The sequence below is a fragment of the Lagenorhynchus albirostris genome, chromosome 3 (genome assembly GCF_949774975.1).
Source record: "Lagenorhynchus albirostris chromosome 3, mLagAlb1.1, whole genome shotgun sequence".
Classification (NCBI taxonomy): domain Eukaryota; kingdom Metazoa; phylum Chordata; class Mammalia; order Artiodactyla; family Delphinidae; genus Lagenorhynchus; species Lagenorhynchus albirostris.
Genome location: NC_083097.1, coordinates 468,481 through 591,455, shown reverse-complemented (window position 1 = coordinate 591,455; position 122,975 = coordinate 468,481). Strand labels below are relative to the sequence as shown.

General features: G+C 54.7%; 3 protein-coding genes across 6 annotated transcripts; 2 read left to right on the top strand and 1 right to left on the bottom strand.

Moving 5' to 3' along the window:
• The first annotated feature begins 5,039 nt into the window (after nt 1-5,039).
• LOC132518780 (probable palmitoyltransferase ZDHHC11B) lies at nt 5,040-41,729 on the top strand. Its single transcript, XM_060146806.1, has 15 exons — nt 5,040-5,116; nt 6,884-7,105; nt 12,128-12,306; nt 12,697-12,798; nt 13,801-13,925; nt 14,804-14,959; nt 17,261-17,373; nt 18,251-18,282; nt 21,262-21,352; nt 27,115-27,149; nt 32,635-32,698; nt 34,612-34,646; nt 35,541-35,637; nt 38,787-38,859; nt 40,867-41,729. Exons 2-15 carry the CDS (start codon nt 6,884-6,886, stop codon nt 41,304-41,306), a joined length of 1,764 nt encoding a protein of 587 aa, XP_060002789.1. The 5' UTR covers nt 5,040-5,116; the 3' UTR covers nt 41,307-41,729.
• An 8,219-nt stretch (nt 41,730-49,948) lies between these two features.
• On the top strand, nt 49,949-72,192 carry TPPP (tubulin polymerization promoting protein). Of its 4 annotated transcripts, none has more exons than XM_060145972.1 (4): nt 49,949-50,045; nt 65,052-65,369; nt 71,530-71,683; nt 71,821-72,192. In XM_060145972.1, exons 2-4 carry the CDS (start codon nt 65,053-65,055, stop codon nt 72,013-72,015), a joined length of 666 nt encoding a protein of 221 aa, XP_060001955.1. In that variant the 5' UTR covers nt 49,949-50,045; nt 65,052; the 3' UTR covers nt 72,016-72,192. The 4 variants fall into 4 exon arrangements, with proteins under 4 accessions (XP_060001955.1, XP_060001951.1, XP_060001952.1 ...); XM_060145968.1 differs by lacking the exon at nt 49,949-50,045 and adding an exon at nt 50,789-50,881; XM_060145969.1 differs by lacking the exon at nt 49,949-50,045 and adding an exon at nt 50,830-50,881 and having other exon boundaries at nt 65,049-65,369.
• Nucleotides 72,193-81,157: 8,965 nt separating this feature from the next.
• On the bottom strand, nt 81,158-113,422 carry CEP72 (centrosomal protein 72). Its single transcript, XM_060145955.1, is given in 14 exon segments — nt 81,158-81,538; nt 82,668-82,779; nt 83,934-84,060; nt 90,683-90,814; nt 90,816-90,880; nt 92,016-92,142; nt 93,800-93,931; nt 94,255-94,412; nt 96,248-96,370; nt 97,719-97,882; nt 105,233-105,353; nt 107,988-108,180; nt 108,716-108,843; nt 113,344-113,422. Coding segments are annotated over 14 exon segments (1,956 nt in total). The 3' UTR covers nt 81,158-81,243.
• Nucleotides 113,423-122,975: the final 9,553 nt, after the last annotated feature.

The window sequence follows — 122,975 nt, the reverse complement described above, 5'->3', positions numbered from 1 at the left end:
GGCTCTGCCCCCAGCAGGGCTCAGGAGGCCGGGACCCCTGCGCATCCCAGGCGGGGTCCCCACGGTGCAGCCTCGCGGGCGTGGCCTCTCCCTGGCCCGCAGCCGGAGTTCTCCAGTAGACGCCAGTGTGACGTGGGGTATATAGCACACGAGGGCAAGGCCGCCGAGACACAGTAGGAGTCCCTGGAGCCCAGACTCCCCTGAGGGCGTGGTCTCCACCACAATGGCCGTGTCAGCTGTGAACACAGGAGACCGGACCCGTGCCTTGGTGCACGCGGCAGGGTGTCCCAGGGACCCGCACTCGCCGGACGGAGTCTGGAGCCCACGGTGTACAGGGGAGCCCGCCTTGCCGCTCGGAGCTGCACGCCCGCTGGGAAGGAGGGTCCTCCGACCAAGGCCCCCATGTTTTCGTAAACCACCATCTCTCAAATTCCGGAGCATTCCATCACCCCGAAGGGAAGCCTGTACCGATTGGCCGCCACCCCCAGGTTCCCCTCCTCCCGCCCTTGGAAACCACTCTGCTTTCGGTCTCCGCGGACGTCCCTGCCCTGGACGTTGTGTTCAGGTGGAGTCGTGCACTCTGCGGCCTTTTGGGCCTGGCTTTTCTCAGCACAGCTTTCAAGGCTCATCCATGTTGTAGTAGGTGTTAGTGGGGCCCTGCAGGTGACCTGCCCTCACCACAGACCCTGCCGGGGCTCAGGCCACTCCCGGGGCTGTCGCAGCCGTGAAGCCGGGGGGCCTGGGGCCTCCGTGCCAGGCCCTCTGCCTAAGGAAGCCGGCGGGATCCCAGCCGAGACCCGCAGGCGCTCCTGGTCAGAGTGACTGCCCAGCTGGCTGGGGCGGGGGTGGGCGGCCCTCAGGGCAACCCTGGCCAGATGCTGGCTGCAGGCCTCATGGGGGCCTGTTGACTCCCCGGAGAGAGAAAACAAAAGGCTGCTTCCGGGAGGCCGCCTGGGCAGCGGTGCAGCATGGCCAGCGTCCGTTGTCTACGGCGCTTTTCTACTGGAAGCTTCCCTCAGAACAAGGCCTGTGAGGGGCGCGTGCGTGCGCCGGTGGGCACGGTGCTAGCGCCCGCGCCTGCCCCGCGCTCCGCCCGCCGCCGTCTCCGGTGTGGCCACTCCCCCTCCGCGCCCACCTGGGCCCCCACCTGGGCTGGAGACCCTCCCAGTGAGGGCCGCTTTCCTGTCCCGGGTGCGCACAGGCAGGCTTACAGAGCGCTACTTATCCCGAGAGGCGTGAGCGCCCCGAACTCCAGGCCTGTTGATCCGTCCCTCCGTGAAGACCAGGTGGGGGGTCTGGGTCAGGGAGGGGCCGACGCAGCAGTCTGGGGACAGGGGCGGGCCGAGGTGGGTTTAGGTGTGGAGAGGCCTGGCTGCCCCGGCCGAGGATCGTGGCTGTGCATGTTCGCGTGGCGAGGGGGCCGAGGTTGTAGCTTTTACAGCTGTTCCATGGAGTAGCGATGCCCCTGAGGGAGGGTCATTTCTCCAAAGTGTGAGCAGCTGAGTTCACCGGGCCCTGGGCCAGTCGGGAGGCCCTCACGACTGCAGACTTGGGGTGCCCTGGGAGGTGAGCGCGGAGGGGGAGTCCCAGGTGGCCTCCTTCAGAGTCACGGGCGATGCCCTGGGGCCGGCTGGACTTGGGGGGCACTTGGTGTTGAGGGCATGAGCCCCCCAAACCCCGAGGGTGCGGGCTCCCTTGCACGGGTCACCGGCCTCACGTGTGTTTCTGGAGAAGCGTGTTCTGTGCAGGAGGCGGTGGGGACGTTTCTCTTAACCAGAAAGCACTCTGAAGAGCCGTGAGGACTCGCTGACCAGCAGCCTGGGCGATGCCTGCTGCAGGCAGGAGCTGTGGCTGCCGCGGGGCTCCCAGGGCCCGGACCTTGGGAGGGGAGCGCACGGAGTAAGCGCCACGCTGTCTGCGGGGCTGAGCTGTGCCTTCAGTCACCAGAGCTCACGGCTCGGACGGCGCCGCAGCCCGCGGCCTCTGCTGCACGGCGGGCTGCATTCTCGTGGTCACACCCTGCTCGGGCGGCCTGGTGGTTTGCCCTGGGGCCGCCTGGTCCCGTCCTGGGTGCCTGCCTCCCTGGGAAGTGCGTTCTGGGGGGAGGTGCCAGCCCGGGCCCGCTCACGGCGTGCACCGCGCGCAGGGGCCCTCATTCCCCGGGGCCCCAGGTGGGCGATCCCGGGAGGCCCGTGGCCCCCCACGCCCCTGCCGGCTGTGGTCAGCTGGGATTTCCAGCATGGGCATCCTCATCCCGGTGGTGCTTTGCTCCCAGGACAGTGCCGTCGGGCCAAAGGCAGCACTGCAGTTTGAGGGAATGGACACCAGGTGAGCGGGGAGGGGCCGGTCAGGCTGGGGCACAGGGCTGACCAACAGCAGAGTCAGCCTCGACCTCTGCTGCCGGCCCAGCAGAGGGTCCCTGACCCGCGGAGGAGCCCGCCTCTCCTAACCGGCCCCCAGCCCCACCCCGGGGACCTCGTAACCTGCCGGCTCCTCCACTCGTGCCTCTGTCCATCTGCACCAGACCCAGCCGTCCCCACAGGCCCCGGCAGTAGGGCCGCCACACTGCTTGGAGGAGGTCAGCTTTCTGGCGCCCGGCCTGCCCGGCGCCGTGGCTCCCCAGGAAGGTGCGTGGGGCGCGGGCGGCTGGAGCCTGCGAGAGGCCGCCTCTGTGGACGGAGAGGGGACATGTCCCTGTCCACCCTCCCTGTCCCCACCGAGGAAGGATCGCGATTGGTGATTGGCCGCACTTGGGGCCTTCAGATAGGAGTCCTCGGACACCACACTCAGGAGCCAGGACTTTCTGGAGCTTAGGAATCGAGACGATGTGGCGAGAGGCGGTGGGGGAGGAGAGGCCCTGAGCCAGTGGGCTGGCCGTCCTTGTGGCGCGAGCTGCCCACTCGGCACTGTGTCCACATGCCCTGTGCTCCCCTACTTGCCCCTGCTGTGGCCCTTCCGTGGCCTTCAAGGGGGCACCCGGGGCGTCAGGCTGGGGGAGCGCAGCCCAGACAGAGGCGCCCACACCCTGAACAGAGCCTGGAGTCTCGGCTCCTGGGTCAAGTGTGAGGACGAGGTTGTAATGGACGCCCTGGCCTCCCCCGGCGTGAGTTGCTGAAGCAGCGGGTCGGGGGCACGAGCCCACCGCCTTTTCACCGAGGGCTGAAGTTCTCCAGCTCAGGCACGGGTGGTGAGAGTCCCTCCTGAGGGTCTCTTGGGCCTGCCCCTGCGCCGCCCTGCCCCTCCCCTAGAGCTGGTGATGCGTACCGGGGGCGGGGCCCCGGCTTTGTGACACGTCTTGGGAGTCCATTTAGTGTTGCCGGGAGACCCGGCTCGCCTCACGTGGGCTTGGGCTGAGCGAGAGGCACCTTGCGTTCCCGCTCATCCAGGACCTGCGAATCGTGAGAGGAGTGAGGAGAGTGTGTTGCGGCTGCGCGTCCGACTGCGGGGAAGGCGGGTGCTTCGCCCCTCCGTCTGCTCTGCCCCTCCGTCCGCAGGGAGTCCAGGACCACGTGGGACGTGGGTGAGACACGGGTCCAGAAGCTGCCAGGATCTGTGCTGAGGGACGGTCAGAAAACGTGCTCACAGAGGTCGTGGTTGGCTCAGGACACAGCGTGCAGCCAGCCCGATGCCCTGTTCTGGGGAGGGTGGGGACGGGGTGGGGACAGGGTGGGGACAGTGTGGATGGGGTGGGAACAGACTGGAGACGGGGTGGGAGGGGCTCTGCACTGCGGGCAGGTGAGTCAGGAGACCTGGGACCCCCCTGCTTCCATGGCGACCACGGCCTGTGAATCTTGGCCATGGTCGTGTCGGGGGCCTGGAGGTGACAATGACCATACGGGTCATCCCAGCACCAAACAGAGACTGGAGCCCCAGGGAAGATGGAAAACAAGATGCAGGAACCAACATGGGGCAAAAAGTGGACCCAGGCACCATCATGCCCCAAACAGGGCTAATTTCCTGAGCCCAACACCAGCGGTCTGCCCTGTAGTGAAGCCAGAATGACCCAGGGGAGGTGGCGCCAGGACAGGGCACGGAGGGAGAAGGCGGCTGTTACCAGGGTGGGCAGGGGCAGAAGATGGCCCCAGGGCCCCGGCCCAGGAAATAGCCTGGGAAACACCGAGGAGTGAGGAGCGAGTCCAGAAACCTGAGGGTGTGCAGCTGTGGTGTGTGTGTGTGCTGTGTGCTGTGTCTGTATGTCTCTGTGTGGCGTGTGGTGTGTGTGTGTGGTGTGCGTGCATGTGTGTGTGTGTGTGTGTGTGGTGTGTGTGCTACGTGCTGTGTTGGTATGTCTCTGTGGCGTGTGGTGTGTGTGTGGTGTGGCGTGCGTGCATGTGTGTGTGTGTGCTACGCGCTGTGTCTGTATGTCTCTGTGTGGCGTATGTGGTGTGGTGTGTGTTGTGTGCGCGTGTGCATGTGTGTGTATGTGTGGTGTGTGTGTGTGTGGTGTGCATGTATGTGTGTGTGCGTGCGTGCATGTGTGTGTAGGTGGTGTGTGTGGTGTGCGTGCATGTGTGTGTAGGTGGTGTGTGTGTGGTGTGCGTGTATGTGTGTGTGGTGTGTGGTGTGCGTGTGTGTGGTGTGCGTGCGTGTATGTGTGTGTGCGCGATGTGTGTGTGGCGTGTGTTGTGTGTCCGCGTGCAGCAGCAGTGTGGAGCCGTGTCTCAGGACGGGCGGGGCAGGAGAGCCTGTGGCCGCGCCGGTCGCTGGGCCTGAGGGGTTCCAGTTCCGCCGTGCAGCGGTGGCCATGGCGGCGGGGGACCTGGCGCCTGGCGGGGTGCTGAGTGGAGAGGAGCCGGCAGGACGAGCCACGGCCGCGGTGGGAGGTGGAGCCGGACAGGAAGGCGGGGACAGTCCCGTCTCGGGGCAGAGGGCTCGGCCCCGCGTGAACGTTCCACGGATGACGAGTGCTTGCGGCCCTGCGTGGCTCTCGTCACCCCGCGTGTCCCCTCGGCCACAGGGTGCGGCTCACGAGGAGAGGCGCGGGACGAGCGTGGGCGCGGCCCCTCCACCCTGTCTGCTCTCTCCTCCCCCAGGTCCTCTTGGTCGGAACAACCCAGCTGATCCCGACGTCCCAGCGCGGGGCCTGGCGAGGAAGGACTTCGGCCACGGTTGCCAGGTCTGCGTGCAGGAGGCCCTGGGTCAGGGTCGGGGGTCCCGGGTGTCACCTCGCACCACCACATGGCGGGCCTGCTGACGGGCTGGCGGGTGTCCGCGCGGCCAGCGCCGTGGGCCCCGGCTTTCACTGAAGACCCACCCGCTCGGCCCTGCATTCTGAACTTGAGGTGCCCGGGGTGTCAGGGTGACTCTCAGATCTGATGGAGTAAATCTTTTCAGAAGATCTCTGGGAGAAGGTGAGTGGGTGCGCTCGAGTCTCCACGCCTCCCGGGGGCCTGCCCTGTGTCACCTTCAGTGACAGGCTGGCTGGTCCACCTCAGGACAGAAGACTCAGCCCTTGAACTTTATAAATGCCAGTCACATCGTGTCATAGATAATCTCATTGTTTCTTCTTCCGGGACACCTGTAGGACTCTGTGTCCTCAAAGTTCTCACTTTCACCACTGTAGATGTATTCTTTTTTCCACTGTCTGGTTCTTGGAGTATAATTTAGGGCTAAAGTCTTAAATCTCCTTGCAGTACGGACATTGCTTCACTTTTTTTCTTTGTTTCTTCTCTTACACCCTCTTCCTTTTCCTCTTCTGGAAACCCTGACAGACAGACATGGTGTCTGTGTCACTTAAATTTGCTCTCACAATTATCCCTTGCACACGTCTCTACGTCTCTGTTTCAAGATGTGCAGTAATCCCTTGATGTGACCTTCCACGTGACTGGAGTTTGATTTTTGGCAACATCTTTTCTGTTAGTTGGCCCTTCCATCTGAATGCTTTCATCTGGGAATCATGTTTCAATACCAAGCCTGCCTTTCTGGGTTCTGAACCCCTGGTGCCTTGGTCGTGTTGTACAAATGTGCTATTAGATGCTCGTGAAACCCACGCAAACTCAGGGCTGCTGCGTCCCGATGTCCACGTGGCGTCACATCCAGAGGGCCAGAGCAGATGACCAAAAGCTGCGGCCAGCAGCTGAAACCTGCTCTTAGGACAGTCCCCAAGGGGAAGTCACAGCTCACAGAAAAAAACAGTCTCAGAATATTTTTCAACATTTCTGTCTCTTCCCACAGTAACACATTAATATCAGCTATATGTTCTGTGTGCTGCTTTCTGAAGACAGTGAAGGCTGTGCACAGGGCCTTCTGACCTCAAAGTTCCACCTGTAACAGCTGTTAACATCCTTCCCCCCTCCAACACCCCCAAACACCCGACAGCCACCCTGGCCACGTCCCTCCCTTTCCCAGTGGCCCTGCCCACCTGACTGGCCGGAAGGGCCACGGTTCCCTCCCACCCCTGGAGGGCCTGTCCCTGTGGAAGGAAAAACACAGGACTCTGGAAATGTGGCCTCTCCTGCCACAGGGGAAACCTGCAGGATTTCTGGTGGATGAAAGTGTCACATGATCACACCAGCTAAAGCTGGCTTTTCCTGCTCCCCTCTCGGTTTCCCCGGGGATGAGGACCTTTTCCTCACTGGGTCCCCCATATCCCATGAGTCTTCTGATGAGGCGTGTGCATCTGTAAACCAGCCCCCGGACTCATTGCTGCAAGTGGCCCCCAGGCCATGAGGGGCTGGTAGCTGCCCGCTCTGCGGTCATGGTGGGGGGCAGGGGGGTGCCCTTCGTTCCTCATCCAGGGGGCCACACACCCCCAAGAGCTGTTTTCCGCAGCTGTGATGTCACTGGGGCCCCGGGCGATGCTGGGCCGTGGGTCCCGCCCCCAGAGTCCCCGGGCCACGAGGGCAGGAGCCCGTGGCCTGCCATGCCCCGTCCTGTCTTGCAGATGGCGTTCTGGGCCAGGATCTCGAGGCTCCTCCTGCCAGGAACCGCGTCCAGGAGGAGCAGAAAGACTGTGCCCCCCCGGCGGTCCAGGGTGAGCGGCTGGTCGCAGCCCGTCCACTGCTTGCAGATCGTGGCCTGGATCGTGTTCCTCATTCTGGTCTTCACCACTTTTGGCATCTTCATTCCCCTCCTGCCACACGAGTGGAGATACATTGCCTACAGTGTATCCTTTGACTGGGGGCATTGCTGTCATCTAAGGGGGGGCGGGGCTCCCAGAGGGGCCTCCAGCAGGCCTGGCTCCGGGCCGCCCTTGGAGGCAGTCAGACCTCTCCTCTGCCCCGGCTCCCACTGTCACAGTGCTGGAAACCCCACAGCTGTCCTCCAGGCAGCCGCTGGCTCGGGGTCTGGGCTACAAGTGCCCACCAGTGCTGGGGCAGGGAGAGGGTGCCCAGCCGGCAGCAGGGGTGGGAGGGTCCCGGGTGGACAGAGACCCCAGGAGTGGGGGAGCCGCAGACGGGCCACGCACTTTCCCAACCATGGCTAAGCGGTCAGTCTGTGTTGTCCAAGAGGAATGATGGGTTTTAATAAGGACTTGAAGAGCTCGTGTGCCCCCGCGAGTGTCAGGTATGTGGAGCCGAGGCATTGACGTCTGTGATAACCTGGGGTGGCTGTGTTCTGGGCGAGAGGCGTCTGCTCTGAGTACTGGGGTGTGCGTCCGGGTGTGCGTCCGGGTGTGCGTCAGGGTGGCGCGGGACTCCGCCAGGAGCCCCGGCCCTCACACTGAGGGTCGCCACACGTTACAGCCAGCGGACAGGCTGGGCTGCTGCGAAGTGGGTGTTGGAACCAGCTTCTAAGAGTGGGCCCTCTGTCTCCCGGGGCCTCCCAACCCCTTATCATGGCGTCTTTCAGTTTTGAAGAAGTGGAGAGAACAGTGTGATGGACCCCAACTACCAGGTACTCAGCTGCAACAGTTAAGATTTTGCCAGTGTTGTTTCATATCTCACACGCATACACTGAGTATCTTTAAAAATCCCAGACGTCATGAAATTTCACTGGAATGCCCCACCTTGCATCTGACGAAGACTTTTGTCTCCACGCCACCATTCTTCTTATCTCACCTAAAATATCCCATGGGAAGTTACCAAGATTGACACTTGTCATTTTGCAGAGGTGGGGCCCCCCCTGAGCCCCAAAGGCCCCCCTGAGCCTCAGTCAGTCAGAAAAACCAGGGCATCTGCCTGGAGTGCCTCTCACTCAGATGAGGCCCGTTTTTTGCCCCTCGAGGTCACAGAGGTAGATTTCTTTGTGATAATGTTTGCAATGATCAATTTCCTTAATAGGAAAAGAGCTCTTCAGCTTTTCTGTTTCATCTTCTGTCTGTTTTGGCAAGTCATGTTTTTCAAGAAATCTTAGTGTTTTGTCTAACTCGTCAAATTTCTTGGAATAAAATTATTCGCACTATTTCCTGTTATCTGTAGGATCTGTCGTGATACCGCTCAGCAGTGGCATCAGTCTTCCTAGGGTTTATCGCTTTTATCGATTATTCAAAGAGTCAGCTTTTGGACTTTTATTTTTACTATTTATTTTCAATGTATTGTGGCTTTAATTTCCTCTTTTCCTACCTTCTTTTTTTCTTTTAAGATTGATTTTTATCTATTTATTTATTTATTTTGGCTGTGCCAGGTCTTTGCTGTGGCACGTGGGATCTTTCAGTTGCAACAAGTGAACTCTTAGTTGCGGCATGCGGTATCTAGCTCTCTGACCAGGGATCAAACGCAGAGTCTTACCCGCTGGACCACCAGGGAAGTTCTGTTTTTTCTACCTTCTTGAGGTGGAAACTTAGGCCATTGATTTTAGACCTTTTTTCTTCTCGTCGTATCTGAAGCTATAAGTTTCCCCGTAGGTGCAAGCACACACAGGCCTACAAACACACAGATACACACACACAAATATACAAACACTGCACAAGTCACAAACCAGCCACACACATGGGCACCCGCTCTGTCCCACACACAGGCACAGAGGCACAAAGATGAGGCCAGAGGTCCAAGCTGGTTGGGCAGGGCCGTGCTGCCTCTGAGGTTCCCAGGACCTGTCCCAGCTCTGGGGGCCTCAGGCATCCCTTGGCTTTAGATGCCGCCACCTCCGCGTCCTCACAGGGTTGTCCCGCTGTGCGTGTCTGAGGCTTGATCTTCTCCTCTTCTGAGGACACCAGTCCTGTGAGATCAGGACCCACCATGAGGACCTCACCTTAACTTGATCATCTGCAAAGACCCCACCTTCAAGTAAAATCAGCCACAGTTCCTGGGGTTAGGACTTCACCATCTTTTGGGGACGCAGTTCAGCCTCACCTGTGGGTCTTTGCTTATGTGCTGGCTATGATGCTGTGTCTTCATTCTCTTTTGACCCAAAACTTAGCTGAGTCTTGGCCCTTGGAGGCTTTTTGAGTGTCCCCGGGTGCTTTGTCCAGTAGCCACTGTGAGCGCTTAGCTGCTTTGCGCACAGCAAGGAGCCCCGGGGTCGAGTGCACCCCGTCCCACATGGACGCCATTTCTTCCCAGAGTCCTGGCCCCGTGGTGGGCCCCTTGCCTCTGGGTGCTCAGCACCGAGTCTGTGTGGCCCCCTCCTGCCTGTCCCAAGCGGTGGATGCAGGATGGCGTCCCAGTCTGTTCAGAGCTCAGACGACCTTCAGGACATGTTTTCTGGTCCAGTTTCCTGCCCCCCAGACCCGCCACTGCCCCAGCGATGTTCCTCAGGCCACGGCAGCAGCACTTGGGCGCCATGCTCTGGCCACTAGGGAGCGCCAGCGTCACTCGGCGCCTGCAGGGACCCAGGAGCAGGGAGGGCAGGGTCCCGGGTCAGGGCCGCGCGATTTCAGGAAGCCGTGTGGCATTCCGTGGGCCCGGTGGAGACAGGGAAGCGTCAGCAAGGCTGCAGGAGCAGCGTGGGGGTCACCGCGCAGGATCCTGGCCGCCCTCGGCGTGCGGAAAGCACTGGGCGGGGTGGGGCTCCTCTGGGACCCAGGCAGCGGTGGGGCAGCTCCGCGGGGGCCCCGCCCTCCCGCTGCAGGACCGGCGAGGCAGCCGTGTGACAGGGCGGGCATCCTGGGCTGGCGCCCGGTGCTGTTTGTTTACTGAACAAAGATAGTTGCTAGGGGACCGCTGCGTCCTCAGAACAGCTCGGGGCCCTGCTTTGCAGGGGAAGTGAGAAGGCAGACCGGGTTCTTTTTATTATTTACTTGAACCTAAGACGCTCCTGAGATAAAATTACATCGAAAGTGAAAGCTGGCAGCTTGAGGGCGCGCCACCCCGCCTGTAGCACCTTCTCTTCTGGGGGCTCAGTGACGGCCACTGAGTGTGTGAACGACAGCGGGAATGGCCGGGTCGTCTCTGGCAAACCAGACGCGGGCAGGCAGGTGGGCCCACGCGTGTACCTGTGGCAGACGCGTGACGTCTGAGGGGCCGTGGCAGCTTGGCCCACCGCGTCTGGGTCTCGGGATCCCCCGGGCACCTGCAGGTTTAGGGGCTCCGCAGGGCTGCCTGTCAGGCTTGGGTTGGGCCCCCGGGCACCTCCACACTGAGGCTGAGGGTCTGAGCGTGGGCTGCCGTCCCCCAGCTCTCCCTCGCGGCGGTCTCGTGTGGAGCCGAGTGTGGACGTGCAGACAGAACCCACGGGCCACACTGGGCTCCAGCCTCCCAGCTGCCCTCCTGGCCCCCGCCCCCCGGCGTCTGATGGGGACAGTCCTACTCTAGCTCCGCAGAGCAGGGCCGCACCTGGGCCGCAGTGCGACTTCCTGCCACATCTCCTGTCCCGGGCTGGGCCCCCGCCTGTGTCCTGCGCTCGGGACACGCTCCCGTCGCCTCAGCAGCCACACACACAGTGCTGCGTCAGCTGTGCCTCAGGCCTCGGGAAGCGGGCGTAGGGGCACCAGCGAGCCCGGACCATGCTGGCATCTCCAGACGGGACCGTGCAGGCTGGCCGCTGACCACCTGCCCACTGCCCCACACCCTGCACAGGAGCGTGGCTCAGTCTGCTGGACGGCAGGGGCAGGGAGGTCCAGGCCACAGGAAGGGCGTCCCTGTGTGGCACTGAGGGATCCGGTCAGTCCCGTTCCCTGTGTAGGTCCCCCGGCCTGGCTGGTCCTCGGCGCTCTCGCCCTCACCGTGGTCTCTGCGCCCCCGGCTGGGCCGGGCCTCTGTTGCCCCACGCCTGGCACCCAGGGCCCTGGGTGTGCACTGGAGGCTGAAGGACAAGGGAGACCAAGCAGCTTTGGCCAGACCAGCCCCCCACTGAGGCTCGCCGTGCAGCGGGGATGCTTGGTCCAGGCAGGAGCGCGCCTGTGAGCACACGCCGCAGAGCCCCAGGGCGGCTCCACTGAGGCTGTGCATTACAGGCAGGGCCAGCAGGCCGTGGACCCCGACGGCGGTGCAGCCTGGGAAGGGCCCCAGAAGAGGGGCCTCCTTGCTCAGAGTCCGCACTGCCGGTGGGCCTCCGTACAGGCACCGTAGACCCTGTGCACATGTGGCCTTGCCACGAGACCCTGTGGGTGGGCGGAGAGAGGCATCTCCCCACCACGCCCAGGCCGCCCTCGCAGGAGCTGGACCTGTGAACCCGAACCCTCCCGGCTCAGAACCTTTCTGGGAAGCCGGGCAGGGCTGATGGGGAGGCCAGGCCGACACTTCCTCCCCTCTGTTTGGTTTCCATGGGGACAGTGTGTCAGTCCCTGAAGAGGAGGTGGAGAGGGTGGGATGTGAGGAACTGATTTTACCCTGCGAGCCCTGGAGGGCGTGGGCCTGGGGGTTCCTGGCTGGGGGAGAGAACGAGACAGAGACAGACAGACAGACGGCCCCGGCCCACTCACCACAAAGGCTCCCTGGGGGTATTGGAGCCCTCCCTCCTTCTCCTGGTGGCGCACGTGCTCAGTGTGGCCTCCCTGCCCCAAGGAGCTCCACCACCCGGCTTCGGCCCCAGGCTTGGTGCCCGCAGACGCACACAGGCCTCTCCCGCCGTCCCAGTGAAGCTCCGCTGGGGTTGCGGGGCCACGGCCTCCAGCGGGCCCTGCTCTGTCCCTCAAGGACAAAGGACGCGGGTGGGTTATGCTGGGCACGCCGGTGCCAGAGGGGCCGCTGCCGTTCCCGGCCAGGCACAGGCCCCCGTGGCTGCCTGGGGCCTGGACACCTGGCCGCCGGAGCAGAGGCCCCTCACGCGTGCCGCGCAGGCCGAGCTGTCCCTTGACTCACCCCAGGTGACCGGCGGGATTTGCCTCTTCCACCTCTTGGTCCACCTGATTGCTCTTTCCATCGATCCGGCCGACGCCAACGTCCGCCTCAAGAAGAACTACTCACGGACGGTGCCGACCTTCGACCGGTCCAAACACGCACATGTCATCCAGAGGCAGTATTGTTACCTGTGCGAGGTCGCCGTGTGAGTGCGCGGCCGTGTGAGGGGCCCCCCGCGCCGTTCCGCGGGGGTGGGCTGGGCTCAGGCGCACCTGGTCCCCAGCAGCCGACAGGCGCCGCCCCTCTTGCAGAGAAGCAGGGGCCCCGACACACAGCCCCCCGCCAGGCCGGGGCAGGAGCGCTGTAGCCTTGGGTCTCACACAGGCCTCTGCCCCCGACCGGGTCACAGCCCGGGGCTGCTCAGGGCCCCAGGGGTGTCAGTAGGCGGCCAGGAGGGATCTGACTCAGCCTCCGGGCCTCAGGCCCTGGCGCCTTGTGGCCGCCGTGCCCGCCCGGGCAGGCACCCACCGTGTGGGCTTGGCCCTGTAGGCAGACAGGGGCTCTGACAGGCTGCCCCTCCCAACCTTCCTTCCAGGACTGTGAAAGCCAAGCATTGTAGCACCTGCAACAAGTGTGTCTCAGGCTTCGACCATCACTGCAAGTGGCTTAACAACTGCGTGGGGAGCAGGAATTACTGGTGAGGGTTCTCCCCACCCGGGATGTCGGGCCTGGGGCGGCGCTCCCCCCTCCTCCGGGACGTGCCCCCTTAAGGGGCCTCCTAACTGGCCGAGCACCTCAAGGTCCACCTGCCATGGGGATGGGTGAGAGGTGTGGCCCTGCCGTGCAGAGCACAGTGGGGGCCGGAGGTCCCGACGGCGGCTCCGAGCGCGCAGAGCTGGCTGAGAGGCTCTCCTGGCGGGCGCCTCCCCATGTCCACCGGGCAGGGTCGGCAGGACGGGGGGTGGGGGGGCCTGTGCGGGGTTATCCGGGGCGTTGGGGGAGGATCTCAGGGCAGGCGTAAGGGGACTTCAGGTGAACTACAGACACTGTTTAACACTGAAAATGTTAAAGGTATAACAGCGGAAAGACTAAAGGAAGGCGTTTTAGTGGAACCGTATTCCAGGAATTGCCACCCAGGCTTTATTTGTTCTGACGGGAAGACCGTTCTCCGTGTCTTTAAGTGTGCGCAGAGCGCAGCAGTGATTTGGGTCTAAAACCGAAGCACGCGGCCCTGACGGGTGTGCCTTTCGAAGGCAGTGTGGCCCCGCCCCTCGGCGCTGGCATCAGTACCCCCGCCGCCATGCCCTTGGTGGTGGCTGGGAGGGAGCCGGGTCTGAACCAGGGGGCCCGGGAGGGGCCGGCTTGGACCAGTCGCACCCTGTGTCTGAGCCTCCGTCTCCCTCTTGCGAGCTGGGGTGCTTAGCGTTAGGGTTAGGGCCCTCCTCAGGCCTCCTGTAGGACCGAGTGAGATCTCAGGTGCGTGTTGTGGAGCCGTGGGTCTGTGCGGTCACCCCGAGAGCAGGAGAGAGCAGCCCAAAGGCCGGGAGTCAGAGGGGGAAGGGCCGCGGGACGGTGGCCGGGGCACAGCCTCAGCAGGGGCGACCCCGGGTCGCGCACGCTGCCCTGGGCCCCGGCACGCGTGCCGCCTGGCTCCCGGGCCCGGGCTGTGCAGCCGCCCGAGCAGGCTCTCCTCCCACAGGTACTTCTTCGCCTCCGTGGCCTCAGCTGTGGCCGGACTGCTGTGCATGGTCGCCACGCTGCTGTACATCTTCACCCAGTACTTCATCAACCCCGCCGGGCTGCGCACCGACCCACACTACAGGAGTATGTGCTGCCCTGCGCCCGGGCTGGGCCTCCCCTCCCGCCACCTTCCCTTTGGGGGGCCACGTAGGGCAGCCCGGGGTCGAGCACCTGTCCAGGCTGAGTTGTGGGGTGAAGACCCTTGAGCTGGAATTCGGTCTTCACTGGCCGGCACACGACCCTTCGCTGTTTTTCTTCACTTAATTGTTGGAAGCTGCGTGGCTGTGGTGTCAGGTCCCCTTGGGTCACAGAGGACTGTATCCTGGAAATGCCCCAGGTGGTGGCTCTGACCTTCCAGCTCTAGTTAGAGTGGGGAGGGCCCAGCGGGGCAGCGCAGTGGATGCTGGGGTCAGGCTCTGTGACCTGGGCACCTAGTTACCCTCTCCCAGCCTTACCTTTCAGATCCATAAAGTGGGTCGTGATACCCACCGCAGTCAGGAGGGCCTGCAAGGGTACTTAGCTCAGGCAGAGCTCACCTGGGCAAGGAGGAAGGGCTCACCTGGGCAGGGAGGGGCTCACCTGGGCAGGGAGGGGCTCACCTGGGCGGGGGAGGGGCTCACCTGGGCGGGGGAGGGGCTCACCTGGGCAGGGGAGGTGCTCACCTGGGCGGGAGAGGGGCTCACCTGGGCGGGGGAGGGGCTCACCTGGGCAGGGAGGGGCTCACCTGGGCAGGGGAGGTGCTCACCTGGGCGGGAGAGGGGCTCACCTGGGCGGGGGAGGGGCTCACCTGGACGGGGGAAGGGCTCACCTGGGCAGGGAGGGGCTCACCTGGGCAGGGAGTCACTCCCTCAGGCTGGTGTTCCCTCCCCCACTGCCAAGCTCTGTCCCCAGGTACTCACCTGATGAGAGGTGCTACCTTGTCCGTAGGAGCTGGACGCGTGTGCCTCTCCCCCTCTCCACAGGTATCTCCGACCAGAACACGTGGCTTCTGCTCCTTCCGCTTTTCCCCGTGAGGACGAGCACGCCGGTCTTCCTGGGCATCGGGGCGCTGACGCTGCTGCTTGAGCTCGTCAGCCTGCTGCTGCTCAGTCACCTGCTCCTTTTACACCTCTACTTGAGTGCGTGCCCCCCGTGTTGGCCAGCCTCTGCCCTGTGTTCACGTGGGTCCCCGGGCAGGCAGCCTCCGCCAGAAACAAGCTCAGAGCACAAACAGGAAGAGAAGAAACACCCCACGAGGGGCAGAGGGCTGAGTCCTATTCCAAGGCCTGCGGAAAAGATAAAGGAGGTTCAAAAAGTGGTCAGTTAAGGTGTTCAGAGATAGAAAGGAATAGAATCTATGAGGCAGGAACAGGACACTGTGGGAAAGAACAGGGAGATTTAGAAAAGCAAAAACCAGAAATCCTAACAATGAAGAGCATTGAACTCGGCGATGGGGTCTCCACTCACCAAACTCGCTTGAGGGAGAACGGGTGGTTTTCTCGTGTCCACACGGCAGCTGCCCGGGGCAGGCTCCATCTGCCTTTAAAATGAGGGGAGGAGGCCTGTCCTGCACCCTGTGAAGCCTTTGTTTGGAAGTCACAAGCATCACCAGCCTCTGCGGCCCCGAAGGGAAGGCGAGGGGCAAGCCCCAGAGGGCTCCCCCAGCTCCTGCGTGCACGGCGGGGCCCGCAGGGCCCTGGGCTCGGGGCCGGGGTGCGTGTCGGGGGCCGCTGCGTCTGTCCAGGCGGAGCGCGCCCAAGCGCTGCTCTGTGCGCTTCTGCAGCTGTTGGGGATGCGGTGAGTCCGCAGGAGTGAGGAGGGGCCTGGAGAAGTCAAGCCCACAGGACTTGGTGGCCGGCTAGACATGTAAGGACAGGAGTGTCCAGGGGCTAGTGATGCCACCGTCACCGAGGATGAGGACACACAGGAGGCCTGTACAGGGGGAGACATGCTGGACTCAGGACCGAGGGTTTATTTTAGGGTCTTTGAACCTCCAAGAATGGATTTCCAGGAAAACGTTGGGATTTAGCTATTGTTAGTTACAGTAAAAGTACCCTAGAACGTATCTACTTAACACTCTTGCGACCTCTCAGTTTCTGCGGGGTCAGACTCAGCGCAGTGGCGAGTCAGCATTCAGTCCAGGCTCAGCGCAGTGGCGAGCGCTCAGCATGCGATCGAGTGAAACCCTCAGGCTGGAGGCTCAAGGAAGAGCCGGGCGCCGCAAGTGGGAGAGAAAGCGCCGTGGAAGGTGCTGAGGAAGAGGATCCTCCGGCTGCCCGAGCCGGTGGGTGGGCACTGCAAGGCGGTGGACACAGGTGGACCTTCCCCAGCGCGCTGGGCTCCGGCCGCAGCTCCCAGGCCGCGGGGTGCGTGGGGCTCTGCGTCCGTGTCCCCTCCTCCGCTTCATCACTGCGGTCCGATCACCACACCTCACGCCAAGTGCAGTCAGAAGAGGGAGGGCGCCGGAGGCATGCGGGGCATCTCACAGTCTGGATTTGGTGGTGGTTGTGCAAACCCACACAGAAGAATGAATATTTTCATGAGAATACAAACAGGGTCAAGTTTACATCCTCAAAGTGTGACACCGGTTCTGAGGGAACGTGTGCAGTTAATCAAGAAAGATAAGGCAAACGAAGCAAAAGCCCTCGTAGGAGCCCCCAGGGAGGGGGGCGGGGAAGGCGTCCTGAGCCTCGGGCCCCCGCGGGGCAGCAGCCGAGCGGGCCTCGTGGGCCCTCGTGGGGCCTCGTGGGCCCTAGTGGGCCCTAGTGGGCCCTTGTGGGGCCTCGTGCGGCCTCGTGGGCCCTCATGGCACCTCGTGGGCCCTTGCGGGGGCCTCATGGGGCCTCGTGGGCCCTAGTGGGCCCTTGTGGGGCCTCGTGGGGCCTCGTGGGCCCTAGTGGGCCCTTGTGGGGCCTTGTGGGGCCTTGTAAGGGCAGGCGGCCCTCCGTCTGCTCCTCGAGCGGCAAATAGGCTTCTGTGGGTGGCCCCTTTCGCTTTTCAGAAATGATGGTCAACCCTCTGTTCTCCCGTTTGTTAGTTTTCAGGGAACGTTTGGCCCCTCCGCGAAAACACACGAGTGAAGCGGGCACAGAGCATGCTTTCGTTAATAGTGCTTTTCTATTGACAAACATGTTTGAGAGTTTCTTCTAACAACCTGGGGTCCTTCCGCCACGTGTGAGAGCTGGTGTCTCACCTTAATTAAAACGGAGCTGGGCTCAGCACTCCCCCGTCCACCTTGGCTTTACGGGCCTGTGAGGGACGCAGGGCCATGGCTCCCCTGCCCGGGACAGGGCTGGTGGGCCACTGCTGGCCGCGGCCCAAGGCCAGCCGGGCTTGGAGTGGCCTGGGAACCAGCCCCCAACGCCCTGGACCACGGAGGGCGGGCCACTCTGCAGCTGATGGAGGGTGACTCTGCCCCTTGCCTCCTTCCTCCTTTCTAGGGGCCAAGAAGTTGAGCACATTTGAGTACATAATGCAAAACAACAAACTGCAGCGCTCGAAGCCCCCGGCAGTGAAGAGAGATGTGACCCCACCAAGAAAAGGGTTGTTACAGGTACTGGACGTCTCTCTGCTTCACCATCCAGGTTGTTGCAGGGCTGGGGCAAGACCCAGGGTCACCTTGCAGCTAGGACCACTTAGCCACAGTCCTTCGCTTCCGTGCTGGCATGTGTGGGGGGCTGTATGTGCATGTGAGTGAGTTTGGCATGTAGTGTGCGTGTGTGTGTTGTATCATTTCCGAACTCACTCTCCACAAGTGAGGCGACTCCTTTCAGGCTGCCCGTTTCTGCAGCTGCTGCTCATCAAAGTTAACATTCACTCTTCAAAGGACACCATTAAGAAAATGAAAATATAAGCCACAGACACAAATAATTATTTGCAAATCATATACGTGTACCCAGAAAATGTATAGAACTTTCAAAACTCAATTATAAGAAAATCGACCCAGATTTTTAAATGGGCAAAAGATTTGAACACACTGCACCAAAGGGGATCTATGGGTGGCAGATGAAAGAGGGTCCACATAATTCATCGTTAAGGAAACACAAAACCACAGTGAGACATCACACATGTCCATTAGAGTGGCCGTAATCAGAGAGCCCAGCCGCAGGTGTCGGCGAGGCTGTAGGTGGTGAGCTCACACACTGCTGGTGGGGATGTGAAACTACAGCACTTTGTGAAGAGGTTTGGCATTTTCTTAAAAAGTGAAATACATACGTCTCAGTGACCCAGTCACCCCACTCCCTGTCTCTTGCCAAAGAGAAGTGGAAACGCGCACACATGTGTAAGGGTGCGGGGAAGGGTGCCCCCCTCCCCTCCTGTGAGGTCCCTTCCCAGGACCCAGGAGACTCTGAGGTACCACTGCTCCAAATCGACTGAAAGTGTCAACAACTTGCTTTCATTTTATGACTTTCCTCTATGTCCCGCAACAGCTGGATAACTACCTGAGATCACCTGCGCAGGGGTAAGTCGTCATCTGCCTAGAGCAGCTATATTCTCCTCTTAACGGCTTGCTTTAAAATGTCTTTCTTAGCCCAAGGAACGTCCTCCATATGCTTTCGTAATATTTTCGTAGTTTTTACTTGCTTTCTTTACACTTGGTTTTGAAACCATCTTCTATTTATTTTTGTATTTACTGAAATAGCCAAGGTACTTTATTACAGCATAGCTGTTGGTTGCCACCTCATTAATGAAATGGTCCACTTTTCCTCATCAAATCGAAAGGCCGTTTTCCTGATACCCCAAGCTTCTGCTGACTCTGGGCTTGTCTGCTTCTGGACACCAGTCTGTCCCTCTGCTGAGTGTACTCAGGACACTGTGCTGTTTTAACGATAGGACTTCATTTAGCTGCCTTTTGATATCTAGTAGGTGAATGCCTCTCTTAAGACTTTTGTTTTTCATTATTTTGACAGTTCTTTCCTGTATTTATTTTTCCATATAAACTTGAAGATCATTTGTGCAGTTCCAAGAAACCTGGAGTTTGAACTGGAGTTACGTTAGGTGTGCACTTTACGTGGGTGGGACAAAGGCTGCCTCCCCACCTTCACAGCTCAGCGTCTGTGTGGGGAACAAACCAGGAAGCCAGTCTGCGGGTGGGGAGGTGGGCTGGTAGTGCCGGGCACACCCTAGTAGGCTCCTTCTTCCCAGAAACCTGCAGGGGAAGCTCCAGTGTCCCTGGCAGGGAAGACTGGCCCCGGGGTCCTGGAGGGCTTCACGTCTCCCTTGCCGCAGCTCAACTGGCAGAGAGACTCAGAAAAGAAGTGCACCATTAGTCAATTCCCCCAAAGCTGAGAATTGCTGCAGATTTTTCTTAGTTTAATAATCAGGGCATTATAGTTTAGTGTGAAAGAATATTCCTTTTCAAATAGCCCACTATTTTTTTTCTTCTAAATTTATTAGAAACCTGATTGGCACTAGTATTGTGAAAATCTAAGTCATTTTGAATTTCACTTTCAAGTGTCTATGGTCCTTTAAATAAAATCTAAGAATATTTTTTCTTTTATGGTCCTTTAAATAAAATCTAAGAATATTTTTTCTTTTATTGCTTTCTGGCAAGAATGGTAGAAACCTAACTGGAATCAGCATGGTAAGCTTAACTCTAAAACCAAACCTAAACAAGACAAAAACCTAGTTTTTTTTCAGATTGCCTTATCAATGCGTATTCATTATAGAAAATTTGGAAACTGCAAAACTTCCCAGTGTAAATACGAACATCCCTTCTTGCCCCCTCCGCCAAGCGCCACTGTTGGCATTTGATTAGTATCTTTTAGGTTCTTCCTTCTAAATATTTTTTGAGTGCATTATATACATGATGGGTTTTTTTCTTTTTCTTTTTTTTTTTTGCGGCACGCGGGCCTCTCACTGTTGTGGCCTCTCCCGTTGCGGAGCACAGGCTCCAGACGCGCAGGCTCACCGGCCATGGCTCACAGGCCCAGCCGCTCCGCGGCATGTGGGATCTTCCTGGACCGGGGCACGAACCCGTGTCCCCTGCATCGGCAGGCGGACTCTCAACCACTGCGCCACCAGGGAAGCCCATGATGGGTTTTTTTCTAAAATTATAATCATATTGTAGAACTCTTTAGAAGTCTTTTTAAAAAACTCCATATATTGTGAACATTGTTAACAGAAAAAATGATGATTTTTATGAATGTAAATCATGCCATCTTTGGAATGTACCGTCTTCCTCATTTTTGGAATACTATTCTTTATTTTCAATCTAATCTTTACTTCTGCATCCCTTTATTGAAAGGGTTGATTGTGCGAGAAGTGTGATACAACAAAATACGAGTTTACAAGCCCTCCAGACCCAATGGGCAATAAAACACCAATGACCTTTTTTTGCTGCAGAAATGTTCCTGGGGTGACCTGGGAGTCAACCTAACAGTTGACGAGTAGACACAGCCCGATTTGGGGGAAAGTTTGCTGGAGTAGGTCCTAGAAACCCGGGAATATGTTTAAATCACAAGACACTGAAGTGTCTCACAGGCGTGTTTTGGTGGAAAACACTGTGGGACTTTGTAAAGTGTGTCTCTGGTAGCAGTTATCAGACCAGTTTACTGGGAGTGCTTCTTCTCTTCTGGACTGTTTGCGTGCCGTGGAACAGTAAATAGAATGGATTATAGCGATAGAAATTGCCCAGCTAGGATGAACATACAAGTGGGGGCAGGACCACACACAGGCAGGCACTTCCTGTCTGATTTTAGAGGCGTGGCCTGTACCAGTTCCCATTGCTACACAGCAAATCCCCACAGACTTAGTGGCAAAGACGACGCGTGAACTCTCGGTTCCCGCAGTCACACGCCTGCGGGCGCATCGGGCTCTGCTTGGCATTTCACACGGAGCCGCCAGGGCTCCTGGGGCAGCGCCCTCTGCAGACGGTGGGTCTGGAATGTTGACAGAGCCCGTCCCGTCCTCACGCTCCATCTCTAAGTCGGTAGCGGAGGGCCGAGTCCTCCTCGTGCTTCAAACCTCCCCGACTTCCCTCTTCCATGTTCCTCAGTTTGTGGAGGTCCGTGTGATGACACTGACCTACCTGGGCATCAAAGACAAGCCTACCTATTCGTTCCCTGGAGCCTCTGCGGGAAAGTGCCACAGAGTGGCAATGTTGTGGCCTGGAAGCGCGTCACTGTGCGCTAGTAAAGAGCTCCTGCACCGCTGCTGCTCACAACTGGCAAGTGTAGCTGTCCGGGGGGCTCAGTGGGGCGAAGCCCGCCTTCCTGGCATCCCACCGGCAAGCAGTCATGGTCCTTTACACGCACAGCCCCTGCAGGCTGTTTTACATCGAGCGTTCCCACGGCCTCCCAGGGCTGCTGCTCTAAGGAGGAAACGGCAGCGTTGACGCTGGTGTGAGGCTTTGCAGCCTTACCCGCCCCGCATGCGCTCCTGCCCCCAGCCAGCTCCCTCCTCGCTGACCTCCGTCTTCCCTCCCCCTGCCCCATCCTAGCAGCAAGAAGCCCAAGGAGTTCCTGCCAACTTCCACGCACCTGAGTCTGTGCTCCGCCACCGTAAAGCCAGAGGACACGTCGTCATCAACGGTAAGCCCACGGCCACCAGCGTGAGACTCACCACGGGGGTCAGAGCCGAAGGTGGGTCTAAGGCCCTCCAAGAGTGAGGGCAGAGCAGTATTTGGAATTGCTTGTTTGATGAATTGAAGCATTGATGTGGTTCCCAGGGGTGCCCCTCACATGGGGACAAAGGTAGGTGAGGAATAGAAGAGAAAGTGGGGGACAAACTAACTGTGGGGCTCGTATTGTGTGTGTGAGTCTGTGTGTGTAGTGCATGTGTGATGTGTGTGATGTGTGTGTGATGTGTGAGTGTGATGCATGTGTGATGTGTGCGTGTGTGATGTGTGAGTGTGATGTGTGTGATGTGTGAGTGTGATGTGTTTGGGTTATGTGTGTGTGTGATGTGTGTGTGTGATGTGTGTGTGATGTGTGTGTGTGATGTGTGTGTATGATGTGTGTGTGATGTGTGTGATGTGTGTGTGTGATGTGTGAGTATGATGCACGTGTGATGTGTGTGTGTGATGTGTTTGGGTTATGTGTGTGTATGATGTGTGTGTGTGATGTGTTTGGGTTATGTGTGTGTGTGATGTGTGTGTGTGATGCGTGTGTGATGTGTGTGATGTGTGTGATGTGTTTGTGTTATGTGTGTGTATGATGTGTATGTGATGTGTGAGTATGATGCATGTGTGATGTGTGTGCGATGTGTGTGATGTTTGTGTTATGTGTGTGTATGATGTGTGTGTGTGAGTCTGTGTGTGTAATGCATGTGTGATGTGATGTGTGTGTGTGATGTGTGAGTGTGATGTGTGTGTGTGATGTGTGAGTGTGTGTGTGTGATGTGTGTGTGTGATGTGTGAGTGTGAGATGTGGGTGATGTGTGTGTTATGTGTGTATGATGTGTGTGTGTGATGTGTGAGTATGATGCATGTGTGATGTGTTTGGGTTATGTGTGTGTGTGTGATGTGTGTGTGTGATGTGTGTGTGTGATGTGTGTGTTATGTGTATGATGTGTGTGTGTGATGTGTGTGCTATGTGTGAGTGCGATGTGTGAGTGTGATGTGTGTGTGTGTGATGTGTGTGTGTGATGTGTGTGTGATGTGTGAGTGTGATGTGTGTGATGTGTGTGTGATGTGTGTGATGTGTGAGTGTGATGTGTGAGTGTGATGTGTGTGTGTGATGTGTGAGTATGTTGCACGTGTGATGTGTGAGTGTGATGCATGTGTGGTGTGTGATGTGTGTGTTATGTGTGTGATGTGTGTGTGTGATGTGTCTGGGTTATGTGTGTGTGTGATGTGTGTGTGTGAGTGTGATGTGTGTGATGTGTGAGTGTGATGTGTGAGTGTGATGTGTGTGATGTGTGAGTGTGATGTGTGAGTGTGATGTGTGTGATGTGTGAGTGTGATGTGTGTGATGTGTGTGAGTCTGTGTGTAATGCATGTGTGATGTGTGTGATGTGTGTGTGTGATGTGTGAGTGTGATGTGTTTGGGTTATGTGTGTGTGTGATGTGTGTGTGTGATGTGTGTGTGTGATGTGTGTGATGTTTGTGATGTGTGTGATGTGTTTGTGTTATGTGTGTGTGATATGTGAGTGTGATGTGTGTGATTGTGATGTGCTTGGGTTATGTGTGTGTATGATGTGTGTGTGTGATGTGTGTGTGATGTGTGTGTATGATGTGTGAGATGTGTTTGTGTTATGTGTGTGTGTGATGTGTGTGTGTGATGTGTGAGTGCGATGTGTGAGTGTTTGGGTTATGTGTGTGTGATGTGTGAGTGTGATGTGTGTGTGTGATGTGTGAGTGATGTGTGAGTGTGATGTGTTTGGGTTATGTGTGTGTATGATGTATGTGTGTGATGTGTGAGTATGATGCACGTGTGATGTGTGTGTGATGTGTTTGGGTTATGTGTGTGTGTGATGTGTGTGTATGATGTGTGAGTGTGATGTGTATGATGTGTTTGTGTTACGTGTGTGTGTGTGATGTGTGTGATGCATGTGTGATGCATGTGTGATGTGTGTGTGATGTGTGAGTGTGATGCATGTGTGATGTGTGTGTGTGATGTGTGTGTGTGTGATGTGTGTGTTATGTGTGTGTGTGATGTGTGTGTGATATGTGTGTGTGATGTGAGTGTGATATGTGTGATGTGTGTGTATGATGTGTGAGTGTGACGCATGTGTGATGCGTGTGTGTGACGTGTGTGTGATGTGTGAGCGTGCTATATCATTTCCATAACTTCACAGGATCAAGCCTGCAGGGCTGGCTCATTGTAGGCCCTCCCAGAGGTCGGATGCTCTGGGGGTTTCTGGTGGGCTACTTGTGAGCAGGCATTGCTACTCTGCCAGTTTCTGAAGGTTGCTGGTGACTTTATTTTCTCTGTGGAGGAGCTTCATCTCACCACAAACTCTGAAGGGCGTCAGAGAAGGGGGATCCTTGTAATAATTTAGAAATAGCAAGAGGGTCAGCACCCACCTTTAGCAGCAGTGAGGTTGTCATCAGTCCTTTTCCTTGCTTGCACTTGCGCTAGCAGCTTCTACTAGAAGTTCGGAAGCACGTTTCGTGGAAACTATCATCCTGCCCACCCCCCCAGACTCAACCACCATAGGTGAACTTCACTGCAGGCCAGGAGCAGGCGTCCGTGGGTTTTTCTTTGCTGTCATTGAAGCCAGGGTGACCCTATGTTCCAGTTTGCCTGTGACAGTCCCATTTGACACCTGCTGCCAGTCCTGACCATGTGGTCACCACTCTGACAGACACTTGTCATTGATCATTATGCTAAATCTCACTAAGAGTCTCCTGGACACATTATTATATCCATTTGGTGGCCAACAGGAGAGGACGAGGCCAAGCTCAACTCCTAAGAGCAGGCAGATCTTCTAAGACTCTGAGATTTGAAACATTTTTCTCTCCTGCACTGGAGAACACATTATCTTTGGCATTTAAGAACATGAAATACCAAATTACCAATGCACAGGTGACTTTCTGATGCAAAAATATAACATTATGGGTTTGGGTCTCTTACACTTTTTTATACTTAATTGTAAGTGTTCTAAGGTTGAAATATGCTTTATTATTTAAGAAAGGGATTTACCATTCTACTTAGTTGGTACAAATTACCAAAACCGATTCAAGAAGAAATGGAACATTCAGATGGTCATATAACAAGTAAAGACACTGAACTAGGGGGCTTCCCTGGTGGCGCAATGGTTGAGAGTCTGCCTGCCAATGCAGGGGACATGGGTTCAAGCCCTGGTCCGGGAAGATCCCACATGCCGTGGAGCAACTAGGCCCGTGAGCCACAACTACTGAGCCTGAGCGTCTGGAGCCTGTGCTCCGCAACAAGAGAGGCCACGACAGTGAGAGGCCCGTGCACCGCGATGAAGAGTGGCCCCCGCTTGCCACAACTAGAGAAAACCCTTGCACAGAAACGAAGACCCAACACAGACAAAAATAAAAATAAATAAATTAAAAGAAGGCTCAACATTTAAAAAAAAAGGAAAAGAAAGAAAGAAAGAAAAAAAAGACACTGAACTAGTAATTTTTAATTTTCCACAAAGAAAATCCTAGGCCCTGATGGCCTCATTGGTGAATTCTGTTATTTTAAGGGGAAAAAAAACCCAAATCAATTATGCACAAACTTTCAGAAAATAGAGGAGGAAGAAATACTTCCCAACTCATTTCTGTGAGGCTAGTACATAATACTAAAGCCAGATAATGTCATCAAAAAAGAGTATCATTTAAAAAAAAAAGAGTATCATAAGCCAATATCACTCGTGAATACAGAAGCAAAAATCATTAACAAAATATTAGCAAACCAAATGCAGTCACATATATACAGAACTGTGACTAAGTGAGGTTTAGTCCAGGAATGCAAGGTTGGTTTAACATCTGAAATCGTATTAATGTAGTAAACATATTAATAAAATAAAATACAATAAACATACAAGCACATCAATCAATCAGAAAAAGCATTTGCTAGTAACACATCTAGTTATGATAAAACAATTTCCCAACCTAGGGGGGAAAACACCCTAAATCTGGTAAAGAACACTGGTGAAACTTACAACTAATTCATACTTAATGCATACTGAAGGCTTTCCCCTTAAGATTGGGACCAAGACAAGAATGTCCATTCCAAACTTCTATTTGACATTTTACTGAAGTTCCAGCCAGTGCAGTGAAGCAAGAAATATAAGTTAAAGGCGTATAGATTTGAAAATGAAACGGTGTTTATTTGCCGGAAACATGATGTTAACTAATCTGCAGAAACGCTAGTAGAAATAATAAGATAGCTTAGCAAGGTGGTAGGATATAAAATCAGTGTTAAAAACTGAATTCCATTTCCGTATACTAGCAGTGAAAATTCTGAAAATGGTCTTAAGAAAACTATTCCATTCACGGTAGAATCAAAAAATAATAAAATAACAAAACAAGCACAAAAATCTGTATATGTGAAGCTACAAACTATTGCTGAGAGAAATTAGACACAATCCAAATAAATGGAAAGATTTACAATATTTATGGATTGGAACACTCAATATTGTCATGATAGAAACTTTCCCCCCAATTGATCTACAAACATACATGATCCCCATTGAATTCCCAGCAAGATTTTTTCTTTAAGGAAATAGCACGCTGTATGTGGAAATTCGGAGGACTTAGAGTGGCCAAAATCATTTAGAAAAAGAAGAACCAAATTGGAGGATTTAGACAATCTGACTTCAAATTTCACTACAAAGCTACTGTATGGTTGCCAGCATAAGGATAGACGTAGAGATCAATGAAACAGAATAGAAACTCCAGAAATAAAACCTTTACATTTATGGTAGATGGATTTTAAGCAAACGTGCCAAGGCAGTTCAATGGGGAGAAATGTGTTTTCAGTAAATGATACTGGAACAGTTGGATAACCACAAGGGAAAAAAAAAAAAAAAGAACTTAATGTCCTACTTCACAGCATACAAAAAAATAACTGAAAATCAATCTTGGACCTAAATTTCAGGGCTAAACTACAACACTTTAGGAAGCAAACAGAATAAAATCTTTGTGATCTTGAGTTAGGCAAAGTTTTCTTTAATATGACACCAAAGCACTATTAAAGAAAAATATGAAAAATTGGACATCATCAAAAGTTAAAATATTTGCCCTTCAGAAGTCACTACTACAAAAATAAAGATCTAAGCCACAGACTGGAATAAATACTCGCAAACCATATACTTGTATCCAGAATATATAAAGAATTTTCCAAACTCAATTATAAGAAAAATGACCCCGTTTTTTAAATGGGCAAAAGACTTGAACACGCCGCCCAAAAGAGGATATATGGGTGGCAAATATGCACATGAAAAGATGGTCAACATCGTTAGGCATTAGGGGAATGAAATTAAAACTAAAATAAGACCCCACTACACAGGCATCAGAGTGGCTAAACTTAAAAGGCTGACAATACCAAGTGTTGGTGAACCTGTAGAGGAGTTGGATGTCTTAATACATGGGAATTTAAAGTGACATCACTTTGGAAAGTAGTTTGGAAGTTTCTTTAAAACTTAAATATATTCTTATCATTTGACCCAGCAGTCCCATTCCTGACTAGGAGAAATGAAGCCACCTCTGTACATGTAACATGGGTTGGGAGGAAAGATACTATCCCACCAATGAGATCCTTTCCCAGGCCTCAGAAGCCCCTGAGACACCATTGCTTGAAATCAACTCTGACAGACCTGAATTTTCTGAACAAGTAACCTCAACATCGACAATTTCTTCCTTCACAATTTTATTGATTTTTATTTATTCTCACAGCAACCAGTTGCCAGCCTGAGTTCATCTGTACAGAGGTAGGTTAGATGCTTACTAGACTTGTTGTATCTATCTGAAAAATAGCTGTATTCTCTTCTTAACTCAAATTACTTTGAAAAATAACTCATCTGTGATGGAATATTTTTAAACAATGTGTAACACAATGTAAACTAAAATTGTTTCACTTAAGATTACTAACAATTATAGCCATTCACGTATCTCATTTTTACTTATCTTACTTGCAAACACTACAATAATTCTTCTCGCCCTTCTTTACAACTAACATCTGAACTAATACACAAGAATAAGACAAGTCTCTTTACTTTCTGTACCAGCCGGAGCACATGGGCTCCGTTGAGTCTGAATGTCCTTTTGACAGCCTCTCCTCACATTAGGTTTCAATTAAGCTCCCGAAAGTCAGGCTGACTCATGTTGAGTCGGTGTTGAGTCAGTTAGATGCTAAGGTAGGTGACACTCTGCCCCAGGAGCACTGCACACACGCACATGACATTTTCACCTCAAAATCACAAAAGCAGAACATGGCCCATTATACAGGTCATCACCCAGGGTAAGAACACACTTTAAGAGTACACTCGGTCTCCGTGATGAAATTGTATGCAGCCATGAAAAGTCGTCTTCTCACAGAAGGTGGAGAAACGGGGAATTTACTTGCAGTGTTATGGTGGGTGTTTTCACTTACTACGGCTGCCACAGCAAAGTACCACAGAACAAGCGGCTTAAGAATTAGAAGCATGTCTCGCCGTTCTGGAGGCTGGAAGTCTGAAATCAAGTGTTGGCAGGGTGGGCTGGGATCTGAGGGTGGTGGGGTCTGTTCCAGGCCTGGCTCCTTGGCTTTAGGTGGTGATCTTCTCCCTGTGTCTCTTCACATCATCTTCCCTCTGTGCCTGTCTCTGTGCACAAATTTCCCCTTTCTACAAGGCCACCACGGGTATTGGATTAGTACCCACCCTAATCCAAAATTTTTTATTTTATTTTATAATTTATTTTTGGCTGCGTTGGGTCTTTGTTGCCACGCACTGGCTTTCTCTAGTTGCGGTGAGCGGGGGCTACTCTTCATTGCTGTGCGTGGGCTTCTCATTGCGGTGGCTTCTCTTGTTGTGGAGCACGGGCTCTAGGTGCTCAGGCTTCAGTAGTTGTGGCACTTGGGCTTCAGTAGTTGTGGCTCACAGGATCTAGAGCACAGGCTCACTGGTTGCAGCACATGGGCTTAGTTGCTCTGCGGCAGGTGGGATTTTCCCGGACCAGGGCTCGAACCCGTATTCCTTGCATTGGCAGGCGGATTCTTAACCACTGTGCCACCAGGGAAACCCCCATGACCTCACTTTAAGTTGATGGCTTCTGAAACACCCTGTCTCCAAATAAGGTCACATTCTGACGTCCTGGGAATTACGGCTCCAATGCAGTCATCCCTCAGTGTCCGTGGGGGATTTGCTCCAGGAACCCCTCTGTTTACCAAAATCCGTGGATGCTCAAGTCCCCTAGGTAGCCATCCACATCTGTGGGCTCTGGATCCGAGGATTCAACAAACCACTGATAGAAATTTCAGTCCAAGTTGGGGTGAATTCTCGGACGTGAGACCCACAGATCCGGAGGGCCAACTGTATATTGGAGAAAACGCACGTATAAGTGAACCCGTACTGTGCAAAGCCATGTTGTTCAAGGGTCAACTGCTCATCTTTTTTGAAGGGACACAATTTAACCCACAACAGTCTGCCTTCTAGCCCTCCAAAATCCACGCTCCTCTGTCACCACATCGCAACGTCCCCCAGTTCAAGCATCAGCTCTAAGTCCCAAATCTCACCACCTAAATCATCCAAATCAGAGACGGCTGAGACTCAGGGTATGACTGATTCATCCTGGACAAAATTCCACTCCATCTGTGAACCTGTGAAACCAGGCAAGTTATTTGCTTCCAAAATACATTGACGGGACAGGCATAGGCGAGACATACCCATTCCAGCAGGAAGAAATCAGAAGGAAAAAAGGGTCACCAGTCCCGAGCAAATCTGAAACCCAGCAGGGCAAATTCCTTAGATTTCAAGTGTTGAGAAAAATCCCCTTTGGCTTGGTCATCTGTGCTATCGCCAGGCCCACCAGGTGACGGCCCACCACGCCCTGCTCCATGCCAGGAAGCTGGGCTTGTTATCCATGTAAAGTTGAGAGTCGGCTGAGATTAATACCTCACTGCTTCTGCATTATTATATCTGTAACACATGCTCCTGCATCAACATAGGGACCATGGAAAACCCCCAGCACCGCCTCAAGGCTGATATGTGAGCAGCCGTCACCTTTGCTTTCTATCCATACACGAAAGCTTACAGGGAAAGATCAGATCACGCCGTGCCTGTCAGTCTGCAGCCCCTATTTTACACCCCCAATGGTGGGTCGTGGATGGCTTTTGTGACACTGCACATAGACGTGATTCCTTCTCGTCAGGAAAGTCATCCTCTTCCATGGATAGACCGTGAGTTCGTCAGCTGCCCCCCGGCAGACCCGGAGGTTCTGTCCAGCCTTGGCTTTTTCGGGCAGTTCACCGGAAGCGTCTTTGTGCCAATGTTGTTAGGTACAGTCGGTTTTATTTCTGTAGGACATCCGTAGGGCAAAGGGCTTGGCTGTGCACTTTCAGTCTTCATAGATCTTCACGATTACTTTCCCCGAAGTTAGAGTAATTCACACTTGCATCAATTTCCTCGAAGGTTTCAATACAAGGTACTAACAGTGTATTTAGTTTTATCCAAATAAAACAAGTAATTGTTTCTAAGTGCATTCCTCTTAATACCAGTGGGAATGTACATCGTTTCATCTGTTTTGACCATTATATAATTTCTCTTGTGTGCATTGCGTTATGTTTTCACATATTTTCCCCATTTTTATACTGGGGTATTTGTATATTTCTTAGCAATTTTAAGAGCTCTTTGCCTACTGAAGATATTAATTCTTTGTTCTGTGTGTTTCAAATATATTTCATCCAGTCTGTCATTTAAAAAAATTTCTTTATTGTGTCTTTTGCAATGTAGAGGTCACAAATTTTTCTGAAGCTGAATTTGTCAAAATTTTCTTTTGTCTTGCTTTGAAAAGCCTTCCTTACTCTCAGTTTCTACAGATATCCTCCAATAGTCTTTCTAATATTTTCATAGTTTTTATTTGCTTTCTTTACATTTTGGTTCTCAGGCCATCTTGATTTTTGGAAACAGTGAGACAGGTAACAAAGTCATTTTATCGCAACGATACACCCGTTGGTTGCCACCTCATTTATTAAGTAGTCCACCTTCCCCGTGGAAGTGAGAAGCTCTCTCTTTAGTGTCTGGACCCATCTGCACTCATCCTGGACGCCTGCTTCTGCCTCATTTATCTCCTTCTACTGCAGCATCCCATTATTCCTGGTTAGACAAATTCCTATCAAGATGTTTTCATTTTTCAAAATTTTTGACAATTCTTACTCATTTATTTTTCCAGATAAACTTTGAAAGGATTTTGTCCCGTTCCAAGACACCTGGGTTTGGGGTTGGTGTTGCCTTCAATATGGCTTCACTTGGGAGGGACCATTGCTTCTTCCCAGCATCACTGCTCCATGTGGCAGCGCAGGGAAGCCTAGATTCATCTCTCCTCAGTGGAAAAGGGGCCAGAAGTGCAGCCCCCGCCCTTCCGGAGGGACGTGCTGGGAGCTGCGGACGGGGACTCTCTCTCCATCCTGCATCCAGCAGGGCAGAGAGGTTCCCTGGACCAGGAAAGGGGAGCTTAGAAGAAATGCACCACTAGGCAGTTTCTCAGATGCTGAGAGTTACTTAGATTTTTGCTTAGTCTAACAGTCAGCCAGTAAATATGATTTAGTGTAAAAAGATCATTCGCTTTCAAACAACCCAATAAGTTTTCTTCTAAATTGACTTCCTGAGAAATCTGACTGGCGAGACTATCATGTAAATCCAAGTCATTATGAATTTCACTTCGCAGCATCATCTAACCAGGACCCTTTAAGTAAAATCGGAGAACGTTTCTCTTTTATCCTTTTCTGGTAAGAATGATAGAAACTTAACTGGAACCAGGATGGTAAACTTTCACCTCAAACAAAATTTTTTTCAGATTTCCAAATCAATGCATATTTATTATAGAAAATTTGGAAATACAGAATCCCCAGTATAAAAACAAAAGACACTCAGAGTCCCCCACCCGCCAGTAGCTCCTGCTGGAATTTCGGTTTGTACCTTTTAAGTCTTCCCTTCTAATAATTTTTCTGTGCATTGTACCCATAATGTTTTATTTTATAAAATAATGATCATATATAATTCCTTAGGCGCCTCATGTATTGTGAAGTTTCTTCTGTTAAAAGAAAAAAATCGAGACATTTTCTTCTACCTTTTGGGCATGTATCATATTCGTCTTTACCGTCTTTACCGAATTCTTTTTCTTTTCCAATCCAGCCTCTACTCCTCCAACTGGAAAAGGAGCTAGCATTATTTAATGAAAGGGTTAATGATGGGTAAAATGCAATACAAGTACAATGTAAGGTACAAATCCTCTAGATGCGATGGGAAATACATTCCCAGTAGTCTTTTTTGTGGCAGAAAATGTTTCTAGGGTAACGTAGTAGTTTGGATCCAGTTGAGGAAATCGGCACTTGTGATGGCCGTTCCCAGCCTCACTCCTGCGGCTGACCCTGTTAGAGCAGGTCGGACCTCGGTTCACAGAGACCAGGGGAAATATCTAAGTCATGTGACACCTGCCAGAGGAAGAAATGCGCCCCATACGTGCCCGTGGATGTGACGGTGTTCTGTGGGCAAGTTGTAACGGGAAACCTCACGGAGGACCTTACAGTGTCTCTTGCTCTAGCAGTGGTTATCGTACCATTTTCTAAAGAGTATTTCTTCTGGACTGTTTATCTGTTCTGGAACGTTAAATGGATGGGATGAGAATATGAGCAAGGAATCAGATCTTACACATGAAGACACGCATCGACACTTACTATCTCATGGTTTCCTTGGGGCAGAAACCTGGTCGAATGAAACTGGGTCTCTTCTCTGCACCCCACAGACAGCAACCGTGTGTCCCCAGGTTTCGTTCATCCCTGGAGGTCCTGGGGGAGAAGCCACTTCCAAGCCCACTGGGGACAGTGACAGAATTCACTTCTCACCTTTTCTCCTCCCCCGAATAGCAAGTCAGCAATGGCAGTTTACGTCCTTCTTACGTTCAAATCTCTCTGAATTATGCTTCCTGGCTTCTCCGGTTTTAGAGGCTCAGATGATTACCCTGGGCCCACGTGGGGAATTCAACACGATACTTTTGTGTTCGTTTTAGGTCTAGTGCAACAAATCCTCACAGACTAAGGGGCTTAAAAGAGGAGGCGTTTGTTCTCTCTCGGTGTCAGAGGCCAGACTCCAGGGCTCAGCAGAGCTGCTCCCTCTCTGAGCCTTGTATGATCGCGCAGCCTCTCACAGCCCATTTTGAGCCCCCAGAAGTCCACATTTGCTGATACGTGTCCTTTCTTCCTTCTGTATGTCCCGCCAGCATGAAGCTCACAGAACAGGACTCCACCATCAACATCCCAGGCGAGAGCTCCTCGGGGCTGCAGGTAAGCGCGGCGCGGGGCCAGGGGCCGGACTCAGGGACTCGATTGTTTTAAACATTTGTAGTGTTTCCGGGGCTGCTACTCTAACGGTATGTTCCTACGTCCATTCTTACATCCAGACGGACATCCAGATCTTGTGTTAGGCCAAGTTTTCTTTTATACGATGCCAAAATCACTGTCTATGAAAGAGAACAATGGCATGTGTGTACATCGTGAGATGATCGCATCTCATGTCGTCACCTTGTGTGTGTGAGAGAGAACCTTGAGATCTACTCTCTCAGCAAATTCCAAGTACAGTCACCAGGATGCACGTTAGATCATAAGGTTTATTTTAGAAGGTCTTCCCTTTGGGTAAACCTATTAATAAACTTTTGGTCCCAGGAATTGCACTCCTGAGAATGAAAATAGACTCTAAGGCTTCCTGGGTTCAACCCAGTTCTGCCGGTTCCCTGGGCAGGGAGCCCTGTGCATGTCTACTCCTGTGCAAACGTCTAAGTTTATTGGTGATGATTGCAGAGATGCTCCACTAGCACAGCACCCAGCACGTGGGAGCATGCAACTGTTTCTTACCATTAACTTGAAGATCCAATCATAAACGTGGACAAAGCTCTATTGCAAAGATGTTCACCGTAGCATTGTTTATAATGATGAAAAATCTGAAATAATCTAAAAATCCAAATTCAGGTGAATGATTAAGTAAAATGGGCTGGATACCCAGTCCTGACAGATGATGGGCCAATTGAAAATTCTGGCTTTGAAGATGAAATAATGAAGTTAAGTGCTTCTGATGTAATAAGTGGGGAAAAGCAGTATATAAAATTACATATATGGCATGTTTGCAACTGTATAAAGCAAAAACCAAATCCTATAAATAGGGAAAAAAAGATTGACAGAAAATGCATTAGAATGATTGAACTCTGGGTAACTTTTAGTTTTCTTTTTCTATTTTCCAAAGTGTTGTCTGTGGTTGCATGATTTTTGAGTAAAAATACATGAAATATTTATTTTTTTTTAGGTTAAAAAAGGAAGAAAAAGAACAAAAATGATACATTGGACATCATCAAAGTTTAGGGTTAGGGTTAGGGTTAGATTTGAACAAACTCTTTACCAAAAGGGATCTATGGACAGCAAATAAGCCCGTGAAAAGAGGCTCAGTATCACTGGGCACTGAGGAAATGCAAATTAGAACTGCAGTAAGGGATCACCACATACCCGCCAGCGTGGCTGTAAGCAAAAAGTTTACTGATACCAAGCGTGGTGAAGAGGCAGGGGAGGTGGAGGTCTGTGCCCTGCGGGTGAGATGTGGAAGACAGGCCAGGCCGGCAGCACCTGGGGTCAAATACATGCTTTCACGTGACCCAGCCGCCCCACTCCTGTCCTCACCAAACAGGAGTGAAAACACATGCACATGGACAGTGTATTTCTCTGCTTGGGCTGCAGAGGCCAGGCAGCCCAAACTACACGTTTCTTTTCTTACAATTCTGGAGGCTAGAAGTCTGCAGTCAGGCCGTAGTCAAGGTTGGCTCTTCTGAGCATCTCTCCTTGGCCATCACACGGCCTTCTTCCTAATCTCCTCCTCACGTGAGGAAACCAGGCACAGTGGACTATACGACGCACCCCAATGACCTCATGCCACATTAATTGCCGCTCTAAAGGCCCTGTTTCCAAATACAGTCACAAAGTCACGAGGGGCTAGGACTTCAACATAGAAATGGAGGGGATGCAGTTCAGGCCAGAACCCGAGGACTGGGGGTAGGGTACCGCCCACCAGGGATCCTTCCCTGGACCTGGGAGCCCCTGAGGTAGCCTTACTCAAAGTCCGCTTATGATGGGCTTGGTTTTGTGTAAGATAAGTTCCATGTCGAGGGCTTCTTTCTTAACTTGAGGAATCATCATTTACTCCTTTCCCCCCACAGGAACTGGATGCCAACCTGAGTTCATCCACAGTGGGGTAAGTCCGTGAGCTTTTCTACCTGACAAGGGCTGTATATTCCTCGTAACGCAGATTCCTGAGGAGAGTGGTGCATCTGTGATGGGGTATTTGGGGGAAGACATAACAGAAAATACAATTATTCAGGTAACTCTCTGACACTGTCACTCACGGCTGTCCCACAGCCTGGAAAGTCCTGAGTTCTCCCTGTCACCTTCTTTACAACTGACACCTGAGCTAGTGGACACATACGAGTCACGCTCGTTTGATTTCTCTCTCTGTGAACACGTAGGACGCCCTTCCGATGGTTTCCAACAGCGTCCTCCTGACGCAGGCCTGAGTCCAGTGGGCGCTGAGTCTGTTCGCCTTCCAGGAGCACGGGCCAGCCCACTGCCCACCTTCCTGCCTCAAGGGCAGGAAGTGGCCCTTTACAAAGGCCCTGACCCAGTTTCAAGCACACGTGTTAAAGCGTATGCTCTGTCCCCTGGCAAAACTGTGTGTGGCCACGAGAGTCTTATATCTTAGAATAGCGTGTAACAATGAACACACTCACAACTTGACAGTAAGTAAATTACTCACTCTTCATTCACTTACTCAGCAACAGGGAGAGCTTTAAGTAAAACGCTACTTTTATAAAACACTTCCTATGTTGTAAGCATTTGGAGATGGCACCCTTACCCTCCAAGCTCAATCACTTTCATCTGGTGTCATTTAATACAATTTAAAATAAAAATTAAAAGGAACAAGTCATTTACTTGAATCTCACCCACCAAACACACACACACGCACGCACGCACGCACACACATGCTCACGCACCTCTCCAGCCCTCTCCAGGCCACTGCATGTGGCCGCCTTCCGTGTCCCCCACATGCCACCCCCCGCCTCCCCATTGATTCTGTTTCCCACGACCCCAGCAGAGTGAAGTGGAGGAAGTTCCTGCCACCACTGTCCAGGTGCCCAAGTGTGACCTCCCTCAGGACCATCCGCCCAGAGAGCTCCCTGAAACTCGAGGTGAGCCCGGGGGGCCGACCTCTGAGCCCCAAGTGCAGAGTGAGGCTCTGTGTAGAAGTCAGGCTCCCCAGACTGAGGTTAGGGTGGCGGCTTTGCCTGTGACCCGGGAGTGCCGGCTGCTCAGGGCAGCCCAGCTGAGTGCAGAGCAGCAGAGAAAGGGGGGCCAAGGCTGTTCCTGGCCGCGGGATGGTGTGTGTGTGATAGAAGCAGACGGACCCCAAAACAGAGGCACCACCAGCAGCCCTTGTGGGAGTCCTGATGTCCACAAGCAGCTTTGAAAGACTGTCTAGTATCTTTTCATTTTAGCCTGAAGAATTTGGAGCGGCTGTGTAAACTGTGTTAAGTCTATTGGTAATAGATTCCCTCAGCATTTGTTTACCTGAAAATGTCTTAATTTCTCCATCATTCTTAAAAGATACTTCCGTTGTGTATAGAATTCTTGGTTGGCAGGGTTTTTTTTCCTTCGTGACATTATGTCACCCCAATGACTCCTGGCCTCCATGGAATCTGATGAGAAATCACTGTTTATCACACTGAGGATCCCTTGTCTGTGATCAGTTGCTTCTCTCTTGCTGCTTTCAAAATTCTCTCTTTAGGTTCTGAGAATTTGGCTGTAATGTCTCAGTGTGGATTGTTTTAGTTTATCTTGCTTGAAGTTTGTTAAGCTTCTTGGATTTGTAGATGCATGTTTTTCATCTTTGGGAAGCTTTCAGTCGTTATTTCTTCAGGTATTTTTCTGTTCTCTTCCCTTCTCCCCTCCTCCTGGGACTCCCCAGTATGTTGATACCTTTGATGGTGTCCCACAGGTCCACCAGCCTCTGTCCACTTTCCTTCATTCTTTTTTCTTTACGGTCCTCAGACTGGATAATTTCAGTTTCATCAAGTTTTCTGATCCTTTTTCCTGCCTGCTCAAATATGCTGATTCACCTCCAGCGAATTTTTTATTTCGGTTTTCGTATTTTTCAGCTCCAGAATTCGTTTAGTTTCTTTTTCTAATTTCTACCTCTTTATTGATATTCTTATCTGTTCATACACAATTTTCCTGATCTTTAATTCTTTGTCCACGATGTCCTCTGCCTCACTGAGCATTTTTGAGACAGCTGATTTAATATCCTTGACTATTAATTTGAAAGTCTAGGCTTCCTGTTTCTTTGTATGTTTTATAATTTTTTGTTGAGAACTGGATATTCTGAGTATTATAATGTGGTAACTCTGGAAGTCAGATTTGCTCCTCAGGGATTATAGATTTTTGCCTGTTGAAGGCTGGAACTATGTGTTTGTGACTTTTCCAAACTATTTTTGCCAAGTGTGTATTTCTTGTCACTGAAATTTCTCTTGCGTTATCTCTGTGGTCAGCTAGTGACCTGACAAAGACTTCCTTAAATGTCTGGCTGCAAATAGAGGGGAAAGGTTCTGTCTCTTTAAGTCTTCCAGAAGGTGGCACTGACGGAAGCTCTTGCTGCCAAGGGGGCCAAAACCAAGGCAGGCACCTGTGCCTGCCCCTCAGGGCAAGGCCAGACCAAGCAGAACACACAACCCCAAACTTGCGGAGTGCATCAGCCAGCTGCTCCGGGAATGAAGGTTGTTCTGCCCAAAGCCACAGCAGGACTAAAGAACAGGGGGTGGCAGCCGCCCCCTCCCCCACAGATGTTACAGCATCTGATCGGTCTCCAAGTGTGAGATGGGCGACTGACAGCTCCTTTCAGCATGAGGGTTACCCCAGTGGAGGACGAACCTCTAAACTTGCGACTGCAGCCCTTTTCCCTGGCAAACCATTGCTGCATTTTGATACACAACCTTCTTCAACACAGTCATCAGCCACATCCTTCCCCACAAATCTCCGTTCCACAGTCGTCCGCTGTTTCACCTACCTGCTTTGTCCGGTTTTTATTTTCATTCCAAAGTAATATTTTGTTTCCCCTTAGTTCCAGTAATTTTTAGACGGTTTGGCAACACCTCACCTCACCTTTGCTTCCTGGGTAGCACTTCCTCTGCGTATTTTTTCTCACGCTGCCCCGTCTCTACCAAGATCACCGCTCCAGTGCTTTCATCTGGGGGCAGACACCCCGTTGTTGCCTGTGGACTCAGGAAGGTTTGTAGCAGCGATCGTTCGCCTGCCTGCTCGGCCTTCAGTGGCCCCAGCAAGTTATCCACTGGGGGTAGTCCCCCCACAACCATAGCAGCGCCCTGCCCGCCTCACGGTGGGTTCCATGAGGGTCTCTCCCACCTTCCACAGCACACTCCTCTGACCATGTCCTTCTGTGTCCATTTGCTTCCACCTCTTTGGGAGTTGTCTTTTCTGGCCCGGCAAGGGTTTCCCTTCTTGTTTTCCCCTGAAGTTATGTCTTTACCCCTTTATGTATCTGTTTATCTATTGACTATAATTTTAAAGTATTGGATCAGGGAAGGGAGACTCCAGCATATTTTAGATATGCTGTTTTGATGTAGAAGTCTCCTAGTGACATGTTTACTTGTAAGTCTTTCCAAATTTTCAAAGAACAATTTTGCATAATCCCAGTGTCTGGTTCATGCCACATTCAGCGCTGAAAGTTGAAATGATCACCATCCCTGACCCTTTAGCAAGTCTGGCAAGAACTGTGGTCACCCTTCCTGTTGGCTAGCTGGCAGACGTGGGACAATAAAGTCATCAGTCTGCTGGGCCAGGTTAGCACCGGGGCAGGGAAAAAAATGCCTGCATTCAGATGTGGGTGTGAAACACTAGGGGCTCCCTGGTAGCCAGGCCCCAGCACCACGGAGCAGCGAGTTATATGGAGAAGTTGCCAGGTTTGCGGTGACCTGTGTGTGCCCCAGGCCCCCCCCCCCGTTTGTCGTGCTGGGAGCCCACACAGGTCTCCTTGGCTTCCATGAGACCCTCACACACATTAGGCAAAGCACACTTGCCTTTATCCTGATGTACGTGCTGGAGGAAAAGCCAGCATTCTCCAGCAGAAGCAGTGGCGCTTGTAGCCGCACAGAGAGGTGAATGCTGTGAGGCTCTAGAGGTGACCGACGGCCCACGTCTCAGAGCCCATCCAGGGGCGAGGCAGGCTTGTCTGTCTCTAAAACATCCTCTTGTCGCTACATTTCGTCCCCTTTGGCAGTTTAACAAATACCGCATCGTGTATTCCGTATCACTTCTCTTTCTGTAGGATGCAAAGGATCGACGAGACGTAAGGCAGCATACGGAGGGAGACGTGGCTGAAAACCAAGGCTCAGCTTCAGGTAAGCTATTGGGCAATTTGGGTCATGTTGAGCTCTGCCCAAGTGTGATTTTCTACAGAGTTAAATATTTTCTAAGGAAAAAAAAAAAGGAGAGAGAAATCAGCATGGAAACTCAGGGCTGGGACGCTTGTCTCTGTGACGTGTCCGCAGACAGCCCCCGACGTCCCATGTGTTTGCCCTGCCCCACTCTGTGCCAAAAAGTAGTCCAAGGGGTGGGGCTGGACACCGGCCGAAGCACCAGCAGCGAACGTCTGCCCCGACTGAGGCCTGGCTCTGGGCATCCGTCTGTGGCCACCAATCCGAGCTGTGCACCCCGAACGGTGCTGGTGGCCGACCTTGTGGTGGCCACACGGGGCAAGGTCCCACCAGAGAGTCTGGATGGCGACGGGAACAGAAGGTCCAATGTGCTCCACCACATCCCACCTGCCGGGGTCTCGAGTGATTTCACGCAGCGTCTTCACTGTTTGTGAGTCTTCATCCTTCCAGAGTTTAAAAAAATATTCACCACTCAGCCTTTCACCAACTAACGTTCATGACGATATGGTCTCATGAGTGTGCGTCCCGGTAGAGCACACGGGACACCTCCTTGAGCCGTTAACTCTTCAGCACGCCCGATGTAGGACTCGGAGACTCCGACTCCTGGAGGGGAGACAGAGGCTGGAGGGTTAACTGATGTTACGTCATTCCACGTAAGCTGGATTTGAAGGCTCGCAAACACAAACGTGGCATCAATGAAGCAGGGAGGGGGGAAGAGAGAGGCTGTTCCATGAGCCCGGGTGTGCAGGTTGATTCTGAGGACAGAGGGTGCTCCCCACAGCAAGCACCATAGGTGTGAGGGTGCGCCCACGCGTGGAGGTCCTCCTAAAGGTGGTGATGAACCAGCCAGGCGGTGAGGGGCTCTCGGCTGGGACTGAGGCAGGGAGACCCCCAGAGAGAAGCCCAGGGCACCTGCCAACCCTGGTGACCTTGTCTTCACAGACGTACAGGAGGTAGAAACAGAAGGCCAAGTTCAGAGCCAACTTCACTTTATGGGTTAAGTTGTCCCATAAAACTGGGACCCCGTGGGCTTCCCTGGTGGCGCAGTGGTTGAGAGTCCGCCTGCCGATACAACGGACACGGGTTCGTGCCCCGGTCCGGGAAGATCCCACATTCCGCGGAGCAGCTGGGCCCGTGAGCCGTGGCCGCTGAGCCTGCGCATCCAGAGCCTGTGCTCCTCAATGGGAGAGGCCACAACAGTGAGAGACCCACGTACCGAAAAAAACAACAACAACAAAAAAACAAAAAAAAACTGGGACCCCAAAATGTGGAGGTGAGCCAAAGGACCCCAACTTTCTAGCCCCAAAGGACACAGGAATAATCAGCCTCAAACCCTGGGGGTGTGAGGAAAAGAGAAAAATCATTGCTGACTATTCGGAACGCCAGGCTGTCCCTAACTTTGCAAAAGGGGGCTGGTCCCTGGAACCCCCAAGCTGAGAAGTGACATAGAGGGTCAGGGTCATCCTGGGCGCCAGGCGGAGACCCTCTGAGGCTCGCCCTTCATTGCTTGCTGCTCCTTCATCAGAGAATCACGAAGAGGACTGCAGGGAAAGTGAGCAGCTCTCGGTAAGAGTGACCGACTTCACGTGGGGACAAAGCACTGGCGTGAGAATGCACAGAAACTAGCAGAAACAGAGGCCTCGGGACTCATCAGACGAAAACACCAAATAACTATGAGGATTTATTTTGTTTAGAGAAATAAAAGGCAAAGTTTAAAATATCTGAAGAGAACAGAAAACTGTTCTTTAATTACCAAACACATTTGAGGAAGAATGAAATAAAACTTACAGAAATGCAAAAGGGCAGGACAGGAGGTGCACAGAGCCGAGCCTGGTCTTTGCTGCAGCGGCCGGCTCTGCGCCGTGTGGGGCGCCGTGTGCCGTGTGCGGGGCCGTGTGCCTGGGCTCGGAGCCCCCCACCCCTGCACACACCCCTCCGAGGTGCTCACGGGAATGTCTCCTTTTTCTGCAGGAGCCCAGGGACCTGCGCCGACTGAGAGCCCCTTGCAGGGCTCCTTCCCTGCCAGTAGGCTGCCTGTGGAGTCGGCCCCGGAAACCCATGCTCTCCTGTCCTCTCTGCGTGGCCAGAGAAAGGACACGTGGTCCCAGAAGCACTGGGACGCCTTCCCCAGCGGCCAGAAGCCCTGGAGCTCGGAGTCCACGGCCATCAACATCTCCGGGAGTTGCCAGGAGGCGCCCCACGTGTGGGCAATGGCACCGCACACCCAGGTGCCCAAGGGCCTGCCCGTCATCGAGGAGGAAGAGTATGCGATGAAGGTGACCCCTGTCGTCAGCGTGGAGGAGGGCTGCAGCCCCGAGGAGGCCACTGAGCCCGGCAGCTCCGCCAAGGTCACCATGATCATAGTGTCTGAGGACCCGGAGCCCGAGGACCGGGCTGCTCAGCCTGAATAGAGCAAGCGTGTCCCCCAGGGCCCCAGGACGCCCCTCCCTCCAGAGCTGCTCACACAGCCTGGCCTCGTTTCCAATTCTAGGAGGAGACCTGGGCCCTGTGGTCCGCCGCCAGACCCCGCACCCTCCGTGAGAGTCGGGAGGGAAGAGGGAGCACAGGAGCCCCTCTGCTGCTGGCTGCGTGGGCAGGGCTTTGTGATCTCTGCCCTTCACTCGCTCTAGAAGCCATATTCTGAAGACTCGCATACTCTTCTAAGCACGTCTAAGTGTTACTCCAGGAAGGAAGAGGATTCAGGATGGCGCGGGTGCCGTGTTTTTACTCTGTTGACTATTAATGTTTTTAACTGTATGAATTTAAGTAGCTTTTAAGAAAATTCTTCAGAATTCCTTAGTAAGTTTTATAAGAAAAAATAAAAGTTAATTTTAATGGCAACAACCTTGAAATCAGTCTTGGTAAATTTCAAGTCCCTGGGTTTCACGTGGCTGCTTGTGTGGAGGGCTGGCAGCCGATCCCTGGCCTGCCCGCCACACTAGTGCTGAGGTCTGAAGTCCGGTGTGAACCAGGCCTGGTCTGGGCCTCCAGAACTGGCTCCCAAGCCCAGGCCCGGGGGCAGCCGCCCCAGCCTTGTCTCTGTCACTCCCCTGAATCGGGCCCACTGCAGGCGGTGACCGTCCAGGGCACAGCCTGCCTCACCTGCACGGCCGTGGTCACACCTGTGCTGGCCGTGCTCATCCCCGCCAACACGGTCAGAGGCCCTGGGCAGGCTACTGAACTCCCATTTCCTCCGCGTGAGCCACACGGTGAGGAGGTCCCCTCCTAGAGGGTTAGCCTCCAGGCCGCCTGTGTGGTCCCCCATCAGGAGAGCACACGCGTGTGTCGCACGTGACGCAAGGAGCCCCTTGGCCTCACCTGCTCACATGCCCATGTTCTCCAGCCCCTTCCTCCTGACGGAACGTGTGCTCCCTTGGGGACCACCTAGAAGACCCCCACACGCCCTCGGGCCTCTCCAGGGTGGGCCTACACTCCCCCCCCTCCGCCTGCACACACTTCTCATCCCCATCAACACAGTCAGGGGGCCCTGCCTCCAAGCTGAAGGCTGCTGCGCCCTCCCACCTGCGGGAAACCTGGAGCGGCCCCTCCCTGTCCCTGTTTCCCTGCCACCTCCAGCCCTCTCTGCCCTCCTCCACAGGGCTTGGGTGTCCCTCTGGGCTCCTGCCCCCAGCCCCCAAAGTCTGCAGGACCTGCTAGTGGCACTGCTGTCACCCTGATCACTTGCAGTTGGATTGTAGCACCAGGTGACAGCTGCCCTGGCCCCATGGCACGGGGCTCTCCAGGTCCACATGGGCTCATGGGACTGAGGGAACCCAGCCGCTCATCTGACCGCAACCTTAAGGAAAGATGAGCCTCTGGCTTCCAGAGGGGAGGTGGTCTCTGCCTCCCACCCAAGCTCACCAAGAAGACCCAGAAGATCCCCCAAATAGAGAACAGGTTCAGAAGCTGTGTGGCTAGAAAGTACTGACCAAAAGCATGCCGGGACTACATGATAGGCGTTAGGGCTGTGGCCCTCTGAGTCATGAATATGGACTGAGGACCTAGGACACGAGACATGAAGAAAGGGCTCCCAGGCTGTATGGGGACGTTTTTACTACAGAACAGTAAGCACTTGCTTAAAAATGCATTTTTATTGCATCCTGCATTGAAGAAAGTGAGAAAACTCTCAAGAAACTAGAGAAAGGGAGCTGGGAGATAAGTAGTGAGCACACAGAAGGGTGGGCTTCTTTGAAACTAGGCCTTGAACCAAGAGCAGGGCTGGGTGCAAGATTCCAGGACTAAATCAGGGACTCCAGCAGAAATAAACTGAAATAAGGCAGCCGAAGTTGAGATCCTAGATTTCTTAGATTTCTAGATTTCAGGGTTTAAGATCAATCAAAATCAGCTCACAATCAAAGATCAGAGAAAACACACCATTGTGAGTGGAAGTCAACAGAAACAGTAAAAGTGGATTTAGGCCCCAGAAACTTGAGATTTGGAATTAGAAAGCTGGAATATTCAGTAGGGTGCATGAAATATTTAAATATATGAAAATCACAGAAATAAGCAAAAAGAAAATTTTCTTCATGATCAGGAAGATATGTAAAAGATGCAAATAGACTTTTTAGAAATAAATATACATGTTAAAATAAACATAACAGGTAAATGAAAGATCAGATTAAACATAGTTGAAGAAAGAGTTATTAAACAGGAAAATCATCTGAAGAAATTACTCAGAATGCAGACGCAGCAGAGAGGATGAGAGATGGACAGAAAGAAGAGAAAGTTGGCAGAGACAGAAGAAAGATGGGGTCTCAGATGCTAGAGGACAGGAAGACAAGAACTCAGGGAGGGAAGTGTTATAAGGAATGATATTAGGGTTCCCCTGAACTAACAAAGGACGTGAAAGTACAGGTACAGGAGGCATAATGTATAACAAGCTGCATAAATAAAAAAGAAACCCACACGTAGACATCTTGGAGAGAAAGGCAGAACACCAGACATTCTGACCTTGAAAGCAACCAGAAAGAGAACGGATCGCCTACAGAGAACAGGAGACTTCTGGACAGTAACAACAAAAGGAGGGAAGTGATGTCCACAAAGTGTGATAGAAATGGGCGCCAACCTAGAAGCATGTACCCAACAATGCGTACTTAGGAAAAAGAGCAAAAACACATTCTTAGATAAATAAAAGCTGAGTTTACCACCATCAAAGGAAAACACATAATGCAAACATTGGCAGAAGCCACGGGAAAAATGGAGAAGTGCTTCCAACACACCCCTCTCGGCTGTGTCAGGCCACCACATTGGAAAGGAAGTAAAAATACAGATAGGACAACATGATGAACAAGCCCGATTTAGGGGGCATCTTCAGGACCCTGGACTCGTTTTCTGGAACATGTGGGTTCTGCTCAGGCACACAGGGATTAGTTCCCAAAACAAAGCCCGAGCAACCCTCTGGTCACGGGCGTGGGTGGGTGAGCGTCCTCACCTCTGTCCCCACCCCCACCCTGTGTAGTGCCGTCTCCTGCTGCCTTAAGGGTTCCCCGTGACCACGGAGTTGAGCAGTGGGAGTGCTGGACACGCCGAGCCTCCCTCTTGGTCTTCATCGAGCTTCTTGCACCTTTGGGTTTAGTTTACATCAAATTTGGAAACATTTTGGCATTCATTTTTTCTCTCACATCTTTTCTGCACTCCAACCCCAATATTTTCTCCCCCTTTTCAAGATCTTCAACTAAACATACATGAGGCTGCGTCAAGCTGTCCCACAGGCCACTGATGATTTTTTATTTTTTGGTGGCCGTGCCACACAGCATGTGGGATCTTAACTCCCCAACCAGGGATCAAACCCGTGCCCCCTGCAACGGACGCACAGAGTCCTAACTAGTAGACGGCCAGGGAAGTCCCTGGGATGGTTTACTTTTTAATTTTCTTTTATCTCTGTTTCATTTTGGGTAGTTGGCATTGCTACACTTCTCCATGGTCTAAGCTGCCAGTAACCCCTTGTGTATTTTATCTCATGCATCGTAGTTTTTACCTCCATGAATTTAATCGGTAGTGTTGCTATAGTCTTAGAACACATGGAATAAGTTATAATACTGTTTTATTGCCCTGTGTCAGTTCTAGGTCCATTTCAATGGATTCATCTATCTTCTCATTATGGGTCTTATTTTTTTTTTGCTTCTTTGCACACCTAATAGTTTTCATTGAATGCCAGAGGTTGTTAAGTGTACCTTTTGGGTGCTAGATATTTCTGTATTCTTATACAGCAAATTTGCTTGAAGTTTGGTCTGAGATGCAGTTTGGTCTCTCTGCCTTGCTGCTAAGATTTGTAGGCAAGACCAGGGCAGAGCTCAGGCTATGGTCTACCATCCCCTCTCCAGAGCGATCTCCTTCTTTCCAGGCACCCCAAACGCCCGAGAACTGTGAAGTCTTCTTGTTGGCCGGTACACGCATCACTCATGACCTTGTGTGGGTGTCAGGCTCTGCCGCCTCTGACATTTGCAGTGGTCCACTCCCAGCCCAGCCGGTGTCCTCACCTATGTGAGGGGATCAGCGCTCAGCTGCACACTCTAGGGGGCTGTGCAGCTCTCTCTGTGCTACTCTGTCCACTTTGGACCCCCCAGTCTCTCTGCTTTGTCCCCTCACCTGGGGAGGCTGCCGGCTCCACCCGGGTCCTCTCCCTGCACCTGGACGCTATGTAGGACGTCAGCTGGGGCTCCTGTCACTCGGGGTCCCTGTCCTTTGTCACCTGCCGTCCAGTGCCTTGCAAACCATTGCTTCATATATTTCATCCAGTATGGGGTTGTTTCACGTGAGAAGGTAAATCTAGTTCCTGTTACTCCTCTTGCCTGGAAGCAGAAGTGTGTTCAGTGATAATCTGTTGCATATTGGTTACTGCTGCACACACACCCATTTTCCTTTGCACACTCAGGAAATGCAGTCACGGGAGCAGAGCCGACTGAACCCACACAGGCTCAGACAGCTGCTGTCGTCACTGGTGAAGACGCGCCAGGGCCGAGGGGTCGCAGACCCTAACGCCCAGCAGTGACGCGCCCCCTGAACAGCAGGAAATGGGGCCGGCGCTGCTCAAGGGCGTGTGTTCAGAGAACGCAGGGAGAGGGTAGCTGACCCGGTAGCTACTACCTTAACAGATTAGGAATCGTGCTGAGATCTCCATGTGCTAAGAAGGCAGCACAGAAGAACAGATGATTAGTTTAAATAAGCGGGAAAGGCTAGCACTGGGCTGAAGGGCAGATTCTGCTCCCACGGGGCAGCTGACCCCGGCGTGGTTTCCGGGGAGGCGTGGTGCCTCCGTCCCGGGATCCTTTCCAGACGACGAGACACGGTGTCAGGCAGAGCCAGTAACTCCCCTGCAGTGGACGTCTTATGGTGGATTTCCACAGACGCTGGAAGAACAAGCTTATCAAAATGGCTTTGATTTCTGTTAAACTGTTTCTATTTTTATAACCTCTACGACGTGGATGCACGTCCACGTCCTCTTGAAGGGACCACAGAAAGCCGCCTTGTTCACACACCCACCTCAAGCCCTGCAGTTTATAACGCTGTCCGCCGTGACTTCGGGGTGTCCGACTGTCCTACTGTCCTCTGGCCCTCACGCCCGGAGTGCACAGGCGTTAAACGAACTTGATGGTACATTCAGGAAACCGTGTGCACGCCTGTGCCGGCACCATATGCCCTCAGCCTCATGCAACGTTGGGAAAAAGGAAAAGTCAAGGTTGGCTGCCTCGGATGGACACAGGGGCACCACCTCGGCCACTGTGATCACAGCACCCATGACCAACAGCCCCGGGGAAGAACTCAGAGTCCGTCTCTGTGCTCAGAGCCCACGCTCCATGTTGCCAGGGTTAGCACCGCAGGTTTGGCATGACCAGAGGTGGGGAAGGATGCGTGGGCAGGAGGGGTCCCCAGAGCCAAGGCGAAGCACCAGGCCTCCACCCCGAGCTGGTGAGCTGATGCCTCTCGAGACTGTCTTAGAAGCAATGTTAATAACAGACCCCAGGTCCTGAAAGTCTTATTAGAATAAAAATTAGGGAATCACCTTAAACCATAAGAAATTCATATGGCTTTCTTAAATGCCCAGGTTTATGACAGCAAGGGTAAGTCTATGAGCCACAAAAGCAGGTTTCCAAGGTGAGTATCAAGCACGTGCTGGTGGTGGGCGCCAGCCCTGCCCCAAGCCTGCTGTGTGTCCCGGGTCAGCTTCTCTGAGTCCCAGGGGCATCACCTGAAAATCGGGAGAGCGATCAGGGCTGTGCACGCCTAGGACCCCCAGGAGGATCCTGTGCTGGTCCAGGGCTCGGCCGCCAGCATTGAGAGGTTCTTCACAATCTGGAACGAGGGCCCACGTTTTCATTTTGACTGGATCCCGCACCTGACGTCGGCGGCCCCGATCGGACATCCACTCCAGGCGGGATGCGCGGCAGGGCAGGGCCAGCGTGGGCCACAGAGCGGGCACTGGGCGTCCACGGTCACCGTGCTGGGCGGTGGTGAGGACATTCCTCCCCAGGAGCCATCTGTCCGTCCACCCCATGCACCTCACCCCGAGGAGGGGGCCCTGCTGGGCACCGACCAGCAGTGAGCGGACAGAGCGGTCCCCAGCGGGCTGAGGCGCCCCACCCCGGGCAGAGCTGGCTGGAGGTCGTCCCTCCTTCCTTGGCTGCCCGGGGTATTTTGGCTCCATTGGGTCTATGCTTCAATGAGGGGCGACTCTTCCCTGGTTGAGCAGCGCGCAGCGGGAGTCGCCACAGCTCTGTCCCCCGGTGAGATGGACGGGCCGCCTTGTGCCCGCCGGTGTCGCCCTGCCGCCTGGTGAGAGCCTGCACGTGCCCGCGGCCCACGAGCAGCTCCCCACGTGGGGGGCACTGCACGGCTGAGGACAGCCAAGAGGACGGACTTCGGGCTGTAAAATAAGGAAAGCTCTCATGCCTAGTATGTGGAGTTAGGTATAGCCTGAGGCTCCAGCCCCTTCCCGCCCACAGACGCCCTCTGCCTCCCGTCTGGGTGGTCCTCGGGGCGGGGGTCCAGGGACTAGAGCCTGAGGTAGCCAGTGGGAGCTAGGGTGGACGAGGCATGGGAAAGAGAACGCGCCAGGAAGCCAGGCCAGTGAGCTGAGCACCGTCCTGGGGGGAGCACAGAAGGTGGTCTCTGTAGATATAACTAGGGGCCTCTACAGGAGGGCACCTCGGATTACCCTCGTGGGCCCTAAATCCACGAGATTGTCCTTAGGAAACACAGGGAGGAAACAGATACGGGGGAGGAGGCCACGTGAAGACACAGGCCGAGGTCAGGGTGATGGGGCCACAAGCCCAGGGATGCCTGGAGGGCCCCGAAGCTGGAGAGGCAGGGAGGGTCCCCAGGCCCCTGCAGGGAGCACGGCTGCCGACACCTTGACTTTGGACTGTGAAAGCTTCTGTGGGTTAAGCCGCCAGCATGCGGTCCTTTGCCCTGTGGCCCTGAAAAACCAGCACAGTGTCTTACAAGTACAGACGATCCTGCTCACGGGCAGCCTCCGTGTGGCCACCGTGCAGACGTGCATGTGCCAACCCGAGCTGGGGTTTGATAACTGGAGTGTAGACGGAGGTTGTCCAGGTCCCGTCAGTGGACCAAGGGCCAGGGGCAGCGTCATCCCCCACAAAGGGTGCGCTGGTCCAGCAGCCAGCGCTGGAAGAAGGCTCCTCTGACTCCCACACCAGGATGGAACCTGCCGTCCCATCCTATCGCGAAGGTAAGAGCCCATGTCACTATTTCAGGCCATCTTTTGAGTGTGGCCAGGACTGACTCTATGCTGTAAACTCAAAACACAATCTCATTCACAGACGACCAGTGGTAGCCTCCAGGAATGGTACAGCCGGCAACCCCGCTGGCTGACTTCTGGCCGCCTGCGCCGTGGGGCGTGACTACGTGGGCTGTGGCTCTAGCCACCCCTTCGTGGGGGCGGCAGTGCTGGGAGCCCGTCCCGTCCCCCGGGCCCCGCCTCTGCGATGACTGTCCCTCACACATTTCTGCCCCCGGAGTCTGGCACTCAGCTCCCAGAGCAGTTCCGCCATCAGCAAACCCACACATTTATGCCACAGCCCTTGCACGGGTTTTGAAAAGTGGACTGAATGCTCGCCTTTTGGCTAATACGACGCTGGGAACATAATAATGAGGAGTGCTTTTCGTTCTTTCATTTGCACCGTTAACAGTAACTTCAGCGGTGCTCGGGGCTGTGGGGGACAGAGAAGGTGCAGCCCAGCTTCAACCTAAAGAGTCAGGACCGCAGGTCACGGGGGGCGCCTCGGGGGGCCCCCTGCTTTCCCTGTTCTTCCGACTCTAAGATTCTGGACTTATCTGGTGTCCAGAGCGTGAAACTTTTCAGAGAAACGAGAAATAGAAGCCCATGTTCGGCCAGTTTTCAGCAGGAGCAGAAACCAGAGGGGTTGAGAGGAAGGCACCTCAGCCCAGGACCACGGTGGGGACGGGCGGGCTCAGCCTGCCTGTCCCTGGTTCCCGAAGGGTCGAGAAAACCGCATCCTCTCTCCCAGGGGCGGGCGATCTGTTGGACAGCAGCACCTGTCACCCCTTCTCTGGCTCAGCACCCCGGCTTCCTCTGCTGCCTGGCCCGGCCGGAATCCCAGGTGAAGTTGGAAGCTGCTCCCCGCAATTCCGATTCAGAAGAGACCTGAGAGCTGGGCAGAGCCTGGGGTCAGGTGTGGGGTCTCTGCAGCCAGGACGGAGGACAGAGCCTGGGGTGGGGGGGGAGAAGTGAGGTCTGTGGCCAGATGGGCCATGGAGGTGTGTATGTATAAGGCTCAGGGTGGGGGACTTTGCAGCCAAGAGGGGAGGACAGGGCCTGCGGTGGGCTCCTTGGCCAGCTCCAGGTACTACAGCAGTGACGCTAGAGGCCACACTTCCCCCCGGAGCCCGGGCATCTGGACAGCTTGGGGCGGCTCACTCCACTGGAGGGGGTCCTGGAGGATAGAGAGGGAGGCCCCTGCACCCCAAGTCTCAGTACTAGAACCTCCCTGTCACCCCGGCCCCAGAACCTTCGGCTGAGCAACCTCCTGGTGAAGGCGGGGACGCGCCCTGTTTCCGAACCCACCCCTCCTGTCGCAGAGCCTGCCTGGTGGAGAGGAGGCAGCAGGTGTACCGAGAAGAGAGAGGAAGAGACCCTGGAAGAGGCTCTGAGGTCTGCTGCTTTCACCCAGGTAACCCGCGGAGGCCCCGGTCGGACGCAGGAAGATGGCCCGCCTCCAGCTGGAGTGGGGGCCCGGGTTGGGGCGCCGCCGCTTGCCCCCGGGAAGGCGTCCCAGCTGCGCACCGCGCCCAGGGCCCGGCACGGACCCGCCTCCCGGCACGGACCCGCCTCCCCGCCTCTGACCCACCCAAGCCAGGCGCTCGCCTCACCCTCCCACTGTCCCCCAAACTCTCGCGGGGCGGCCCCACTCCCCGCCCCACCCTGCTCCCCTCCGTGGGGCCCGATCCCGGCCACCCCGGACCCCAGCGTTGGCCCGAGCGTCTCCGCAGAGAGGCCAGCGCCCGGCCGCCCCAGCCGGGAGGCCCGTCCTCGCGCCCATCCGTCGACCCGCGTCCGGGTTCCCGGAGGGCCAGGTGGGACCGCACGGGCGACACCCCGCCCCGCGGAGCCGTGTGGCCCTGGGGCCAGCGCCGACCCGCCTTGTAAGGCAGGGTCCGCGCTCTGACGGCCTCAGTGCGCCAGGCAGCCCGGGAGGGAGGGCGCGGGGCGGAGCCGCCAAGAGAGTGCGGGGCGGGCCTGGGGGGGCGGGTCCGAGAGGGGGCCAGTGGGGGCTTGGGGGCGGGTCCTGGGACGGGTTCTCCAATGGGAGCGCGGGGAGGGCAGGGCGTGGGGCGGACCGGGCGCGGAAACTGGGAGCCAGGGGGCGCGCCGGCGGGTCTGGGGGCGGGTCTGAGGCCGGGGGCGGAGCCGGCGGGCTGGGAGCTGCGGCGCGAGCGCAGGCAGGGTACCGGGTCGCTCGCGCGCGAGTCGCGGAGGCGCCGCCGCTGCAGTCGCCGCATCTCCGAGGTAAGGGGCCGCGGGGCTCCGTCCCGGGGCGCGGCGCGCAGGCCTCCCTGCTCCTCCTGCCACCTGCGCCCGCAGGCCGGGGCGCGCTACCCATTCCCGGCGCCCGCCCGCGCCCCTTCCCCGAGGCCCAGTGCGTCCGTGCGCCCCGCGCCCCGGAGCTGCCGGCTATCCGCGCGGCGCTCGGGCCCCCGTGGTTGCGTCCGGGCGCGGGTTTGGGGACGCGGGGGCGCGGGCTGGAGCGACCGGAGATGAAAAGGACAGGTTTATAATTGGGCCCTAAATGAGGCGCTTTGGCCTTTCTTCGCGTCGGTGCGTAACGCGACAGTGGAAGCCCCTTGCAGCCCCTTCCCTCTCCGTGTCCTGCTGCATAAACACCGTTCACACGCCCAGGCCTGGGGTGGCGGCTGCCAGCGAGACGGCGGGACATTAGGGCTTAGAGGGTTTGAAATGAAGCCACTGTCATACAGCACGAATTTTAGGAGACCCAGGGCCACAGAAAGGGCCGTTTGTGTCCACGGGCCGAGAATGTACGTGATCCTCTGGCGAGAACTCGGCCGCCCCTCTCGGTCCGGCATTAACGTCGCCATATCGGTGCAGGTGAGAGGGTCAGGCCTACACTTTGCAAATCCAGAAGCATCCCCGGAGGGGTGTTCTGTTTTCTTATCGCATGTGGGCACATAACCCGGCAATCAAGATAAAGAGGTTGGCTGCCAGTGTATTTTTTCCACACGCCCCTGGGGACCAGTGCCCCGCCCTTGAAGGAGGATCCAGAGAAGCCCTTTATTCTGCGGTTTCAGTTATGTAAATGAAGCCTTGAAATGAGGTGGGAAGAAAACCTTCTCTGTGACTGCTGTGTTGATAGGCGTTTTGTGCTCTCTGATGATGGGACACTTTTTAGGCTAAGCTGGCTATGCTGTCATCCGTCTGTGTATTTACCGGCTAATTCATCTGACGTTTGTAAACGATAAAAGACCTAGCTCCCACGGCCCCCCCCACCACCTCCCAGGACTCCCTGTGGCCAGTCTCTCAGGGAGGGTGTGCTGGGGGTGGCCTCCCCAGGGCCTGGGCCAGCCCCTGCCGCCTAGGAGGTGATCAGTAAACCCTGACCCGAGCTCCAAGTGCACTAGGACCACATCCGGGATGGAGCGATGGGGCTGGGGAGGGAGAGCTTGGAGCGGGCAGGAAAGGGGGGAGGGGCGGGGCCTTGGGACAGGCGCCTTGCGAGTGCCTTAAACTGGACTCCATGATGCCTCCTCTGGCACCAGCCCCTGTTCCCACCACATGGTTGGAATCCCAGGGCTCAGTGATGAGCGATGGGGGAAGGGGGTGCTGGTGAATTTCCTGGGGGCATCTGCAAAATGCGTGCCACGCAAGGGTTCGTGTGTTTTCCTGGGGAAAGGGCCTTCACGACTTCCGGAAGGATCTGTGACTCAGAAAGGTACCCTAATTTATGTACTACATTAAAAAATTCTTCTCCATCTTTTTGGAATGACGAAGTGGTGGAGATTAGAGGAAGTTGTGTTGGCCGAATTCTTATCTCCTCGGCGTTGTTTGGCTGAGATCTTCGTGAACCCTTTGAAGCTGCAATAAATAAGCTGTTTTAACGATATACAAGGTTATAGATGCTCATTGTGGGAAATGTGCAAATCACAGGAGAATTTCGTAAAGAAAATTAAAATCACTCGTCACTGGTTGAGGATTAAGAGAAAACCTTTGAGCAGCCAAACTGTCCTCCGGGGCCGCGTCCTCGTGGCTTCCCTCCCTGGTGGGCAGTGGAGCCGCTCCCTGCAGAAGAGGCTGAGAATTAGAAGCTTCCTCAGGGAGAGGCCTGCTGGCTTAGCGCCAGGGCTATTTATAGCTGGTGATGTTGCTGTGAGGCCAGAGGAGCATGTACGGGAGACGCCATCTGGGGCTACTGGGGCCATGAGGCACAGCCCCCACTGCACCTTGAAGTATCAGGGCCTCCCCGGGTCAGGAGGTCCGTGTTCTGGGCCCAGCCTGGCACCATCTGGAAACCACCCCAGACCGAGGGTGCTGGGCACCGTGCAGAGGCCACCTGAGCCCAAAACCCTGGACCAGACAGATGCTGGGATTAGGCAGGAGAATTGACACGCGCCCAACTCCTACTGCTTCAGCAGCAGGTGTTTCCTGGGCAGGAAGGTGGGGAGCTGCCTGGGGGGGGCCCAGCGGCATCTGGGGCTCAGACGTGGTCTCCAGCGCCCCATGTGGGCTCGCCGCACTCTTCAGCCCCTCCTGGGGAGACCAGCCTCCTCTCTGGGTGGGGAGGTAACCACGGTGTCACAACCCATGGAGTCCCCAAAGCCGGCACCCCCAGAGCCCACAGCGACCCACCACGAGCCCCAGCTCGGCAGAGCCTCTTCGGAGGGGGAGCGTCCTCAGCCGTATCCACATGGCAGCTCCTGGAAACGGCTTTGATTGGCCCTGCTGGGGTGACAGGGGAGGGTGCGGCTTCTGTGATCTGCAGCCCCCCGAGAAGGGCATATGGGGGAGGGGCAGCTCCCCACAGGGATGGGCACGCTGTCTCCAAATCTCGTTTGCTGACAGGGAAGCAAGGCTGTTTTGAGCTTGCAGATTTCCCCTTTAACTGTACGGGACGTGCAGTGACATGCAGTGAAGCTCAATTGTAATGTAATGTCTAAATGTCCAAATGTAGGACCTTCTTTGGTGAAGAAATGTAGAAAGTCTTTCACGGGGTGTGAGGAAATGATGGTGTTCTGACTTCGGTACCAAGCCCAAGTGTGTCCTGCGACCCCCCCATTAGCAGGGGGAGCGTGAGCTCACCCTCCGAAGAGCACGTTCGTGCCCACTTTTCCTTTTCTTAATCAGATTTGTGAAAAGGAAGGACTGGTCCTTACCTTTTCTCAAGCCTAAAAGTTAAGAACACCTGGACCCCTTTCCTGCCCATCGCCTTGTGTCCCACGGCACAGTGTCCCCCTGTGTCCCCAGCATGTCCTGTGTCCAGTTGTCCCAGCACCGTCTCCCCTCTTTGGGCCACATTCCCAAGGTCTCATCCTGTAACCCTGTTGCACCCATTTGTTCAACAGGCATCAGGTGCCAGGTGAGCCCGGCCAGGTCAGCCCCGGGAAGCTCTCGCTCCAGCGGGAATGTCACAAAAGCCAGCATCCTCCGGGGGCCTCGTTCAGGCCTCACACTCCCACTGCCTCTGGGTGCGGGGGGCCGTGGGCCTCGGAGCCTGGGAGGAGCCGCCAGCACCAAGCTGCCTTCCTGGGAAGGCGGTTGCCGCAGCTCATCTGGGCCTCGTCTCCCCCGCCCTGGCCCTGCTGGCTGCTCGGCCCCCAGGCCTCCGGAGGTCCCAGGCCGCGCCTTCTTCCTCCTGCCAGGGGTTGTGGCTGGCCCCCCCCCCGTTCCTGGGGAGGGGCTGTGCTTTTGCTGTGGTTTTCCTACCTGACCCTGACCCCCCCTCCGGTTAAGTGTTTAGCCTTCCTACCTCAGAGCACGTGCTCTGCCATGCTGGCGCGTTTCGGGCAGTACCGCGTGGAGCCGGCGCACGCTCCGTTCCGTGAACCCGTCACCGTCCGCTGATCCCTTGTGTGGGCCACGGGCCTTGGGGTTATTTCCATCCTCTGGCGTGGCTGCCTGGAGCCCCCCTGCGTGTTCCTCGGAGAACACGCGCGAATGTTTCTGCTGGGCCCTCGGCGCCCCGTCTTAGCCGATGGGACCGGCGGCTCCCCGGAGTTGAAGCCCCTTGGCGGCCGCGCTCCACAGCCGCCGGCAGCGGGCAGGGCGCAGTGGCCTCCTGGCGGGTGGCCGTCTGGAGGGTGCGTGCCAACGCCTGCGTTCCGGGCCAAGGTAACGAAGCCGGGCGTCCCCGCCGGTGCCTGGGTGTCTGGATGTGCCGGGCCTGCTCGAGTCCCTCGCCCGTTTCTCTAGAGCTGTCTCTTTCTGGTGGATCCGCAGGGCTCTTTCTAGACTCTGGAGACGGCAATGTAAGAGACAGCTGCCTTTTCACTCCTTAGTGCTGTATCTTCTGATGAATGGAAGTTCTGAGTTTTAATCTGGTACCATTTAAGAGTCTTTTCCTTTAGGGGTAGTGGGTTTTGTGTCCTGTGTAGAGAGTCTTTCCCACCCAGGACATCAGATACTCTCAAGCATCCCCTTCCTGAGGCTTCATGATTTTGCCATTCCTGCTTCAATCTGTGCCTGAATTAATTTCCATTTTTCTCCGTGTGTCTGTTCAGTCAGCCCGTCTTCTTTTGTTGAAAAAGTTTTCTTCCCCGCTTTTCCTGCAGGACCACCTTTGTTGTCCACACTGTCTCTGCACCTGTGCGGGTGGACTGGCGGCTCTCTTCTGCCCGGTGGTTTATTTTCTGTCCTTGTACCAGGACCACACGCCACACTGGCTTCCTTTCCAGAACTTTCCAGCGAGTCTCGAAACCGCTGGGCAAATCCTCCCCCTGTTCTTCCTTCAAGATCGCTGGTTAATTCATGGTTCTTCGCCTTTTCGTGTGTATTTTACATTCAGCTTGTCTCGCTACCCAGACATGAACAGTGTTAGAATTTTTATTTGGATTAAATTAAAACTGTGCATGAATTTAGGGGTAATTGACATCTTTGTATTTCAGACTTAATCCATGTTCATAATATCACTATTCTTTGAATAACGCTTCATGGTCTCTGTGTCGACGGTCTTGCACATCTTTTGTTAAATTTATTCCTAGGTAATTCATACTTCCTCACTTTTTTTTAAATGGTGTATTTCTAAATACCTTTTATCGTCTGGTTTTGCTGCTACATGGAAATAGAATAGATTTTTGCATGTTGACCACGTATCCAGAAACCTTGCTAAACTCGCGTTGATTCTAATAGTTTTCCTGGGATCCCTTTGGATTTCGTATGTACGCAGTCATAGCAATGCAAATAATGCCAGTTTTATTTCTTCCTTTCTATGTTTATATCATATTTATTTCCTTTCCTTATCTTACCACACTGACACAGTGAGTAGAAGTGGTGATAGCAGGCAAGCGTCTCTCTCTTACTCCAGTTTGAAAAGAAAACTTTTCAATATTCAAAGTGTGATGACTCTGTAGCTTTTCGTAGGTACCCATTATCAAATTAAGGCATTTATTTCCTTTTCTAACTTGCTAAGAATTTTTACGGTGAATAAATGCTGAAATCCATCAGATGCTTTGGCTGCATTTATTAAGCTGATAATACGATTTTCACTTTGTATTGTGTTACGTGATGAATTCTATTAAGTTAATGTTAAACGAGCCTTGCACTCCTGGCGTAAACCAAACTTGATTATAAGGTATTGATCCTTTTTACCTATTACTGGATTCAGTTTGTTGATATGTTGGTTAGGGTTTTTGTATCTGTGTTTGTAAGTGAGATTGGCGTAGATTTTTCTGTTCTTGTAACGCCCTTGTCAGGTGTTGGTACCGGGATTATTTTAGCCAGAAGGAGTCGGGGTGGCGTGTTTCATCTTTTACTCTTCTCTGGAAGAATTTTGTAAGACTGACACTGTTTCTTCTTTCAATGTAAGGAAGAATCTGCTGGTGAAGTCATCCAGGCCTGGGGTTTTCTTTGTGAGAAGGGTTTTAAATAAGAATTCAAACCCTCAATAATTATAAGAATTAGTAATAAATACAAGAGCAATGATAAGAACATATTTCTTCTTGTTACTGTTTGGTAAAATGGCTTTTGTTTTCTTTTTAGGAATTTGTTTCATTTAAATTATCAAACATGTTGGTCTAAAATTGTTTATAATATTCTCTTATTATATTTTAATCCCTTAATATCTGTAGAGCTCGTAGGGATGTCCTCATTTTCCATTCTGATATTGGATACTTTTGACTTTCCCTTTTTTTTACTTGATTAACGTCCCCAGTATTTATCAATTTTATCAGTGTTTGCAAGGCATTAACTTTCGATGTCGTTGGTCCTCTGTATTATAGATTCGTTTTCTTTTTTATTAATTTTTACTCTTATCTTCATTGTTTCTAACGCCTTTGTCCTTGATTTGCTGAGGTTTTTTCCTAACTTCTTAGATGTCAGCTTACCTCACATATGATGGTGTACCCACATACGATTTTCCTATGTGTGTACAGCGTGCACACGCACATAGGTATGTACATGTGCGCACACACACATTTCCACCACGTCTGGCTGTTTTCTTTTGGGTATTTCTGATCCACGAGTTCTTTAATCTGCTCTGCTGTGAAACCCCTCCACTGAGTTCTGAATTCTAGTTACTGTGCTTTCTAGGGCTAGAATTTCTAAGGTGTTCTTTTTTCAGATCTGCCTCCTGCATCCTTACAGCTCCCGTTCTTTGCGGGAATTCCTCATCTTGTCCTTTTCTTCTTTGCACACGGCGCGCACTGCCCACTTCTTCTTTGCACACGGTGCACGTAGTTACTTTGAGCTCAGTGTCTGATTGAGCTCCAGTAACTGGAACCTCTCGTCGTTTCTGCTTCCTGTTGTTTCTGCAAGTTCTTGGCACTTGTTCCCCCTCTTGGGCCTGGTGTTTTTTTTCTGTCATGTGTGTATTGTGTTTTTCCGTCTCCAGTGGCCGTCTCCTCCTCAGGAGTGCTTGTGTGTGTCCTGCCGGTGTTTGGGGCACCAGCGATCCAGATCCCCGCATCCACGCTGGGGCTTGAGAGGAGCCGGCCTGACCGCCGCTGACTCCCGGGCGCCCGTCCGTCCACCCCCAGGGCAGGGCTGGTCTGTTCAGAGTGCCCTGCCCTCCCGGCTGGGTGGCCTGGGGCTTTTCAGTCCCCGTAGTTGGTGGGAAGCCTCCCAGCTGTCTGGCGGGGGCGGGGAGTGAGGGCTGGGCTGCAGACCACTTCGGAGACCCTCGGGCTGCCTCTGGCTTTGCGCCTCACACCTGTGTCGGCTGCTTGGGGGTAGGAGAGGCTTCGCGGCCCGCAGGCGACGCTGTCCCCCACCTGCCAGCCGTCAGACCCAGGCAGCGGCCCTTCCCCGCAGGCCCCTCTGCTCTTCCTGGCCCTGCGGTTGGCTTCCCCGGGCCCCGGCCTGCCCTCCACGCTGTGGGCTCCTGAGAGGCCTGGCGCCAGGACCTGCCGTGCGGGCACGTGGTGACCGCAGGGTGCCTGCCGTCGGGGAGAGGCCAGGCCATCCGCGGGCAGCTCCACGTTCCTGGAGCTAACAGACTTCCTGTTGAGGGTCTCACGTGCACGCCAGCTCGAGGCCAGACCCTGTCTGCGGGGAGTGCCCTCTGCCCGCTCTCGCCTCTGGGTTCTGTGCCGCCGCCCAGGCTTCGCGCCTCTGGGCCTTTGCAGGCGCTTTTCTCTGGGGCAGGGACCCCCTTCTGGTGTCCCTGCTGTGTGCGGGTCCTGGGGCTGCTGTGACAAAGGACCACAGACTTTTCAATGAAAACTACAGAAATGTGTCCTCTTCCAGTTCTGAGTCCAGACTCCCAGTCCGAGATTGAGGTGTCGCAGGGCTGCGCTCCCTCCAGAGGCACCAGGGAGGGTCCCTCCTGCCTCTTCCAGCTCCCGGGGCTCCGGGCATCCCTGGGCTTGTGGCGACGTCCCTCCCGTCTTGGCCTCCGTCTTCACGTGGCTTCTCTGTGTCTGTGTGTCTCCTCTTCCTTCCCTTGTAAGGACACCTGTCAATGGACTTAGGGCCACCCTGGTCCAGAGTGGACCCATCTCGAGATCCTTAGTTTGATGGTGTCTGCAGAGACCCTTCTTCCAAACAAGGTTCCTCCACCTTGCGAGGACGTGGACACACCTGGCTCGGGGCCACCATTCACCCACTACACGTGCCCTGCACAGGGCCCGCCTGACCCCAGGTTGGCTGCAGATGCCGTGTTCTTGGATTTTGTAAGAAACATTCTGACAAACAGTAGAGACCGGCCCTGGGACCGGGGAACTGGGGGGCCCAGGATATGGTTCCTGGGAGGCCAAGGGTCCCAACGGAGTGAGTCCCCCGAGAAGCCCCAGCTTCGTGGTGACCCAGAGAAGTTCCTGCTGTCCGCATCAGTTCTTCTGAGGGGCTGGGGTGGCAAACCTGTCCTGGCCCCTTACTCCCCCCGCCCCCGTCCCCTCCCCCGCCAGCCCGACCAGCAGGAACCCCGAGGAGGCCCGAGGGTGCGGCTCCCACGGTGATCTCACTGCAGGACGGTGCGGGACGCAGGATGGCCACGGCCCCCAGGAAGGCGCCCGCTCAGCTACCCACCTTCTTCCCTCTCGTCCCAGAGAAACTGCGTTTGACTTGGGTGCAGGGGACAGTGTGGCTGTGACTGTGGTTCCCAGGCTGCCCCGAGGGATGGCCTAGCCTCCGTGCAGGAGGTCCCAGCCCCACGGGCCTTTCCGGGCCTACGGCCTGAAGCGTGTGACCCGGGACCGAGTGGCATCTTGCTTGGACGGTGTGGCCGCTCGTCCCGTCCTGTCGGGGGCCCTGCAGGGACCGTGAAAGGCAGCGCCGAGGCGGCAGGGCTGCATCCACGCCTGAGACTCCTGGGACCATCTGCTCTGCGGGGCAGGCACTCAGAGACCGCTTTGTGCCCGCCTGGGAGGCTCCCGCTGCCTGGGACGAGTGGTCATTCACATCGAGTGCTGGGCAGCCGAGGAGTAGTGGCCGTATTATGGTTAAAATGTGAACAGTTGCCAAAGGGCTGTGTTGTGTTCGAAGGGACTCTGGAATAAAGAGGCAGAGCTGCGGGCCGGCGGCCCAGGGGTGTGCAGGCCCGACGCCTCTGTTCCCGCTCGCGCTCTTCACTCGGAGGCTGTGCCTCTTCCAGGGGCTGCACCGAGGGCGAAGCTGGACCCCGACCTGGGGGCCTGAGCCCTGGTGGACGGAGGGGAGGAGGGGGAGGCGACGGCATCCATCCCCCCCGGCTTCTGGCCGCTTGGTCTTTTGCATCTTCTGTCCTAACCCTCACCCGCCCACCTCATCTTGGCTGCGCGGGTACAGCGCACCCACCCGGCAGGGGTCAAGGAGGTTCTCCCCGGGACCGGCTGACCAGGCGCCCTGGCCTCCTGTGCGGCCCCGGAGCAGCTGTGCCTGGGACTTACCTGGGAGCTGCTGCAGTTATGCCCTCGCCCCTTCCGTCCGCATCAGTCCTGGGACCGGGCCCGGTGGGCTGAGCCGTCCGAAGGGGCTGGGCTGCCCTGGGAGGCGCCTGCTTCCCCTGCACTCTCTCCTCCTCTCCTTCCCGCACTTGGCGCAGAGCCTCTGGGCTGCCTCCGCGCGTCCGGCGGCATCCGGCGAGCGGCGTTCTGTGGCCAGGCCCCTGCACAGCCAAGGTCAGGTGCGCTCAGCAGACTGTCAGCCCGGTCAGCGTCAGGCGCTCCGTCGAGGTCCAAGGAGGGCTAGTTTGTCAGATGCTCGGGAACCTGGCATTTCCAGGGCCCGTGTGGTTCTTGCGCGGAAGCGGGGTCTCAGCTGGACCCCAGGCCTCGGTATCACATCAGCGGGCGCAGCCACGGCTCAGGGACTTGGGCTCTCGGCCCTGGTGGAGGGTGCCGCCCCTGGGCCCAGCTTGGTGTAGACATCTGGAGGGCGCTGGCATCACGCCGGCCCTGAGAGCGCAGGAGGGCGGCACGTGGGGCGGGCCGACGGGGCCGAGGGCCAGGGACGCCTGAGGAGCTCGAGAGCCCAGGGCTCCCACCGCGGCTTGCGGCCCCAGAAGATTCCTTGCGGCGCCCGCTGTCCCGGGAGCCGTTTCCCACCTGCGGGCCGGTCTCCTGGTCCCGAGCAGCCTCTAGGACGAGGTCGGTGACAAGAACCCCAGTCGAGCCCTAGCGCATCGTCAGCGACACCCCCAGGGCGCCCCGGCGGCCACAGCGCGCTGAGGCCTCTGGACCCCCCGGCTCCCCGACCCTTCAAGTAGGGGGCTCGCCAGTGGGGCGGCTGTGTTGCGGGGAGGTCCCGGACTTGGGGTGCGATGCCCGGTGACCCGGCAGAGCCTGTGGTGGGGTCCGGGCGCCGTGGCCGGGCCGTGTCCCGCGTTTCCCCCGTGCCGCCGGCCCAGCTTGCTCGGCGTGAGGTGGAGCAGGGTTCTGAGTTCCGGGAGGTTTGGCGTCAAGGAGGCCGGCGGGACGGGGCCTGAGGCCTGAGCAGCGCCCCCTCAGGGCCTGGGAGGTGGGGAGTCCCCTGTGCGGGTCCCAGCTCCCCGACATGCGCATCCTGTGGCCCACATCCTGCCCCCCAGAAGCACGCCACCCCCGAGCCCCCACCCCAGGCTGCCCTCCAGCGAGCCTTGGCCATCCTGGTGCACTCAACACCCGCCCGGGGCTTCGGGCCCAGAGGACCCAGGAGGTGGAAGGGGCCCCGGGGGCTGGAAGGCACCTGGATCCCAAGGGGCAAGATGCTTGAGGCCTGGTCCGATCGCAGGAAGTGTCTGCAGGTAGGGTGTAGATTATGGGCAGTATGAGGAGGGGCATTGGGAACGAGGGGCTGAGAGCTGGTTTGGGGGAGCAGGGGTTGGAGGTGCGTTCACACCTATGGAAGCAGGAACACACACTCCACCTTTAGTCTCAGTGCAGACCTGTGTTCTGCTCAAGGAAGGGGAACCAGGAGAGGCAGAGTTGCTGTTGCCTTTAAAACAACACCGGGCCCAGCTTACATTTACACCTGGCCCAGCTCACATGCACACCTGGCTCAGCGCACATACACACCTGGCCCTGCCCACATGCACACGTGGCCCAGCTCACATGCACACCTCGCCCTGCTCACATGCACACCTGGCCCAGCTCACAGACACACCTGGCCATCTCACAGGCATACCTGGCCCAGCTCGCACACCTGGCCCAGCTCACAGACACACCCGGCCCAGCTCACAGACAAACCTGGCCATCTCACGGGCACACCCGGCCCAGCTCGCACACCTGGCCCAGCTCACAGACACACCCGGCCCAGCTCACAGACACACCTGGCCATCTCACGGGCACACCCGGCCCGGCTCGCACACCTGGCCCAGCCCACAGACACACCCGGCCCAGCTCACGGGCACACCCGGCCCAGCTCACGGACACACCCGGCCCAGCTCACGGGCACACCCGGCCCAGCTCACGGGCACACCCGGCCCAGCTCACGGACACACCCGGCCCAGCTCACGGGCACACCCGGCCCAGCTCACGGGCACACCCGGCCCATCTCGCGGGCACACCCGGCCCATCTCGCGGACACACCCGGCCCATCTCGCGGGCACACCCGGCCCAGCTCGCGGGCACCCCGGCCCAGCTCGCGGGCACACCCGGCCCAGCTCGCGGGCACACCCGGCCCAGCTCGCGGGCACACCCGGCCCAGCTCACGGGCACACCCGGCCCAGCTCGCGGGCACACCCGGCCCAGCTCACGGACACACCCGGCCCAGCTCGCACACCCGGCCCAGCTCACGGGCACACCCGGCCCAGCTCGCGGACACCCCGGCCCAGCTCACGGGCACACCCGGCCCAGCTCACGGGCACACCCGGCCCAGCTCACGGGCACCCCGGCCCAGCTCGCGGGCACACCCGGCCAAGCTCGCGGGCACACCCGGCCCAGCTCGCACACCCGGCCCAGCTCACGGGCACACCCGGCCCAGCTCGCGGGCACACCCGGCCCAGCTCGCGGGCACCCCGGCCCAGCTCACGGGCACCCCGGCCCAGCTCGCGGGCACACCCGGCCCAGCTCACGGGCACACCCGGCCCAGCTCACGGGCACACCCGGCCCAGCTCACGGGCACACCCGGCCCAGCTCACGGACACACCCGGCCCAGCTCACGGGCACCCCGGCCCAGCTCACGGGCACACCCGGCCCAGCTCACGGGCACCCCGGCCCAGCTCACGGGCACCCCGGCCCAGCTCGCGGGCACACCCGGCCCAGCTCGCGGGCACACCCGGCCCAGCTCGCGGGCACACCCGGCCCAGCTCGCGGGCACACGTGGCCCAGCTCGCGGGCACACGTGGCCCAGCTCGCGGGCACACCCGGCCCAGCTCGCGGGCACACCCGGCCCAGCTCGCGGGCACACCCGGCCCAGCTCGCGGGCACACGTGGCCCAGCTCGCGGACACACCCGGCCCAGCTCGCGGGCACACCCGGCCCAGCTCGCGGGCACACCCGGCCCAGCTCGCGGGCACCCCGGCCCAGCTCGCGGGCACACCCGGCCCAGCTCACGGGCACACCCGGCCCAGCTCGCGGACACACCCGGCCCAGCTCGCGGGCACACGTGGCCCAGCTCGCGGGCACACCCGGCCCAGCTCGCGGGCACACCCGGCCCAGCTCGCGGGCACACCCGGCCCAGCTCGCGGGCACACCCGGCCCAGCTCGCGGGCACCCCGGCCCAGCTAACGGACACACCCGGCCCAGCTCACGGACACACCCGGCCCAGCTCGCGGGCACACCCGGCCCAGCTCGCGGACACACCCGGCCCAGCTCGCGGACACACCCGGCCCAGCTCGCGGACACACCCGGCCCAGCTCGCGGGCACACCCGGCCCAGCTCGCGGGCACACCCGGCCCAGCTCGCGGGCACAGCCGGCCCAGCTCGCGGGCACACCCGGCCCAGCTCACGGGCACCCCGGCCCTGTTGCAGGTACATTGCTAACATGGATCCCCAGCTCTCCTGGCTGGGGCGCTGTGTGCTGATGGCGCGCGGAAGCTGGGCCTGTGGCATATAGGTCTGTCCTGGGTCGCCTTTTCTATAGGTTTTCTTCAGACAGTCGCGTCTTAAGGGCGTTGCCAGGGAGAGTCATTTTGGAGACACAGGCCTCGTGGCGCCGTTTTGGGGCGCGGACAGCCTGTGAGGGGCTGGTGGGCCAGGGGATCACGTGGTGTCTGCAGACGGCTGGGCCCCCGTGGTGGGATGGTCCCTGGAGCCTGGTGGACACTCTGGGGCAGGCATCCCCAGGTCCGCCCGTCCTGCGTCTCCTTCCACTCTGGTCTGTGAGCCCACCTTGCAGCTGCCCTGCTCTCTCCAAACCCTCATTTGACAGTGCAAATCGGTAATGCAGTCCTTCCCCACACCCACCGTGAATCCCTCATCAGTTCCCAACTCCGGAGCCCGCGGGGTCAGCCGTGCCTCAGCAGGGCCTGGCCAGGTGACACTCACACAGTTCCCCCACCTCACCTGCCCACCCACCTGTTCCTCCTACCCCTGGCCCGGGTCCCACCCCGGGGACCAGCTGCTGACAAGCGTCACGTGGAGGGAGCGTCCACAGCCAGCCACAGCGACGCCTGGTCACGAGGTGCAGGCCCACACGTGGGTACTGTTCGTCCTCGATGGCTCCAACATCGGCTGCTCCCCCCACCGTCCTGCTTCTCCCCACAACAGGAAGTCACCTTGGAGAGCTTCCCATCTGCGTGTAGGGTCTCACTCCTGTTGTTTTTGTTAAAGTAATTTTCAAGTTACTTTATTAAGCACAAACGTGGAGCCCAGGATGGAGAGCTGGCTCCTGGAGCTCATCACCACATCCCCAGTCGTGTCCCCCTGCCCTGAGCCCCGGGGTCCTGGACCATCCTCACCAGCCACTGAGCCTCTTGAGCTGCACTGCCCTTTCTGTTTGGGGAACTTGTAGGTCCTGAGTTCAGCAGGGCCCTGCTCGGGACCCCCACAATGCCAGGTTGCCCACTTCCCCCCGCTGACCACTAGCCATGACTCTGGGGGTGGGTGTTGGTGCTCAGCTCCCGGCTCCCCAGAGCTGCTGGAGGTGGAGGGGTCTTCTCAGCCCCGTGGGGACCTGGGCCCAGCTTTGGGCATTCACTGGGCTCCTGACGCCATCAGCCACCCCCCCACCATGAGCCCCCCTACCCTGGGCCCGGGCCGCAGCCCCCCGGCCCTCGGAGTCTCCGCAGACCCCTGCTTTCGCCTGGGGCTTCCCTCTCCTACTACACGTCTGCTCGGCCCCCTGGGTGGGGGGCACCCTGGTCAGCAGGCCGGGCGCTGAGGTGGGCGCAGCAGTGTGACCGTTCTGGATCCCTTCCCCGAGGATGGTGTCACCCCACCGATGCCCGGAAATGCGTCACTCGGGGAGCCCCCAGGAAGCTGGCTCATGCCTCCCTGTGCTGGAGGCTTTGACTGTCGGGGACTTGGCGGCCAGGGCGCCAGGGCTGGAGGGGCCTCGCCGTGTCCTGCAGCAGATGGACGCTTTGTCCCTGGCAGGCCACAGCCCCTGTCCGCGGGCAGCGGGGGCCTTGGGCAGCCGCCCGCCAAAGCAGGTGACCTCTCGCTGCTTCCTCCCAGTAGCATGGCTGACAGCAGGCCCAAGCCCCCCAAGCCCGCCAACAAGACGCCCCCCAAGTCCCCAGGGGACCCCGCGAAGGACAAGGCAGCCAAGAGGCTGTCACTGGAGTCGGAGGGTGCCAGTGAGGGGGCAGCCGCCGCGGGCCCGGAGCTCAGCGCCCTGGAGGAGGCCTTCCGGAGGTTTGCGGTGCACGGGGACACCAGGGCCACCGGGAAGGAGATGCATGGCAAGAACTGGTCCAAGCTGTGCAGGGACTGCCAGGTGATCGACGGCAGGAACGTGACCATCACCGACGTGGACATCGTCTTCAGCAAGATCAAGTACGTGTGCGCCTGGGACCGGGGGGTGGGAGCGGGGCCCCGCGTTCTCTCGGGCGGCCAGGAGGCGACGCTTCAGGACGCCGTCCCCGCCCGGAAGAAGATGCCCGGGAGTTTGAACCAGAACACGCCCCAGTGGGGCCGGGAGCCCAGGTCAGGGACGCTGCCGCAGCCTGAGGGGTCTCAGGTGGCAGGGCCCGGCCCGTGGGGGGCTGCTGGGGGCAGGGGCACGGGCCGGGAGGTGGGCGTCTGTGGCGCCGCTCCCCTCAGCTCTGGGGGACGTTCGCGTGTGAAGAGCGGGGGTGACGAACGGTGGGCACCGTGTGCTTGTCCGTGTGTGTGTCTGCACGCGTGTGCACACGGGCTCGGGCGTGTGGTCTGGGCATCGACACGCCCCCTCCCCCTTCTCCTGCCCTTCACACCCTGTGACCACACCTTGAGAAGAGCAACAGCGTCCCCGAGGCATCACGCAGACTCGCACACACGTGCACGTGCATGCACACACAGGTAGAACTCAGGTCTCCACTCTGCTGGTCGCGGCTCACCCGGAGGACAGACGCCCTGGACAGGCCCTGGAGACCCCGTGCGTGGAGGCACGGGCAGTGGAGGCACACGGGCCCTCCTGCGGCCCGGGAGAGGGAGCCCCGTCTGGTCCCGGTCCCGCTCTGGAGGGCAGGACGCTGCTCAGACACTCAGGGAGGAGGCTTGGCCCCTGGCGCCCAGGCACTACGGGGGCCCCACCTCAGAGCCCGGCTGCTCTGGGCCCCAGGGTCTCTGCCTCGGCTCGCTGGGCGCGGGCCGGCGCGGGAAGTGGGCGGCTGCGGCCCCGGCCCGGCCAGGGGTCGTGGTCAAGACAGAGTGAAGACCAGCCTGTGGCTACTCCCCCTCTGCCCTCCTGGACCTGAACTCCCTGTGGGGTCCCTGTGACCTGTGTCCCACTTGGGAGAGCCTGTTCTGGGGGAGGGTCCCCCGGACCTCCCAGCTGTGCAGCGGGGGACCTTTCCCTTGGGAACGGAGAGGGAGACAGTGCTCCCTGGGGGGGCCTCGGGGGGTGGTGCCCTGAGTCGGGTCGTGGGGTCCTGCAGGACAGGCTGGGAGCCACCGCTGGGGGACCGGGTCTGAGGAGCGTGGGGCGCGCGGGTCGTGGGACCGCGGCCGCTGCAGGTGGCAGCCGCGGCAGAAGCGCCTCAGCTCCGGGAGCCGTGGGCGCGGAAGCGCACGGGTCGCCGACGGCGACGGCTGTTTCTGTTTGGGGCGGTTGCCATGGCGCCGCAGCCCTGCCGCCAGCGCGGTATCTGCAGCCTCTGTTTAGGCCCGTCGTCATGGGAGCGCTTGTTTGTTTGCGTGTTACTATGTGTTAAGTTTTAAACAGGCTTCTCGCAGCTCTTCCCCAGGCCTTGACTGAAGACTGCTGTCTCCGGGACCAGGGCTGCCCCCGGCCCCGCCCCGCGGCCCCAGGGCGGGAGGAATTAACTCAGGACCCCGTTCCCATGAGTCCCGCCGGGGGTCTGTGGGCCGCAGGGTCCCCTGCGTGTGTGCCCAGGCGGGAAGGCCAGAGGCGGAGGGGGGCTCTGCTGGCCTTCCTGGCCCCCACTCGCCGGCTTCCTGGCCAATGGTGGCGTTTCCCGTGACTCTGGAGCCCTGTGTGGGCTGCAGGTTAGGAGCACGCACGCCGGGGCGGGGACGCGGCCCATTCTTGCCGCACGGGCTGCGGAGGGAACCTTCTGAAGCGCAGAGCTCGGCGCATCGGTGCAGAGACCCAGGCCGGGCGGGATGCCTCGGGAGCGGCGGGCAGAGCCGGGTGCGCTGTGCGGCCCCGGGCACGCCAGCGGGGCCCAGCGCCCGCTCAGGGCCTGACGCCCGCCCCTGCCCTGCCCCTCCCCGCAGCCTGGTGGGTGAGGCTGCGGCGTTCGGGGCCCTGGTCCCAGCACGTGCTTCCAGCTGTGGCGTTGGGGGTCTCACAGTGTCCTCCGCGGGGCCTCTCCCGGCCGCCCGAAGCTGTGCAGGGCACCCAGCGGCTTCTGCCCCGGCCTCCTTGGGGCCTGCCTGGCGTGTCTACAGAGGGCCAAGGCTTGGGGGGCAGGAATCGGGCAATTCCGCCCATGCTGGCTCCTCAAACCGCTGATATCGGTGTTGGACGCCAGTGCACACAGGCCTTTTGATGGCCTTCCCCAAACACCCAGAGGTGGTTTCAATGACCTCAAGTGCATCTGTCCCCAGAACCCATCCGAGCCTCCAGCCTGCGTCAGGCCCTCGCGAAGTCAGGAGGAACTTAGGACGCTCTTTCCTGCTTGGGGAGTAGCCGCCTGTGGGGTCACAGCTGCCCTTGAGGCCTGGAGGCCGCCCGACACGGGCGGCAGCGTGGCCCCGGGGCCCAGCAGCAGCCGGCGTCCGCCCGCCCCCAAGGCCTGGCCCCAGTGGGCGGCTGCCACATCACACTGCACCCTCGCGCGGCACCCAGGTCCTCCAGACAGCGCTCCCGTGGCAACCGCACAGCCCCGCTGGCCCAGCGTCTGATGGGAATATCCCGGAGGCGCCCTCCTCTGACCCTCGCTGGTGCCTGGGTCTCCCCCTCCAGATCCCACTTCCTGCTCTCTGGACAGGTCACCCAGGTCCCAGCTTCTGCTGCTCAGGGGAGCCTGAGAGTCAGCTTTCTCCAGCCCCCAAGTGGCATGTTATCTGTGGTCCAGAGGGGGCCCCTTGCTCCGTCCTAGGACATGTTAGCCGAAGTCCAGCTGCCTTCATGACGCTGGCCCTGGAGACTCAGACCTCTGTCCTCGGAGGGCTGCGCTGCCCACCCTACCGCCCACCCCGCCCAGATCCCTGGCATCGAGTGCCCCTGGTGAACTTCAGGAGTGGCCGGGCTCAGCCCTCTGCCTGCCCTGTGTTGGGCCTGGAGATCTGGGGACACAGGGCCTGGGAAGCACAAGCCACGGGGCCTCGTGTGTGACCAGTGACCCCATTACTGCTGGGCCAGCTTTCTAGCAGAACAACAGCCTTCTGAGCAGGGCACTGGTTGGCCCCAGTGCTGAGCCAGGAGGAGGGGGGGTCTGGTAGGGGGACCCCCTCCAGTTCTGTGCGCTCTGGAGAACAGGCTCCCTGTGTGTGGGGAGCCGTGTAAAGTGATCACGTGTCTCCAGGGAAGAGGCTGGCAGTGTCATTCGAGAACTCCCCAGGGACTGCTTCCAGCGGGGGCCACGGGGCCCCCTGGGGAAAGCTCCCTGCCAGCCCAGCCCGGGCTCTGAGACCCTGCCTGGCGGTCACGGTGGGGACACGCGGGGACACCCGGCCCCGCCAGGTGGAGCAGGCAGGTCAGCGCCCTGGGCCCGCACGCCCACTCCATGTGAATGCGGCCTCTGATGGAGGCCCCGTCGGCCACGCCCCCGCCCCCAGCCCGAGTGACTCACACTGGTGGTGCCTGGTGCCCCAGCGGCCGGTCACCAGGCTGGCAGTCAGGCCTGGCGTCCGTGAATAGAGACAGGAGCGCCTTGGACAACCCAGGACAAACAAGCGGGGCCCCGCGGCCGTCGCGGGTCAGCAACCAGCAGGGATGCCAGGCTCCCCGCCCCGACAAGGCCAGGACCACGCTGCCCGGGACAGCTGGGCCAAGGGATCCCCCCGGCCCAGCCCACGGACCTCAGAGCCGCCGTGGCGTCGCAGCCAGGCTTTGAGGGGTGGAACCCACCGCCGGACACGGGGGCTCTGATGAGGCCTGCGGTGCAGGTGCCCCTCCCGACAGCCGTCCAAGCCTCTCGGGCTCCGCTCACCACCGGCCACGTGGCCTCGCTGGTGCACGACTCGGTCGTCCTCCCCATGGCCCCTGCGGCTGTGTCCTCCCTCCGCTGTCTCCCGACCCTGGGCTGGCTGGTCAGCACGTCCCGTGTCCGCAGGCTCACGTGTCAAGTGCCTGTGAGTCCCGGCATGCACAGGGGACGTCCTGAGGCATGTTTATCGCTTACCGCTGGGCTGTTGGAGTCCTGGTGACTGAACAGAACCCACGAATAGGAGAGCAATACACACGCACAGGTTTACGTGCGAGTGAGACCCAGGAGGGGTCGCGGGGTTGTGCGTGGGCTGCCAGCCCACCTCTGGGGGATGCTGCCGCCTGCACCCTTCCACACCGTGGTGTCCTTTTATCTGGCTTTCTTCCACTGTCCCAGTGGGTGTGCGGCAGGGCCACATCCCGGCTTAACCTGATTTCCCCGGTGCCCAGTGACGTGGAGCGTCCTTCACGGGCTGGTTTGCACTTGTAGATCTTTGACAAAGTGTCCGGTTCAAATATTTTGCCCAACTTTTGTTTCTTTTTTTTGGAGTACGCGGGCCTCTCACTGCTGTGGCCTCTCCCGTTGCCGAGCACAGGCTCAGGACGCGCAGGCTCAGCGGCCATGGCTCACAGGCCCAGCCGCTCCGCGGCATGTGGGATCTTCCTGGACCGGGGCACGAACCTGTGTCCCCTGCATCGGCAGGTGGACTCTCAACCACTGCGCCACCAGGGAAGCCCTTGCCCAACTTTTTACATTGGGTTTTTTTTCTTGTTGTTGAGGTATGAGTTCTTCTTTGTGTATTTCCGATACAAGCCCTTTATCAGATTTCTCCATCTGTGACTTGCCTTTTACTTCTCTTAACAGTGTCTTTTGAAGAGCATGGTTTTAAAATTTTTGGTCAAGTCCAGTTCATTGTTTTTCTTTTATTGGCTGTTTCTGGGGGGTCGTTCCTGAGAAAATCTTTGCCTAAGCCAGGGTCACGAAGAGTTTCACTGGGATACTTATCCAGAAGTTGGATGGTTCGGGGTCTATGAGAAATGCAGGACTGTGGGCCAGTTGAGTTAACCTCGTAGACGGCGTGGGGCACAGGCCAGGCCCTTTCCTCTGTGCAGAGCCTCCGGCCGCTGAAAGGACAGTTCCACCTGCACTCATTGGCTTATGCAACCTTGTCAAAAACCCTTACACGTGGCCTGTTTCTGACTGTCCTGTGGCCGCTCTGCGGCCGTCCCTGTGGCTTTGCGGCCGGTGCTGACGTGGGGGCAGCCCCCTCCCACTCTGCCCTCGCCTCTCCAGCCGGTCCCCTGGGTGCAGTCGGCTGCACTGTCTCGACCCCTTGGCTTCTGCAGGCAGCCTTTCTGTTTGTCCCCGGGCACCTCCCCCCACCTCCTCTTACTGTAGAACATTGACAGCCTCACCGGATGGATTAGCTGGGGAAGATCCAAAGTGGCAGAAGTGTTTTTCAGTTAAAATTCGTAGAGAGCAAGAGCCAGTCTAGAGCCATTTTGAAATTGTGAGAATGGACTTCCCTGGTGGCACAGTGGTTGGGAATCTGCCTGCTAACGCAGGGGACATGGGTTCGAGCCATGGTCCGGGAAGATCCCACATGCCGCGGAGCAGCTGAGCCCGTGCGCCACAACTACTGAGTCCACGCGCCTGGAGCCCGTGCTCCACAATGGGGGAGGCCATTGCAATGAGAAGCCCCCGCTCACCACCGCAACTAGAGAAAGCCCGCGTGAAGCAACGCAGCCAGACAGGGAGGGAGGGAGGGAGGGAGGGAGGAGAAAGAAATTGCGAGAATGACCTACCAGGTCCCGGGCAGCAGTGGGATGCCTCCGGGGGAGGAGCTGCTCCCGGGTCCCGGCTGTGCCCCAGCCCGCCCAGTGCTGGTCAGGCCCCGGCCACGGGGAGGCGGCCCCCAGTCCTGTCCCTGAGTGGGGACCGTGCCCCCCACCCCCTGGCGACCCCGCACAGGCCGGTGGCCGCAGCCAGGACTGCAGCTGCCTCTGTGCCACGGGATCTGACGTGCTTTTCACCCTGACTTTCCCTCTGATGGAGGCCACACGCTCGCCCGCTTTAGAACCAGACCACGATGTGTTTTGATGTCAGTCGTTCATAAAGGACGTGCTTCCTTTCAACTTTGTTCCAAGACGATTTATATTTGCTGCCATTGCCGATGGCAACCGACTATTGGGTGCAACGCTGCAGACCAGGGCGGGGCAGGGGCACGTTCTGTGTTTTAATGGCAGACTCGCTCTGGGCTGTGGGAAAGAGGTGGGGTGAGGGGTCCCCCGATGTCAGCGGGGCCCTGGGTGGGGCGCGGGTCCCAGCCCAGTGACTGCTCAGCGCCTCCTCCCCTGCCTGGGCCCGGTGGGCGCCCCCTGAGCCCCCTCTCCCTGCAGGGGCAAGTCCTGCAGGACCATCTCATTCGAGCAGTTCAAGGAGGCACTGGAGGAGCTGGCCAAGAAGAGATTCAAAGACAAGAGCAGCGAGGAGGCCGTCCGAGAGGTGCACCGGCTCATTGAGGGCAAGGCCCCCATCATCTCGGGGGTGACGGTGAGTGCGGCGGGCGGGTCTCGGAGAGGAGGCAGAAGCGTGGTTCCTGGGCGCCGGCGGCCCCCGTCCGCGGTCTGGGCCCCTGGGCTGGACTCGCCCTGGCGGCTTCCCTAACCTCGTTCCCCGCTCTCTTGCAGAAAGCCATCTCCTCGCCCACCGTGTCGCGGCTCACGGACACCACCAAGTTCACGGGCTCCCACAAGGAGCGCTTCGACCCGTCGGGCAGGGGCAAGGGCAGGGCGGGCCGCGTGGACCTGGTGGACGAGTCGGGCTACGTGCCGGGCTACAAGCACGCCGGCACCTACGACCAGAAGGTGCAGGGGGGCAAGTAGCCGGCGGGGCCTTCTCCCGTCGTCCGGTCCCCCACCGCCTCACACTTCGTTACATTCCTGTGCTTTGCAGGCAGGACTCGGACCTGGGGCTGGGCGGCCGCGGAGGCTCCAGGCCTGCCTCCCTCCCACCCGGGCCCGCACTCCCCTCCACCCCAGCTTTGGCCCCGACTCACCTTTCCTAACACACCTGCCTCGTGCCCGCCAGGAAGTGGGCAGATGGCCCTTTCCAAAGTGTCTCTCGGGGCCAGACCACACTGGCCACTGGTTTGCAGCAAAGGGGGCGTTTTAAAGGAGCTGGTGGGCAGACCCTATCGGGGCGGTGTTGACCCGCAAGCGCCAAGGCACCAACCAGCAGCACCGATAAAGCAGAGGGAGCCCCAGACAGGGCACTGTGGGGCCCGGAGAGCACCACGGAGGTGTGGGAGGCGGGCATCACAGTGCACGCTTGCACACCCAGCACACAAACACACCCACGCATGCACGCACACACACTGTGCACACACCGCGCATGCACGCACACGTGCTCAGACGCACAAACCGACCGCCAGGTCTGCGTTGAGGGTGGGCGCCAAGCTGAGGGCTGCCGTGCAAAGGAAGAAGCCTCTGTCGACCAAAGTGACTCCAAGTGTGACGTCACAAGATTTTAAAATGGAAACTAAGGGCAGTTCATTTCACTTCTCTGAGAAGAAATAGGAAACAGTGATGCATGTTTATTCTCAGAACGGCTCAGGGAAGACTTAGAATATCCTGTCTCTGTGACTCCCTCCCAGCGGCCCTTGTGTCCCCGCCCCGACCCGGGAAGAACCCGGGGGCCCTGGGCTAGAGGCTGCGGGTAGTGCGATGGCTCTCTCCTTGTTCCTCTGGCCTCTCTGGAGCCTCCGTGAGCGGCCTGCCCTGTCCTCCCCGCTCAGGAGTGCAGAAACCGCAGGGCAGGACCAGGCCAGGGGAGGGCCCGAGGCCGGTAGCATCTGCGGGGTTTGGTTTCTCTGAGACGCCGGGGTGGGGGTGGGGCTCCTGCTGTCACAGTGGGCCCTTGGCGGTGTGTCCCTTTGCATGGACATGGCCACAGCCCGGCGTATAACCCTCTGGACCCTGTGGTCCTGGTTTCGGTCCCGGGGAAAGCCCATGGCAGCCCCCAGGGATTGCTTCCCGGGAACCCAACCACCCTGCCACTATCTGTCCTGTGTCCAGCGCAGCAGGCCGGTGAGGACACACGGCCTGGCCCACGGCACAGGTGGCCGTGAGAAAGGCCAGCACTGCCACGGCAGGCGCGTTGGTCACAGCTGGACCTGGGACACCTGCCCACCCACACAGGGGCTCAGGCCAGCGCTCCCAGCCGACACGGCCCCTCGCACGGGGGGCTCCCCCGGGATGGCGGTGGCCTCTGCGGGCAGCTTCGTCCTGAGGCACCTCACCGCGCGATCACCCAGGAAGCGACGGAGCACAGGCATCCGGGGCTCACTGCGAAGATGTGAATCGCTGCCGTCTAGGAAGTTTCTAAAACTTGGGGATCCGAAGCTGCCCGGCCAGGCCCCCAATCCGCCACCAGGAAACAGGCCCGAGGGCTGGGGGAAGGCAGGCAGGAGGCCGGCCCCACCCCGGGCTCCTCTCCTCCCTCCAGAGGCAAGAGTCACCTGGGGAATCGCGTCTGCAGAGAACTCTGAACGTGCAGAGTGTTTGTGGGCACTAAGCTGATCACAGATGGCAAAGCCCGTGTTCCAGTGCCGGCCGGTTCCTCTCCGTGGACTCGGGACAGGACTCCTCCCCAGACCCATCCTCTGCCCAGCCGCCGCGGGTCTCCGCCTGCCTGACAGCCCAGCGCCCCGCACAGCCGTCCCGCGGCAGGACACTGGGGTCCAGCCCTCCCAGCCGGTCAGGGGCTGGACTGCCCAGGAGCAGACTGCCCAGGAGCAGACGGGAGGCGGACCGAGCAGAAGAAGCCACGCCAGTGGCGTCCTGGGACGCTTCCTCACGCTGCCCCCCCCGCCCTGGGGCCGGCCTGCGGGGCCGACACCACCCGCAGCAGGAAACCCATCTTCCCGATGGCTACGGCGGCACCTCCCCCTTGGGTTAAGGAAAGTCTAGCGCACACAGCTGCCCCCGTGGCCGGCCCCGCGCTCGCGGGCTCCCGAGCTGCGGAGGCCGAGGCGCCTGGCTGGGTCACAGGTGTCCCCAGCCCGCCTGAGCCCTCCTTCCCAAAGGGTAGCTCTGGAAACACATCTCCCCGCTCAGGGCAGGAGGAAGCGGTGGCCCCCTCCCCGTCGGCTCCGTCACGGCATCTGTGTGTAGCCCAAGCACAGCACGGCGCTCGGGCTCCAAGCTCTGCACAGACACACGTGCCTCCCTCAGGCTCTGGGTGCTGTGGACAAACAGGCAGGTGTGCGCCTTCGCTGCATGTTCTATGCAACACCCATTCGCTTCTACTAACTGTGGTTAACTAGAAACTACGTGTCTCTCTGTGAACGAAGGAAACTGCACAGCAAGCCCAGCAGGAAGCAGGGGCCCATGGTCAGGGTGCACCACGCTGACAGCGCCGAGCGCCGGGACAGCAGAGCGAGCGTTGGAGGACATCGTGCCACAGTACTTATTTATTTCTATTTAATGCTGTAGGATGAGCACCTAGGCGGTGGTCAGTTCACCAGAATTGAAGTTCAAATTACGTACGTTTAAAATATAGGAAGAGATCTATATTTATACTGGAGTATTTTTACACCTCGAGTATCCTCAGTCTTAAGGTTTGAGGCCAATGAAAGTTACAGTCAGGAAGAGCACGGGGAGCTCCAGCGGCACCGCCTAAGCTGCGCTACGTCCACGCCCCAGTGGCCGAGAGCTCAGGGCGGGCCGAGGCATCCTCTGAAGCGCCCAGCGGACAGAGGCTCACACGCCCGAAGCCTGGCCTGCTCAGCCACCGGCTGCCGCGGATCAAGCCTCAGCAGCACACGGCCCTGCCGCGCACCGCGCGCCGCCCGTGGCTGCTTCTGCGGCTACGCCGGCGGCAGGGAGTCGCTCACAGACGCCACGGCCCACGAACCCTGCACCAGCCACTGCCTGGACCTTTGGGGGAGGCTGCTGCTGTCCCCACCCGAGGACCCAGCAGGCCCCCTCCTCTGGGAGCGTTCCCGCGGGGGCTGGCGCACCCCGTCCCACAGCGCACGCCGGTGGGGCGCCCCCGCCACCTGTTCCGTCCACTTGGGTTGGCCATCAGCTGTACTGTGAAGTCGCCACAAGGCCAGCATGTCCTTGGAACTCGGACCCTGCGTAGCTTCCCTCCGCTGGCTGCCTACTGAGCCCTCTGTGAAATCCCGTGGCTCGGGTGTGGCCTTTGTCCGTGGGAGTGGAGAGTGTGGCCGGTGGTGGCCCCGGGCACTCCTGGGAGGTGGTCGCCCTGCACTTTGAGTTGCTTTAGTTAACTTTCTCTCTTCCCCAAACCAAGCCAAACAACAAAGGAGATGCACATAACTCAAACTTGAAAGGGATCATATGCTACTAGTTTGTACTAAGTTTTTTCAGGAAAGGGAAATAAATGTATATATAGATGCGATCTATTTTTGCACTGTTTTCTTACTGTTAGGGAGCGATGAGGGCATCACTTTGCAGTGTGATGGGACAAGCAGTGTGGACGTCACGGGTGCTCTGACTCAGAACCACACTCACCAGGAACTCGGGGGGCGTCTGTAGGGCCGAGGCGTGGTGTCACCTGTCAGTCGCGGTGCAAGGCCTGGCTTGCAAACCTGTGATGAAACAGCCCCTGTCTGTCTGCAAACCTCCTCGTGTGTTCCCTGTTGTTAACACTGTGTCAGATTGGTAAAGTGACAAATAAAGGTGTTGAATCGTGGGTCTGTGGTCCTTAAATGCGCTGTGTGCACGGGCAGTCGCGTGGGCACTACGGTAACACGGACACACCCAGGGGAGGCTGCAGCTTACGGGAGCGCCAGCCGCCCTCCAGGTGCGAGGCCGGGAGTGGGATCTGGACACAAACCACATCACGGACGCCCACATCAGCCCTGAAAACGGGGATGACGCCATCAAAACTGACATAAAATAAGGACGTTTTTAGACCACGATGGGGAGACTCGTGCCAGCAGGTGAGAAAGGCCATTGTAAACGCAGAGCGTGGCCAGAGACGGGGGGGATGGGAGAGAGGTGGGCAAGCGACCAGTAACTACAGGTAAATAGTACGAAATATTTCATCAAAAAAGGCACCTGAAAAGCATGACATGCAAGCCGGAAGGGGTGCACAGGGAGCCGCGTGCTCATGGCTCGTGTACGATGTCAGGAGTGCTGATCGAATAAACACAAACATGTGCTGTGATACCACACCAGGAACAGGGCACACAGCCTCTAAACTTGTAGAGGTGAAAATGTGAATGACAGAAAATTATCTAAAAACGGCAACACTAGACAGGAAAAGAAATCATCCAAGTAGAACAAATAGCACAAAATGAGATGGCAGATTTAAACTAAAATGTATCGATTACATTAGGCGATAAAGCAAGAGAAACACAGAAGTGGTAACAGCTCAACCGCCAGGATGAGGAATGACCAAGGAGAATGAGTGGGGCTGCGCAGCAGCTCGGAGGCGGTCAGCAGTCCACGGTGGGTGCAACCCCCGAGGCACACAGGAGGACGCAGGAGCGGAGGCCTCCGGACCACCGCCAAGCTGGCCCAGGATCCCGGTCAGCGGCCTGTTGGAGGCATCCCCGGGCCCTGCTGGGGTCACTCGGTCACTGACTGGGGCTGCCTGGACGAGGGTCCTGAGCTCAGGAGTTGGGACAGAGCCTGACGCCACGGCAGCTGCATCCCGTCCCCTGAACAGCAAGGTCTTGCGTGAAGGGACATACCTGCCCCTACATCTCTGCCACAAGGACACAACTTCAAATGCTGAAACTATTAAAGTGTCATTAAAAGATTGAGTGTCATGCCAAAAAACCTGAAAATTAGGCCATAAGAACAAATTCCTAGAGATAACGTAACTTATGAAAACTAACTTAAGAAGAACTGGGAAGCCCGCACAGTGCTGGCCAGGTGAGTACCAATGGCGATGGAAAAGCCGGAAGTCCAGGGGCTGGGCAACAAGGTGTGCATCTCACTCACACGGAGGCCAGCTGGGGCCCGGGGGGAGGGGTGCCACTCGGGCGGCCACCAGCTCTTCTCTGCTGGGCCCTGAAGACACGCCTCCTTCACTTGCAGAGTTGGTCACATGGCCCCAAACCAGCTATAGGGGAGGCACACGGACGGCCCCTGGGAACCCACTCTGCTGCATTGCCGAACCATAATTCAACTGAATCAAGTCAAAAATCGCCTCACAAGATGTGAACTGGAACAGCCACTATGGAGAACAGTATGGAGGTTCCTTAAAAAACTAAAAATAGAACTACCTACCACATGACCCAGCAATCCCACTACTGGGCATATACCCTAAGAAAAGCATAATTCAAAAACAGTCATGTACCACAATGTTCACTGCAGCTCTATTTACAATAGCCAGGACATGGAAGCAACCTAAGTGTCCAACAAATGGATAAAGAAGATGTGGTACATATACACAATGGAATACTCAGCCATAAAAAGAGATTAAAATAATGCCATTTGCAGCAACATGGATGGACCTAGAGATTGTCATACTAAGGGAAGTAAGTCAGAGAAAGACAAATACAATATCACTTATATGTGGAATTTTAAAAAATGATACAAATGAACCTCTTTGCAAAACAGAAACAGACTCACAGACACCAGAAACAAACTTATGGTTACCAAAGGGGAAAGGTAGAGGGGAGGGATAAATTTGGAGTTTGGGATTAACAGATAAACATTACCTATATATAAAATAAATAACAAGGTCCTATTGTGTAGCACACGGAACTCTACTCAATATCCTGTGATAAACCATAATGGAAAAGAATATGAAAAAGTATACATATATATAGATATATCTATAGATATACAGATATATATCTCTCTCTCTATATATCTATCTGAACCACTTTGCAGTACAGCAAAAACTAACATAACATTGTAAATCAACTAACTAAAAAATAAATTAAAAATTTTCAAACATTCAGGGAAGAAACAGTTACAATCTTATACAAATTCTGCTGGGAATAGAGGATAGTGATGACGCAAACCCCAACAAGAACAGCATCGCAAGGACAAATGTCACCCTGGACACGGACGTACCACGTTCTTCTCAGAGCCACACTCACGCTGTGCCGGCCGTGTGTGCGACCTGTCCGGGACCGTACTCACAAGTCACTCAGCCCTCACGATGGCCTGCGAGGCAGGCACTGCCAGCCAGGACATTGAGGCCCAGAGAATCTGACTGCCCAGGGGGACATTAAGTGGCACACCTGGAACACGAAATCCTACACAAAACACCCACAAACCACGTACAACAACGTGTATGGAAGGAAAGCCCATCATCAGTAAGTCGTGCTTCTCCCAGAAAGTTACTGTAGTTATAACCATATTAATAGGACAAGGGAGAAAAGTCACATGGTCATCTCAGTAGTGGCAGCAGAGTGTCTTATTCATCCACTCATGATGATAAATTCTTAGCAAATTAACAACAGAAGGAGCAAGGCCACCAGAACCCCGAGTTTAGTGGCGCCAGTTCAGTGGTGAAGTGGTAAAAGCCCCCTTTGATTTAGCGCCAGAGCAGGACCGATGCCCACCCCACCAGCACGCACAGCCCACAGACAGATGCCCACCCCACCAGCACGCACAGCCCACAGACAACCCACAATTACACTAGACGCGCCAGCACAGAGGAGCAAAACTCAGAACAACACCGAGAAGAAAACATAAAAGCCCAGAGCAAAGGACTGGACGGAGGAAAGAAACGCCAGTACTCACAGCAGGCGTGACGGTGCTGGGAAGTCTAGGCAGCTACAGGCGAATTATCACGAGTCTAACAAGATCGCCGGGTGTCAAACTAATGTACAAAAAATCAGTTCTCTTTCCATACAACACAAACACACACATTTCAAAAACACATCTTTTAGATATGGCATCACAAAATAAGGAAAACCTAGGAAGAAACATAACAAAAGATGCATAAGACCTCCATGGAGAAAATCATAGAACTATAATTAACGTACATTAAAGGAGGTCTAATAAGTGGACACAGGTACTACAGTCATGGCTTGTAAGACCCAATATTACCTATGTCAGCTCTTCCCAAACCGACCGATGCAATCCCAGACAAAATCCCAACTTAACCAGCTAGTTCTGAAGCTCATGCAATTCAAAGGGTCAGAAGTAGCCCAAACACCCTGACATGGGGTGGGAGGTCTTGACCTACGGGGTGTGGTGCTGCACAGGGACGGACTGGACACCAGTGGAGGGAACAGACACACGAATCATTTGTGACCGAGTCTTGTGAATGGATGATGCTACACGTGAAAACCCCGGAACTGGGTCCTTAACCCTCACAACACGCACAGAAGTCAATTCCAGGTAGAATATGTATCTAATACTCAAAACAGACAAAACTGTATGCTCTTTCAGAAGATACATGGAATATTTTATGATCACAAACAGAAAAATCATCATGAAAAAGACTGATACATTTCATCCTATTAAAGTTTAAATTGGGACTTCCCTGGCAGTCCAGCGGTTAAGACTTTGCCTTCCAAAGCAGGGGGTGCAGGTTTGATCCCTGGTCGGGGAGCTAAGATCCCACATGCCTCACAGCCAAAAAACCAGGAGCAATACTGTAACAAATTCAATAAAGACGTTAAAAATGGTCCACATCATCAACAACAACAAAAAACTTTAAATTTTCTCTTCATCAAAACACACCATTAAAATGTGGAAAGACAAGAAAAAGCTATTTGCAAACATAATGCACAAAGTACTAGTATCCAGCACTACAAATAACTCCTACAAGTTAAGAGACAGACTATCCGGTAGGAAAATAGGGAAAATCCTGGACCAGGCACCTTGGAAAGGCAGGTGCTCACCCTGGCCGACGGGGCAGCAGGTGCAGGACTCCCTAGGAGGCGGACTTCTAGAAGCTTGATGGAAAGTGTGGGGCGCGAGGGCCAGCAGGTGTCCCCACGTACCTGCCAGCAGCAGCGTTAGCTGGTGTCACCACTTCGCAAACAGTTCCAGATGATCTGTAGTAACGCTACTCAGAATATGGTTAAGGAGTTAAATGAAACATGAACATAATGGGAAATAAAACCTTTATAAAAACGGTTTTCTCTCCTTTTTATAAAAAAGGACCAAATGGAATTTTAGTACGAAGGAATATACAATTTCTAAAATTAAAAATTCAGTCTACAAGCCCAACAACAGATCAGGCGCATGGAGGAAACAGCAGTAAACTCTGTGACGGGACAACAGAGACCACCCAACCGAAGCTCCTAGAACACTAAGGAGGAAAAGACCCAAGATTAGGGAAAGGGGGGGCCAGACCAAGGGGCTGACGTGGCGTCACTGGAGTGCCGGGGGGAGGGGATTGGAAAGGCGGCTCGGGTCAAGGGAGAAATAACGGGAAATCGTGGCCCAAACTTCCCACATTTGATGGAAAATACAAAGCGCAACGTAACCCAAACGAGAAACATAAAGTAACAGCATGGCGACAACCTTCTACAAGCTGAAAACGGATTCGTGCGAAAATCTTTAAATAAAAAAAAAAATCTCATGATGAAACACGCACCCCCATACCGACTTCCCTGTGGTTACGAAAACGCAACGCGACCTGAAGGCGAGGGCCGCCTCCTGAGCCCCAGGGCCCGCGCCAGCCCCTGCTCTCGACCTGCAGCTCTGCTCCCTAAGTCCACCGCACGGCACTCTCAACAATCACTTCGCTTCACCAAAGAAAGCAAGTATTACCTAAGATACAACGTTTCCAATCTAAAAATCTAATTTTACGCCCTGTTAGGACATAATTTTCAGAAATGAACTGCAAACCAAGGAGAGCGGGGCTTGGGCGGTATTTCCCCTGTGGAAAGTTAATGCCACAAACAGTATTCTTCACAGCTCTAGGTGTTACTTGTATTTAGTCTCAGATCTTGCAGTTCGTGCTCATCAACCGTGGTGCACGGCTTATTTCATAAAAGAACCCAACGCGAAACTCAGTTATAATCGAAGAGCCACTTTTTAGAACAATGTATTAGTTTATTAAATAAGGGCTGCTTGTCACACAATCCATTATTTTCTTTAACCGTCCTACAGAGCTGCTTTCTTGCACGTTAGGCAGAAAATTACAGCATTTTCTTTGTCTCAAGATATTTGATGAAAAACTACTGACCTGTTTGTCTCAAGACATGTAAGGGGCTTGGATGAGCCTGTCTTTTTAGGACACTCCAGACCCCCCCCCGGCTGCACCACAGGCCCTGAAGACAGACACCCACAGAGAGGAGCGCTCAGGGCGCGGACGCGGGCGGGCGCTGGGGCGCAGGGCCGCGGCTTCTTGAGCTCCCTGTGGCCCCAGTGCCGCGGCTCCACCTCGGCCTCGTGCTGCGCCCGCACCTGGCCCAGCTCCCGAAGGAGGTGCTCGTTGGTGCTGACCAGGTACCTGGAGACGAGGCAGCGGACAGCGCTCAGCCCCGGGCCCCGTCCCCGCCCGGGGGCCCTCGCGCTGGCCCTGCTGCTGCCCCTCGCCTGGCGGGGCTGTGTCCCCAGCCCCAGCCCAGCAGGAGCCCCGATGGCGCGGCGCGGGAGCTGAAGGGGTGGGGAGGGGAGGCCCCTCGACACTCTGACAAGAACGCTCCATCTACACGGCGAGAAAACAATGTTCCAGTTCTAGAAAAGGTCCAAGGATGGAAACATGTCTAATTCGCGGGCAACTGCACTTCTGACACGGACACGGCACAATGGGAAAGGCCTGGGTTCTTTAATGCTGTGGCCGTTTTTAACTCTGGAGGAATCTCAGCAGGGAAGTGGGGCTGCACGCTGCCGACCCCGTCTCCAGGCTGCCAGCTCACCTGGTTGGCACTGACTGAGGGACCTCCGTGGCGCCGCGAGCCACAGATAGCGCGGGGCCGCGTTCTCCACAAAGCTGGCCACGCCAGCGACAAACCCCGTTTGCCGGGACACTGGGAGAGCCACGGGCCAGGCGGAGGCTCAGCACCTAACCGCCTGCTGCTCCGAGAGGCGCTGCGGCCCTGCCTTGCCCACACCGAGCCCACGGAGCCCACCCGCCTGTGGCCTTCCTGCCCTCCCCCACGGGGCTTGTGCTGGGATGGGCCCAGGGGCCTGTGGCCTCCAATCCCCACAAGGTCACAGCCTGGCCGCTGTGGTGACCTCGTCCGACAGTGAGAAGGGGGCGGGGGGAGAGCAGAGGAAAAGGGAGGGTGGGGCGGGAGTGCTGCCCTCAGGCCTGCCCCCCACTGCCGCGGCTTCCCCTCCGCAGCCCCACCCGCTTGCCAGCACACAGGTCTGTTCACAAAATCCGAGCTGGGGGCAAAGGTGGAATCTGTTTCTGCGAGAACAGCCGAGAACCACCACGCCGAGGGGGCACGCGCAGGCCTCCAGGACACGGCACCTCCTCTCCCTCGCCCCTCGTCCCCCCTTAACACCTCCCAGGAAGCTGCAGCAGGAAGGACCTCGATGCTCAGTAAGACGCAGAAGCTCACATAAGCTCCAAGTCAACCCAGCGACACACGTGGGCTCAGGACCAGTGGCCCGCTGCCCCGGGCAGGCACCTACGGCTCTCCTGCAGCATCTGGGTGAGTTCCTGGATCCTGTTGTAGTGCTCCAGACGCTGCTTTAGTTCCACAATCTCCCCGGAGAGCCGCTTCACACTTGTCTGAAATCCTGATGGGAAAAGAAGTAGCGCTATTCAGTGAAATGCGCTCCCACATTTTTAAAAATTTTATTTGTTTATTTATTTATTTAGTTTTGGCTGCGTTCGGTCTTCATTGCTGTGCGCGGGCTTTCCCTAGTTGCGGCGCGTGGGCTTCTCACCGCGGTGGCTTCTCTTGTTGCGGAGCACGGGCTCTAGGCACGCAGGCTCAGTAGCTGTGGCTCGTGGGCTCTAGAGCACAGGCTCAGTAGTTGTGGCGCACAGGCTTAGTTGCTCCGTGGCATGTGGGATCTTCCCGGACCAGGGCTCGAACCCGTATCCCCTGCACTGGCAGGCGGATTCTTAACCACTGCGCCACGAGGGAAGTCCCAACACTCCCACATTCTGGAAACTAAAATGATTCTAGAGTTTAAAGCGCACCTGGGAAACACGGTAAAAGGTCATCAGGGTGAACAAAGCAGCCCCCTCTCCACCTGCAATCATCCCACCCAGGGCCCAGCGCCGGCCCCTGCTGTTGGGGATGAAGCCCCGGGACTCTGCCCTCCGGGCACCCCTGAGGGGTCCGTGCGGCGTGGAGCAGACAGGTGGAGGTGGGCCTGGCGCCAGCCAGAAGTCGTAGGCTGATCTGCTGCTGGACAGCTGGGCGTTCAGGAAGAAGACCCCGGCAGCCGACAGGACTGGGGTGAAGGGCTGCGGGGACGGTTACCGGGCGGCGGGCCCCGGAGGGTCTCGGCTGTGACTGTGCTCACGCCCTGAGATGCTTACCACCCGGTCTTTTAGGAAGAAGTTTCAGACCCCCGAGAGGTCAGACTGGAGCAGACACTCAGGCTGAAGCCCCTGTGGGACCCCACGTCACCTCACATTACCCCAGAGCAGGCTGCACCCCACCTCGAAATCCCAAGGGCACTTTTGCAAAACTGGCAAAACAGAATCCAAGACAGTGAAGAGGGAAACAAAAATGCCCTGGGTCTGGAAGGAGCCGTAACCAAGGAGGAGGACGCCCCGGGGAGGGCCCCGTGGCCTTTCAGCAGCTCAGAGAGACGGTCCCGGCCATGCGTGCCCGCCCTGGCAGGGCTGGGGGCTCCGACCCCGCTTCACTGCACTTGCCGAGTCTGAATCCTGTGAAATCCTGACTCTTACACGTACAAGTAAACCGTGAACTCACCAGTGATCTGCAAGTTCAGTGTGGATGGAGCGTCGGCATTTCTCACTTCTTTTTTCACGCTGAACAGAAGAGACTTCAAGCTACTGCTTTCCTCCAGAGTTCTGCCCAGATGCTGCCTCAGGTGATCCTGCAGACACAGAGCAACGCGTGCCAAACAGGCGAGTCAAACTCTGTGCAGACGCTGCATCGCTACAAAGATGGCATCTGGGGCCCGTCTGTCTGGATCCAAATGGTCCCAAACTGCACAGTGTAAGGAGAAGGGGTGCCACTACTCATCTGCCCAAACCCCCAAACCCACGGTCCTCTGTTTCCGGGTTGACAGGCCTGCTGTGCCCATGGGGACGACGCACTGCCCGGTGACCACGCAGGCTGGGGCTGCAGCCCTTCCTGGATGCGAGAGCCATTTGCGCGCAGACACCCAGAGGATGCCGGTACCACTTCACTATTTTTCACTTATGCCTCTAAAAATGAAGCTGTGTGTAGGATCTCTGTCTTGACAAGATGGTAAGCACCAGACACTTCAGACACTTGTCTCCCAGCAACCCTGTGGCTACTTCCACTCCCATTTTACAAACGGGGGGACTGAGCACAGAGGGTGCTCACGCCCGGGGAGGAGACCCGTCCCCGCCACACACAACACACAGAAGCCACCACGTGGCACCCTCCGCACCAGCTGCCGCATCGCGAGCACTTGCGGGGCTGCCTGGAATGGGCGTGGAGGACCTGCACCCTGCTAAGCCTTCAGAGGAGACCCCAGCCCCGAGTGACAGCCTGACAACAACTTCAGGAGGCCCTAAGACACACGGCTCAGCTACCCTGGGCTCTGACCACAGAGACCACACAGGGTAAGCGTGTGCTGTCTGAGGTGTGACTGGGGGTGACTTGTTACGCAGCACTAGACAACCTAACACAGGGGGTTCAGTACCTGCTGCCATCCCTACAGCCCACCCTCTTAACCACGGGACAGAAGCCAAAAAGCTTCTACACAGCAAAGGAAACCATCAACAAAATGAAAAGGCAGCCTGCGGATTGGGAGAAAATATTTGCAAACCATTTGTCTGATAAGGGGTTAATATCCAAAATATATAAAGAATTCACACAACAGTGAAAAAACAATCTGATTTAAACATGGGCAGAGGACCTGAACAGACATTTTTTCAAAGAAGACATCTAGATGCCAACAGGCGCATAAAAAGATGCTCAGCATCGCTAGTCATCAGGGAAATGCAGATCAAACCAGAGCGAGGTGTCACCACACCTGCCAGCACGGCTTCATCAAAAGGACAAGCGATAACAAGTGTTGCCAAGGGTGTGCAGAAAAGGGAACCCTCGTGCGCCGTTGGTGGGAATGTGAACTGGTGCAGCCACTACGGAGAACAGTATGGAGGTTCCTCAAAAATTAAAATCAGAGCTAGCAGATCCAGCAATCCCACTTCGGGGCATTTATCTGAAGCAAACAAAACACTAGTTTGAAAAGATATGTGCACCCCCCATGCTCACAGCAGCATTACTTACAATAGCCAAGCTGTGGAGCGACCTCAGCGCCCATCAATAGATGATGAATGGATAAAGAAGATGCGCTGTATGTTACAACGAGAAAGACGAATACCATGTGATCTCAGTCACACGTGGAATCTAAAACAAACGAAGTGAAGCCCACAGATACAGAGAACTTGGTGCCTGCCAGAGGCAGAGCTTAGGGGTGGGAGAAGGGGGTGAACCGTTACTGCTTTTTAGTTCAAATCAATTGAATTTTTTTAAAAAGTCTACTGCAAATAAAAGGGAGAGGTTGTTAGTTAGATTAAAAACGCAAGACCCAAGTGTACGCTGCCTACAGGGAACCCACTTTAAATATAAGCACACCAATAAATTAAAAGGACGGAAAAAGAAAGATACACCATAGCAACACTAATGGGAGAAATCTGCTGGTGGCTATGCTCGTGTCAGTCAAAGCAGAGTGAGAGAGAGCGAGCAGGCACAAGGGGGAAAGCACGAGAGGAAGCATCCCACGCTCAGGGCACTAACAGCCGTCAATGGCAGGCAGGGTGCCAGGCGGCGGCAGCGTGTGGAGGGCAAGGCAGAGAACAGCCAGGAGGTGCGCCCACGCGGGACAGCAACACCGCTAGGACCACGCGCTGGGAACGCTGACACCACTGAGCACACAGGTGTCACCTCAGCAGCCCCCGAGGGACCAGGGCACAGGCGTGGGCCCATCACACGGCACAGGGGTCACCAGATTCACACCGGGCAGCCTAACTCCATGGCCCCCACACTCAACCCTGACAACGTACGAGCTTGACCAAAAAGAACAATTATCTATATGGGTCAAATTTACTTATTTTGGCTATAAAATAAATAAATAAAAATAAAATGAAAGAACACTCAAATAGTTTCCACACAATTAAACTGAACCATAATGATCAGTGAGGTAAAGACCTCACCATGCTGAATGCACGATGGTCTTTAAGTAAAAATTATCATGTTTAAGGTGCCCCTTCGATGGTCTGATGTGCGTGTACATAGTGACGGCCACAGTCGAGGTAATACACACATCTTCTCTTCACACAGTAACCATTTTCTGGGTGATGAGAACACCGGAAATCTGCTCTCTCAGCAGATTTCCAGACTCCATGCGGTCTTATTCACTGTGACCACCAGGCACGCTTTAGAGCCCTAGACTTAGTCACCTACAGAGCTGCCACTCTGTGCCCTGGGCCACCATCTCCCCACTCCCCCCACCTCCCCACCACTGGTGACCACCGCTCTACTCTCTGCCTCTATGAACTCAACTCTTAGATTCCATATATGAGATCATGGAGTTTATTTTCTTTCCACGTCTGACTTATTTCACTTAGCATAACGCCCTCGAGGTCTATGGCAGGATTCCCTTCTTTTTAAAGCTGAATAATGTCCCGCTGTACACATACACCACGTCTCCTTTCCCCACTCATCCGCTGAAGGGCGCTTAGGTTGGTTACTGTGACTAATACTGCAGCGAACATGGCAGTACACGCCTCTCCTCCAGATCCTGATTTCACGTCCTTTGGATAAACACGCAGAAGCGGGATTGCTGGATCACATGCTAGTTCTACTGTGGGCTTTCTGAGGACCCTCCATGCTGTTCTCCACAGCGGCTGCACCAACGTACATTCCCGCCAACAGTGCACGAGGGTTCCCTTCTCTCCACATCCTCCACTTGTTATCTCTTGTCTTTTTGATGACAGCCATTCTGCAGGTGTGAAGCGATAGCTCACTCTGGTTTTGATTTGCATTTCCCTGATGATTAGTAATACTGAGCATCATTTTCACATGTCTGTTGACCATCTGTATGTCTTCTTTTTAGGTCCTCTGCCCGTTTTTTAGTTGGGTTTCTTTTTTTCTTCTATTGAGTTGTATATTAACCCCTCATCGGATAAATGGTTTGCAAATATTTTCTCCCAATCCACAGGCTACCTTTTCATTTTGGTGATGCTTTCCTTTGCTCTGCAGAAACTTTTAGTTTGAGGTAGTCCCACTAGTTTACTTTTGCTTTTGTTGCCTTTGCTTTTGGTGTTACATCCAAAAAATCACTGCCAAGGCCATGACAAGGAGCTTTCTTCCTCTGTTTTCTTCTAGGTTTTTTTTTTTTGGCCGCACTACGCGGCATGTGGGATTTTAGTTCCCCTACCAGGGATCAAACCCATGCCCCCTGCAGTGGAAGCGTGGAGTCCTAACCACCGGACCACCAGGGAAGCCCCTCCTAGGAGTTTTAGTTACAAGTCTTGTATTTAAATTTTTAATCCACTCTGAGTTGAATTTTGTGTGTGCTGTAAGGTAAGGGTCCAAGTTCATTCTTTTGCCTGTGAGCATCCAGTTTTCCCAACACCATTTACTGAGGAGACCGTCCTTTCACCATGGTGTATTCTTGGTGCCCTTGTCAAAGATTAGTTGGCATATGTGTGTGGGTCTATTTTGGGCTCTCTGCTCTGCCCCAGTAACCTGTGTCTGATCCTGTGCCAGCACCATACTGTTATGGTTACTATAGCTTTGTGATATAATTTTAAATCAGGAAGCGTGATGCCTGAAACTCTGTTCTTTCTCAAGATCACGTTGGTGATCTGGGGTCTTTTGTGGAACTACAAAAAGAAGAATACAAATTAAAAGAAAAATAATTATACAAATTCTAGAATCGTTTTTTCTATTTCTGTGAAAAATGCCATTGGAATTTTTATAGGGCTTACACTGCGACTGTAGATGTCTTTGGGCAGTATGGACATTTTAACACTAACAACCTTCCACCCATGAACATGGGATATCCTTCCGCTCATTTGTCTTCTTCAACTTCTTTTATCAATGTTTTATAGTTTTCAGTGTTAAGATCTTTAGCCTTCTTGGTTAAATGTATTCCTAAGTATTTTATTCTTTTTGATGCTATAAATGGAATGGCTTGGGAACAATCATTGGTATAAAGAAATAAGAATGATTTTTGTTGTGCTGACTTTGTATCCTGCAACTTCACTGAATTTATTTGTTCTGCTTTTCTTTTGTGAAGTCTTTAATGTTTTCTACATGAATAATCACATCATCTACAAACAGAGGTAACTTTACTCCTTCCTTTCCAATCTGGACGCCTTTTGTTTCTTTTTCTCACCTGCTTGCTCTTGCTAGTACAGCTGATCCCTGAACCACGGGGGGTCGGGGGGCTGGGGAGCCGACTCTCCTTGCAGCTGAAGATCTGCATATAATTTATAGTTAGCCCTCCAAATCTGCAGTTCTGTGTCCATGGATTCAACCAACTTCCAATTGTGTAGTACTATAGTATTTTACTATTTAAAAAATCCACGTATAAATGAACCCATGTAGTTCAAACCCACGTGTTCAAGGGTCAGCTGTACTTCCAGTGGAAGAGAAGCTGCAGACTGGACACCCTGGTCTCATACTGGGTCTCAGAGGAAAAGCATTCAGTCTCCCCCACTGATCGTGAGGTGAGCCAAGGGCTTCTCACAGATGGCCTTCATTGTGTTGAGGAAATTTTCTTTCACACCTATTTTGTTGAGTTTTTTTCTTATCATGAATGGATGCTGAACTCTGTCAGATGCTCTATCTCCATCACTTGGGATGACTGTGTGGTCTTTCTCTCTCCATGAGTTAATGTAGAGTATTAATTTGTGTATGTTGAACCAACCTTGCATTCCAGGGGACAATCCCTCTTGGTGGTGATGTGTTGCTGAATTTGGTACACCAGTCTTCTGTTGAGGATTTTTACATCTATGTGCATCAGATAGTAGCCTGTAGTTTTCTTTTCTTGCAGTGTATTTGGCTTTGCTATCTGGGCAATGCTGGCCTTATGAAATTAGTTTTAAAGTATTCCCTCTACTTCTATTTTTTTGGAAAAGTTTAAGAAGGATAAGTATTAATGCTTTGAATGTTTGATAGAATTCCGCCATGAGGCCATCTGGTCCTGGACTTTCCTTTATTAAGAGGTTGATTACTGTTCCATCTCATTTGTTATTGGTCTCTTAGGTTTTGTTTCTTCTTGATACAGTCTTGGTAGGTTGTATGTTTCTAGGAATTTATCCATTTCTCCTAGGTTCTCCAACGTGCTTGTATATAACCATTCTTTGACTCTTTTTATTTCTGAGGCATCCGTTGTAATGCCTCCTCTTTCATTTCTGATTTTTAATCTTCTCTCTTTCTTAGTCTAGCTAAGAGTTTATTGGTTTTGTATATTTTCAAAACCCAACTCCGTTTTGTTCATTGTTTTCCTGTTGCTTTTCTACTCTCTTATTTCTTTCTGCTATGATCTTTATTATTTCCTTCCTTCTGCTTTCTCTGGATTCAGTGTGTTCTTCTTCCTAGTTCCTCTAGCTGTAAAGTTAGCTGCTTTATTTGAGATTTTGAGATCTTTTTTCCTTTTTAGTGTAGGCATTTATGGGTGATGGTCTCATGGCGAGGTTACAAAGGACGAGGGCAGCCTCAGCCAGGAAGTGGGCTCCACTGCCAGGCCCACACTGTGCTGGCTCTGGCTGCCCTTCAGTGCCACCTGGTGGCGGAGTTCCCACAGGTCCAACAGGACACCTCGGTCTCATAGCTGGCTAGTGCAGACAGGACAGCCAGGTAACTGGAACCTCTCTCACCAGTGTTCTGGGGAGCCTGGGCCAGGGAACACTGGGGCCACAGAAACTCCACCTCCAGCCCAGCCTCACTCTCTCTTTTTCTCTCCCACTCGGCCTCTCTCAGAACAGAACGCAGCTGCCCAGGAGAGGCAGAGCTGGGACAAGTGGCAATGCTGCCATCTGCAATCACTGTCATGAGGGGTCCTGGAGTGACAGAGTCACGCTGCGTCCCTGAAGGGCAGCTGGAGTCCCTGGGGGTGAGGAGAGCCTGGTGGGGGAGGGGGTTCGCGTCCTGCGAAGGGCAGGAAGGGGCCCCGTGTTGTGCCCGACAGCTGTTAAGGGGAAGCAGCGTTGAGAAGCTACTCTCATTCTGTGATGTCAAAACTACATTTTGGGGCTTCCCTGGTGGTGCAGTGGTTTAGAGTCCACCTGCCAATGCAGGGGACACGGGTTCGTGCCCCGGTCTGGGAGGATCCCACATGCCACAGAGCGGCTGGGCCCATGGGGATGGCCGCTGAGCCTGTGCGTCCGCAGCCTGTGCTCCGCAACGGGAGAGGCCGCAACAGTGAGAGGCCCGCGTACTGCAAAAAAAAAAAAAAAAAAAAAAAAAAACCTACATTTTGCTCCATCTGTGAACAAACGGAACTAACTCACCATCTCCTTCCGAGTGTCGCTGAGTTCCAACACCACCTCACTCATCTTCACGCTATACTGCTGCTGTAGCTCAGCAAGGCGACTCTGCAAAGACTTATTTTCCATAGTCAGGGAGCTAATTTCTTCACTCACATGTTGTTGAACTGTCCTGAGTGGCTGTAAACTCTTGGACAGATGACAAAATGTGTCTTGCCTGAGCTAGAAGTAAGACTCAAACATTATTACAACATTTATGTTGAAAGGATGAGTGTAAACAAAACATGTTCAATGCATTTTGAGTAACACGGGCTACATGGCTCAAAAACACTGGCCGGCATGGAGACTGGAAAAGGGACACGTACGCCATTGAAATGACCTCATCAGGCCTCTTTATCCCCCGCCGTGGATGAGGACCAACAGGCAAACAGCAACAGTCTTAGAGACCTAGAGAAGGGGCCTCAGGGAAAGGCCACCATTAGGAGGTCTGCCTTAAAGCGCTCTCACACAGCACCGACTGCTGCTCCAGGCCTGGCCCTGCTCCACGACTGGGAAAGCAGACAGTCCTGCTTCTAGCCCTGACAGGGTGTAGGTTTATGTGGTCAGGATCCAGGGGCGCCAGCTTCTCAGGGCGCCCTGATTCCAGAAGGAGAAGCTGAGGGGCCAAGACACTGAGTGGAAGGCTCGGGAGCCTATGGTGCAGCTAAGCTGGGAGATCCAGGCAGATCGGGGTCTGCTGGAAGGAGAGAGCTGGGAGGTCCCTGCTCCCCCTGGGGCACGTGAGGCTGCAATCAGGCTGTGGGGAAGGAGAACGTGGCCCTGGGGACACAGCATGTCCCCGTCTCACACCCCAACTCTGGATGTGGGGTCCCCTGTGTGCCCCTGTACCCAGGCACCAGGCAGAAGAAAACCCAAGTCCCCTCTGGGGAGGGGCCACATCTTCCTGGGCCTCAAGTCATTGCCACCAAAAGGTCAGCAAATCCAGGGCCCTGCATTCAGTCAAATGCTCAGAGGATTCGGAGAAGACAGCAGCAGCATTTTAGTCTCTCCAAATCCCCACATTAAAACAGAGCAAGGAGAAGCAACATCCAGGAAGAGCGATGCCAACACCACTGGCTGATGACATACCTCCAGGAAGCCTGGAGCGCCAGCAGGTGGGAAACGACAGCCACAGGCCGCGTGGAGTCCTCCACGTCTGCCACCTCCTGAGAACCCAGACGCTGTGAACAGGACCATCAGGACGCTCCCCGCAGCACAGTGAGGCAGTGACGCTGGTGAGGCGGTCCAGTGAGACACGGGGACCAGCGCCCCGCAGTGGGGCGCAAGCATCTGCCCGCAGAGCCCTAGGCCAGCTCGCCGAGGAACACCTCGCTGCCGTGCAGGGGGCTGCAGCCACTACAGTGCCTGCCCACCAGGTCGAGGAGCGCCACCTCCAGGGTGGCCTTCTTCCCGGGCGGCACGGCCAAGTGCAACTTGGGACACACCTGCACGGAAACAAACCACGAGCGTGGCTTCTTCCCTGCCTGAAACCAGTGGGTACGATGCAGCACTAGGCGTGCGCACCACGCTGATGCCCCATCCCACCGCCTACAAGCACGATGGCGGTTCACACACCACAAGCCTGCAAGCGTGGCTCATGGGATCCACCTCCCCGCCCCGCACGTGTGTCCACATGTGTGGGGCGGGGGACAACATCTCACACCGGGAGGAACGGCGAAACTGTCACCCTAGTGTAACAGTCAGGAGACCGGTCGGTTCCCAGGGACGGCTGTCCTGGGCCCTCCTGAACCAGCCCCAGCGATTCTGGGAGGGAGGAGAATAGTCTCGGCCTGAACGGTCACTGGAGCCCCGGAGGCCCTAAGTGCAGCGCAGCCCACGCGGGACTAGAGGGAGGGCTGGCGGGGACAGCACAGGCACAAGGCTGCCGAGGCTCCACCCCGGGCCCAACCACGCCAGGACCGCAGTCACTGGCATTCACGGCAACGCTCTCTTTTTTCCGTTTAGAAATTGTTTTACCAATTTTAAGGGATTACTGCAGAAAGCGGGGTGGCTCCTGCCCACTTTCTGAGCGCCTAGGGAACAATTCCTGGGTCCGGGGATTTGGGGAGTAAATGCCAGCAGTGCCAGAGCTGGCGACGAGCCCCGCCGCCCTTCACAGCCCGGCGCTCCCCACTGTTACACAGATAAAGGGCTTTCCTCCTCGAGGCCGTCTGGAACAGCCAGCGAGACCCTGCAGGGAGGGTGGGAGCGACCTGGGCCACTTGAGCCGGGACAGCCCTTCACTCCTGGCATCACTGAGCACCCACGGGAGCCCCAGGAGCACCGGGAAACACATGCCCGCAGAGGGGACACTGCTCTGCCCGAGGTCACACCAAGGGCGGGGTGGCCGTCTCCGGGGACCAGTTGGCGTGGGAACACTGAGGCCGGCTGCTGGTCCCAAAGAGCCGAGGCAGAGAGCACCTGTGGGCATCAGCACACATACCTCCGCCGGGAGCTGCACCTGGACGCTCAGCCACAGGCGTGGGTGATGGAGCCGCGGTCCCCAGCGTGGTCAGGCTTCTGCCTTCCACCCGGCAGAAGGGTCGTGCCCTCTCCAAGAGGACAATCTCACCACAGGGTCAGAGTGCTCAGAGGAGGGGGCCCCGCAGGCAGCGGCCCTCCTGCAAGGTCCCAACCCCACAGCAAGGGCCAGCCCGTCAGGTGAGGCTCCGCCCGGGGTGACACCCATCTGGGGACAGGCAAGGCCCAAGCACATTCCCAACTCAAGCAAGTCCTCGTTTTCCTTCCTTCACTCAATCCAGTGAGAGACTAAAGAGGCGAACAGACAGTGGCCAGACGAGCTGTGAAAGCAGAGCTCGGCCCCGCGGCCTGCGGCTGGAAGCCACCCACCACCTACAACGGGCCCAGCGTCCCTGATTCTATGTCTCCAGCTCAGGACCAACCACAGGGGGCCAGGCGCTCCCCTCACCAACCTCGTGGGACGCCCCCTTCCAGCCCCAGCCCCCGGCCTTCCCGGGCCGCAGCCCCTGTCAGGGCACCTGCGCCCCTTCTCCGCTGGGACGCTCTCCCCCCGCGCCCGCCTGGGAGTGACGTGGCAGGGCCAGCCCCCTGCCCCGTGAGCCCGGAGGGCAAGCCACCCACTGTCTGCTGGGTGGTCTTCACTCGTGCCCCAAACTTTGAGAATGTCTCCATCTCCAGTTGGGCCAGTGACAAGGGCGACGAAGCACCGTCCACAACCGCTCTGGGTGACTCTGGGCGACTCTGGGCGAGAACCTGCATTCCCAAACGAGGACGTGTCTTCGGAGAGCCAAAGGACGCACGTCCAGGACCCCCGCTCCCGAGGGCGCCGCGGGTGGCTCCAGCCAGCGGGACGAGGAGGCCGCGTAAGCCAGCGCCCCCGGGAGGACACTTCCACCTCAAGGCCCTTTGCACCACGGGGAGAGGCGAGCAGCCTGGGAGCGCGCTTCTAAGAGAACGGGGCGGTGACAGCGCCGCGGAGCAGTTCACCTAAGAGCTGCGCTCACCTCGGGGTCGTGTTAGCGCTGAGGAAGGAAGACGCGGCCTGACAGAGGACGGCGGCCCCATGGCCTCCACACCTGGCTCAGCTCACGCACGCTGTGCGGCCTCTGCTGCTCGGGCCCCCAGGCCGCCGAGCGGGAACAGGGCCCCAGCTCCGGCCCTCCTCCAAGCAGCTCAGACACTCCTGGTCTGCAGGGGCCCGGAGCATCCTGCCACGCACCCTTCGCTTCCTGTGCTTTTTCGAGCAGGCAAAAGGGATTTAACCCCTTTTGCGTCAATAAACTTGTCTTCTGAGAAGGAGGGGCTGAGCCAGGGTGGGGTCCGTGGGGTCTGCAACAGAGAAGGGGGCAGAGCCCTCACCACCAGGCGCCCTGGGCTCAGGGGCCGGCACTGCAAGTTAAACAGCTGTGTGCACATGCATGCGTGTGTGTGCGTGTGAGCGTGTGTGCAGGCATGTGTGTGCCTGTGTACGGATGCACGCGCACACGCAAATACGGAAAATCCACCAAAGAGTAACAGAACTGAAGTAGTAACTTTAACAAATGAATCGACTGATTACTGTATGTCCTCTCACCAGAACTATACATAACAAAGATGAGTCAAGTGGGTAACAACTTAAGATCTGGAAGTTACAGTGGATTTAACAACTTGTTCCTACCGGAGACACTGTCGACGCGTCGGATCTAAGACCCTCCCTCCCCAGCCGCTGAGCCACTTCCCGGGCACCTCGGGGCCCAGCACCCCACAGCCCAGGGCCCTCCTCCCAGGGCAGGCTCTCCTCTTGAGGCCCCTCAGCCTGACCGCCCTGGACCCTCCTGCACGTGGACTCTGCAGGCACCCAGGCTCAAATCTGCCCCACAAGGCTGCCCTCTGGCCAGGCCTCCCCTCAGGGCTCCGTGAACAGGGCCACACCCAGGGCGTCCCCAGCAAGTGCTCGTGACCTGAGCGGACGGACACCACTGTCATCTGGCGGCCCAAGCCAGAGACCACCCGGACAGCCCTCCCCCGCAGTTCCCTGTCCATCAGCATACGTCACCAAGTCCACCCAACCAGCACCAGCTGGCCACCTCTGCCCCTTGCTGGGACTGGTCTGCCGTATCCACTCAGACAGACCCACTGCCCGCCCCCCACAACTCAAATGCCCACCAGCCACTCCATGCCGTCCCCTGCCCCCAGCCCGGGGACCTGGCCTCCCCCCACCATGCGGCACTGCGCTCCCTCACCTTGACCTGCAACCTGTGCTCTTCTGTCCCCCACCTCCAGCCCAGGGCCTCCACACGAGCCCACACCCACACAGCACAGCTGAGCCTGGCCACCAGGGGCCAGCAGAGCAAGCCACACTGGGACCGGGGGCCGGCCCACAGAAGCACGGTCTGAATGCTTCAAAACCCTCCAGGACGTAGACGATGGGAGGACACAGAAACACTTCCAGCTCACAGGCGCCTAAGACACGACACTAAGATACGCCACGTGCGCCAGACAGGATCCGGGACCCGAACACGCATCCACACATCCCCACACACACATACATGTGTAGATGCGTGTGTAGGGACACACGTATGAGGTCTCAGGACGTGGAGTAAATGCGGCTGGTGCCTCGATGCCACGGCCTGCTCTGCAGTGGCCACGGGGCACTGGGCAGCCACCATCACGACCCACCAAAGTCCCCACGAGCTCACCTGCACGAGCCTCAGGCAGGGGCTAGGTTCGCTCACACTGGGACGTTTCTGACGCCTTTTCCATATTCGTGCAAACAACACTCAATTAACTTATTTAATTTCCCTTGTCTTTCATTTTTTAAACTGTAACAGTAGCCACTGTCATAACTGGGCCCATGTATGTATCCGGAAGAAACTGTGTGTGAGTGAGAGTGTGTACTCACAGACCAGGAACCTAAACCACAGGTGTTCTACAAGTGTCAACTTCCATTCATAGAGAAGATTCTTTCCTAAGACACCTTAGGGAGTCGCGCGCACACACAATGAAGAGGAACGAGGGCAAGCAGTGGGGCCGGGGCCGCCTGGACGAGGGGCAAAGCGCCGCGGGGGTGGGGGGGGCTCGCCACGCCACCAGCCCTGCATCCTCGGCTCCGCCCAGCCCCGCTGGAGCTGCCCCTCCGCTTCTCGGGGCCCTTCCTCCGGGGGTCCCCACGCTGCTGCTGTGCTAACTCAGGACTCAATAGGTGCCGCGACTCTGCTGCATTAAAAAACATTTTAAAAGCTCTATTTCAGGCTCCCAACAGTGTACCGTATCTGTCAAGTATACTCCTTCCGTGGGGTGAACGGGAAAAGAAGGCCGAGTGGATAACACACACCAGCCCACCCTGCTGGGAACCTGCAGCGGTCACCGCCCACAGCGCCCCAGGGGAGGGTGACCCAGCCGCACTCAGGAGAAACCGTTCGGCCGAGGAATCCAGACAGACACGACAGTCAACAGAACCCAGAGGCTCCGGCCCACTGAATTAGCAAGGCCCACTCGGCCAGGTTATTAAATGAAGAGAAGGACAGTCTTCTCAACAAATGGCACAACTGGACATACGTGGGGGGCAGGCGGGCAGCCTGGCCCACTACCTCACGCCACCCCCCAAAATTCACTCAAGAGAGCGGCTCTCAGACCTAAGCACTGACCCCCAGCACGTGGACCGGTCCGTGGGAGGAACCCTCCACAAGCAGGGGCAGCACACCGAAAAGCACGACCACGAAGGGAAACACGATGAACGGGATTTCACTGAAATAACACTGCTCTCGGGAGCACTGCTTAGAAAACAACAGGCAAGCCACAGGGTGGGCAGGAACTTGCAGTACTATACCTGAGAAAGGGCTTGTGTTCAAACACCATGAAGAAGTCTTATGCCTCAAACCCAAGAAAAGAAAAGGGGAGCAGACAGGAAGAGAAACGCCACAGAAGACGTGAGCCCATGGAGCGGCTGTGGTGACTTGTTTTCAGGAGATGCTAATTAAAACCAACAAGAGATACCACCATACACCCAGGACGGGAGCCAGCGTTAGAGACTGACAGTCCCAGGAGCTGATGGGGACGCCAAGGCAGAGGTGGTCCTGCAGCAGGGAAGCCCCAGCCCGCCGCGTCTTCATGGAAAGCTCTTAGGAACCCACAACTTAGAAGCAGCAGCAATGGAGCTGAAGCTCACACACACGTCCTGGCGGAAGAGCCCCAGCAAAGGGCATGAAGTTCACGTGCGCGTTCTCACCAACGTGCAGCTGGAGCCGGGAGTCCCCTCGTGGCCGGCAGGGACTCACTCCCTCCAGCACAGGACGCTTCCTCTCTGTCTGCTTAGACATCCCACTTCTCCCCTATCCCTGTAACTGATCTGAGGAGGGACCTGATATAAACAGCCCTGCAACATGACTACATCCACCTCAAATACACTGACTTCTCCTTTTGTAATTCCATGATCCAAATTACCGATATTTACAAGTGCACAAGATTTCATGAAGATTCTGCATTTAAAGGTAAGTTCTCTAAGAAGGCATCAACCTCCCAGAAAGGCTGCAAGGGCTGGCCCTCTCCCTGGAGCAGCAGCCTACCTTGGAGCGCGGGAAGCTGGCCTCTTGCTCCTGCTGGCTGGAACTCGTGCTCCCAGGAGGGCTGCTCAAGCCCCACCCACACTCGGCAATGAGGTTCAGGGCCGCCTCATCATCCGCGTCCATGACAAGCACTTCTTGGCCGAGGGGGCAGCTCACTTGGCTCCGGAGTGATGCAGTCTGCAAAGAAAAGCAAACCCAGTGCTGTGCTGCAGCCCACAGAGCACTCCAGCCGTACAGACCCCGGGAGGGAGACGCCTATACCGCGAGCACGGCCACAAGGTCTCCGAGGAGGAGGAGCTGGTGTCTCTACCACAGTGAAGCTGGAGCGGCTCAGCCAGGACAGCTGGTCGCCACACCAGGATTCATTCAAGGACAGAAGTCCCAAGAAGCTCCCCTGTGCTAGGATCTCCTAGCACGTCCACAGTGCCATACGTGCGATCAAGAAAGTTCAAGGAGGACTCCCCTGGGGATCAGTGGCGAAGACTCCCTGCTCCCAATGCAGGGGCGAGGGTTCGATCCCTGGTCAGGGAACTAGATTCCCCCATGCAAAGTAGCGCGGCCAAAAAACAAACCAACAAAAAAGCAAGTTCAAGGATGTGGTGTTCCGACTTTCTATTTTCACATGAAGTGAAAACATTTCCCTACCAACTGAAATGTGAGGTTTTGGAATAGGACGTCCCTCCATACAGAGGTACATACCTCATTTCCAACAAAGGCAGCTTAAGAAATCACTCTTCAAAATAGAACTCAATCACATACTATGAATATTGATTTTATGATACCTTATCATACTTTGAGAGATCAATGAATGATATTCCTTATTTTCTCATACTGAAGGTGTTCCAGATCCCTGCAGAAAGAAGGGGACTTGGTTCTCCTTCGGGGTCTGACCACAGAAACCTGACAGTGGACACATGCAGCCTCTCTGGGTATCCACTGTCACCTCTGGATAATAGGACATTGCACCAGATCACCTAAACTCTGTGGTAGCTTAGTCTTCGGATAATCAAGGACAGGTAAACTGCAAAGCACTGCTGAAAGAAATTAAAGATGAGATAAATAAATGGAAACACACCCCACGTTCACTGATCGGAAGACTTAACACTGTTAAAATGTCAATACTACCCAAAGCAATCTACAGAATCAGTGCAATCCTATCAAAATCCCAATGACGTTTTTTGCAGAAACAGAAAAACCCATCCTAAAATGCGTCTGGAATCTCAAGGGACTCCAAATAGCCAAAACAACATTGAAAAAGAGAAGCATCAGAGCTAGACTCAGATATGGCAGAAATGCTGGATGAAATCAGACTCCGATTTAAAACAACTATGAGTAACAATGCTAAAAGATCGAATGGAAAAAAAGAGACATGAACGAACGGATGGGAATGTAAACAGAGAGATGGAAATTCTAAGAAAGAAGCAAACAGAAGCGTTAGAGTCAAAAACACTGTAACAGAAAAGAACACCTCTGATGAGCTCTAGACTGGGCATGGCTGAGGAAAGGATCTCGCAACTTGAGAATATATCAATAGAAACCTCCAGAACTGAAAAGCGAAGATTAAAGAAGACTGAAAAAAAAACAGAACAGAATACCCAAGAATCGTGGGACAACTACAAAAGGTGTAACATACACATCTGAGAATACCAGAAGGAGGAGAGGGGAACCAAAAAAATATTTGAAGATGACTTAAAATTTCCTTAAATTAATGTCAGACACCAAATCACAGAACCAGGAAGTTCAGAGAACAGTGGCAGAGTAAATGCCAAAAAAATTACAGCGAGGAATATATTCTACTGGAGAAAACCTAAGACAAAGAAAAAAATCTTGAAATAGGCCAGAGGGAAAAACCATGCAAGCAAAAATAGTGAAAGACTCAGTATGGAGACAAAAAAACTACCAACCTAGACTTCTGTATCCTGCAAAATTATCCTTCAAAAGTGAAGGAGAGGGCTTCCCTGGTGGCGCAGTGCTTGAGAGTCCGCCTGCCAATGCAGGGGACGCGGGTTCGTGCCCCGGTCCAGGAAGATCCCACATGCCGCGGAGCAGCTGGGACCGTGAGCCATGGCCACTGAGCCTGCACGTCCGGAGCCTGTGCTCCACAACGGGAGAGGCCACAACAGTGAGAGGCCTGCGTACCGCAAAAAAAAAAAAAAAAAAAAAAAGTGAAGGAGAAATAAAGACTTTCTCAGATAAATAAAAACTGAGGGAATTTGTTGCCAGTAGACCTGCCTGGTAAGAAACATTAAAAGAAGTTCTTTAGAGAGAAAGAGAATGACACAGGTCAGAAACTCAAATCAGAGAAGGAATAAGTGAAGGCAGAATAAAAACTTCTATTTTTCTTACAATCTAACAGGCAACAGTTTGTTTGAGATAATAGCAACAATGTACTCAATACGTTATGCTCAGGTATTACACGCAGGGTTATAGTTTGGGTATAAATGAAATGAATGACAGCAATGATACAAGGGACAGGAGGGAGGAATTAGGAATATTTTGTTATTATAAGGTACTTGCACGACCTGTGAAGTGGTATAGTGTCTGAAAGTGGTCTTGGAGTACTTGTCAATGTACATAGGCAGACCCTGGAGATATTGAGGGTTCAGCTCTAGACCACCACAATAAAGCAAATATTGCAATAAAACAAGTCACACCATTTTCTTGGTTTCCCAGTGCATCTAAAAGTTATGTTTCCACTGTACTGTAGTCTATTAAGTGAGCAATAGCATTATGTTAACAAACGATGTACATACCTTAATTTAAAAATGTTTTATTGCTAAAAAATGCTCACCATCATCTGAGCCTGCAGCAAGTCATACCAGCAACATCAGAGATCACTGATCACAGATCACCACAATATAAAAAGATGAAAAAGCGTGAAATATTGCAGGAATTACCAAAATGCGACACAGAGACATGAAGTGAGCGAATACCACTGGAAGAACAGCACCAAGAGATTTGCCTGACGCGGGGCTGCCACAACCCGCAGCCTGTAAAAACACGATATCCGCAAAGCACAATAAAGCAAAGCGCAAAAAGCGAGGTCTGCCTGTCCTGTGCACTCCAGAGCAGCCACTAAAAGTGAAAGCATAACTGACATGGCAAGGAAAGAAATGGAATCATAAAGTGATCATTTAAAATCACAAAAGCAAGGAAGCGATCAGAAGGGCAACAAGTAGAAACAGCAAACATGCAGCTATTAATCCAACTGTATCAATAACCACTTTAAACATCAATGGTCTAAATGTACCAAGTGAAAGGCAGAGATTGTCAGCGTGGATCAAAATAAAAGGCCCAACTACATGTTACCTAAAGAAACCCACTTTAAATATAAAGACACATAGATTAAAAGTAAATGGATAGAGAAAAACAGACCATGCTGACACCAATCAAAAGAAAGCAGAAGTAGCTACACTACTTTCAGACAGAGCTGACTTCGGAGCAGGGAGAGTGATCTGGGATAAAGAGGGGCATGACGTGAGGACAACTGGCCGGTTCTCCAAGAAGACATAACAGCCCCTGACGTGTCTGCGCCTAATAAGACAGCATCAGACTATGTGGTGCAAAAACTGATAGAACTCAAGGAGAAATGGATGGATCCACTTCAACACCTCTCCTTCAGAAAGGGGTAGGTCCAGCAGTCAGAAACTCACTAAGGACACAGCTGAACTCAGCAGCACGCATCACCTGGATGCAGTGACATCTACCTCATCCAAACAACAGGATACACATTCCCCCCAAGCTCACATGGAACATTCACCAAGACAGAGTCGTTCTGGGCCCTAAAACACACTTTTACATACTTAAAAGAAAACAAATCCTATGATATTTGTTCTCAGGACACAGTGGAATTAAACTAGTAATAAAATAAATAACAGAAAGATAACTGGGAAATCTCAAAAAACTTGGAGATTAAACAACGTATTTCCAAATAACACAAGTCAAAGAAATCTCAGAAGTACTTTGAACTAAAATATTTCAAAATAAAAATATTTTGAACTAAATTAAAAAGAAAATACATCTTATCAAAATTTGTGGGATGCAGTGAAAGCAATGCGTACAAGGAAATTTGTAACACTGAATGTATATATTAGAACTAAGTAAGCTCCGAAATCAATAATCTAAGCTTCTAGCTTAGGAAACTAAGAAAATAACAAATTAAATCCAAAGCAGGAGGAAGAAAAGAAATAATAAAAATTAGGGCAAAAATCAATGAAACTGAAAACGGGGAAAAAATAAAAATCAACCAATCCAAAAGCTAGTTCTTTAAAAAGATCAACAAAATGGAAAAACCTCTATGCCACCAGGTTACCTAAGGAAAAAATGACGCAAATTACTCATATCAGAATTAAAAGAAGGAGCACAGCAGGAACTGTTCCATGGACAACAAGAAGATAACAGAGGAACACTATGACACTCTATGCCCACAAATGTGATAACCTAGATGAAATGGAATGGTTCCTGGAAAGACACAATCTACCAAAACCGACACCAGGAAAAATGGATAATCTGAACAGACTGGTATTTATTACAGACTTGAATCAATAATTGATAGCCTCCTAAAACACCAGGTCCAGATGGGTTCATTGGTGAATTTAAGGAAGAAATTATACCAATTCTCTACAATCTTTTCCATAAGACAGAAGCAGAAACAGAGAGAATACACCCTAACTCATTCTATGAGGACAGCATTATCTTAATACCAGAACCAGCAAAGACAATACAAGGAAACTATAGACCAGTTATCTCCCATGAACACGAATGCAAAAATCCCCAACAAAGTATCAGCAAATTGAGTCCACACCACAGCCAAGTGGGATTTACTCCAGGTATGCATAGCTGGTTCAATACTTGAAAAAAATCAATGTAATCCATCACATCAACGGGCTCAAGAAGAAAAGTCATTATGACCATATCAATAGATGCAGAAAAAGCATTTGACAAAATCCAATACCCATTCATGATAAAAGTGGTCAGTAAACTAGGAATCAAAGGGAACCTCCTCGACCTGATAAAGAACACCTATGAAAGCCCACAGCTAACAGCACACCTGGTGGTGAGAAACCAGCTGCTATCCTGCTGAGATCAGGAACAAGGCAAGGATGTCCCCTCTACCCACGGCTTTTTAACATTGTACAGGAAGTCCAAGCTAACACAATAAGACAAGAAAAGGAAATAAAAGGTATACAGATTGGGAAGGAAGATATAAAAGTATCTTTGTTCACAGATGACATACCAACCATCTATGTAGAAAATCTCAAAGAATCGACCAAAAAACAAACAAAAACTCCAGGAACTAATAAGTGACTATAGCAAGATTGTAAAATTCAAGATGTACGGGTCACATTGTGTCCCCTAAAAAAGAGATGCCAAAGTCCCAACACCTCATACTTCAGAATGCGACCTTATTTGGAAATAGGGTCTTTACAGAGGTAATCGAGTTAAAATGAGGAAATTATGGGGAGCCCTAACCAATACGACTGGTGTCCTCATAAAAAGGGGAAATTTGGACACAGGACAGGCAAGCACAATGTGGAGTTCTGTGAAAAGTCACAGAGAGAAGACAGCCATAGGAAGAAAAGGATTGGAGGGAGGCATCTACAAGCCAAGGAACACTGACGATTGCCAGCAAAGTACCCGGAGCTGGAGTCATAGAATGGATTCTCTCCCAGAGCCTCCAGAAGGAAGCAACCCTGCCAACACCTTGATTTCAGACTTGTAGCCTAAGAACTGTAAGACTGTAAGTTTCTGTTATTTTAAGCCACCCTGTTCGTGGTACTTTGTCACCATCAGCTGTACACAAGTCAAATACCTGCAATGAACAACTGGAATTTGAAATTAAAAAACCTAAACTAGCCTCAAAAGAACAACATGCTAAGGTATAAATCTAACAAAATATGTACAACATCTATATCAGGAAAATCACCAACCTCTGATAAATGAAATCAAAGAAGAACTGAATAAATGGAGAGATATTCCACGTTCATGGATAAGACTCAATAGTGTCAAGATGTCAGTTTCTTCCCAACTCAATCTGCAATTCAATGCAATCCCAATCAAAATCCCAGCAAGGTAGTTTGTGGATATTGACAAACTAATTCTAAAATTTATACGGAAAGGAAAAAGACCCAGAACTGGCAACTCAATATTAAAGGAGGCCAAAGTCAGAGGACTGACACCACGTGACTCACAAAACTCAGGCAAATGTGGATGGGGCTAGAAAGCTCTGTGGGGTCTCTTTCATAAGAGAACACCAATTCCATTCATGAGGGCTCCACCTTCAGGACCTAATCACCTCTCGTGGGCCCTATCTCCTAAACCCATCATGCTGGGGGTTAGGATTTCAGCATACGAATCTGGGGTACACAATACACAGACCATTCCGCAGGGTCCACGTGCAGCTGTCTACCCAGCAAGTAGTCTGATCTGAAATAGGGAAGTGAGGGGAGGGGAGCTCCAAGGGAGGCATCTGAGGGAAGAGGAGATTCTAGAGACTTGAAACTGATCTTAGAACAGAAGTTGGCCAAGTATGGCCCACAGGTCAAATCTGACCCACTGCCTGTGTTTGTAAATAAAGTTTTATTGGAACACAATCATTAGTTTATGTATCACCTATAGCTGCTTTCATACTACAAAGGCAGGGTTTAGAAACTGAAGCACAGATCATATGGTCCACAGAGCTGAAAATATTCTCCCCAGCCCTTTACAAATAAAGTCGGCCGACCTCTACATTAGAGAAATTTACAGATGAGCTAAGGCATACAATGCAAGAGAAAGAAAACTATTAAAAGCCTCAAACAAATCAAAATGGTGTACAAGAAGGAGTATATAATCCTCGTACATCACAAGCAAGGTAAACACCACTGACTGACTTCTACCCTTTAGAATCAACCACACACATGAAGACTGTATGCTTTCAGAGCACATTTGAACACTACCCACCCTGACAATCTAAAGTTAGACATAAAGATGCAGACGGCAGGAGCTGGGAGGTGGTGAGAAGCCGGGCACAGGCTCCCACAGCCCAGCCAAAGCAGAGTGGGAGCCCTGGTCACAGAGCACTGAAAGAGAACGCGGGAAGGAGCAGAGCCAAGCACTAACACCACCAGGGTGGGGAGAGGAGGCTCCGGCAGCTGTCAGATCTGCTCAAAGTGCTCACATCCAGAAATAGCCAAGATCTGCGTTGTTCAGAGATCAGAAAGTAACTGAAACAGAACCTGGAAGCAGAAACAATTACAGAAGGGAAAGAGGCTGCCTCTGAGGAGCGGGCCAGGAGTAGAGAGAAAGGACTGCTGCCTCTCACCGCAGGTCTTTTGTGCCACGTATTTTACATCCATCACTTTAATAACCATTTTAAATATTTTTAAAAATACCATATAGAAAATGTGGACGACAGGAAGAGAGGCTGTCCCACAGTCTCCTTGATCCCCAGCTGGTATCCAGCGTTTTTCCCCACGCTCCCCTGGATGTCTGTCCTCTAGGTGGCAATCAGCACTTTAGTTAATACCACTCCTGTTCATACCTTTCGACTCTGAAAACGGCTGGGAAGCTCTGCTTTGAGTCCAGCGATTCCTCCGAAGCCAAATGCAGCCGGGATGCTCTCCGCTCACTCTCCCTCACAGGGCGGTCATCTAGGGAGGAGATGCCGCAGAGGAACTAGCAGGCCACGAGGCAGGTGGCAGGGCCCAAAACCAAACCCCGCGGTGTGCCTGCCGGCCTCCCCTCAGGACTAAAGGTGCCCCCTCACCCAGCCAGCCACACATGGCGTGCGTGTGACCAGGACTGCCATCCCTTGTTCTGGGGACCTTCCCTCCCCTTAGGGCTGACCCCACCACGGCATCCCCCAGATCACTGGGCAGACCCAGGAAAGCAAGGCTGGGCTCCGGGGGCTACATCTGGTTTCCCAGCAATGCTGAGCACTGATTCCCAGAGGGCCGGCAGCTCGCACCAGGCTTGCACCTCAGATGCCCCGGAGGCAGGAAAGGAAACACACACGCAAGTTCTCACGCAGTCTCGTCCTTCTCATCTCCTCTTAACGCACATCCTGGGTGCTGGGCGAGGTTCCCAACCACACTGACACCCCTAGCAAGTGTCCACGGGCGAGGAGCCTGAACACACTGGAGAGAAGACGCCCTGGCCATGTGTTGGCGCCCAGGGTTTACATCCTCAGATCCTTGGGACCAGAACAGGAGACAGAGCCAAGTTTAAACTGTCCCCGCGTGTGCCCTGGGCCCAAGAAGACCCCACTCGTCCACAACTGCACCTCCTCAGAAGCACCCGAGGGGGGCTCCCCTCCCGAATGCCGGAGCTCGGCCCTCGGGATGGCTGCCACAGAGCTCCTAGAGAGCACTGAGCCCACGGCACCCCGGGAGGTGCACCAGCTCAGTGAGAAACGAGGGAACGAGGAGGTGCCCAGTACCCACTTCCACAGGTGTGGCCACCGCACAGCAGCCCCTCTGTCCTCTCAGGGACGCCATCCACCACACACCAGCCTGGGGCCTCCCGTCTCAGGGCCTGGACGCTGCCGTCGTGCCGACAACATGTGACTCTACTTGCCCAGCCTGAACTTCGCTTCCGCGTCAGTTCCACGTCCCTTACTCTGAGCATCCTTCTCTGGACGGTTCCACTCTAAATTCAAACTCAATATGACTAAAATCAGATGCAAACCCACCTTGCCCCCCAGACCGCATGCTCTCCTCACTGTGGCACTCTCCCAGACCCCGGCCCAGGGCGCCCCAGATCACTCTGGCGGCACCCTGCTGGGAGAGAGGGCCTCCGAGCGTCCCCCACTCCCGCACTGACTGGCCCCAGTTATGCTCCCGCCTCACGTCTGAAAGCACCTTTCACGTGTGGGAAGGCTCTCACAACCCCTTCTCTATACGAGCAGTCTAAGACTGAATTTACAACTTTCATCACAAACGGAAACAAATGATTTAAGACTGAAGACTGCAAAAACTTTCCATAAGGATTGTCACGCTTCTGAAAAAGAGTCAAATTCAATTGTTCACAGGACACATAATAGTCAAATAAAAGTTAGAACACAAGCACTTAATCCTCCCAAATATCTAAAAATTAACATTAAATGCTGAAATTCTAAGTAGGTTTGAAATTAAACAGCATGCCTCTGAGGGTCAGTGCCCCTAGGCCCAGGCAGGCACAGCCTAAGGGTGCGGCCAGGCTCCCCAGAGCTCGCGGCCCGCCAGGACCGGGGTCCAGGAGGTAAGCCAACGCACGCGCGCAGCTGGGGTGTTCATGAGACAAGCTGTGTGCGGCTGAAAGGTGCCGCCGGTGGGGTGTCTACAGGCCCTGGTAGACCCTGAAAGGACAAGAGCCATGGCCTGCCCACCATGGAGCCCAGCATTCACCTGACAGATGCTGCCATGATGTGGGTCTCATTTTGGTTTGGGTAGCTCAGTGCCTGGGAGGTGGAGACGCCCTGAAAGCCCCCCAGCCTCCCCAGGCAGTCAAGGGCCCTCAGGACGGAGAACACGCCGTGATCACTGGGGGCACAGAAGGACCACCCTCCTCCAATCAGACACCGCTGCACCACTAATCAGCACTTCACACAGGAGGACCCAGGTCTGAGACTCTAAGCCCCTCCTTCCCCAGGGTTTCCACGCCAGCATGCCCTCGGGCTCACGCTCCAGCTCTCTCCCCGGGAAGCGCGACATGGGGGCGGCATTAGCAGTGCCCTGGCCACACTGCTCACAGCAAAGTGGCTCCTGAGAGCAGGGACAGTGGGTGGGAAGACGCTGTGGCTTCCCCAAGCACAACCCTCCTGACTGGGCACGGCTGGTGGGCACCCTGGTCGCTCGGCCTGCGAGCCTGACAGATCCGGTTCTTTTAAGGCTACGGGCCACTGAGCCAAGGTGGTGACTGCACCTGCCAACAGGACCTCACACTCTCGTGCCTGTCACCTGGGGAGGGCGTGGCACGATGAACTTCTCGCCCGTGTCCTCCCAGGTGGACGTAAAACCAGGTTGAACCCAGGTGTCCAGCTGAGCCTGAGACGATGCCCAGGAGACCATGCCAGGAAACAGGGCACCAGGAACAGCCAGAAAGCAGAGCCAGCCCATGCCTGTGCCCGTGGCCCAGCAGCCATCTGTGGCCGCAAGGAAGGGGCTCCCTGCCACCCTCCAGGCAGCTCTCCTGTGAGAGGAGGAAATCAGCTTCCCTTTCCCGAAGGGTCAACAGCGCCATCACCCCAAGAACACGAGACACCCATCGGGCAGCACCAAGCGAGGCCCTGAGTGCGGCCGGCCCACCCAGCGGCCGCAGCCGTGGGAGCATGCGCACCACGAAGAGGCGGTAGTCAGACTTGCTCTCCACCACAGGGTGCAGCCGGAAGTCCACTTCCGCGAGCTCCGTTAAGCAGTGGAGCCGGAAGACCTCCGCCAGCGAGGAGATGCGGATGTGGTAGACGCTGAGACGCTGCAGCGCCGCCAGGTACTCCATGCCCTGCCAGGACAAACACGGCAAGACAGCCATTAACACGAACCAGCCCCCAACCTCCCAGACGCGCTCGAAACGCACACGCAGCATCACCGGGAGAGCAAGGGGGGGAAGGTATTGCTCAGCTGGGAGTCCTGCGCCCCCACGGTGAGACGGCCGCGCGTGCCGACCGCGGGGAGAGGACAGCCGACGCCTGCTGTGTGGATGACGAGAACGCCAGCTGATAAAGGACGAAGGGTGACTGGCGTGCACACATTCCTCTTTCGGGCCTTATCTTATTTCCCTTACAGATACAACCATCTTCATCAGAGAGCTATGACTTCTCGTTAAAGTAGTTCGAAGACATAACGTGATGCATAAGAAATCCAGCTCACAGCAAACACAAGAAAATCAGCGCAAGACTTACAATCACCGTGAAGTGTATGGCTTACAAGTACTAGAAGCAGAGTCATAAAACAGACTGCCTTATTTACCATAAATGTACTACCCACTGCTATTGACAGCAATACATTTTCTTTCTAGAAACAAACCCAAAACTTACCTCTAGACTAACCAAGGAGTTTCGTGAGAGATCTAGAGAATTTAGACCTATTAAATTCATCAAAGAATTTCCTAGGTGAGTAATCTTTTCTTGGTAAGTTCCAGGAATAGATAATGACCGAAGTTGAGCTAAGAATAGAAAATTAAGAGATTTTAAGTTTATTATTTTATTGAAAATAAATTACTGCAATAATTTATTCTCCCTCCAAAACCCTCTCACCAGGAAACCCTCCTAAGGGGGTTCCCACTTCCACACCTGACTGCTCAGCCCCATTGCCTGTGGGCCTCTGTGCAGGGATCGCAATCTGAAACCCACTCGGTAGCTGACCTGACCACCCGTGCTGTTACAGGTGAGGGCTGGCTGCACACGAGATGCACCGAACACCTCTACGTGGCACACCCGGTAAGCAGCTGTTAGACAAACATCACTACAAAAGGAAGCGTCTGTAATGAAAAAGACACTGTGTCTGGACACACCAGTATCTTCCCAGGAACTTTTGTTTTAAAACACATCTTGATTACATATGAAACTGGTTTTTGGGCTTCCAGTTCCAGACAAGACAGAGGAGACATATTTCACCCTATTCCTCCCCATTTATTAGACCTAAAAACCCTGGACAAGAACACGGGAAGCAACTCTGAAGCGTGGCGACTCTGAAGCGTGGGGACTGTCTAGGGACCTGAAGAAAATGGTCGAGCACTGAGGGTTGGTTTTGTTCTGTCTCCTGTACATCCCGATCTGAGTGCAAGAGAAGCTGGCCACCCAGAAACACCCAAGGACACCTACCAAAAGATACGGGTAAGCCTGCTGTCCGTGGTCAAAGGACCAGGAGGGGTGGCCTTGCAGGACAGACTCCTGACAACCTCAGCCCCACTCCAGCCCAACGCCAAGAAAAAAAAAAATGTACCTCGTATACCTGGCCTCGCACGGTGGCCAGCACCAGGGCAGTGTGAGTGGACATGACTACTGCCCTGGACTGGCTGTAAGGAGGCATCTGCAGATGCTACGTGTGTGACAGGGGCCTGGCCACCACCTCAGCAACAAGGCAGCACCCAGGCAGTGCCAGTACTGAGTAACAAGATTTAAATAGGAAGCAGAGTCCCAATCAAAATGGCCAATCAAAAATGATCAAGAACTAGGATAATCTCAATCTGAATGAGAGAAAACAATCAATAGATACCAATAATGCGATGACAGAAATTAGAATTATCTAACAAGCATTTTAAAGCAACTGATATACAGATACTTCAATGAGCAATTATGAACATGAATGAAGAAAACAGCGGTTCTTGGCAAAGAAACAGAAGATGTAAAGAAGAAACAAACAAATTTCAGAAATGAAAAATATAATAACTGAAAGAAACAAACAAAAAACCATGGGAGCAGCTCAATAACAGAATGGAGATGACAGAGGAAAAAATTCAAAGAGAGAAAATGCAAAGATAAACTGAACAAAATTGTCCTATCTGACCACCAGAAAGAAAACAGACTTTAAAAAAATGAACAGAGCCTCAGGGGCCTGTGGAAGAAGAAAAAGCAATCTAACATTCATGTCATTGGGGTCCCAGTGGAGATCCAATCAGAGTTTAAAGAAGAAAAGAAAAACAGTATGGCTAAAAATAAAAAATTTTAAGTTAAAGAAATAATGGCTGAAAACTTCCCAAATTTGGCAAAACACATAAACCTACACATTCAAGAAGTTGAGAAAACCCCAAACAGAATAAAGGCAAAAACTGACACATCAGAATCAAACTTCTGAACACTAAAGACAATGAAAGAATCTTGAGAGCAACAGAGAGAGAGGCATTACCCAGAAGGAGAAACAACTCCCATGGCAGGGCGTTACTCCTCAGAAACCATGGTGCTGAAACAAAGGAAGTGCTCTCACATTTTTCCATTGCTGAAAGAAAAGAACTTTAAACTCAGAAATCTATATCCACCAAAAACAGCCTTCAGGACTAAAGGTGAAATATAGATATTCTCAAATGAAGAAACACTAAGAGAATCTGTCACCAGCACACCTCCCTAAGATAACTGCTAAAGAAAGATCTTCAAACATTAAGGAAAGATAAAAGAAGGAAACCTGGGACATCAGGAATGAAGAAGGAATAATGAAACAGGTAAACATGTGGGTCAGTGTTTCCTCCTAAGCTATTTAAACTGTTGGCTGACTATAAAAAGAAAACGTCATATCATTACTGTGGTTCTCAGGTATGCAGGGGAAATGTCTAGACAACTAAATTATAAAGTGGGAAGATAATGAAACCTAAATGGTGGTAAAATTTCTATATTGACCTGACGTGATAAACCGTTCACACAAGTAGACTGTGCTAAATCACATACTGTATACTGTAATTTGTAGAGCAACCACTAAAAAAGCTATACAAAGAGATATGCTCAGAAATATAATAGGTAAATCAAAATGGAATACTAAAAATACTCAAGTAAACCACAGGAAGGCAGGAAATTGGAAACAAAAGAAGAAAAACAAAGGGAACAAACAGAAAAAAAAATAAATGTCTCACTTAAGCTCTGCTGTATTAACACATTAAATGTAAATGGTCTAAATACACTATAAAAGATAGGGATTGGCACTGTAGATTAAAAATGATATACAGTATACACTGTCTACAAGAAACTCATTTCAAATATTATGATATAGGTAGGTTTAAAGGTGAAATAGCACATAGATGGGTAAAGACATACCCTGCAAACACCAAACCAAAGAAAGCTGGAGTGGCTACACTAATATCAGATAAAGTGGATATCTCACTGTAGAAAATTATCAGGGATAAGGAGGAATAATACTACATATGCTACAAGGGTCACCCCAACAAGAAGACATAAAAATTGTAAATATGTATGCACCAAATAGCACAGCTTTGGTGCATACATATTTAGGATCTTTAAGTGAAAAGAGAAACAGATACATCCACAATTAGAGTCAGGGGTCTCAATACCCCTCTTCTGGTAATTAAGAGAATCACTAGACAGAAAATCAGCAAGGATACAAAAGAACTGAACAACGTCACAAGTCAACAAGATCAAAAATTGACATTTATATAACACTCCAGTCAATGACACAGTACACATTCTTTCCAAGTGCACTTGGAACATTATAGACCAGATCTTGGGCCATAAAACAAACTTCAAATTTAAAACAATTAAGATCATACAGAGTATGTTTTCTGACCATAATGGAATCACACCAGAATCAATAACAAAAAGAAAAAAATACCAAACAAACTAGGAAAACCTCCAATCACACAAAAATGAAAAGAACACACTTCTGAACAATCCATAGGTCAAAGAGGAAGTCAAGGGAAATACACAAACACAGTGAACTAAATGAAAATACAACATAACAAAACTTGTGGATTCAGCTAAAGTTGTGCTTAGAGGGAAACTTATAGCACTAAAATGTTTATATTATATTAAAAAAGGTCTCAAATCAGAAATCTAAACTTTCATCTCAAGAATCAAGAAAAAGAAGAGCAAAATAAATGCAAAGCAGCAGAAAGAAGAAAATTATACAGAATCAATGAAATTTGAAACCAGAAAACCAATGGAGAAAAAACAAAAGTTGGCTCATTGAAAAGATTAATGAAATCCATAAACCTCCAGAAAGACCAAGAAAGAGAAGACAGAGATGACGAATAACATGGACCGGAAGAAGGGTATCACTACAGACCCCAGAGACATTAACAGGCTAATAAGGAAATACCACAAACTCTACACACATAAATTTAACAACTTAGATGAAATGAACCAGTTTTGCAAAACCCCAAACAACTATAACTCACCTAAGATGAAGGTGATGATACAAACAGTTCTATAATGACTTGAGAAACTGAATTTGTCATTTAAAAGCTTCAAATACAGAAATTTCCAGGCCCATAACGTCACTGGAAAACTCCATCAAACAAAGAAGAATCGGCTCCAATTTCACACAATCTCTTCTGGAAAACAGAAGAAGGGGCAATTTACCAACTATTTCATGAGTTGGGCATTACGTGGACGACAAAACTAGACAAAAACAGGAAAACAGAAAACTAGCGAGCCGTATCCCTCAGGACATGGGCCCACAGGTGCTCAGCACAGGAGCAGCAGGGGCCGGGACACCCTGGAGTCCTACTAAAGGAGGGCACGCTCCTCCTCCAGACACGAAGGCGCGCCAAGCTTTTTCAGAAAATCGGCCCAACGCACCTTATTAACGGGGAAAGAAAGCCCAAGTGACCTTATCGGTCAAGGCGAAAAGCACTGGCGCAAGGGCTCAGCAAACCGGCTCGGAAGAGCTCCCCGCGGGCGGTCTGCGAGGGCGAGCTTGGCCCCCACCTCTCCGGGGACTCAGCGCGGAACCCCTGCCCCTCCCCCACCCTCCCCCACTTCGGGCCCCCCAGGCCTGCCCCTCACACCCCCCCGCTGCTCCGGGCTCCCCACCCGCTCCCGGCCTGCCCCGCAGCCCACCCCTCACCCTCGCCCCACCAGGCCTGCGACCGTTCGGGAACCGCCGTCGCGTTTCGGCACCTCTGGCCCGACCGGTCCGCCGACACCTCGGCGGGAAGCTCGCGCCCCCGGCCAGCGCCGCCCACCCGTCCGCCGCCCGCCGCCCGCCACCCGCCGCGCACCCAGGCCGCGGTGAGGCGCCAGCCCGGTCTTCCCCCAGATCTTCTCTTCACACAGAACCAGCCGTCCCGCCGGCGCCATTCTTTCAAACGGCGCACACCTGTCCGCGCCTGCGTGCTGTGGCTGCCGACGGCCGAGGCGCGGGGCCAGGATCCAGGGTGGGACCGGGGGGCGGGGCCAGGGGGCGGATCGAGGCCGAGGGGGCGGGGAGGGGCGTGGCCAAGGACCTCTGCGGGGTGGGGGGTGTGAGCAAGTGGACGAAGCTGCCGGGAGGAAACGTTAGGGGAAGTCGGTGCCGCCCCAGGGCTTACCTGGGAACTCGACGCACTTGGAGACCTCGCATCACCTGGGCACCTGCCCCACCTGGGGACCCTACCCACCCCCAGATTCGCCTGCGTCCTGGGCTGCGGGCGCCCCAGGTTCTGCGCGAGGGCTCCTCACGTGGGCTCGCAGTGCTCTCCCGCCACGGTCAGGTGACTCAGCGGCAGCGGGTCCTGCTCTGCCCCCATCCTCAGTTTCTAGGTAATGAAATCTGGGGTCTGGCCTTGAAACTCATCAGCTGACCGAGGGGTTCACGGCGTGTCCGGCTTACTGGGCCCTTTGTGGAGCACCTTTAGGGAAGACTTCCCTTACAGTCTGGATCTGCCCCAGCCAGCGCGAGCCCTGGGGGTGCCCCCTCCCTCCCGGGTCACCCCAGAGGGTGCCCCTACTGCCTCTCACCCCAGATTTGACTGGCCTGTGGCAACATCCCCTGGCATGTCACAGCCTGGGGGGTGGCATAGGGGGGTGTAGGTGGGCTTGTAGGGCCAGGGGTGAAGGGCAGGTATAGACACTCAGGGGTGAGGGGCAGTGGTGTAGACAAGGGAAGTATGGCAGAGGGTGTAGGGCAGGGGCGAAGACGGGGGTGTAGAGGAGAGGTACGGGGTATGCGCAGGGGCTGGGGTGGGGGGGGGGCATCAGGGTGCCTGAGTCTCTCCTGAGCGCAGCGGGGCTTCAAGCCTGCTGCACCAGGTCCGTGGGGCTTTGCCATTTACGGAGGCCGGCAAAGACTCAGCGATATTTTGAGTCTGGATTGCCAAGTGACTGCCCACAGTTCCAGGCCACATATTGCCATCATCTCACTTCCTACAAGACCGTGGAGGGACTCGGGCACACCCGAGGCCTGGCATGTGGTCACCAACCAGGTGCCCCCTGAGTGGAGCTGGTGCAGCCAGGAGGCTAGAAACTAAGCAAATATCCCGCTCTCAGAAGTAAACGGAAGCAAACAAAAGGCTTCTGTCGCTGTCCTCCGCCCCCCCCCCGGCCCCCGAGAAAAACGGCTTGTCAGCAAGGGCACAGCCCACACGCCAAACATCACTGCTTCCTCCTGCTGCAGGTCACTTCAGGCCGGGCACCCAGTCTCAAGTCCTCTACAGCTTTCTAGAACATTCCAGGGAGGCTTCCAGGCCCCTCAGCCTTGAGCCAGAGTCGGGCAGTCCATCCCAGGGTGAAGGCTGGTGACAGAGATGGAGACCCAAGGACAGGCCCACGCCGGTCCTGCGGACTGGGCAGCCAGAGGGGTCCTCCAGGGGCTGGCGGCCTGGAGCATCTTGGACTTCCCTTACTCTTTGACTGGCCTCGGCTGGGAGGGGGTGGGGGCGGGAGGAGAAGGGGCAATCTCCCACCTTCCCCCAGAGAGCAGAGCTGTCCAGGCCCCAGAACCAGAGCGGCTGTGGCGCTGGCCACGCACTCCGGGAACTGCGTGAGCTCTCATGTCACCACCTCTCCACCCTGGGGTGAACGCCAGCACAGTCACTTCACCCACGAGGAAACATCAACCAGCTGGGTGCGACCGGACTGAGAATCAGTGTCAGACCCGAGCCCAGCCCTGGGTTGCTTCTGCACCAGGCCCTCCAAACGGGAGGCAGGGAGCCTCTGGGAGCCTGAAGACAGACCCACACAACCACGGCTCCAGACACCACTGAACTCACACGCGCCCCCGTTCACACTCGCACACCCTGACACTCACACATCCTCACAAACCTCCGACAATCGAGCTCCAACTCGGACGACCATTCCCCGGCCGGATGGCAGGAACCCACCCTGGTCCCACGCGAGGCACTGCCCAGAAGGCGGTGCTCCACCCTGGACCAAGTGAGAGGCATCTGATCAAGGACAGCTGCTCGCTGGTTCTGATGCTTATTCGTTCATAAATGTTGAACGAAAGAGCCTTTTCGCGGCTGCTTTTCTACACAAGATCAGTACCGACATGTGTGACTTGTCAATGCATCGTTTTGCCGACTAACCTCTATCCAAAGTGTGACGTGAGACGGAGTGTGAGGACCTTCCTGCGGCTGTTGGAAGGCAAGCAGGGGCGAGAGGGGGTGGGGGCTCATGTAAACATCCTACCGTCGTGACTAGCTCCTCTGAACACAGAGGACGGGGTTTGTGTTCACCTGCGAGTGAAAACATTTGTATCTAGCTGAGCTATCAGTTAAGATGCAAGTAAAACCCAGCTGGGGCGGGCCTGACGTAAGGACACCCGGCTGGAGTCCCCAGGGTGGGCTGGGCTCAGCTTGGCTGGCTGGCAGCCAAACCTCTGTCCTGGACACTCGGCCACGCAGCTCACTTCCCAAGAGGCAGGATCCTTCCCGGCTGCGTCCAGCGAAGACTCCTGTTTCCATGCCCTGCCTGCGGAGCCCGTAGCCCGAAGGGTCTCCCGTCCTGCTGGCCTGGGCCATCCCCAGAGCTTGTGAGCCACCTCCGTGCCTAGCACCTTCCAGGTGGGAGCTGCCCCTGTGCACACGCCCTGCCCCTCGCACAACTGCTCACCGACGGGGGGAGATACAGGGATGAGGGGCACACCTCAGCCATGATCCCAGGGTCCCCAGCCCTCCTGAGGACGAGGCCCCCTCCGTCAGGTCTGGGCACCCGCGGCCTTCTCCCCACCTCTGAGGCTCTAGTGAGCGCAGGGCTCAGGGGCCCTTTGGACCAGGCGGATTATGGCCAGGGTAACCAGGCCTCGGAGGCCTGCTCCCCACCCTGGTCCTTCCCCGCCAGCCTATTTCAGCCGCCCTAACTGCTTCCCGAGAGCTCGCCTGCACTGACCCTGTAGATCCCAGTATCGCCCTGCCTGCTGCCGCTATACCGGTTCCTGTTGGACTCGGAGCCCTCACCTGGCAGAGGTTGGCAAGCACACGGCAAGAGGGCAGGCACTGCCATGCTTTTGTGGGTCATTGGTTACATCCGCTTTATGGTGGGCAGCATGGAGGGCAGCAGGTGGGACTGAGACCCAGGCACTCAGGTTGAACAGTGCAGCTGGAGGCGGGGCCTGTCGTGAGGGGGGCCAGCCCACCCGTGATCACTCTGAGGGGCCGTGGGCAGGCTCCCTGGCTCTTGTGTCCGGGGCAAGCTGCTCTCCGGACCGAGTCTTCTCATCTCTAGAAAAAAAATAACAGGGCTCTCGAGGGGATGGGTGGTTCCCAGCCCTCTTCAACCTTGTCTAGTTCCAATGGAGAGGGTGGAGAACCTCTTACATCTCTTACAGCTACGGTTGGCCACTTCTGGCTGATAAGAAGTAAGCATGAGGCTACAGTGGCATTTGGGGGTAAAGTTTTGATATTCTGGGAAAAGAGATAAGTGTAGGTGACACATGCCAGGCCCCCCTTCTTCTTGCCTTGACACAGTTGTGATGGCTGGAGCTGCAGCAGCCATCCTGGGACAATGAGGGGCTAAGACACCGGCATCGCAGAGGTGCCCAACCTGGGCTCCAAACCAGTGCCAGTCCCTGAACCTCCAGCCTCCTGGCTCAGTGAGAAGAGACTAGTGAGAGTGACCATTGCTGCAGCTGAATGCATTCCCACCCGATCCTGGGGTCTGCTGAGGTAGCAGATGAAAAGTGTGTGGCATAGACTGGACCAGTCAAGAATGTTCGTAGGACATGGGCCGTAAGGCAGAAGTGTAGCGGCGACTGTGCCAAAGGAAGACTCCCTTTCCACTCGGGAGAGACAAGACATGGTCCCAGAGGAAGAAGGGGAGGGGGCGTGGAGCCGTGTGTTTCGAGCAGAAGAGTGGGGAGTGAGAGGCCCCCACGTGGCCCCAGGCTCAGTCAGAGAGGAGGAGCCGGATGGGGCAGACCTGTCACTCCCTCTGCCCAGGGGTCCAAGTGTGGCTCCGAGTGGGGGTCCAGCCTGGCTGAGTCCAGGTGCTTCGTGTAGATGATGGAGCAGATCAGGGCGAAGTACAAACAAAACTCGAAACTTAACTAACTGGTTTCCCAACTACAAAGTGAGTGAGAAATCTGAAGCCACCCTCCTGCCCTTTGTCATTTGTAATGATCAACAGTTGAAATAAATAGGGATGCGACCCCCAGAGCGCAGACTAAACCCAGGTAGTATCAGAAAAACAAAGTGGAAGGAAATCTTTGCCTTCAGGAAGCTTACAGTTTACTGGGTAGTGTGTACTCGAAAAGGCTATTTTGGGAAAATTTTTGTGAAACTGAAAAATGCGCCCTTCCCCCCAGAGAGTCCATGCAAGACCCCTGGGACCTCTGAATGCTACCTTATATGGCAAAAGGTGAGATTAAGTTAAGGATGTTGGGAGGATTTTATCCTGGGTTATCTGGATGGGCCCTAACGCAATCACGAGAGATGGAAAAGAAGACACACGCTACACACGCTCGGGACCCCACGAGGCAGAGGTTGGCATGATGAGGCCACGAGCCCAGGGACGCCTGGAGCCCCCAGCACCTGGAAGAGGCAGGAAGGACCCTCCCCAAGACCCTGCGGAGGGAGAGTGGGCCTGTGACACAGGTGCCTGTCTGCGTGGTCATGGCGAACCTGCACGTGAGCCGCTGAGAAGAGGCTCCACAGGGTCCTGAGTCCTCTCACATCTCAGGGGCTCCTGGAGTAACTGGGAGGCCCCAGGCAGGCCCTGTGCCCGCTCTGCCTGCCGGCGAGAGGGGACTTCGTCAGCCACGGAGTCTTCATGGGGCGTTTTCTGGGCCAGCGACCACCACGGGGTGAGGGGCACTGCTTCTCACGCGCTTGGTTCCCAACCTCAGCTCCTCACACGGAAGGAGACCAACTCCCAAGAGACCCTGGACCCTGGAACACCGGAATGGAGGGGAAGCTCACTTTGTCGCTGGCCCGCTGCAGAGGGGCCCAGGAGCACACTCCCTGGGGCCGGGTCCCCTGCGTATCACCTGAAGTGCCACCTTCCTCGGGACCCCGAGGAAAAGGCTGAGTTGTCTCCCGTGGATTATGTGCTGTTTTCTGTACTTATTTAACCTCAGGTAACCATTTTCAGAACTCAGTCTCTGGTACCGATTTCGTTCAAAGGCCTCTTTTCAGTCTCAAGAAGCAGGAAGCAATATCCTTTCAAAAACCAATTCGCCACATATTTTGGCTCATTAAATAAATAGTTTAACTCTGGACCCAGTTGATTTTTGAGGGAGTAAACAACGGGTTGACTCACCTGTTTGCAGCCCCTGTCCTCCCGGACCTTTGAAGTCCCTGGGAGGGACCTCCACCTGGCCCGCGAGTGGGGTCCGGCCGCACCCCGCAGATACACACCTGAATCCTCACCAATTTCGCAGAGGGTCAGAAATGGGCTTGTAATTTGCTGACATACCCTCTGCTCGGAGCCCCAGGTGGGGTGCACAGCATGACACGCCCTGCAGAGAAACTGTCAGAAGGATGAAAAGCGCCACGGAAACCACTGAGGGGGCAGGACAGGACGCGGCGCTGGGCAGGTCCCTACTTTCACTGTGGGCGTTTGAGCAAAGAGCTGATGAGCTGAGGTTAGCTGTCCATACCGTGGGCCCCGCGGGAAGGTGTGGGGCAGAGAGGAGCCGGGCGGCGTCGCTGTGGCCGGCACAGGCGGGGGAACCTCGTCCACCCCAGGGCTGCACTGCACCGCCGGTGCCAGCCACTGTCGAAGCCACAAAGCCAAATCAGTACTTGTTTCCCCTTCCACCATTTGCTTCTCCTCGCCCGAGTGACTTTTCTGCTGACCCTCCTTGACCCTCCACTGCCCCACTTAACCTTCTGGTGCCTTTGGTCTTTACCCATGTTTGGACAGACCCACAGGGCACAAAGCCAAAGGGCAAGTGTTACACAAACACGTGTTTCATTTAGTTTTTTAAAATAAACGTCAGATCAGTTATTTAAGTAGTCAAATGGTTGGTTTCATACCCTTGAGCAGAAATATCTATAGGTATTGGAAGAATAAATAATTAAATTGGGAGTAGGAATCCAAAGAAGCAGAATAGACAAGTAGTTGAAATATGTAAACAGATATCTTTCAATTTTTAGTAGTTTTCAATTTTGTTGTTTACACGTTGATAAGTTGATTTATTAATTTTGGTGAATATTAACTGGATTCTTTAAGTGGTTCATTTTCTAATTCTTGAAGTGAACATGGAACTGGTTTATGGGATAATTTCTAACCCACACGAAAAGTTGTGTGTCATTAAGTTCAGCGAACACATCAGAAGGACATAGTAGAAAGCAGATGAAGACCATAACGTAACATTCAAAAGGAGCTAAAGAAAACAAAATTATAGGGCTTTCCTGGTGGCGCAGTAGTTAAGAATCCGCCTGCCAATGCAAGGGACACAGGTTCGAGCCCTGGTCCGGGAAGATCCCACATGCCTCGGAGCAACTAAGCCCGTGAGCCACAACGACTGACACTGCACTCTAGAACCCGTGAGCCACAACTACTGAAGCCCACATGCCTAGAGCCCGTGCTCCACAACAAAAGAAGCCACCGCAATGAGAAGCCCGCGCACCGCAACAAAGAGTAGCCCCCGCTCGCGGCAACTAGAGAAAGCCACGTGCAGCAACAAAGACCCAACGCAGCCAAAAATAAATAAACTTATTTTTTTTAAAAAAAGAAAGAAACATGGGCTTCCCTGGTGGCGCAGTGGTTGAGAGCCTGCCTGCTGATGCAGGGGACGTGGGTTCGTGCCCCGGTCCGGGAAGATCCCACATGCGGCGGAGCGGCTGGGCCCGTGAGCCATGGCCGCTGAGCCTGCGTGTCCGGAGCCTGTGCTCCGCAACAGGAGAGGCCACAGCAGTGAGAGGCCCGCGTACTGCAAAAAAAAAAATAATAATAAAATAAAAAAAGAAAGAAACAAAGTGATAAAAACCATGAAAGAACAACATAATTTAGAATTAGGACAACTTAGAAGTAAAGTGATTGGAGAAAGTGAATATTTGAAAACAGATGACCAAACTCAGGAAAGAGTTTTAAATATTTTTAAAATTTAAAGAAGACTAAACCAGAAGCAACACAACTGTGAAAAATCACAACGGATATTGCCTTAAGAGAAATGAAAGAGATGAAGAATGTTTTTTAAACTAAGAGTTGCAGGAAGAGGAGGAAAGGATTGAAGAGGAAGGAACTGCAGAGAAAATGAGCAGAGACCCAGGGACACACGCCCCTGAGGAAGGAATCGAGGCCACCAACGAGAACCATAGCACAAAGAAGACTTCCAGGAAGAAGAAAAGTCACTTGAAAACATGTATTGAAAGATTTCACCGAGCACTGGAAAAACGGTCCAGAGTGACCAGCCCTGAGGCAGCCATCAATGGAATTAGTGCACTTTGCAGCAGAAGGGACGTTACTTGGTCATCAAGACAAAAGGACCAAGTCACTGGTAAAGGGAAGAAAATCAGTGTCATCTTTCTACCAGATAATCAAGGAAAGAGAATAGAGGCCCGGACTTCAATCCAGCCAGACTGACCTCAAGGGTTAACAGAAGGGCCGAAGACTAGCAGTGTGACCCCCAGCCCTCAGGGCATGCTCTTGGTGTCAGGAGCCCGTGCTGAGGAGTCCGCTGCAGCCGTGCTCAGCAACCATTCTCCTACGGGGATAGATGGTAAATATTCTGGACTCTGAGGGCCAAGAGGCAAATTGAGCCTATTGTGTGGGTTCTTATGTGACCATCTAAAATATAAAAACCATTCTTACTGGGGGTCTCATAAAAATAGGCACTGGGCTTGGTGCCGCCCTTGAGTAGGTTCGCTGGTCTCTGTACTGGAGAGCTGGCCTCAGACAACCGAAAAGACCGGTGTGTGTGTGGCGGGGGGGGTGGGGTACCCATATCAGGCTGGTGATCCAAATCAGAATTAAGATTTAGAATTTGGAATCCAGATTCTAGGCACAGAACTTGGAATCCAGAGTCTGAACGCAGAACTTAAACCAATGAATTAAAAGCAGGACCCAGAATAAGGATTTGGAAATGGAGGCTGGACAGTTAGTGCCAATACTGGCAGTATTTCTTTTTTTTTAACGAATTTATTTATTTTATTTATTTTTCTTTGGCTGCGTCGGGTCTTCGTTGTGGTGCGTGGGCTTCTCATTGCGGTGGCTCCTCTTGTTGCAGAGCACAGGCTCTAGGCACACGGGCTTCAGTAGTCGTGGCTCGCAGGCTCTAGAGCGCAGGCTCAGCAGTTGTGGCTCACGGGCTTAGTTGCTCCGAGGCATGTGGGATCTTCCCAGACCAGGGCTCGAACCCGTGTCCCCTGCACTGGCAGGCGGATTCTTAACCACTGCGCCACCAGGGAAGTCCCGAAAGTATTTCTTAAACTTGTGAAACTTAACACTCTTTCCTTTTCATTTTAATATGGTTAATGAATTAACTTACTTGCACACCATAAAGTCTACTTTTCTCTTGTAATGGCACCTTGATGAGGACACAACACAGCTCCAGCACCCCAAAAACTTCCTTTGGGCTTCCCTTTTGTAGTCAAACCCCTCCTCTACCCCAAACTCCTTTCCGTTTCCCCATCTCTAAAGTTGTGTCTTTTGCAGAAGGTCATATAAATTTACCTTTTGAGACTGGTGTCTTCAGCCAGCAGGATGTCTTTGGAGTCACCCAAGTTGTCATATGTATCAGTAGTTTTTTCCTTTTAATTGCTGAGTGGTATTCCATCTGTGGACGTCCATTCGCCTGCTGAGAGATACGAAGTTGTTTCCAGTTTTTGGTGATTACGGATAAAAAGCTACTATAAAGAGTCAGGTATGGATTCTTCTATGAAACAGGTTTTCATTTCTCCAGGGTAAATGTCTAGGGATAGATAGCTGAATCATATGGTAAAAGAATGTTGAACTTTAATAGAAACCGATTTAAAATGCCATTTTCTGGAGTGCCTATATACCACACACTCTCCCGCCAGCAGCGGAGGGGCGTTCCAGTTGCTCTGCGTCCTCACCAGCACTTGATGCTGTCACGTGTTTGGTTTTTCTTCCTTTCTTCTCTTTTTCCTTTTGTGCTGTACTAATAAATGCACAGCAGTATCACACTGTGGTTTTAATTTGCACTTCCCTCGTGACTGACAATGTTGAGCATCTTTCTATGTTCTATATTGCCATCTACAGTTCATTGGTGAAATGTCTCTTCAAATCTTTTGCCTTTATTAACTGGTTTGTCTGAGAGCTCTTTATACAGTCTAGATACAAGTGCTTTGTCGGATAAGTGCCTCACGAACATTTTCTTTTAGTCTGTAGCTTGTCTTTTCATTCTCTTAACAGTGCATTTTGCAAAGCAAAGGTTTTGGTTTTCATGAAGTCTAATTTATCCATTTTTCTCTTTTATAATTTGTGCTTTGGGTGTTAGATCTATGAATTCATATTCTAACCCAAAGTCAAA

Bases quoted from the DNA above. Each gene is read 5' to 3' on its own strand.
- LOC132518780 (XM_060146806.1), top strand. From the start codon at position 6,884: ATGGCGTTCTGGGCCAGGATCTCGAGGCTCCTCCTGCCAGGAACCGCG. The intron at 12,307-12,696 runs GTGAGTGCGCGG...CCTTCCTTCCAG, and splicing joins TACCTGTGCGAGGTCGCCGT to GACTGTGAAAGCCAAGCATT. The intron at 12,799-13,800 runs GTGAGGGTTCTC...CTCCTCCCACAG, and splicing joins GTGGGGAGCAGGAATTACTG to GTACTTCTTCGCCTCCGTGG.
- TPPP (XM_060145972.1), top strand. From the start codon at position 65,053: ATGGCTGACAGCAGGCCCAAGCCCCCCAAGCCCGCCAACAAGACGCCC. The intron at 65,370-71,529 runs GTACGTGTGCGC...CTCTCCCTGCAG, and splicing joins ATCGTCTTCAGCAAGATCAA to GGGCAAGTCCTGCAGGACCA. The intron at 71,684-71,820 runs GTGAGTGCGGCG...GCTCTCTTGCAG, and splicing joins CCATCATCTCGGGGGTGACG to AAAGCCATCTCCTCGCCCAC.